Source organism: Symphodus melops, assembly GCF_947650265.1.
Source record: "Symphodus melops genome assembly, chromosome: 4".
NCBI lineage: Eukaryota > Metazoa > Chordata > Actinopteri > Labriformes > Labridae > Symphodus > Symphodus melops.
Window position 1 is genome coordinate 9,266,143 of NC_136694.1, and position 144,179 is coordinate 9,410,321.

The 144,179-nt window shown below is 39.9% G+C and overlaps 2 protein-coding genes across 3 annotated transcripts; one reads left to right on the forward strand and one right to left on the reverse strand.

Annotated features, from left to right (window-relative positions):
• The first annotated feature begins 5,402 nt into the window (after positions 1-5,402).
• LOC306821876 (semaphorin-3F-like) lies at positions 5,403-60,549 on the forward strand. Its single transcript, XM_079340477.1, has 19 exons — positions 5,403-5,490; positions 7,454-7,630; positions 40,885-41,045; positions 41,395-41,457; positions 41,946-42,065; positions 43,393-43,482; positions 45,152-45,245; positions 46,972-47,091; positions 47,351-47,490; positions 48,666-48,780; positions 52,836-52,905; positions 53,046-53,190; positions 53,398-53,620; positions 54,761-54,849; positions 55,032-55,073; positions 56,030-56,187; positions 56,606-56,673; positions 56,957-57,090; positions 58,361-60,549. The coding sequence occupies exons 2-19, from the start codon at positions 7,510-7,512 to the stop codon at positions 58,808-58,810; spliced, it is 2,403 nt and encodes an 800-aa protein (XP_079196603.1). The 5' UTR covers positions 5,403-5,490; positions 7,454-7,509; the 3' UTR covers positions 58,811-60,549.
• Positions 60,550-66,783: 6,234 nt separating this feature from the next.
• On the reverse strand, positions 66,784-105,378 carry LOC306821894 (caM kinase-like vesicle-associated protein). 2 transcript variants are annotated; one of them, XM_079340522.1, is made up of 11 exons: positions 105,097-105,378; positions 76,803-76,910; positions 76,546-76,677; positions 74,131-74,205; positions 73,345-73,483; positions 71,486-71,606; positions 71,290-71,365; positions 71,036-71,172; positions 70,500-70,578; positions 70,068-70,155; positions 66,785-69,889 (listed from the first exon to the last, which is right to left on the reverse strand). In XM_079340522.1, exons 2-11 carry the CDS (start codon positions 76,895-76,897, stop codon positions 69,533-69,535), a joined length of 1,299 nt encoding a protein of 432 aa, XP_079196648.1. In that variant the 5' UTR covers positions 76,898-76,910; positions 105,097-105,378; the 3' UTR covers positions 66,785-69,532. The 2 variants fall into 2 exon arrangements, with proteins under 2 accessions (XP_079196649.1, XP_079196648.1); XM_079340523.1 differs by lacking the exon at positions 105,097-105,378 and having other exon boundaries at positions 66,784-69,889; positions 76,803-76,906.
• Positions 105,379-144,179: the final 38,801 nt, after the last annotated feature.

The following is a 144,179-nucleotide window of genomic DNA, read 5'->3' on the forward strand; positions in this document are numbered from 1 at the left end:
AAAGTGTAAATCATTATTATTATTATTATTTTTGTCCCTTGTACTATTTTTGCAATGTACGTCATTGCAAACAAAGTTTATGTTTTAATTGACCTGTTGTTGTTTCTTTGAGGATGTTGGGCTATTCCTGGCAATTGCCAGATAAACAATGAAAACTCCAGGAAGTGAGTTTTTCCATCAAGCAATAATGTAGTATGACAGCATATTGTAATTTTCACACTGTGGTATAGGGAAAGAACAAACATGACAGATTTAGATTGTATATCTCTGAGAGAGTTTATCAAATGCAGATCAGGGAATTGTACCCTCTTTGAACAGAGCGAGGACTCGCTGTTTACCTTTGTTTCAGGGCTTTCTGCCAAGCTAAACCTGTCAATTGCTCGCTTGCATTTATTGTTCACAATGGCATTAAAGACTTTGGAGTGGTATTTTTGTTCTAATTTTTGGCTTAAAGGTTAAATAGAATATAAGTGCAAATATACGTTTGGCACTTCTATTCTATTTAACCTTTAAGCGTATATAGCGTAGCGTAGGTTGTTAACTTATTTAAAAACATGATCAATTCCATGAAATTAATTTCTTGCTGTGTTTCTTTAAAACACAAAAAAAGAAAGATGTGGCAGAAACATGGGACGTACTCTACTGTGTATGGAGACATGCAAAATCAGGTAACATCTGTTAATCTGTTTGGAAAATGACGCTTGTCAGAGCCCTTAGACAATTTCTGTGAATGTATGGTCTCCCCTTTAGACAGTAGCAAAACCTTCTCAAAAATGTTCTACTGATTCTGATACATAATCATTGGAGTTGTGCAAGCGATTTCTGCCACATGTGTATCGAAACACTTCAGTGGTTGAGTGATGTAATCCACTTTTTACCGCTCCCAAATGCCCTTGGAGCACAACATTAACTCTGTCCCTATTCAGTACCTCCCAGAAAGTTGGTGTGAACAGGAAGTATGACGCATACTAAGTATGAATCATAAATGACCCACCTCGAGGACTTGGTCATGTTTCCTTTTTTATAATCAGGCCCAGTCTTTTGCTGAACTAAATCACAGTTAAAACGTGGGTAGATGGATTATTTGTTCAAATTTTAGCACTCAGCTTTACAGTGACAGCCAAAAAAAAGAGCCCAGACGGCATGCTTCGAAGAACAGAGGTGTATTGTGAATCTCAAAGTGAGCTGGCTATTTCTCCTCAGGCTGATGTCTCGGCTTGTGATTTTATTCAATTACAGAGTATTTACCTTTCACATTATGTCAACATTGATGTAGAGCAGCAGAGGGGAGAAATGAACTCACCTGTTCCACAACACACACCTTTTATTGTGTCCAGCATACACACATAATTTAAATGTCCCCAAAATATGTATGTACAGGCACACACACTAGGTCATGAGTTTGTTTATCCAGCTCTGTCAAGACCAGCGTTCGCTCCTCATTCCCATTCCCATTTGATGTGTGAAAAGTGGAAGGAAATCAAAGTCATTTCCTTCATTCTGGCCGTTGTGGGTTGTGGTTCCCTTGGGCTGGAGGGGCGAGACTGGCTGTAAAGTATGGCCGTGCCTCTAGAGTCTGGGAAGTGTATGGAGCACTTCATGTTGCCAAAAATTACAAAGGAAACTGTTGCTCAAAACATCCAACCGCAGGTAAGAGAGAGAAGGTGGTCCACGCATAATTGTGCTGGCTGGAGTCACCAATCTGTGTTCAGTGTTTTAAACAAGCCCAAAATCTCCCACGTCCATCGTATCCTAATTTTACTACTTAAAGTGAGTTACCAACTCATTTACATTCAGTCGCTCAAGATTAGTTTGTACGCAATACTTGTGAACTGTTGAACAAGTTGTATTCTTCTGAAAGTTGTCCCGTGATCCAGATATGATGCTTTCTTTTCTCATTTAAATGCTAATAGCTTTGAGGACATAATTTACGGAAAGTGCTAGAAGCCAAGCTTTTCTCCTATCTTTCTGCTGCACAAGGTGAACACCTGCAAGCTGATTTTTTACATTTACTAAGCCTTGTTGCTTGCAGGACAGGGCAGATTTTGGTTCATTTGAAGGCAATTTACTCAAATGCACACAAGTATGTTGGTGATTTTAAGTGTAAGCTAGATTGTGTTGCAGAAATAATACTTTGTGGAATCAGAGTTATGTAGTGATGCCTGGCAATGTGGTGGTTGTAGCCAATTTGGAACAAAGAGCACATTGTGATCCAAAAATCACTATTTCTGAGAGAGGGCCAAGTTCTCTACTGGAAACAGCTCCTTGGGTTACAGTTAATGATTCCAGTTCAAAAAAATTACATTAATATCAACATATTTGCTGTTGAATAATTTAATGTTTATATATCCAAAAACAAAACATGGAAAATCATTGGTCTAAGGCATTTTTGACTCAATTAATAAACATAGTTGTGTTTAAATCCACAGCTGCAAAGCAAGAAAAAACATAGAAAATCTTATCACCACATTGTCACCTCAGCCCGAGATAGAATCTGAACCCTTTTGTGGTTCAGCTCAATACAAAAACCTGAAACAGACTCTACATAGCATGCAGCAGACTGTCACATCTCTTTACACACACTGGTTTTATATCACAGATAATCTGTTGAACTGTGTTTGAATTATAAATGCTGATAAAACACCTGGCATCTGTTCCTGCCCTGTAGGCACAGACCCGCAGAAGGCACTGTTCACACCTGAGCTGGAATGCAGTTTCTTCTGCAGATATTTGAATAACTTCATACACCACTTAGATAGATGTCAACAGCTTGGAATAATGCTCTGCCAAGTTTTGCCAAGAAGATCATTGAGTAATGTCCAGAAAGCACATAGGATTCCAATGAAGCAGAAAATAATGGTTGAAGGAATCAAGGCTGACAGAGGATTTTATTTGTCTTTTAGTAAACTGGAGTGGACTCGGAATGAGCTGTAATGTGGCTTTTGAGAAACTGAAAGCCATGCTTCTTACACATCCACTGTCTTTACTGAATAGATAACTTGTACTGAAGAGGAAGAAGTCAACTTGGACTCATCAAACTGTCCTTTTCTCTTTGACCTCTGCCAATTCAATTCAAAAAGAGCCTTTTTGTTGGGCTGGAAAGTGCAGTGGGAAGGCTAGCCAACATTATGGCTTCAGAGAGAAGAAAAGTTAAGAAGGACATCTTTTTTTTGGCCCCACTGAGCCAAAACCTGACAAACTCTCTCTCTCTCTCTCTCTCTCTCTCTCTCTCTCTCTCTCTCTCTCTCTCTCTCTCTCTCTCTCTCTCTCTCCAGAAGGGCTTAATAGTGAATCAAGTCCACTCAATCAAATGCTCCAGACTGAATGAGGGGCAGATAATTCAGGTGTGAAAGGAAAGTGAATGAAATATGATTAAATTGGGAAAATGTTTAATTTTCTCAATGAGCTATAGAAAATCCTCACAGGCGGTAACTGGGACTTTGAAACATCCAATCAGTGGTTGAATAGAGGAGCAAATTATGCATTTTAATAGACATTTTCTATGTACCATCAAATGAATTACATTTATCACCCTTTTGACTAATCAATGGGTACATAACCAAGATAACACTTTTAATTTCTGATAAGTTGGACCCCAACAATTATCACATTGTGTGTGCTCTGCATCACTCAAATTGACTTTGCAGGTCAAATGTTCAGTGTAGAAAAGTCGAAGGCTGAACAAGCCTGAGGAAACTTTTACTCAGCTAAGTTCAGAATTAATACTCACTTAAACTTTCCTATAAAGTATATGCAAGATGAGATCACAGTGAACCTATAAGTGCAAGTATCATGGCATAACACAGATTTATTTTTAAGGCAATCCCTTGTTGATTGATAAAAAAAAAGAACACGTGTATGCACTCCTGAAGCCAAATTCTGTTGAACATTTTCCCTCCACACCTCATGTGTGGGTGGCAGATGGTTGCTCACTGGTTGTCACAGCGATAGAAGATGGAAATACAGGCAACTTATTCAAAGCAAGCAAACACCTCCTTCTTGAGAGACACTCTTGCATACTATGGCAGCTGTAGCATGCATCAAAGCAAAGAATATGAATAGCAAAAGCAGTGGCATGTAAACTATGCACCTTCATGTGACATCCTTATAGACTTTAAAGAAAACTTTGTTTTGTTGGCAACCACTAAGGACTACCATTTGCTGTATTACCTATACACTATACAAAATGTTGTATTTAAGGTTGTAATGTTCCTCAGTACATGGACTATGATAAGATATTCCTGTTCTCACAAGCATACGTTTTAACACTTTTTTTCCAGTTGGTCTATTCTTATTTTTTACACATCATATCACTTGACAAAGTGTGATGCATTGGAAAGGTTTTTCCTGTAGACCTACATAGAATTATTGCTGGACTCTATAGTGTGATTTTGGCATCTTTCGCTTTTAACAATGTTGTCAGTTTGTGTGCACAGTCAGCAGCCCAATCTGTACCAATGATGATAAAATAAGGTAAGGATCAGAACAGCCTCAAACAACACTTTGCCTGTGATTGGCGTACGCCATGTTAGCATCTAGTTTGACAAAAGGTATGCAATAAACTCAATTATATGTATGATAACTTCTTATGTATGACTTCAGACTTAATGGTATATTCAATTAATTACTTTTTAAATTAATAAAAAAGATTAGGTCAATACAGGAAACAGAATGTAATTAATTATTTGGTCAAAACTGTAGCTTACATTTCTAATAGTGGAGGACAGGCACCAACCAATCCTTATTTCCTTCTGCCAAAAGTTTTTTTTTTCACAACTTTCACAAAATAGGTTTATTTTTTAAAATCTTATTTAACCTTGAAAAATGTTCTTACAGTTTTTGTCACCTCTTGCATTTTGTGAAGTAATAAGGATAATTAAAATCTAATCAGTTATGTATCCCTAAAAACGGTTTTGATTTGCTCCAGCAATGTCTCTTCACTTCTTCTTTGGCACCTCTGACAGTTCGGTTTTTAATGCGGTAGGAAATCACGTCTCCCCCGTTGGCTGATGGGCGGCTCGGCTAGACGCTGCCCGCCCTGTGGGTGTGTTTAAAGCAAATGGGCCTCTGCATCCACCTGCTAGCGCCCTGCCTCCTACAGTCAAGAGCACCCAACTTTCCTTAGAAGCACGCGCTGCGTGTCTGGACCTCTTTACGCCATAGGGACTTTGTTTCACTCGCTTTTCCCCACGAGATGTTGATTGTTTTCGTGCGAAGGCACTGTTTTTTCGCCTCAGCGTCTCACAAATGATTATAGCCTTCTAGAGAAACATTTTCATTTTCTTATTGGTCACTGACAACTCCGGAGCCAATACTCGCGCGCAGAGCGCACAGGTACACACTTCCTCCTGAACAGGGACTGTCAGAGCTGCATCGGGAATTTCTTTTCTTCTAACTTGGATGCAAAAGTGATCGATCTGTTGGAATTGGTTTGTTCAATGACTTGGAAGACTTGATCGGGAATTATATTTCGAGAGCTGTTACAATAAGGTAAGCCAAACCTTTCCTTACTTTCTGATAGTAATTCATTTAGAACCGTCTTTAATTGAATTTGAAGAGTTTACCTGCCTACAATTGCACACTTAATGCGTGTTTATTCCTTTTATTTTATATAGAAACAATGTCATTTTTTGTAGGCTTTAAGGCAAACAAACCCCTGTGACATTAAAATAATGAATCTTAATTCTAATATCCGATATATTATAACCCTATATCTCACATGAATCACTTACTTTTGCATTTCTGTTCGGTTTACCTCGCGCTTTAATACCACACCAGACTGTTTACTGTTCTGGTGTCCATGTGCAGCCAAAGCTGCCAGTCTGTTACGCACAGCTTACTGTTTATGTTTCAGAAACACTGAACAGTTTTTACGACACATATTTATCTTCACTTAACAACGTCATAACATGTAGGCTATTTATAAAGTTTCACAGTATTATTTTATATCTTTTATATTCAGGACAAGTTTTTTATCTATTGTAACATTTGTTTTCAGATGAGACAAAAACATCATCAGTGTTTCTGTTATGTTTCTAATGTTCACCAAATGCTTAAGTAGATCCTTCATTTTCCTCGGAAAAAAAAAAAACTTCGGAGGAGTGTTTTTTTGTTTTTAATGATATATGTTTAATGGTTGCATTGCATTTGCCCAACGTGCGATAATAACTTGCAAACACCAAACATGATCAGCTGAGAGCATCAATGCATGTTGTTCCTTCTTCTGGAGATTAATGTACATTGTAAGCTCTTTTATGACAGTGCTTTTATGAACTTGAACTTTTGTATTTTTTATGACTAAAAATCACTTTAAATAGTGACTTTATTCTTTTTATGAGTTCACTCACCCTCCTCTGTGTTGTTTGTGAAGAGTGCCTTGTTTAATTTAATCGGCTTGTGTGAAGGAGTTCTGTCTCAGAATAAACAGCTGGATAGTTTACAAATTGTCAGTAAATAGCCAAGGTTTATACAGCTGGCTATGCTCATAAAGCCACTTGCCACTAGCCAAGCAGTCTAAAGATTCTTTGACCGTCATGATGTTTCCGAATGAGTGTTTGGGATGGTGACCTGGTCAGAATGTCCTGTGTTTTTTGCCGAAACATTGGGAGAAGGCTTTGCAGGTTGAGAGTTGCCTCTGTAAGGTCAGGGTGCTGGTCTTTTTTGGAGACTGTGTTGAGTGAATTAAGATTCCTCCCCATTGCAAGTGGTAACGGCTGCTTTTCAATCTGTTTGATTCAGAATGTAAGGGCAAGAGGTGACCAGTTAGACAATTCTCCCAGATGATTTGTGATGTATGCGTGGATCATTGTGGTCGCTCCGTGCTGTCCATCACTTATTAACGGCAGACTTTATTGATGACCACCAACACATTGTTTTGAAAGTTGTAAAACGGTCCCAGTTCACGCCTGTGCCTGTCATCATTTGCAACCCCTAAAGTAAGCCTTTCAGCGAGAAGTTAATGTTTTGCTTAGATGCACCAGTAACATTGTGTTTCTTTTTGTCATCTTCTTGAATAAGTGTGAGGACATGGTTTAACCCAGCATTAGGTGATCCTATAATTACAAAGAAGCACACACGTCTGGTGTCATGACGTAGGAATGTGTTTTGGGTGCATAGAGAAGAGCATAAAAAAAGCTTCTCTCATTGGTGCTTTTGTATTCTTTGCATACCTGAACATAGTTTAAAAAACAAAAACAAAATATCTACCAAATGGATGCATGTAAGAAAAGCTTTAAGTTTGGTTCTATTCCTTTGGGGCTCACTAGTTTTGCAAAGCTCTCAAGATCTGGGTGTGATCTGTGAGCCTCTTTCCCGCATCGCTAAAATTTGCAGCAATGAGGTCGTGGAGAGCCTTGGATTTGAAATGTCATATAAATGGATAAACACAAACAGACTTATTGCTGCAATTGGGAAAGCATCTCTTTCTCTTTATGTGTTTGTTTTTTCTCTACAGAGATTTAAAAAAAAAAAAAAACACACACCTTCTGTGTGACTGGAGGTTGGTCAACCATGCAGTTGGATGGTCTGTGGACAGTCCACACCCTCCTGGCACTGTCCAGCTTCGCTCTGGGGGACCTGGTGATGAGCAATGACCCACTGGCCGCACCCCGCGTTTTCATTTCCTTCAAAGGTAGGAACCTGAAACCCGTCTCTCTCCTTACAAAATGCTCCACATTCCTTGTTTGCAACTAGTGTTCTTGAGTTTCCAATCTTTCCTCATCTGTTTGTTTTTTTAAACTCTGCCACGTGTTTGCTCGGTGTATGAGTGATGGCATGACAGTCGTATAATTGGAGCAATTGTGGCTTTGAAAAGTGCTGAAGGTTTTTTCAGAGGAAGAAATTGCAGCATCACCAGACTCTAGTGTTACACCACAGAGCAGACCGCACACAAATCATGCAGACGGTCTTCATTTGCTGCCCTCTCCTCAAACCTTCAGACTCTGTAATAATCACCAGATGCCTCCACTATCTTGTTTTACTAAGACATCTATAATGAAAACTATAATCAAACACATGCACAGATTGAAGAAATTGTGTCTTATTTGAAACAATTTACATGATTTTTGTTAGGGCTGATTTGAAAGCAGTGTCTTCTTTCCAATAAGCTTCAAAATCAAAACCCTACATTTGAACCCTGAACAATGATTGGATAATGAGGATATTCTTTTTAGCTCTACAGCATATGCTCGGACTTTAAAGTGCTGTGTTTTTACGTTTCAGCAGCTGTATAGATTAAGTGGGATGGGTTGCTGGGTTCCGAGGGGTGCAGAGTAAGAGAAGGATGTTATCAAGAGCAAATTGCCAGGATCAGCCAAGCAGAGAGACGTCCCTGAGGCCTGTCCTGCTCAGAGATCAAGCCTTTGATTAGCACCCAAAGAAAGAGCGAGGAGCAGCACCCCTGTTTGCTTTGCTTTTCATTTCCCAGCGCTCCCCAGTACAAGTTGACTTAATTAAGTGGACTGGCACAGTTCATTGTTAAAGGCGTTTTCCTGCTTTAATCAAGAAGGATTTAACACATCAGTGAACGCACATCTAGAGCTCAGCAGTTCCTTTTTTTTTTTCAATTTCCAAATATCATTTTAGTTCGATCTTAACACAGACAGTGTGGTTTTCAGAGAACTTTCAAAATTGTTTTTTCTTGTGCTGCTATATGGCTTCTCTTTGAGCAGACACCTTGAATGCTTTTGTATAGGAGTATCTTTGGATGGCTGAACTCACCCACAATATATTAGAAAGCAGCAAACTACAGGCACTATTCTTCGGCTGACACGCACGGTGGAAAAAGCTCGGCTCTGCTGCTTACCTGTGTGTTTGCCTCTCCAGTCAATATGAATTTCACAGTCTACTGCTGCTGCTTCTCTCAGAGGAATGCACCCCCCTTTCCATTCAATATTATGACTCTCTCCCTTAATTGCTTTTTGAGAGGCCCATGTAGTCCTTACCTTGGCAAGCTGGCTGCACTTTCATAGATGCATCAAGATGTGTTAAGTTTTTGCTCAAGCTGTTTGGGAAGCAATTTGCTTCTGGGCAGAGATTTTAATAGAACCGGATGAGGGCAAGTGTTGATTTCATGCAGGTTTGAGTTCTGAAGAAAGAAAATAATGTGTTAATTTTTCATCCTCTGTTTATAATAATTGTTCATAAATGTAGTCATTATGTCCCATTGTTGATAGGCATTAATTTCAGCTATAAAGCTGTCTTTCTGAGTTGAACTACATGCGCTCTAAACTGACGAAGTAACCATGATCTCTGTCTGAGAGACCTTCACTTCCGTATTAATGCAGGTAGAGTAAATGGGGTCATGGGTCCTACTTGCTTAGCTTTGGCATCATTAAGTGCAGCATTTTTGTATGATCAGGAAATATTGGAAAAAAAGAAGCACAGTTCTAAAAGTATTAAATAGAGATAAAGTGTAAAATAAACACATTTTATTAAGATTAAAGTCTGTGAAATAAACCATAGAATTAGACTTTGACCAGGCTTATCACCTTTTGTGTGCTAGTAAGCCGAGGAGAAAGGGCAGTGTTCGCAAGAAGAAAGAAATCTGCCTCAGTTTACACAGCATACAGGTGTAATCAATGTCAGATGGCAAAAAGTGTTTTGAAAAGTAGGGATAAGAAGCACAACAAATCTGGCATAGGTAATCGGTTACCGGTGTTTGAACAAAACTGCTATCGCCAACCAGTAAAAATCCAAGAACCATAAAAAAATAGTCAACCCGAAACTGCTCAGAAAGTTTGATTTAACACCCAGACAGGGAGGTTCCTGTCCTGAAATGTTATAATATTACAGTCTATTATTGAAGTGAAGAAAGACATTTAACAGTGAAAAAGTTCACTCTTTGGTAAAAGACTGCTGATGTTCTTTTTGTGTTTGAAAAATTTCTGCAACAAACTGTAATTTTTGTTGTAGTTTTTATGTGGTTTTTTTTATAAACCCAAGATTGTTCTTAAATTTTGAAACCATTAAGGAAAAAAAAGGGGGGGTAGGGAAGAATCCAAGTATCAAAACCTTGTAATTCCTCATATTTAAATGTATTCATTATTATTAATCAGTGCAGTTATGTTCTCCAAAGTCATGTAGTGAGTGTCCATAATTGTTGTCTGTGTACAGGGTACTGAAGGAGTCGTAGTCTATTTGTGCCATCATTCCTGATTTAATCCAAATGAAGTTCAACGTTTTGGCCCATGTGTAAAGCTGCCCATCATTGAAGTGAAAGTATTGTATGAGAGCCTGTCTCTCCGTGACACTCCAAAGACACTAGCGTGTCTTTGCATAAATCCATTAAAAGATCAACAGATTTATATGTGGAGTTCTCGTTACTCTCTTGCTTTTGTGTCACACAACATGTTCAGAAAACATCACATTCTGAATGGACATGGTTCTCCTCATGTTATTTGCACATTATTGCTGTTGTGCCACAATCATTACCTCTTATATATTTTTTCAGATTATGCATCACCCTGATCCAAATCACAATCCATTGTTTTGGCGCTGATGTTTTAGCCTTACATAGCACATTCTGCCTTTTCTAAGATGCTGACTCTATCATCTAAATCTATTATTAAGCATCATATTATTTAACATGTATGGAAGGAGCCATCCGTGTATGCAGGTTTTTTTTTCATGGAAGGTATAACTGATGACTGAAAGCATTTGATGACATATAAGGGATTTTGAATCAAGGATTTTTCTCTGCTCAAATAAACAGAGAGAAGGTAAACATGGCTTCAGAATAAGCAAAGGCCCAGGGTCAAGAATCTTTACAACTACAGTCTCTTCGAAAAAACCTTGCAGATGTAACCTACATGACTTGGAGCCATGAACAGTGAGGGTAAACCCAATGGATTTTGAACTTTTTTGACTTGGTGTTAATTCAAAATTGAATGGCTTTCACTACAACAACAGATATGGATGAATGGTGTGTCAGTACAAAGAGGTCAGTCCATTCCACAACACACAGGATTACAGCACACTGCTTCTTCCTCCCACTGGGTACATACAAGGCCAGATCCAGAGACGAGCACAATGTGGGTCAATTCTGCCACAATACACAACCCACTGCTGCCAGGGCAGGTGGAAGTGAAAGGAAGGAGTTCTGGCTTGTCATTATTCCAAATATTTCCCATCTGCATGCCTCCTGTGAGCTGCTAACAGCAGGGTCCTATTTTCACTCCTCAGCAAAGTTTTCAATGTCTGGGGTGTGTTTTGGTTAGTGTGTGAGTGGATGTTAGGCAACAAAGAGAGTTGGAAACCCCCTTTAGGGGTTACACACCAAGGATTCTGTGTTGGCCAGTATTTCTTTTTATTTTGTTTCTGTGGTTTTAAAGTAACGGTAATTTAAGAGTATATCCATACAATGAAGTATTGTTTTGATAACTCAGCAGTTTGTTATCAGTTAATGTCTAGGCATGCCCTGAACTGTCACCCTGTGACTTATATTAGTCAATGTTTGAACTGTTATTACTATTGTTCACACACAAAATACCATGTTCTTCTTTGGGCATATTAGTGCTAAGAATTATCTTTTGCATTGATCCATGCTTATAGCTGATTGGCTATGACATCATGTTTTTTTGAGTATTCTAGGTGTTAACTAAAAACTGACTTTTGGAAGGAACTGTTATTGTATAATGTGACATATTTTTTGCTGAAGGTTAGGCCAACATACATTTCCTGTTTCTCTGCCTCTTTCTGTTTCTTGTATAAAACCCCAAGAATATTGGCATACTTTTACCCTAACTGTCATATTGCTGTATGAGCAAACCACACGTGTATGTCACAAAACCACTAACCTCGTTGTCTGGTACCACTGATGTTTGGCTGTGATCTTTAATTACTGTTTATGAGGGCTGAGTCCATATATTACCACAGTAACAAAGTTAAGTCTGTCAACGCATTTGAAACCACTATTACTTTGGCCATGTCCCAGACCTCAGCCTCTCTCCACAGTAGCTTTACCAGGTTTAGTGTAAAACTCTCCTCTCCGTCAGCACACAGCAGTCATTTGTTGGACTGTGGTTAACCATTGAACACAGTCGGCAGTGTGGTGAGGGCGGTTTAAGTGCAAACGCTGCTTGGTATACAACTTGTGCTCACCTGTGAATCTGCTGTCAAGCGTGTCATTATATTGTTAGGTCCGAGTTATTGGCTAGAATTTTACATAAGACAATGTAGAAAACTATATAATTCATGTACTTATGCTAAAAGTGTTAAAACATTTTTAGCACACCCCTGTTATGGCAAATTTAAATCATGCTGCATTTGTAGAAACATTAAATGTTTGTTAATCCTTTGTGGTTGTCAAAACTTGAGACATGGATCTTTAGTGGTAATTGTTAACATATATCTGTCTGAGAGTCTCAAGTTGACAGGTTGAAATCAGTTATTGATAAGCTGTCTTCCATTGAGCTTCAATTACCTAAACCATGTGCCATATTTGGTTGCTGACAGATAGGACCATGATTACATATTATTTCTGGACCATTTGGCACTGCGAACATGTTGTTATTAATGGAATAAAAGTTAAAAAAAACGATAAAAGTGAAAACTGGAGAAAAAAATATGTGAAATGCAATGAAATGAAAATTGCATTTTTGCACAAACTTTTCTCCAGACAGCTTTAAAAATCAACCTTAACCAATCCATCAGTTATATATAATAAATGACAGCACTGACTCTGATCTCACCCCTCTCCTTATATGTGGGGGATGAATGTGTGATATTCGTCAAAAAAAGAAAAAAGAGTATGTTGGTGCCTTTATTTTCCCCTGAATCCAGCAGTGACTGCGTGTCTGTCTTTGATGGTTCCAGTCTGCAAGTGAAATTGTGGTCATAAGGTCACATCGCATTGATGTTTTCAGCCGTTTGCACCTCCAAGTCTGTGTTGAGGCGGCTACTCTAAGAATATCTGTTTTATTCTCTTCTTCTCATGGTTGTTAAATGCACACAAGACTTTCTTTATGATGGCCCATGAATAAAGTCATTGTATTGGATTGTTATACAGTAGAATACAGCCACTTGGCACCTTGCTAGACTTGATTCGCAAGCCATATGGCTACAAGGTTGTAAAGTGTATCTCAGACAACTTGGGTGGTCCTAATGTATAGATGATAAAAGGTATAGTATAACTGTTTGGGTCTGAATTCTCACATCTGGAGAATTGGTGCTGAATATATATGATGTGTAAGTGTAGAAGTTTTAGTTGGTTATAACTTCTAACTAAATGAACTCTATGGGAATATTTGGAGCAATGGAGGTTGACAGTTTCAGACTGCCTTCTAGATATTGCCCAACTCGTCTTTGAATGCTCAGTTTACTACTGCAGTTCTTGTTTTTTTTCTTTCTTCTCATTTCTATCCCACTTGAATGGGCATGGCAGTAAATGCGGAAGGACTGTGTTGTTTCAGATTCTTGACATGGAGGTCCTGCGTCAAAAAGAAGGAAGTTTTGTTTCGAGTTCAGTCTCCCTGCTGGAGTTTCACCCGTCAAACTGTCTCCTGAGTCAAGTTTCAGCCTCTGTCAGTGTCTCGCCTCTGGTGAAATCAAGATCGTCTCTTAAAAAGACTGAAGACTCTGTTGTTTCCGTCTTGTCTTTCATGGGGATGTTGTTGCATCTGTTACTCTCTGCCAGACTGGGAAATACGATTGTCCAGATACTGCTAATCACTTTCCCCCAACGATTGCAACATCTATTGCCATTTGTTGTCTTTTGTAGAAGTACTATTGTATTTGTTTGTCCACCTTGCATAACATTCTTATAAGAGGTTCAGATAAACAATTTAAACTGTGTAGACTTTATGGAATTGTGGCAGTGTTGTCAATGAAAAACATAAGCAAACCTGTCTCAACAGTTGATGATCCCACATGGGAAAACTAATAACAATGCTGTTATTCTTAATGGTAATAATAATCACTCAAGGTCACCTTACAAAGCAGAGATAAAAACAAAAAAAATAATAACAAACTGTGATAACAAACTTGCAGAGCAAATTTTCCATCTTGCTATGGTTACAAAAGACCAAATCAGTCACAGCATGGAAGCCACGTCAGGTGTGGTTAAACTTTTTCAAACTTGTCAGTGATGTGGAGAAAACTGTCGACGTCTTTTGTAAATACACTCCCCTTTTCTTCAGGAAACTGTTCACAGACAATGATGTAGCATTCTAAAGCTTGAAATATTGGTCGAACCATCCAAAGAGCCAGGTTCATCTACGCCTCCAGCTTGGTATCTAGCACAGCTGCCAAGCTTCAAGGTTGGTCCTTTATCAAGGTGGAATAATTATAACTTCCTTTGGGATTTTGTGTCCTTTCTTACTTGAGAAAACAGGGCATTAATGTGGACTGGATAAACAGGTTGAGGACTCAGACTGGCTTTGTCTTATTAACACCAGTGGGGATGAACTATGTACATTATTAGTACCAGTGTGTCTGTTGTAACAGATTAAGTTGTCAGGTAGAATAATGATCCAGATGAATTAGATAAGCAGTAGAATGTGAAATGTACAATAAGAATTCTCAAGCCCATGTGAAGAGTTTTGAAATGAAACAGATTAAAATGAACATTAATGCCCCTAAAAAACAAACAAGACCATCAGCAACAAACTGATTGTTTCAATATTGTAGTTTTTAAAGCCTTTAACTGCTGCCAGGAGTTAGGTGTTAGTTAAGACCATTTATACACATATAGGAGGATACGTTTTGTCATAAAACTCCACATTTGTCGGACAAGATTAGCAAAGACACCACTTTATAATCAGGGGTCTCCAAAATAAAAACAGACAACAACTGTACGTAAACAAAAAAAGAGAAGAACTTGTAGAGGTTGGGTACATGCTTCAGTTTCCCCACTATAAACGGCTTCTGTGCCCTCTCATCTGCACACACAACATCAACGCTTTGATTTGAACATCATTCAGACACATATTGTCTTATCTAAGACCAACAGACAAGTGACTGAGCTTTTTAGTGAATTGAAATGGGAAGCCATTTTTTATGGACATCTTCCATCTGGGCATCAGCCTTTTCTTTGTAGCCTCCCTGTCAAAGTACATGTCTCCCTGCAGATCTTGTGCAAGTCAACCAGAACATTGAATGCTGCCTTGTCTGCCTAACCTTTGCAAATTGTACTGTATCATCCCCCTCCCTCCACTCACTCAACGGGCTGTTTGTAGCTGCTCGTATCATATTCAGAACCCAGTGCTGGCATACCAGCCTTTGAAGATATCTGCAACCCTGTATTTCCATCCCTGAAAACCAAACTGCCTCCCACCCTGCTCTAGTATGGTACAAGAATGTTGCTCTTAGCAAGAACACAAGATTAAAAGCGAACTTTTTAACTTTTGTACTTTCTTTATGGCTGCTAAATGTTAAAGCTCTCGCTCAGAGCTCATTGTTTACAGGGTTTGTTGGCTTTGAACTCATCATCTCAAGAAGCATGTCTATGACGTACACTTATTGCTGTAAAAGGACTTTGTTACCTTGTTCTTAAATGTAATTGTATCTCTTATTTTTCACAACTCATTTCCCCTCGAGGACTGTCTGCAGTCATCAACATAGATAACACACTCTTCTTTCTACGAGTTTGCTATACAGGTAATTTGGTTTATCTTGATAAGAAAGTAAGAGTATTGTTAATCATGAAATCATATATAGAGGCAGGTTATAAAGAATCATTCTAAATGATTTTCAGTGCCCAGAATTAAAGCTAAATCTTGTCCTCTATTTAAAGATTGTTCCTCATTTGTAAAAGCTTCGGAAAATAATTGTACATCCACTAGTATCTACAAATCATAATTTAATTTACTTTTCTTCAAGCATGAGTGGATCCCTGAAGATTTAAGTATGTGGGTGATTCTCAGTGAGGTCAAGTGAGAGAGCATGACCCTGGGTGGGGAGGTCAAGGCCACTGCACCCCCCCCCCCCCCCGATCTACAACCTCAACATACTTTCTCACCCGCTGTCAGTAGTGGATTGAGTTTCATGTGCGTCTCAGTGCTTCCGAGCTGCAGACTTGTGCCTGTTCATGTATCCCCTCTTCGTTGAGTAGTGTAGTAAATAAACCATACTGAGGTACACTGTAATCTAACCTTAGAACAAGGCAATAGATAAATAACCGTGTGTTCAAATGACACACGGTTATTTATCTGTTGCCTTGTTCATTTTTGAAATGACACACAATAGAAAAACCAGTTAATTTAAAGCTGAAGAAGAAGTTTCTAAACTATCCAAAAAGTTCACAACCGCACTGGATGTCCCCTCTGACGGGACAATGGTCACTGCACTCGTACCTAAAACCGAATAGAACTTTGCCTGTAACCTAGCAAATAGTATCTTAGCCCACAAGATTATTGTGATGTGACTAACAACTAGGGCATGAAACTCAGTGACAGAATATATTCTATTCAAAAATAGTCTTGCCAAGGTACAGTGTGCGAAAATAGACGGTAAATGTTGATGGACAAACTTTGACGGCGCCTTGTGCTGGGACAAAGCAACCGCTTTATTGCTGGCGGACCACTTGCCGACCCTTGATAATTTGCAATCGTTGAGGTTGTGTCACAAAAAGTAACACAACCTCAACGATATAACAAACTTTACAAAAAGTAACACAATTAGATCAAAAAGTGAAACAGACCCTGATTTGAGGCAGACTGGAGGTGATTTGACTTAAAATAAAAGTTCAGAAAGTTTGAACTGAAATGTCTTTGGAGGTATAAGGACGAAAATAAAGATGTTAAAATTGAACACTAAAGACCACAATATACTTCCAATAAATTAATATGCATAAGGATTTGTTACAAAATTCAGATAAAGAATACTCTTAAGGTTTGATTTAGACCACAGAAACTGGATCCTACATGTTTCAGAATTCACTCAAGCATTTAATGAGTAAAATTCAGTCAGCGTTTCACCAACTCTTCACATCCAAACCTTTCAGAATGTTTTCCAAATCCTCATATAGTCAGTGATGTGGTCATTTAGCACTTTTCCAAGAGGAAATTAGGTTGTTCTTGAAGAGTTTTTATTTTGAGAGCACTCGAATGTATAACAATGCAAGTACTTTGATGCCTTTGTAGTGGCTTGGTTTTGAAATGCTGATTTGAAGATTTCCCTATTGCTGCCCCCTGCCTGTTGGTTGAGTAGGTGTTAATTGCAATGTGTGGGGATGGACTCATTCACACCCATACCAGCCAGGCCGGGGCCAGTGGTCACCCCCTGACAGGCGTTTTTTGTGAACGACCCATCCTTTCAGGCCCCCAACTGCGGCAGTGCCTCTACTTGATTGGCGAAGGAGTGGAAAAAATTGAAACCCTGGCTCTTGTTGTTGTTGTTATTTGACGTTGCCCACTCACTCTGCCCCTTGTGAAGGTCCTATAGCTGCAGGGCTATTTGTGTAGGTTTGCCTCCTATTCAAAAAAAGTTCATTCACATTCTGGGAGACCTGGGGGAGGGTGTCAAACTGGCATCAGGCCTTTTTTGTTTAAAGATGTGGTGCACAGCATCCCGCAGGCCTTTCTTTATCCTTCCTATAGATTCCTCAGCCCAGGTCTGAGGAGCACTGCGTTGAAGCTGCATGGACAGGACAGCAGTCTAGGTGAAAAATGAGATACTTCAGATAGAGGGAAAATGAGAATATAGAGGGGCCCAGTGCACTTCTTACACCCTGTAGCCTGGCATCCTGCCAAACCAGTAGTATGTAATATGTTGCAAAATGAATGCACAGGAGATTATACGTATCAGGGGTGTTGTTTGTGGAACTGTTTAGTAATAACTTAATGTTTCTCACATTCTTAAATCACTCAGCCCCAGTCAATGATTTTCTGATCTCCTTGCTTGCCTGAGCCAGATCTTGAGCTCTGTGAGTCCTCTCATTGTTTTTTAAATCTGAAGATGAGAGAGAGGTGGTGCAACCGTGTACGCTAAGTCCCAGTTTGACTTCTTAACTCAATTGCTTTTTTCCTGCTTAGCCCTTCAATGGAGGGTTAATGAATACTTTATTGCCTCTTTACTGTGTGGATTAGAGTGGCCGTATTTATTTTCCCCCCAGGGACGTCCTGTAGCGTTTCCCAGAGTTTTGGAGCAGCCTACTTTGCATTTTCTTTCTGTGAGAAGACAAACGGCCAAGAGTCCAAGATGAACTGCTCAGACAGAGGGAGGGAAAGACAGAGAAAAGGGGACAGAGAGAGGAAGAGAGGTACGCTGAACAGAGGCTAGGATTTCACTCCCAACTTCTCTCCGTCCAAGTTCTGAATCAGTCCAATGTCTCTCTTGTGGTATGGTGTGGATCAAGTTTTACCCCACTTGTCCTCTCCCTTTTTTCAGGTTTTGACATGTTTCAAGGGTGGAAATAAGAAAGCAAGGTAGCAAGAAGAGGAATGGAGTTTTTATATGATGTTTATTGAATTAAGTTCTGCCAGTTACTATACATGGTTGGACATGTCCATATTCTGGATACATTTGCTGCCATTACTTCTTAAACAAATCTCCTTACTCACCTCAAAGGAGTGATGACTAATCATCACCCACATTTGCAGTTTTTCCTCCACTTTTGATCGTAACTCTTTCAGACCAAGCTTAGTAATGTAGCTCAACTGTGAAGAGTGTTTGCTTTTTTAAAGCCCATAATTAAGTCAGTTAGTTCTCCCTCTTTCTGTCATAGTGCACAACCAGATAGGGGTTCTAGGGTATTCCAGAGTCCACCCCTTTCTGGTGTTGGATACTGGGCTGAATGATGGCTTTTTAATGAGGCCTCCCAGCAGAAAAAAAGCCCAAGCAAGTGGTAGCAACCCGAGGGTATATTTAAAAGACTGGCAAAATGAGCAGCAATGAATAAGCAGCGCTTCCTGTTTTCTTAAACATGGAGGCAGCATTAAGAAAAGGTAATTGATCGGAACTAATTAGCGGTGGTGAGATAAATGATGGTTAGGTGAGATGCTGCACTTTTAATGACGCGCTATGGGGATGGAATGCTCTGTGGATTTAACTCTTCAGGGGATTGTGGCCGCCCACGGTAAAGCTCTGTCACGTGTTTGTGTTTGCAGATTAAACTCCAAGGCACCTCAAGACACTGGCTGCAAAGGATTGTGTAGAAATTGTTGGAAAATCATGGAAATGTTTTACATGACGCTATTTGGAGACATTGGTGGATACTTTCGGTAACTGCAGAAATGATGCATTGGAAATAAAAACAACTGATGGTGTGAAGGGTCTGTTTAGAGTGTATGTCACTTGTTGAGTGAGAATGTGTATCGTCCTGCTGGTTGGGGTCATTAGTGTGCCATACAGCCTCTGTCCATTACACATTCCAGGTGAGTGGTAAGTATCCTGCATTATAAGGAAATAGGTAAGCACCATTAGAACCTAAACTGTGATACATCCGAACAGGGATGTTTAGGTGTTAGGAAATGGGTTGCCTTTCACGTGTGAACCAAAGGGGAAGTTAGAGCCAACAATGACGAGAGCTGTTATGACTCAAGACAATAACTGGCACATTTGATAGTTTACCTGTCAAATAGTTTTCTCTCCTTTTTAATTCTTTGTTATTGTTAAGCTTTTTTTTTAAGGGGACATTTTATTGTGTGGATGTACCTGTGGTTGTACTAGTGTCAATGAATGGTCTGCTACAAATCCCCTCTTAGAAAGCATTCATGTTTGATTTACTGCTTTTCAACAGGTGATGTTAATAACATGCAGTGCTGATGTATATTTAATGTCATATTAATAAGTTATGTGATGGCAACAATAGGAATGGCAAGAATTGTCATCGGGACTTGAAGCCGCAGCCCTGCAGTGTTCAGGCGTAATCCTTCACCTGCTTGTTAGCAACAAAAAGAGGCCTTGAGTTTTATTGTGATAAATATCTGAAAATATGAGACCTTACCTGCCATACATCATTGTTAACCTTACTGAGCTGTAGAGGGAGCTGAAATTGATCAATTATCTTTCATGGCCTGAGAAATACTGCAGAAAACAAACGACAAGATAAAATCTAAGAATTGTCCCGAAAGCAAAAGTTCTCTCATTCAAACATTTTATTACACTATTGGTCTCCACATCTCTTCGCCTGTCTTCGTCTGTTGTATACAGCAGCTCCCAATTATATATCGATGGCAAACAATAAGTATTTTATGCAATTGGGATATTCACTGTATATTCCAAATGCAAATGAAAAATCATGAAATTACTGCCAACCTCGCTCCCTTACCTGCAAATAAAATTTACTTTACTGTTGACCATTACCAAATCAACAGTGTATGTTTGAATGCCTGGACTTTTAGATTTCCACAGACATCAGTGTGATGTTTAAATCAGCCTGCACATGTTTGAGACCTGTCAGCTTTATTCTGTAATAGAGATTTCATACCAGTCAAACCATTTGACAGGTATGCACTTTCAGTTCCCTAATTCACTAGAAAAAGCTTCAAAACTGATATCTCAAAATCTATTTCTATTATTTTGATGTAGGAGTTGAAGAATTTATTAAATAAAAATATTTTTAAGTCATGTTATGAAGTTGAAACAAACAAAAAATGAACACATTGGAAGTTAATTCTATTACACACAGTTTGTATTAAAGCTTTAATATGTCAGAACACTGGCATGCAAAACAATCTCCCAGTGTTAATATATTGCAGTTAATCAAACTTTATTTTCCAAATTTTCCTGAGCTACAGATCATATGTCGAAGATGAATACTCAACATTCTCCAGATAATCTTGCCTGGGGAGGCAAAGTACTCACTCCCCTCTCAGAAGAGCTCTGTTTTGACTTGTCTTGCTTAATTGCGGTGTCAATTAAAATATTTTTCAGGAACATCATGTGGGCTGGGCAAGGGCTTTGAGGACTGCGAGAGGCTCGTTCTTGTTCACAGCTGTGCATCGCCTGCAGTGCTGTAGCAGAGCCAGGAAAAGGGAGCGAGGCTCAGTTGCTGAGAGTTTCAGTTGTGAGCAGCTATATAAAAGCGCAATTATTTTTTCAGTATTATTCACAATAACATCAGCAGTAACTTAAAAGCCACTTTATCAAGATGTCAGTGCAAAGTGTCATGTGACATAAGAAGTGCTGCTGATTAAAGAGGTCTAACTTTAACTTAAGGAAAACTTGAGATAACCCATAATTAAAAAAAAATAATGAAGTCAAGAAACAAAAGAAAAAGCACACGGCAGCTCCCTGACTCTTTAATTGTAAGACAGCTTATTTTAAAGATTGTTAAACTATTTGAAGGTTATGTCTTCTCTGAATCTATGCACTCATTGAACCAATTATAGCATTCCATGATAACTGCTTGCACTTCGGGGCTGAGTTTTGCCCTGTTTTGAAAAGCCTGAAATAATTGTTAATGTTGTCTTTGGGCACAAGAAGGACTTGTCGTACTGCATTGCTATGAAAGCCTGTGAGAACCAGGCAGGTTTCTCTACTGAGTTTGCTCAGTGTTTGAACACTTAAAGCTATATTGACTGCACTGTAGGCTACGGCTGCAGGCTAAAAATATAACTACTCTTAAAGACAATAAGAACCAAGATGACTAAAAAGTAACCATTTCACTCTTCTGTCATCAATGTATCAATGTATTTTGTGTGAATCCTCTGTCTTGAACCTAATGACAGCTAGAAAGAAGGATGGAAGCAATATTAATTGAGGCAATAGTATTATAAACCTAAAACATATATATATATAAAACATCTAAATCTGTCCTTTACCTGTAGCAACCCGCCTCAAACAACCCAGACCCTTGACTTTTCTTAACTCCATGATCTGAACACCCACTATGGTCTTAACTCCTAAGAGGGACCCTGAAGGTTTGTCAAAGTAGAATATCGCCTGAAACCGGGATAAGTCGAGAATCCTGCAATTATCTCAGTTACACTGGTTTCTCACTGAGAAAAAAAATAAACTTTAGGGTCTTGGATTCCTCCTCCCTGCTGGTTTCTTGTCTGTACCATCTAGGAATTCACCCAGAACAAAAGCTTTACTTTAGACACTTTGCAATCCATACTTCCAACCTCTTCCGTAGCTCATTACTGACTGCCAGAACTGCTCACAAGGAGGGCTGCAGGGTCACAGAGAAGGATATCCTGCCTGTCTGTCAAATGTCAGGCCCGTCAGGTGTGCCTCGCTGTTGGAGATTCAAACCAAGCAGGGAGAGACTGACTGGTCATTAAAACCTTGCAGGGAGGCAGGTTGTGATTTTTGCCAAATCTTAGTATATTTCCACAGCTGCCAGCTTGTCTGCATGTCTGCTTCCATGTGTGGATGTCACCTCCAGAGATAGAAAACTTTACTCTGGTTAATTAGGAACAGGAAATATGATAAGGCTAAGGGTTTTAGGGTCCATTTCCCCTGAAATTGTTTTCTTTATGAAGACCCACTGATGACCCTGGGTCATATGGGATTAATGTTGTAACCGATTGATGGACACTGACGACCTCTTTCTGCCAATGCTGCAGCACTGCTCCTCTGGTATGGGACCCTGAAGGAATATAGTTTTGAAAGTAAAGATCAGTGAAGTGTTTGTTCATCATTGTTTTCTGACAGAAAAACTCTCTACCTGTAATCTCAGTGGAACTGGCCTGTAGGGAAAGCACACAAAGTGAGCCTGCTGAGGGAAATGTATTTTAGTACTGTCAATGTGTTTATCTACACAGACTTTTATTCAATCTTATCCCCCCCATCAGCCCCCTGATCCCCCTCAAACTTACTTCCTTCTGCTGTCATGCCAGCCTCAAACGCAATAAATGACTGTGGATTTGGGAGTCTTTCATGGTTTTCATAGGAGAGCTTCTTTGTTAGCTTCTAATATCTGGGGTCAAAGCTAGGCTATTGTGCACCCAGGAGAATCCTGTGCACTCTTGCTATTGAATTGATAAACGTCTTAGAGGGATAATATATCACACCACTTAAAAGAAAACCGAGTGTTTGTATGAGAGTGTTGCCTGTCATGTAATAAGAGGTGGTGTTAAAAAAAGATAAATTAAGCTTTTTTTTTTTTTTTTTTACCTGGTTGTAGTGCAACACTATTGGAAGCTGCAGCACTGACCTCTAAGTGCACTCAGTCTGTGGGAGAGATAGCAGCCTGTGACAGACCATGATGCCGCCCCATTAGCTGAGATAAGGCAGCGAGGGATTGAGAAGCTCAGATCAATGAGTCATTATGTGAAGTGCAGATCTCTGGCTGCAACACTGCCAGAGCGGGATGCTTATAGTTGTGGCTTAGGGGCTACGCTGCCCAGCAATCCGTCAGCCGCTTCCCACCAACATGCAGTGGGGCCATACTGGTAGAAAAACCAGGCAGGATTTTCTCTGGATTAACACTTGATTCCATGTCAAATATGCTATCCAGGAATAATGAGACAGGACATCAACCTTTTCACCTTACACTTTTCAGTTTGCCAGAGCCACGAGCAAGGTTTTCACCTTGACGTGGTTTACTTTAATTCCCCTTTATGGACTCGGCTTTCTGATGGAATGTAGTGGTTAAACATAATACTCTCCTCTTTGATCTCCTCTTTTATGTGAAAAGAGGACATGCTGATAACAGAAAGACACATACTGATATCTTTAAAGTTTAACCATATCTTGTAATTGCTTTTACAATTTGGTCAGCGATCATAGTAGATCTAAAATGATTATTGATTGTGCTTTTTTAACAGCAAAGTCAAAAAGTAAGTTTTTTCTTTGACCTGTGGCAGCTTAAAATCTTTCGCTTTCTTGTTTATAAAGCTCATATATATAAACATGGACAAAGTCAACAAAGTGATGTCACCCATTGGTTTCTGAAGGGCTGTTTTGAAGCCCATGCATATTGAAAATGCTGAATCCATCAAACTTTCAATCAAAACCCGACAACAAAGCCATTCGACGTTACATCTGTTACACCCACAATTATGCATAAGTTACATCCTTCACATCATAAAATCGGGTAAGTGATCAAAAAAACACAACAGTGTGTGTTAATAAAGACATGTTCAAACATGTTTATTTCTGTTGTCAAAATGGACATTTCACGTCTTTTGGAGCCTGCCTCAAGTAGCTGTCTTCTAAATACCCAAAGCTCTTTTATAGGTCACACCTAAATCAGTATCGTAAACCTAAAGCAATTTGGGGTGCAATGTCTTGCCCAAGGACACTTCGACATTGCAGAGGCTGGCAACCTTCCGACTGAGAGACGATGGCTTTAGCACTGAGACACCCCATATGATGGCAGAGCTTGTTATGGCACTGTTGCAGAGTCAGAACCTAGAAAAAGGAAACTTTTTACTGAATAGACTACCCACTGAAAACAATTTCCTCTCTTCCCTCAGGCTCCATACTCCCTTAAAAGTAACTTGTCTGTGTTGCTCTCTAACTGGGTTTTGGCTGATATTGATTAAACTTGAAAGGGGAGCCCTTAAGTGAAAGTAAAAAGTCCTGGTAATCAATGATTGACAGTTGGTATTTCCCTCATCAAGGTCACTTTGCCAATTTCAGAGTATTGAAGAGCTGCAGGGCAATCAAGTGTTGAGTGGGTAAGAGGGTTTGTTTTGTCTCTTTGGATTTTTCTGTACCAGGGGGAGGTTGGCTATAGAGTTCAATCACAGGAGTACTCAAGCTTCAGAAGCAGAACACGAGCACAGCTGAAGGAGGAACAGGGAAAATCTATCTTTGTGCCACGAAACAAAATGCTGCTTGGATGCGATGTTTCAGTTAAACATTTCAGCTACACGTTATTGAACTTCAGCACCATAGTACTATTAATTAATTAATTAATTCAGAATGAGAACCCCATAAACTTAAGTGTGACCTGTAGCCAGCTAATGTATACACACAATGTTTAAACACCATGTTAAACTCCATTTTTACAGCTTTTACAGACCTGCAGGTTATGATTTCATCCCACAGGTCACTTTTATATTACAGTTTTACCTGGTTGCAAGTGAAGTCAGTTAATACATTCTGACAAGCATTTACCCTAAATGTATTTGTGAAAGAGCTAAATGACATCCTTCTGGATTGTTAGTGAAAAGTAAGAACCAGCAAGTTTACCATTTAGGACCCTCTTACATGTCTTTATTGCTCCCTGTGCCATAATCTTTTTTTTTTATCTTTATTTTTTTTAATAAAGTCCTACCTTTTTCAAATAAAGTCTGTTTGGCAAGAATACAGGTAAAAATGAGAACCCCCTGATGTAGAAAGCATATAGCCTGAAAGAAAAAAAAGTATACATGGAGGAGGCCACAATGAGGGGGTTTGAGGGGAGCAAGGATGCATTAGCTGTGTGTCTCTGTTTTTCTCTCAGAGGGTTGAGGTTTTGGCCAACACTGTTAAAGAGAACACCTCCATTCCATCTCAGAGGAAACGATATGAATATTTCACACGCTTCTTGCTTCCAGATACTTTCCATCTGGACTTACCTCATTTTTACTGTTTGCGTCATGGTTTTGCATTTGTAAAGGCTGTCTGCTTTATAAACACTTAACAGTATAGATATTGTCTAATTTTCTACATTTTATGTCTAATTATCTACATTTTATTTTCATTTCTATGCCTACTACATGTCTGAGCTATCAAAGGACACACTTGTCATGTGCGAGGCCCTTAACTTGCGTGTAAATGTGCATGTTATGCTGTTTATCTGTACGTGTGTGAGAGATGGAGGGATGAGGTCCAAGAAGGCATGCACACTCTCTCTCACCCACTCTGTCTGCCGCTCTCTTTATCCATGTCCTGCAGTTATCAGGCTGATTTGATCACCCTGTTAGCTGCAGGGAGATTACCAGTGACAAACTGGGATGGCTAAATCGGCTTGGTAAACTCGTCGACCCTTAAAACCCTTTAGCCCTCTCCTGCTACTATCTTCTTAACACCACCTTACATGGGCATGGAGCAGAGTCTGTCAAACTACCAATCGTTGTGCTGATAATGCTCCAAAAATATCATGGTGGAGACCTAGTTAAATGATAATGACCAGGTTAATCTAATGTAGTGCAAATCATATTGTTAAATGTAATGGAGTTTCAGGAGGGTTCAGGATATAAACAACATGCAGGAGTTTCTGTGTAATTATTCACACACTCTGGATCATCATTTATTTATTGTTCTTCATCAAACAAAATTAAACCCTCTTAAAAGACCTAAAAACAGAAATGTGTCCATTGGGCTCAGCCTCCCTAACCAGATTGATTCCTCGTCTTAAGGGAACCTATTATCTCGTTCTGACTCTGAGAGAGGATAAGAGTATGGAGCTCTGGAAGGCCCTTAAAACAGCCGAGGTTTACAAACAGCTTACAGCATCAAAGGGCACAGCTCAACCAGTGACTTTTACTCCTCATGGTCTTGGGACCTCTTGACATTCCTGTTTTTTCTGGTTGATGGACTGTGCTGGTTAAAAAAAAATGTGATTTCAAAAAATAAATTTCTAGAGCAGACATTTATTTTTTTAGAGGAAAAAAACCCCATGTTGGTATATTATTCGCAGAATCTGTTCAACAGGTTCTTGATTGTTAGCTTCAGTCCCACAACTCTCGATTCCCATGGGACTGTTTGTCAGTAATACAGACATTTTCATGACTTCCCCTAGCTGATGGATCCAGGAAGGGAAGGGGAAGCAGAAACACAAAGCTGTTTGTAGAAGGCTAATCCCTTTTATTTCAGATGGGTGCCCTTTGAATAAAGAAAGTAAATGATGAGGCAAAATGTGATGATGTGGCTGACATACACGTGGACAACTAGATTTAGTCATCTAATCCCACTTCCTGTCTCCAAAACCTGGGAATCAGGGATGCATTGGGACTAAACTGTCAGCCTGCCTCTGTAGGGATGAACCAGAGGGATGTCTGCTAGTATCCTGCTTCCGTCAGTATCATCAGCCTATTGTCAAGTATGACTAATGGGAGACTAGAGAAACCGTACATGGCAAATAAAATGAAAGACTTTCTACCCCAACTACAACTTCTCCTTCACCCTGCCCCCCAGGGGACAGGAAGATAAGCGCTGAGGTGGCAGGGTGTGTACTTACTCAGGGTGAAGGATCAGCAGGAGCCTGGTGGGAGGAAGAGACCTGGAGCCGAGCCACAATGGCTGCTGTCACAATCTGTCCTGTCTTCCTGTCATTTTCAGGAAGGGGCAGGAACAACTGGCCTCCCACACTGTGACCCCACACTGCTCCAACAAATAAGGCATTCATAACCACAGGGCACTACAGTGGGTCTCTGGTGTCACATACATTAGTTTGCTATATCCTGTGTCTGTACAATTGTAAATCTGCCACAAGCCTGTGAGGATCCACCTGAGAGACAAAGAGTATTATTGTTGCATTGAGAGTTTTCAGCTCTATTCCTCGATCTGCCTAGAAAACTTTTTCTACTGTAAGGCCATACATTTCCCTATTGATACAACTAAAACTATGATAACTTATCAGACCACAGCAATTAAAAACAGTCAACATCAAGTTAACAATGAGAAAAAAGAATGTGAACATTTTAGCCAGAAGTGAGATTGTTACAGTAATAACTATATTTCATGACTTTTTTTTCACTTGTTTCTTTCATTGTTTTTTTTACGTAAATGCCAGCTACACTGTGTATTCAAATACTGACCATCCCTTTGTTCCCGAAGCAGGTTCTGTAATTTTAACACAACTGAACCCGAGGTCAAATTCACTGACATCAAGTACTGTGAGACAGTGGATTATTTCAGCTTTGAATCACTCATTGCCTTAAACACATTCTCTGTCTGTGCTGTTATATAGTCAGGTAGGCGTACACCAGGTGAAGATAAAGGAGAGGTAACAGGGCTCTTTAAGTTGGGAATCTATTTGGGCTGGGCCTCAAGTCAATATCATGATTTATTAAACATTTTACTTTACTTTTCGTTTTTTGCCCTCATAGTTCACTGACATGATCTCTACTGTAAACATGCTCAACTTTTAAAGCTAGGATATTTTTCTAATAAACGAGTGCACATCTGATTAACGATTTAGTGGTTATTTATTAAACGACACATTAGTTTTAAAGTTGAAATGTACTTCTCTTGAACAGTAGAAAATAAATAACTTGCATTTATTGCAAACAGTTTTTCTGCCGTGTTTACATTTGACTCTACCCTGGAAATAATAGAGGTTAGAGGTTTTGAATATTGGTTTTGATTTATTTTATGATCGATTTCCCAGCCCTATTCTCTAGTCATTTTGGCTCTTCTACAGGCCTTTTCATTTATTCCCATGATACAGACACTTAAATGCACGTCTGTCTGTACTAAATCAGCATCCAAATGAATTTAACCATGCTCAATGTACTCAGAAACCAGAAGGTATGCATATAACTGTGGCTAGACAGATACAATATACCAGTGATTCATTGGTTCACTGGGTGTAGTAATTCATAATGTTAGTGCTTGTGGCTTCAACTGAGCTGGATGTCAGGGCAGCGAAGTGTTAGAGTGATGGCAAGCAGGTTACAACTGAGAGCTCAGTGAGCCATACTGCATATATACTCCCTCCCTCTTTCTACTCTGTACTCCTGTTGAACACTGTCTCATTGCAATTCTAGACAAGCCATCCAGTAATGCCACTTTACCCCAGGCAATCCCTGTTTCCTGATTCCACTCAGGCCGACAAGAGATAACCCTGACCCTGAGCTAATCCCAGATTAAACCAGAACATAAAGCACTGTCACTGCAGCAGAGCAACCTCTGACCTCAGCACGTCTCCTGGCCCAGGCTCCAACAGTCCTTGGCCATTATTTGTGAAGGCATTTTTATCCAAGCAACAGCAGGTTTGGGCATTTTTAACATAAATCCAAAGACCTCTGACTGCTTAAGATGGAGGCATCAACAAGTACATTTTGGATGTTTTCTGACTTAAAACCAGCGTTGGGCACATTACTTCAAATAAATAGCTAGTTACAGTTATTAGCCACTTGGGAAAGTAAATTAAGTGTTACTTTATTTGCTTCAATCATCCTATAACATTCACATTATTGAGTGTTGCAGTGGCAGAATTGTGCTGTGAAACAGTGTAATCATTTTCAGTGTCTCAGTATTTCACCAATTACATTTATGAAGACAACTTTCTCAGCAGTTGATATGAGGCATGTTGCCAACAAAATCTGTCTGTTAGTCTACTACTCTGGCTTTCATAATGTGTAACAGTATATAACAGTGTTTTAAATCAAGCCAGCTAATGTATGGGGTGTCACCTTCTTGTTCTGCCGATTTAACTTAAGCTGCACCTCTGGTCTCTGCAGCACTGGACTGAGAAGCATTTTGTTGTTTAGCTCGATGAGTCATTCTTGTACTAAAAGTTTTTCTTCCTGCACATAGCGAACCGTTATATTCACGTTGTTTAACTCAGGCGGTGGAAATTAATGTCTGTATTTCCAAGAAAGAAAGCCTTATGATCACCAGTCTGTTTGTTAACTGCTTCTGTGCTGATTATAGTGTAAACTTGCTGAATCAGTGTCAATAACCTTTGTCTGGTGTTGATTTTTGCTGCTTCCCATAGCCCAAAGTAACACAGGCTTTTAAATGTCAGTAATTGCAACAGTGTAATTAAATCTTGAAAGTAACTATATACATTATTAGTTAAGGCAAATAGTCATGGCGTTACAGTAACACGTTCCTTAGTAATGCATTGCTTGGTGTCGCGTTTTTCCCAACATTGCTTAACACAAATGATACACATGAATATTCTGTATGTAAAGGTCACAGGAGGATTGCCGTAGTTGACGTGGAATTGGAAAAAGACCAGATGTGTCACTGTTGAGCTGAAGACTGTTAATAAAACACATGTCAGTAAAAACAGAGCTATATGTTTGTGCAGATGTGTGCGATTAGATCAAGACTCTCATGGGAGGATCCCTTTCTCTATACATTCTACATCCTCCTCAGCTGGACCTCCATCTTTATATGTTTCAGTTAGACCAGGAAGGACGGTGTTCATTTGTTTGGAAAAGGAACTCAGGTGTATTCTGCTGGTTTAATGTCATTAGGATTAAAGATGGTGAGCATGAAAAGGACAACAACCAGTGTATGTGATTTAAGTTGTAGTTCTGGATTCTTTATCTGTGTGTTATGTTCGACCGATTCTGTACAAGAACCTGTCTTTATTGTGTTTAAGGAATTAACGTGCTAATAAAGAGTGTGCATCTCTGCACCAACCCCCTCACCCTCTTCACCTGTCAGTCAGAACTCTGGGCTTGGCAGTCAGCAGCAGAGGGGCTTTGGTGATGGGAGCCAGAGGCCTTGTGATAAGGCCATCTCTCCGCATGAGAGCTCATCAGAGCTGACAGTGAATACAAATTGGTGCCATTAGTGTAGGGTAGGGGCTGTAAGAAAAAGAGGGGCAGGGCACTACAGTGGCTCCTAATAATAGAATGGTTGCCCCCCCCCCCCCCCCCCCGGTTGACAGGGAGTGGCAGGGCGCAATAGGGTCCAAAAGTAACAAGGTGGTGACAGTTAAGACAAGACAAAGGCATCATGTTTCACAGAGCTCTGGGTGCACTCATAGATACTGTTCTGAGTGGTGGTTAATGATTTTGGTTATAGTAGTGCTTTCAGTTTGTATCCGTTATGATGGCTACACATGGAAAATGTGTAAAGATGAGAAAGGTACCGAACTTATAGTCGCACAGGAGAAGAACATTTGATCACGTTTTTCATGATTTTATCTTCGGGATGTATTTTGCACTGATCCTGTTCAGGGTGTTGCTTCAGGTGTTGACGGAACAACTAACCGTTTAAAGCGTTGGCATGTCGAAAACTGTATGGTTGTGGTGGTTTTAATCATAATTGAACAAGCAAAAAAACAAACAGCGGAAAAAGACGACTTAGCATGAGAATTTCAATACTGTTCTTGACGTGAAGTCTGAAGCAAGATGATAGCCGGAAAAGTTGCCTGTGTTGATGCTTGTACGAGTGAGGCAGGTGTTTGTACAGGCATGCTGTTATGTTTGTGTTTTCTCTCCTAGCAGCAAGCTGCAGAGCCTGTCTCTTCACCAAGATGCAAAAACACACACATAATCACACGCACAGATTTCAGCGATGCTTGACCATGCTTCTGAGAGAACATCACAAAAGATTACCATTCCTTTATGGGCCAGGCTCTGTGGCATTACCAGCAGGTCAGATCATATCTCTGGATCCTCTGCCCTGCGTATTTGTTAACTGCTGAATGACGAATCCTATCTTATGTGACACAGTGGCCGAGCCTCTGACCGCTTTTATTATCCTCCGTCCCACAGAGTTACTAAGCCGAGGCGAGCAGCTGCTGAGCTCACATGCTGTTATTGTTCCTTTTCATTTAGCAGCACAGCTAACCTCATACCCACTCTCTAGTAATTACACAGGCATTCTTTAACAACTGTGTCACTCCTCTACTGGCTTTGAAGCGTGCAGCTCACACAAACCCAAATAACTCCTGTAACTGTTTGACATGTAGACAAGTTTGTGTTGAAAGGGGCTGTTGAATGAGCGCAGTGATGGATCGTCACTGAGTTCAAGTGTCTCTCTCGGCTAACAAACTAACATTGAAGCCACACACTAGTCCATATGCAGGAAAGTGTTTTCTGGTCTTTGTCTTCATGTTGTTGAGCTCAACAATTGCCCCCATGTAAGCCTGCTTGTTATCCTGCAGATACAGGAACTCACTACAAGAAAGGATTGCAAGATTAAGATAAGATGCGATCACAGCAACCCTCAGATACAGGTGTCTGGATGTAAGCCAACTCATCCATCCAAATTTAGAAAAGAAATGACTACAGACTGTTTCTGAATAAACAAACCTCTTTCAAAAAACACATTACTTGTCACATTTATAAAATGTACACACATGGAGCTGCTGTACAAAGCAATTTGCTTGCATGTCACTCCATGGAAAGGGGCAAATTCTCAAAAGTAATATACAGCTTCTACTTTTTTTACATCCATATTTTTATTTTTGTGATGTGTTACATACATTATTGTACATTGAGCTGTTATATGGCCTGCAGACACAAATATTTCTCTGAATAAGAACAAACCTAAGATCACATTTCCCGGTTTAGCCGGCATGCTTGTGGTTGCTTCAGTCATCACTGCTTGTTGTTTAATGTTGACCCAACACTAAGAAGGTAACCTTGTAAAATGCACAACGAAATCCATTGTTACTGTGGAAATGAAGTGTACCTTTTTTAAAAATAATAATAAGACAACTTGAGTTTTCCCCTCCCCCCTGACAGCAATCAAAATATTTGGCCAGGATTCCTGATAATCGCTGCCTTTGATGTGTGCGAGCATGTCACCTCTCCCGCCCCCTGTTAAACACCCTAATTATCACTGCTGCCACTCTGCTGCGTGTGAACTAACACACCCCTCTCTGACGGCTTGGAAATCGCCTCAGGACCCAACTCAGGTACTGGGGCTTGTTTATGATATGCTGGGGGCTAACAGAATATTTTTGTCACTCTATTTTTACCATTGAGGCAGACTGAATGAAACAATATTTGACACAAGATTTTTCAATTTAGTGCTTTCACAAATATTATTTGTGTACATCTGCTGATTCTCTTTCTGCTGTAAACAGAAGGATGGCAAGAGGCAAAAGCTGCAGTTTTTAATTATCAGCCATACGTCCCACAAGGGAAAACCACAGAGCTGTGAAGTGAGCAGGTGATTAAAACACACGTTCTTTCACATTGCTCATCGTTCCTTTCCTGTTCAGTGTCAGAGCAGTAGATCACAAACTTTTGTCTCTTCATATCACCATCCCCCACCCTCCTTATCTGAGTGGTTCCCTTTGGGGAGCAGCAGGCTTCAAGCAGCAACATGCTCTTCACTGTCATTGGCAGCGTCCTGCACTTCAAATTTACCCCATTTGAAGCCAGAGTATGCAGAGGGGTGTAGCACCTATAACAGTGTCACGGAGCGCCTGTGTGCTGCACTTTTTAAGTGGCAGGAGGTGTGTTTAATCTTCATGCTCACCTTTTCCCTTCAGTGTTTTGTTTAAACACAGGACTTCCATGATCCTATCACTTCACTAAGAAGGCATTTTGGTTATTTGCCAGGAGGGGCCGTGTACTTCTGCATGCAGTTACTCAATGACAGGAAGTTCTGATGATAAAAAAAGGATGTTTGCTGTGCAATGCATACAATCTAGTCTTTTCTTTTCCTTGTGTGAGAGGATGGTGGGAAATAACTTCAGACAAAAAGCAATAACCAGTGTGTTCTCTTATTTCTGGAGATGTGATCTTGATAGTGTATCACATCCTCGTTAAATGTTCTTGTCCAAACGTATTTCCAAAGTAAACTGGGCCCGTTGGCTATTAATTTAAGATGGAGAGATAGGCTGTAACATGCAGGCTTACAGCCCCAGAGATCATCGTCAGCAGCCAAGTATTCTCTCAGGAGGAAGAGGGCCGGCTCAGTCTGACAGTGAGGCATGTCTCTCCTATGCACTGTGTTTCTACACCTCATTTAACCAGGCAAACTGGAAAAAAAAAACATTTTTTATTTATTACGCTCCGAGGAAGGGGCTACAGAGGGTGGAGCAAATGGAGTACTTTCCAGTGTAACCAATGCATCGTCCTACAGATCACTCTTGAGCTTTAGCTGTAGATGTAGCAAGAAACTCAACATGAAATCAATCACAGCAAGCTGCATTCAATTTTAGAAAATCACTGAAGTGACTGTCATAAACGTATTTGGCGACAAACGAAATAAACCATCAAATATACCATATTCATCATGTTCGAGTTTGCTCCTTGTTGGCCCACTTTCCGTTCTCCTTGACTTCGCTCCCTCAACAAATCAGCTTGAGCATGAGCAGGGGCAGGAGAATCAGTGAACCATTCTCAGGCTTGGTGCAGCTGAGACATCAGGGGTGATGTGCAATGTTTGAGCCAACTATGTGTAAAGATCAGTTACTTTTTAAGGGTCTAAAGGTGTACAGAATGTTTCTTGATAGTCGTCATGCATGTAAGAATATTTTCTACCAATGACAATAAAAAGACCCAAAACCTTTTAGAACAATAAATAATTTTACGTTGACATTCAATACAGTGGCCTGAGCTCCAGCCCTAATGCAAAGCAGAAGTGGAAAAGATAAAGGATGGATGCAGTCTGTTAATAAAACTCAATAACCTCCTGTTCATTAAAAAATCAAACATACCAATCAATAGCACACATGTACTTGGTGAGATCGACCCAAATGACCTTTAATGTTGGTTGATGCTCTATTTGTTATTGTTTTATTGATATACAGCCCATCACAGTAATCGGCAGAATCGATTCATAGACCTGCATAAATGCAAAAGTAGCATTGAATCATTATGGTCATGGTTGATCCATTTTTATCAATATTATAAGCTATGGGTAGCTTGGTTCAGCGTTTCCTTAACTTAGTCTCCCGGTCACAAGAGAAATCTTAGAGGTCAGTTGATGGTTTAGGAGTTTGGAAATGAAAATGAATTAAGTTATTTCACACAAATCTTAACAGAGTTTTTGTTCTTATGTAACTGATACGTTTGCATATTATTTTGTAAGTCACTTTAATAGTTACTGAGCTTCTTACCGCTGATAATGATTGTATCTTACACATGATAGGAGCTCAGGTTCTGGTCTGTGAACCTGTTCATACTTTGTCAATTGGCTCTGATGTTGACCTCTAACTATAATTTGTTCTGGTCTCATCTTACTCTGCTCTCTCTATTCTCAAACACTGACACACACCTTACTTGCAGCCAAGAGCAGAGTGTTGAGTTGTGGGAACAGGCAGTGGGCTGTACAGCACCTTGAAATGTTGGAAGAAGAGAGAGGATTGTCTGTGTTCAGCAGACTGAAGAAAGTGAACCTGGTTGCCTGTTATTGGTATACTGAGATGTCAGAGCTCACTGCTGCTTGATCAGTTTATTTTCTGTGTTGTAGTACTATACAGGCCCCCCTTTTGTTCTTAGTTGCGTGCAAGTGCAGGTATATGAGTGTACAAAAGTACGTAAATTACTGAAGGATGGGACATTGAGTGCGAGGATCAAGTTCCATCACCAGCTTACTTTCACCTCTAATAGAGCCATTGCCATTCCACAGGGGAAGGTGGTGTGTTCTGAAACAAAGTGCCTGCTGTGTATGCAGACCCCCCAGAGTGAAGCTAAACCATACACCGAGTAACGTGCTTCTTTAAGAGTTTATCTGGCTCTAGTAGAAACACTTGTACCCCGCTCCCAGCCTCTAAATCTCTAGGATAAGTCTGTGTGTGGAACAGGCTGCCATGTCCTAATGTGGCTGATGAACAACACAGTAGTTCTGTCTCTCTGAGCCTTTTCTTGTAAAAGAAAAATGTAATCTCCTACTGGGAGTATGTTGTTGGGTATTGCAGAGAAAAACAGTGCATTAGGTATGTAGTGTATATATGAGATTGTATTATCTGACCATATCAAGGATCTTTCTTTATAACTAATCAAAATCAACTTTCAACTGTTAAGTTGATTTTAAAGGTTCCATATTATGCTTCGGATTTTATATGCTCTTTAGTGTGTTTTCCAGGTGTCTTGTGCATGAAGAAGAACATATATGCGCACAATTTCATTCTCCTCCTACGTCCTCATGTTAGCTGTAGCAGTAGCTGCATGTAACGCTCGGTCCCTAGCCCCTACGAATGAAATGTGATATCACTGATCCAAGCCCATTGGCTCGTTGTAGCAAGACCAAGCTCATGCTGCACAGCAATGTGACATCCGTGCTGAGCGACTTACCAATTACAACAGAGCGGAACAGCCGACCAATCAGATCAGACTAGGCTCACGTGGGGACCCTGATGGTGGGGGATTCAGAGCGTTGCAAATACAGGCAGATGTACAGTACATGGAAACACACTTTTTTTTTTGAAGATTAGCGATTGTGAACATACTTCAGTAGGCAAATAAATAACATATATGAACCCCAAAAAGGGCATACTATGGTCTACTTCCTTCTAGGAATCACCAAAACAACCCTACAAATAGGGGTGCCAGTGCCACATTGGTGGGAGTCGGTCGTCTCCACCAGTCACTTCCCAGCTCCTGCATTCCACACAATGTGTCCATGAACGAGAGACACTGAACCTCAAATTGCTCCCTGTGGCATTAACAGCACGAGTGAATGTATATGGATTGAATTACTTCATACAACGGTTCACAGAGGTCACAGTTCAGTTTGGTCCTGGGTTTGTGGTCACTGCCAGGTACAAGGTTGACATCATCAACAAGACATATTGCGTTGTGGACCTGAGAAGCAAGCAGTTTTTCTAACTCTACTGTGTCTTACAACTGTAATTTCCTCTTCTTCTTGGTGTATTTGCTGTATCTACATTTTTTTTTTGCTTTAAAAGCACTTGGCAAACGGTTTCGAGCATCACTGCCACCTGGATTTGGGTGTACCGTAAATTCCGGACTATAAGCCGCTACTTTTTTCTCACACTTCGAGCACTGCGGCTTCTACTCCGGTGCGGCTAATGCATGGATTTTTTATGGGGGACAATGAGCTTCTGCCGCAAAAACATTTGACTTCGTCACGTCGGATCTTAATATCAGTCATTTTGCGCTTCATGCACGCACCCTCATGATGGAAAACACACGGAGAAATACATATGATGCAGCTTTCAAGTTAAAGGCGATCGACCTGGCTGTCAAAAAAGCTAACAGAGCTGCTGCACGTTAAGATGACACTGACAGCGACAACAGAGACTGAGGAAGTGAGTAATGAAGTCATTCTGAGGCAGTGAATGGATGGACTTTTTCTTGTGAAATATATTACGGTCATCTTTTTCATCAGCCGTGTTACAGACACCGTCGGCTAGGCTTCGTATTGTAACGGTTCATGTTGTAAAGTCAGTAGTTGATAATGTGTTCATAATTCCGATTATGTGGAGAGTCAGTGAATGCACCAGCGAGAACGTGTTGAGTGGCTGTATGAGAGAACGCTGGGGGAGAGAGTTGGATTGTTACGGCAAGTTATGTGTTGCTCTCTGCTGTAAACGGCGTGGTCACGGCCGACAGTGATCGGGTTATTAAAAATTATTATTTGAACGCTCTCGTCGTCCTTTAACGTCCGTACGGACGCTACAGTATTTGCGGATGTTACCGGTAGCCTACGTCTGTGTAAATAGCTCTTGTTATAGCGTGGACACCTGCGGCTTATAATCAAGTGCGGCTTATATATGTACAAATACATTTATTTACTTATTTTTAGCCGGTGCGGCTTATATCCAGGTGCGCTCAATAGTACGGAATTTACGGTAAATTCTGCCATGTGTGCCTGCCTTTTTTCTCCACTCAGACATTAAAGGACTGCATGCATTGTCTGAACCATGCCGGCTCAGGACAAATACTAATACCATTAGAGGCCTAGTCTTAGGAAAGGCCTTTATGCTGGTCACTTGATTGTAACCTCTTCCATTTGTGAAAGTGTGAATGTGACATGCAGTGTAATAGTGTTTTGAGTGGTTTGAGGCTTGTCGAAGCACTAAGTTAATTTACCATCCATATTAATACAGTGGGCACCTGAACTGCCATTCCTTGGCATTGAGTGACATAGCACAGTCCCTCTGCATGTCTTTCCAAGTGACTGGAAGATTTCCTGGCACGAGCCTCAGACCAAGGACCTTCCTGGCTTGTTTTCACAAACACCCTGACCTCTGCAGCAGTGAAGTAGTGTAGGCCTAGTGGATTTCAATCTGCAGCCATTATGGTTCTCAATCAACATTTCATGCCTCTGGCAAGTGTTGACTTTGACGGAAGAAAAAACTCTATACTTGATACCATTTTCAATACTGCAGGGCGGAAAAAAAGACAAAATGTAGAAGCATAATTTCCTTTAATAAAGTTGAGAATACAAACAGTATACAATTTTTAGTATTACGTGACTATTATAGAGCCCAACATTTAACAACAAAGACTATTACACTTTTATGAGAAAGCATAACTACATTTAGCAGCATATGTAAGCAACAGCTGCTGGTGGACTTCTCTCAGCTTCATTCTGGGACATATACATAACACTTTGGGGGAAAAGTAATTGTATTATCCTTTAATTAAACATAGTGTGTTTCTGTTACGGACGGGCAGGACTGTTAATGTTTGCTCCCACATTAACATGGGTTGTTTCACTATTAGCCATAGCCTCTAGCCTAATACGAGATGGCTAACGTGGCTATCATATGGCTAACATATTTATATGTTGCTGAAACGGGAGCTTCATTGACCTCTCTAAATTCATCATAGAGACCGGGTGTCGGTCTTTCTGACGCTTTGCCAACTTTGATGTGCTACTGGACTTTTTAGCCACCACTTTGAAGCATTGCTTCCATACGGAGCTGTCGAAATCCGTTACTTTTCCTTCAGCGTTTGCTTGATATTGAAAATACTTCCATATACGACTTTTTCACTTCCATCATTTTCAACCAAGACTAGTTTCTCAAGCCCCCCAGCAGCAGCACTATCTGCTGCCGTGCCGAAATCAACTAACTCAGTGTTATGATGAGGTAGTGTGTTTATCTGAAGGGAGGGGCTGCACGTGTCTGTGTCTGCAGCAGCGAATAAAGTTTTCAACTGAAGGAGGCAAGGGGAAAAAAAACTGGAGACGAACTATAGATAAAAAAATAATAATTAAGAGATGAAGATGGCGCTGTTATTATTGTTACTTGAGTATCGTATCTGATACTCACTTTTTGGTATCGATACTTTATTCAGTATACATTTTTTGACAAGCCTAGAAGGGACTGATGCCTTTTTGTTAAATGATTTCACACTTTGTAGTAGACTTATTGCTCTTTTTTGGAAATACAAGTTGATCTTAAATGTTTCTGTCTTCTGTTACCAAAAGGCCCACTTGCATTTAAGGCCGACACACCACTGAGATTGTCAGTGAGTGGTCGTCACCCGAGTTTTTGCGGTTCGTCCAGCTCTGTGGCTTCCCATTTGGCTCCGTCTGCCTTTTTTTGACATGTTGAATCAGCGTCGGTGGCTAGTGAGAAGACAGCTCTCGACCCAGGTTCGGGAAAGCCCCTTTAATTATGGCTGTAGTATCCATGCTTTCACCCATTATTGCAGTTTCTCCTGGTTTTTTATGGCCTCCACCTCTTCTTTTCTTTTTCCTCTAAAATACCAAGGGCTGACAACATCAATGCCATTCTCGATTCGTAGGCTACCTATAATATGAGCTGTGGCCATGTTTTTGTTGTGACCTATAGTTTGGACACTGTAAAGTACACTCACACTGGACATTGCATTATCAAGGGATTATCAGATTTTAAAACATACGTTTTATGAGTTTGTTGCTCTCTGTGCAAAATTCACATTCTCTGTTCAGTTGAAAGATGGGCCCATCCAGTTTCTCTTTGGCAGCAAACACACACTGAGGAGATGCTGACAGCCTGCCTTGGGAAAGGGCTTTAACTAGCCCTTGGAATTTTTGTGCAATGTGCATGCATTTGTGTTTGTGTGTACAATGAATTTATATCCAGGGTGTTTCACTCTGTCGGCACACACAAATAAACACAGCGAGAGTGTATGGGGACTCATCATTCACTTTAGCTTCCAACACAAATAAGCACAGCCTCTGAGCACATGCTGCTCCTCCTCTGACAGCTGTCAATCAATCTGCCGACCTGTAAACATTCATTTGGTGGGCACAGTTATTCAACCAAACTGTACAAATATAGCTAATCTAATGCTATTAATCTTTGCTTATTGACGTAACCATGTGTTAAATTTAGATTTGGATGGAAGGACTGGCAATATCAGATTCCATATGGAGTCTGTTTAAAAAGGTCTCTAGATGGGGTTTATTTTAAGGCCCAATGGTGGACATGTTGATGGCTTTGCATGCTTTGGGGTTCAGGACTCTTCTGTATTACCACATAACAACCTAACATTATCAGTTTGAGCATGAAGAAACACAACAAGCTCATAAACATTATCGAGGCATTTATCAATTTCCTTTATTCTTTTTGAAACTGTGCTTTAAAATGTATTTGTTTTTTATGTCCATAATATTGCCACACCTACAGTAAGTTACTATGTTCAAAACCCACATTGACTACATTTCACTCTCTCTTTTATTCAGCACGTGTCAATGGTCAAACAAAGCTTACTGTACTCTAAGTTTACCCTCTGGTTTCCCTTTACCACATTTCTGCTGCTAAATCAACACAAATGAATGTTGAGTAACCTCAAAGTGTGGTTCCCTGTTTCAGCTCTCTGTGTTCTGCTGGTTGTAGAATAAAGGAAAGCAGTGAGAAGGGACTTTCCTGCTGAGTCAAACCTCTGTGTTTGTCCAACAATATGTGAATGCCACCCTGTAATGCTTCTCCCCTATAGATTATAGAGGAGTGTGTTTGTCTTTGGTGAGGCATGGGGCCTTTGCTCTCTCAGTGGCCTCTCTGCCCTGTCTGTACATAGTTGCTGAACCAAGAAGAACGTATCAAACAAACACTGCAACACATGGCTGTGCGAAGATAGGGTTACTCTCAACATGAGAGGACTTGCATTGTGCTACTATGGCAGCACAATCTGCTGGCCTTTGGTGAGTGTTGTCCTGCAAGCGATGTAGCTGTGTGAACCCACCTAAACGTATTATATTTATCATATCACGCCATATGGAAGGACTTTGTATACCCCTTATATATGTAACTGTCAGAGTGTTGTTTTACTGTCTGCTAATGAGAAATTCTGATCTACTCAGGTGGTATGAAGGCATCAACATAGTGTGACAGATACTCAGTAGCAGTTGTTTCTAATGTGTGGTGTTAAGTTACAATGGTGTTGGTTGAAAACCATCAGATAGCTCCACACAGTTTGGAGGAGTGGCATGAGGAATGTGTCAGTTGCGCATACATGTCTTTTTGAAAATGTGCTTGTGCACCACAGTTGTCTTTAATGGCTATTTTCTGTCTCCATACAGAACTGAGATCCACCGGCACTGCTCATCACTTCGCCTACCTTCTCAACACTTCAGATTACCGGATCCTGCGTATGGATGAGGACCATGATCGCATGTATGTTGGCAGCAAGGATCACATCTTGTCCCTGGACCTCCATGACATCAACAAGGAACCACATATTGTAAGAGAATTCCTATGCTTCCCCTCACCCATAACCATGTCCTTCAAATGCGCTGTATAATTTGAACATTTTTTTGAAGGAAGAGCTTTTGCCTTTGCAGTGCAAAATGTTCCATATTGCCACTTCAACAGTCGTTTTGTTTAGCTCGCATCAAGTTTTTGTTGGAGGGCACTTTTTCAGTTGTTGGGTCATTGAAACACTATAATTGGCTTATGACTATCCCAGTAGGACTTATATTTGCCTGAGTGGATGTCACTCTTGCAATTTCAGCCCAGAAACCTCATAAATGCCAGTGATGTATAACAGTTTGGATTGTTACTATAAAATGTCATCTGTTCCCCCCTGACAGATACACTGGCCAGTGTCTGAACGGAGAAGGATGGAGTGCCTTGTGAGTGGGAAGGACGCCAATGTAAGTACGCCTGCTGACTACACTCATGAGCTCAGCAGGTATTTTCAGCCAAGGTGAATTCATCCACTTGTTAGGCCAAACATGATAAAATATATAGTTTTTTGAATTCATAGTGCTAAACATGCAGCTCGCTACATAAGTTACAATGTGACAAACCTTTGTAAATGGCACTCACCTGCAGGGCTGAGACTTGGCCCAGTACAACTGATGGTTCCATCAATATAGCCAAAGAAAGGGAGAGCTGAATGAGTCAAGCTCACCATCCACTTGTCTGCCAGGCCAGGGTGAAGAGTACAACACCACTGGCTAAGTGTTTGATGTATTGTCCACATTAATGTAGAGGCACGGTCTAAATGGTAAATGTTAAGTCTCTTAAACTTGAGAATTGAATAAATGTGCAGCAGTTTACCAGTAAACTATAGCTATGAATGGCTTTTTTTTTGCAGATGCCGAAAGCATTTGAATTGATTTTTGTTCTATGTCTCCAGGAGGAGTGTGCTAATTTCATCCGTCTGATTGAGCCATGGAACCGGACTCAGCTCTACATCTGTGGGACAGGAGCTTACAATCCAGTTTGTACTTTTGTCAATCGCGGACGTAAACCTCAGGTTAGAATTTAAAGACTTGAGAAAAGTTCTTGCTAAAAATGTGGTCTCTTAGTAAATCGTCTAAGCAAAGAGCTTTCTTTATTTGTGTTATGGCATAGCCCAGACTCTCCTTTTTCTTTTTCTTATCCTCCCTTCTCCTTATTCCGAGTAAGTCACTGGAGGTTCCCTTAACAATGATTTCCTTCCATCATTAGGCCGGCTGGGGGTACCATGTTCCTGTGTCTGGCAAAGCAGCCAACAAAGCTTTACGTGCACACAGCTGTATTCCTCAGTGAGCTGTAAAAGTTTCTCTGTTTAGTCTCAGCCTTTAATGGGACCTTTTGAAATTCTAAAAGCAAGCCAAGCATCACTACCATGCCATACTCCTTTTTAACACCTAACAATTCTTTAAATATCACACTTGTTCCCTAACGATGACCAGGGGACGTTTTAAACTGGGATGAATAAAAAGTAAATTTCCCTTTTAACTCTCCCTTGAGACATACAATACAGTTCAGAGAACTTGCAACTGCAGGCACGGCTTGCATGAGTCCCTTGTTGCATTCGGTTACTTCATGACCATTTGCTTACGATGGGCTTCCATCCATTTGCTTGCCTATCCATCCACCCCTTCATGCGTCCACCCAGGCCACCCGCCAGCTTCCAACTTGTGAGACGTTGGGTAATTGGAGGTGGGAGCTCCCATTATGGGGTGCTTGTGGAATGTTCCAGTTCTAGTCCATTAATGAGAGGGTTGATTTTTTTTCCCCTTCAACACATTGAACAGATAGGTTTGAGTTGACCCCAGTGAGTGCCTTTCTCAGCTGTGTTTTGGAGTTAACTCTTAGTGCAAAAGGTGTTACATTCAACACAAATGCACGCGCATGGATCCTTACACAAATAGTGTAACTTTGGTTGTAGTTATTAATTCAACATTCAGGTGCATTGTTGTTATTTGATTTCACTATTGTGTGATGTATCATTTAGTTCTCCCATGCTTAAGGTCGTAGCCTGGTAGCTTTTGTTAACAGAATGGTTTGCTTCTACAGCAGATAAGGCAGATATGTAAGTAGCATACTGTGAAAGCTTTATTGACTCAACTGCAGGATAGAAACATGTTAGAGTTGACTTTTCCACCATCTGGTCAAATAAACCTATTGCCTGCAAACACAGATATTTTCTTTGTGCACATGTATTATACTGATTTCATTAGTGTTGGTTCTGAGAGGTCCTCATCGTGTCTAAAAGTCAGGCTGGAATAACAGTGAAGCATAATGGAAGACGGTTCCCCCGATCCCTCCTTATAAGTGGCGTAACATCCAGACTGTGTTGCTGTCTCCTGTTTTAGACGTCCATGTATCTGCAGATGGCCCAGGCCAGAGGAAGGGCTAGCCGCGCAGCTGAACCCAGCGCGGTGCACGAGACACTTGGATTAAAGGTGTGATGTGGGCCCTGTCTGCACCGCAGCCCTGTATACTGCCTGGGCTCGTGGCCACCAGCAGCACGCTCCCTATTTTTATGTTCGAGCACATTTTGTCTGAATCATCTTTAACACCCCATCATTTGTTTATCTCCTTAACATTTGGCATGAATCTTTTCTAGTCCTGTGGAATTGCATTTAATTTTATGTCACCTAATTCTTTTTCAATCAGCATTTCAGTCATTTTTCCTTTGTGTCTGCCTCATTGTCTGAGCAGGTGCTTTGCATTTGTGCTAAATGTCATATTTTGCATGTGAGCTGGATTATTGAATGGCAAAATCTTTACAAACTGCTGAAAACATGATGTTTAATTTTGCTAGTTCAAGATTTAATTAAACAAGCTTTCACTGCTGTTCAATGCATGACATATTCATTATAAATAGCTTATATTGAGCATTTATTTAACAAAACATATCCAAATCATTCATTGCACTTGTCTGAGAAAGGATGTCCACCCATTATTGTTTCAAACCAACGAGCCATCCACCCTCTGTAGGAATGTGGTGTAGTCTCTCCCGTGGAGAAGACAGGACTAGTCAGCATCTGACCCACTCCTGCAGCAGGCTCTGTTAGCCCAGAGCAAACACAAGCCATCTGTAGTCAACTAGCTGTGCAGCCAGGAAATAAAGACACCACATACTTGAAAATGTCTCCATGTTTGAGCTCTCCAGGCACTTCTTAACACAAAAAGGAACTTTTAAAGGACACGTGGCCTTTAAGGTAAACGGGTCATGCTGAATATGTCGTATATTTTTTCTTTCTTTTTTTATTCTTTTGCTTGACAGATTTTTTTTTTTTTTTATGTGTCACAACTTTTCTGAAGGGTCATATTTTACAGCAGGGTTATAGAAACCTTGTCTAAGGCACAGTTTTCCTTTGGTACACATAAATGTTTGTGACCTTTTTTACACATCTGGCTTGTCTGGGAGTGAGTTGTCGGCACCTCCTTATTTGCATGAGCGGTGATTTTAATCAGAGTTGAGTGGAGAATTGTGAAAGGATATGTGTGTGATCCAATAAAGTGAGTTTGGCACAGTGCTGTTTTCTTTCCCCTGCTTTAGTGCTGATGGACAGAGATGTATCTTTCTCTGTAACCATTGGGATTGGACATGCTGTGGTGTGTGGGAGGGGCTGAAGGACATGTCATTGCATGCCACTGATTCATGATCCCCCACTCTACGCAGATTCATGCCAATCATCTTTCAGTGCTTGTGCACAGTGAGGCCACTAGCAGCATCAGTCATCCAGCCTGCATCATGGGTTTGTTTTCACTGTGCTGGATTAAAGGTGTCAGCACTAGGCCTGAAGAGCCATAGGCATGAAAGGCTGAGAGACATTTGGCATGCAGTTTATTATTCAGGGAAAAAATACCAAGACACATTGTTTTCAGCAGTACAGTGGCATAGAGATTGATTAGAAATTCCTTGCTTTTCCTGCATGTATATTTCTGTATGAATGTGTATTCATTATTCTAATACTTCAGCCCCCATCATGCGGTGTAGGATGACTCCCACAGGAGTCAGAGGGAGCACACTCTGTGCCTCATTTCCCCTTTCACAAGGGAATACAGTGACAAGATGAAGAGTGCTGAATTTATTGCCATCTCCATATGATTTTTCTATTTCAGGAAGATATCTTCCATTTGGAGCCTGGAAAAGTGGAATCTGGGAAAGGAAAGTGCTCCTATGACCCAAAGCTCAACAGCGTGTCAGCTTTGATCAGTAAGTTTCATCTGGGCATGTTCACAGGAGGATGTAGACTCTGGTACATTAGGCTCAGAGGTCTTCATGGTAATAGTCGTGTTATGCTACATGGATTCGTAACTTTTATGTCCTGTTTTCTTGTGTGGCCTTTTTTTACTCATGGTTTCTAAATCTGCTAAACTGTGTTGCTAAAATATTTTGCCCTTGAGCTTGAAGAAGTAAAGAAGGTCAGGCCTCTTAAACTGAAAACCTGCATATGTATGACTGTACATATGGGTTAGGGTTAGGGACTTGTCAATTAATAGAACTCGGGGGCTTGCAGAGGAGTGTTTAAATATTGGCCCAATTTAAAGCGTATAGATATATGTTAGGCTACACTTATCAGCCAGATATTCTTGTTAAACCACAATTGCCAATATCATGACCAAAACATAGATAGGTAGATAGATAGATAGATGGATGGATGGATGGATGGATGGATGGATAGATAGATACTTCATTGATCCCGAGGGAAATTCAAGGTTTTGTGTTTTTTTTGTATGTATGATGTTCATTCATCCAGTTGTCTAGATGCAGAGTAACTATCAAGTTTTTATGGAGGCCTGCACTGGCCCAACAACTCATATACACACTAAAGTTTTTTTTTCTTTTAATTTACCTCACATTTCAAGAGTAAGCTATGCCATATTGTTCAAGTAAAGACATTGGACCATCATATCCAACATTAAAAGCATAGGCTTTGAGGACTTAACATGTATTTCAACCTCATTCAGTCAATCCACCCTGTTATTGTGAATATACAATTTTCACTTCAGTTTATAATTTATGTAGCATTCATGAAGGCACTGTTCTTTGTCGCTTTGCCCAAGGGCACTCAGTCAGGTCCAGATCCCACAGTTGCCACCTGTGAAACTCGATCTTCTCTCTGTGGGGTGAGACAGGGGGTGTAAATCACTGGCAATGCTTTCCCACATTAGCACAGTGCCAGCTGACCATTATGAAACCAGTACTGTCATCCAAGATGGATGCACCCCCCACTTCCACCAGTTAGAATCATACAAGAGACTCTATAGTTGGTGTTCCTAATGATTTAGAATTCTATACCACAACAATAGATTTACTGCTGACAACTGACTTCTCTGCTCTCTACAACATTAGATGTCCAATCACCCATGGACATTTTAATGATACATCATCAATCTCCATATAGCCTCTGAGCACCATGACATCGGATATAATGGTGTTAGGAAAGTGTTTTTTGTTTCCTCTGCGTCATCTCCTGCTGCCTTCTTACTCCATCTTTGAGAGCTGACAGTCACACCTGCTTTCTTGAGGGGCCCTTACAGCAGCTGGAGAACCAACACCTTGCCTTCCTGTGGCTTAACAAGGATGTAGTATACATTTGTCAGTCTGAACACAAGGATGTGCTCTTTATGAAGTGCATGTACTGTAAAGGCTGTTTCAGGAAGTTAATTTGACATCTCGTATAATATTAATTATTTATAATTCTGTAAACATTTTATGATAACACTTTAATTAAAACCCCCTATTAAGAAATGTGTGTCCAAAACATTTGAAGGTAGGAACTTTGCAATGCTGAGATTCTGCATTGTAAAGTAAAGAATCTTGAGAAGATGTGCTCTAAATACACATTTTGAAATAAAAGCCTTGTTTGGTGCCAAGTGAGGTGCTGGAGTAATGTTAGAATTATGGAATGTCTAAACTTAACTTTTTTCTTTTTCAGATGGTGAGCTGTATGCTGGGGTTTATGTTGACTTCATGGGAACAGACTCTGCCATTTTCCGTACTTTGGGAACAAAAACGGCCATGCGGACAGATCAGTACAACTCCAGATGGTTAAATGGTAAATGTTTTTTGAAGCCTATAAGTGACGAATTAGGACTTCATGCAGAATGTTAAGCTCTTCCATGTTATTTTTCAGTTGACAATAGAAAATGAGATCCAAATGTAGAGCTAAACTGTAAAGGTTCTATTGTTTGCATATCTTTAGAATCCTTCAACACGTGATAAACAGGAAAAGCTGACTGTTTATATGATTTCAGCCAAATGTTTTCCCAAATTCATTCTGGGCCCAAACATCTCATCACCTCTTTTCCCCACAGACCCCACTTTCATCAATGTCCACCTGATCCCAGACAGTGCAGAGAGAAATGACGACAAGCTGTATTTCTTCTTCCGGGAGAAGTCTTCTGAGATGGGTCAGACTCCTGTGACCCAGTCCCGTATAGGACGCATCTGCCTGGTGTGTAAACAGTGAGACGATTTGTCTTTGGTTTTATGCTAAATACAAAGAAAGCCTGCATACAGTATACTGCATATTAAGAACAGGCTGGGGACAACCAATGAGAACCTTTGAATGTCTACAGGCACAGAAGCAGTATTTGGCCAACGCTGATGTGCTGGAATCCACATGTGTCTTTAACCTTCCTGTCTACAATGCATGCCTCTGTCTGCAAGCTTGCCCTATGACTTCTGACCCTGTGATCTTCTGACCTCTTCTCCCTGCTGGTCCTTAAACACCTTTTTGTGTAGATGGTAGTGGAAAACTCACTGTCTTTAAGATAAAGTCCTTCTCAGCTTAACTGAAAAATTCTGGGCAAAAACCTGCATGCTTGATATAAAAGTGAGCTGAGAAACAAAAACAAATAACAACAAATGTCTCTCGAAGCTTTTGGCATTTCTTGTAGTGTGTATATGGGGCTAGTGTAATTATAGGTTTTCCCTTATGGGTTTGCGTGCATGTTTGAGCCTTGGATTCAGTGCTAGAGCACGGGTATAAGTGAGAAAATGCAATATACGTGTGCTAGTTTCCTCAGCTGTTCGCCATTGTATTTATTTGAGGGGGTCAGGCGCTGACCCGGCACACAAACACTCATCTCCCTTTTCAGCGTGCTCTGCTGCAGCCTCCAGAGAACCAGTGTTGTTATTCTAACTTCGCCACACATCTGGACACTCTTACTGCCATTTTCTACACCCTGCACACCAATAACAGTAAACTCTGATGTTTACTGTAATTACACTGGAAATTATGCAAACTGTTTTTCTGCTCCTGAAATGGGAACCATTAAAATTGCACAAAGAATGTGAAGACTTTTTCAGTCATTTATCTGCTAGAGATAGATGCTGATTATGGCATAGGACTTGAAAGAAATATCTGGTCTTACTTCTGTCTAACTGGGATAGATTCTGGCCTTCCTCCACCACAGATGGAAGAGTCTAAATAGGAGGAGTCAGTGTTTACAACAACCCCCCCCCCCTCCCCTCCTTTTAGCTTACTGGCTTTGCAAACCAATATGTACTGTATAGTGTGTGTGGGTGGCTCCACCTGGGTTTGTTTTTACTAGGAAGACAGCGAAAGATGTGAGTTTAAGTGATTGATGGAGAAACTGCTCTGTATCCCCACCCTCTCAAGTGCAGAATGATGATGGAGGCCACTGCTGTCTGGTGAACAAGTGGAGCACCTTCCTGAAGGCCAGGCTCATCTGCTCGGTTCCGGGTGCTGACGGCATGGAGACACACTTTGATGAGCTCCGTGAGTACAAAGACCTTGTAATTATGCTGCGATTTCCCCCCCCACTATTAACAGTTAAAGCAGTGAGCAGTCGGTCACCGGGTGTGGGTAGGGGCTTCATAGACTCCCTGTCAATCAAATATGTTGGTAGCCTTGTGATGTCTTCTCCTCTTGTTTGTCTTTTCTTTTTTTTAACTGGGTAGTGTTGCTGCTCTGCCAAAGTACATCCCACACATATAAGTTTAGAATAAAAAATACATTTATTCATTATAAAGATAATTTAAATACATATTTCTTGTATGCACATGAGAAAGAAGCTTATATCTATTTGATGGTTCTGATAATGACTATTGAACCGCAAAATCAAAACTTACAATAACCACTTTCATCAAAACGTATTAAATCACCTTCCATCCTGTGGAAGCACGTCCATTGGCCAACTTTAGTTTCACCCTGATTTCTTTAAAGAAACTTAAGCTCCACTGTGTTTAGTTAATCATTTTGACAGTGTGTATCGAATGGCAAAGAAAAATACAAAATGACATTGCTTGATTTATTTTAGACTTAGTCTTTTTCAGATTGCTGTCATTTATGATCACATCTGAAATATTAAGTAGGGAACAGTCCACTGCAGGGTCGGTTTCGACTGCAGCACATGCCAATAGCATACTTGTGTAAACACACACCAGAGCTCAATCCTTGGCCCATATGGCAGCCCACTCCCACCATATGGTCCATACAGAATACTATAATGGAAATGACACACATAATCCCACAAATGTAGTTGTCATTTTATTTCAGTTTGTCTAAAACAAAGTGTCTCTTTTTGTGTGTGAAGAGGGAGGCCTGATGAAAGGCCGATCAGATCACAGAGTAGGAATGTGTGTTACTGATTACCTGGCTCTTGAATTAATTCTAAGAATAAAAGTGCTATAATTGTTGCATCTTGACATTCGTTGTCACCTTTCCTGAATGTCATATTCCCTGTTAGTTCCACACCTGCTTAGAAGTGCAAATATCTTGCTACAGGTGATATTTGTTTCCTCTAAAAAAAATCTAAAAAGGGGACACAAACTCTGAGGCCTTTTTACCAGTACAGCCTCTTTAATGATTTTAGAGAAGAATGTCAGCAATTGAGTGTACAACACAGTGTTTATTGATCAGGAGTGGGTTTATAAGGAAGCCCTGCAGATTGGTTCTGTGAAAGAGTTGGACTGTTGTAGCATTAGGTGCTGATAGAAACAGTACCTGTGTTCTGAGACAGGTCGGAGAATGACCAACACAGGCAAGTGAGAGTTCATAATCCCATTGGAAAGATATGCATGTATCAATTTGCAGAGCAGCCAACCTGCCAAGGACTCCTGGAGGGGATAGTAAATAGGACATTATTAAATGTCATGCTTTTGGATTTACATTTATTTTATTGAATGTTAGTAAGCCCTTTCGCTGCAGTGTTTTATTTGAACAAGATTTTAGAATTCCACTACGGCAATTACTGTAAGTCTTTTACTATTGCTCATTGAATAAGGAAACTATGGATATTAGGAGATTTATGGAAATTTGATTTCTTGACAAGACTGTGAGAACTGTTGACCACTTTTATGACTGTGAATTCAATATGTAGCTACAACCAGGAGTCTGGTCTGGTTTTATCCAAAGGAAATACAATATATTTTTGGATGTTAACAAATTGGATTTATTTTTTTATTTTTTTATTTTTTTTTAAACTAAAATGAAAACAAAGCTTACTGGCATCAACTAGTACAAATTCAAGAAAGTCCAACACCCAGCCAATAAATATCCTCGCTACCTGTTTTTTATTTCTTCTTCTACCTGTTAGCTAGTTTAGAGGAGCTAGCATGCTCACTTTGGAATTACAATAAAATGCTTTTGCCAGTATTTATGGCTAAAGCTAGGCTAAGTGGCTGCTATGCTAATGCTGATAACACCTTTCTGTTTACTGTACAAACATGGGAGTGGTAACAATCCAGTCAATAGTCTCTCGGCAAGAAGCTTATACTCATATAGTTGCCAAAATACCATATTATTTCCTTTAGAATTCTGTTGGCGACATACAGCCTGCAGTAAGCAGGCACTGTAGATGAATTACACTGCACAGTGGAGGACTGTTTCGAGCCAGTTCACTTTAGAAAAGATCATTTAGCCATGCTTGAGTGAGAAGTTCTTAAACTTTTCCCCCTTTTTAAGAGTTTTAATAAAACAACTCTGTAAGTTATTACTAAGAACTGTGTTGAAATGTCTGGACCAGCTGTGTTCCTGGCATGGTTGCTTTATGCAGAAAGACATTATGGCAAAGCACGCCGGAGACCTGGGGAGTTTTTACAGTTGGAATATGGAGCAATTATTGGCTCAACCTTACAATATATACCTAATTTAGCCACAATGATTTAAAAGACAATTTTTTTTTTCATTAAATAGCAGAACAAAAGATGATGCACTAATTGTTAAATGGAGAAGGTGGATAAATGTACAGGCAAGGAAAGCAGATGATGATCAAGTAATTGTTATTATAATTTTCTTTTTGTTATAAAACAATCTTGTATGACAGCTGGGATTTTATTGCCTAATAAATGAAGGAGGTACAATTGTGAAAGCTACAGTAAACAGCATTAGTGTCCCATGGAGAAGTCGTCCTAGCCCCATCAGGTATCTTTTATTGCAAATTTTTCCAAGGTAACCCTGAAGGCTAAATCTGTTTTAGCCATGTGTTACCTCTTCCTTTGTTAGGCTATAGCTTTTACTTGTCTGTGTATCCACAAACGTCTTGCATGTATTTGACTTTTTCTGCAGTACAGCAGATGTATGTCATGACAAGGATCATGTGTTGTGCGACACCCTTGACAGCCCATTGTGCTGTATTCATGCAAACCCATGACCGTTCCACTGCTGTGGCAGCTGTGGAAGATGGCTTGGTGTTTTTTGTGTGTATGGGTGGATTCAAAGGCTAGTCCATCCACTGAGAAAAATTGACAATTTTCCTGCTATCTGTTTCAGGTATAAGCTTTAGGCTTAAGACTGCTGATGAATTTTCAACCATTTCACCCTTCAGTCAAGCTGGAAGCACATTCTTTGTTTTGTGTTGAAGTCCTATTATTAGTGAACATGTCTCCTGAGACTTGTATTTAGGTCAGGTAGCAAACAGGAGAACGACTTATCACCCATTGAATTTTTAGCTTTTTTTTATTTGTCGATTTGCACCTTTGCTAAGTATCAACCAAAAGGATAGTCTAAATGTGGCTGTGTCCACTGTCAGAGTCGTGTGGGAATGAGTATGTGGCCATCTGTGATTTAGAGACCTTAAAATTTAGATTAATACTATGTGATGCAGTTCTCCCTTTGGGAGAAAAGAGATATTTCCTTTCCCTGAAAGATAAATACATGGGAAAAGAATCTCACCACACATCTTAAATTGTCTGTCTCCTCAGGAGCCGTCTCAAGTTGTTCAGGAATCACAGTGTTTCATTCTGGGCCGTAGAAAAATAGACAGTTTAAGTTCCCTCCTCTGCTGTTAAATATCTTTCCTTGGTGCTGGGCTTAAACTGCTGTGGATGGTTTAGTGAGAGTGCCTCAAAAGTTATGTTTCCATTAGTTCACAAAAAATCAAAATAAATCCCTGATGTGAATTTGTCTTCCTGTAGAGCAAAGTGTTTTGTGTATTTCATTAATGAGATGTTTATGAGACATGCATGCCACCCTAAGGGTGAAATTAAATTGCTGTGTAGTGCCATTGAGTCAAAATTAAACTAATTAAACATCATCTTGTTTGTTAGTGCAATGGTTAATATCTGGATCACAACATGTCCGACTTAGTTCATTTTCCACAGCCAGTGGAGTCGTGGGTTCCATGTGTTTCTAACAAAGATCACAGTACAGCTCATTTGTTTGTGCATCACTTCTTCCAGCGAGGTGTAGCCTAAAGGTCTCTCTGGCTAAGCGTTTAGCATTGACTGAAAGCTGTGTAAATATTAGTAAAGTAGAGTGCTTTTGCTGTGGAGCGTGATGGTTCCTTCACCCGTTCAGTTTGCACTGACGTGATTTTCTCTTTTCTTTTACAGGAGATGTTTACATACAGCCAACACAGGACACAAAAAATCCTGTGATTTATGGAGTCTTCTCCGTCTCTGGGTCAGTGAACGATAAATAATACAGTTTATCCACAACACCTGTCCTAGGCATTTTTTGGATATGTTATTTGGTTAAATCTTTTTACATTTTGTCATAAATTTTCTTACCTTTTTTTTTCAAAATCAATTTTCTCTCTATAGCTCAGTCTTCAAAGGCTCAGCTGTTTGTGTTTACTCCATGGCTGACATCCGCATGGTATTCAATGGACCCTTTGCCCACAAGGAGGGTCCAAATTACCAGTGGGTGGCTTACACCGGGAAGATCCCCTACCCCCGACCAGGCACTGTGAGTTTCCTGTCCACATTTACCCACACATTAATCCATAGCAAGCTAGCGTAACAGCAGCTTCCTTCTCACTTAAGCCTCAAATAGAAAACATCTGAACAAGTTGCAAGCATAAGCATAACTACTGCAGACAGGCTCTTAAAGATGTGTTATTTATTTGATTATGTCCAATTTCTTCCGTTCATAATTCTCCTGTTTCTCTTTTAGTGCCCTGGAGGTACGTTCACCCCCAACATGAAGTCTACCAAGGACTATCCAGATGAAGTGATTAACTTTATGAGGAATCATCCTGCCATGTACAATGCGGTGTACCCAGTACACAAGCGCCCCCTAGTGGTTCGGACCAATGTGGATTATGAGTTCACCACAATCACTGTGGACCAAGTGACGGCTGCAGATGGAAATTATGAAGTACTCTTCCTCGGAACTGGTGAGTGTTTTATTGAACCTAAATGTGGTTGAATATAGAAGAGGTAAGTTTGGCTTTTTATGAAGTCCTTACAACTTTTTGAAGTTATTTCTAAGAACCTTATGTGTAAAAGAGGTCTGGTTGAACCCATGAACCCTTTACACTAGATTCAGAATGGTGAATAACAGTGTCAGTGGGAAATTGAGTAATGAACAAAAAAATCCCCCCATAGAAATAAATCCCATGTAAGTGGGGGGCTTGTCTCCCCTGTAATCATTTATCATTAAGAGAAAAGAATTCTTGCCTTTTGTGCTTAGGTGGAAGTTTAACCAATGAAAAGGGTTTGTACCTTGCCCTATTCATATGAAGTAAACAACAGGAGATTTGTACCTGGAGGGCAGTGCTGGATCAACAGCAGGAGAGAGAAAAGACACAGGGGGTAAGAAGAAGAAAGGCGAGGCGGAGTGGGGTGGGGTGGGGTGGGGGTACAGCCAGTGTATCCATCACCTTAATCCTGCCCACTGGTGCAAAACAGATCATCTATTTGTTTTCATACGTCAGCCTTTAATCAGGCCTCAGTAAGACAGCAGCAACCACCCAGAGCGTGCAGCCCTTACATGTTGCACATGACGCCCATACCCTGGCTTCATCGCTCATCTGTGCATATTGGGGAGGGGACTAATGGGTTTGTGTGTGATGGAGGCCACTATGGAGGAATGTGTGTCCTTTCAGCTGCTGTCAGAGGCTGCCATTCATTGCAATTGAAGGCTCAATGCAGGAAACATCATAAATCTCAGGTGTCTTACTAACAAGACTGCCTTACACTTTACTGAAGTCAAACATGTTCACCAGGGAAAGCCAGAAATCTTTGTAGCATCCTGGCTAATAGGCAAGACAAAAAGGGAGTTGACTGTGACATAAAACATACCACTGGGCTGGCAGGGTGAATACTAAGTGAAACAGAGGTTCATTTCATTGTGCTAAGGTCAAACTAAAGCTAAAACCTATAAAAGAGGCACTGAGTACTAGCCTGTTGATAAAAGGATTATCCCTTGTGGGAGGTAGCTGAGATAATAAAATGAGAATTCACATGGCTGTTCATGGGCAGCAGGGTGTGAGGTGTCAGGTATGAAGCTGATAGATGTGTTTTGTACTTCATAGACAAGGGAACAGTTCAGAAAGTCATCGTCCTGCCCAGAGATGATCTGCAGACCGAGGAGCTGGTCCTGGAGGAGGTAGAGGTTTTTAGGGTGAGCTTTTCCCTGATTTTTTTTTTCTCTATTACACCTAATTTGACTACTTTTTCATCTTACCTTATTTGCATTCTTAACTTTTGTTTTTCTTGTATCTTTGTCATAATTAGCTCACTCCTTTGTATATACATGCCCATCTGATTAAACTTTGTACTCACGCAAAATGATTTTCTTTCAAGGTCCCGACCCCAGTTACAACAATGAAGATCTCATCTAAAAGAGTATGTATTTCTATGCGTCTAATTGTTTTATTCTATGATGAAATACAGAAAAAAAAAAAAAAGCTAAATCATTGCAATATGAAAAGGTCACAAGCTATGCCATGTATGAGGCTGTGCTTAATGCTGCTTCCCCTCATAAATTATTGAACCAGTATGAGGGAGACAACGATGGAACTCAAGGCTTCGTGCTGTCTTTCAGTGTGATTCAAATCCTTGAATTTTTCTTCATTCTATCACATCATCCCTCGGACGGAGAGGTTGCATTACATGCAGCCTGCCAAAGTGACACATTTCTAACAGCTGATCATAAAATTATGATGGTGACCTGAGAGAGATGAGCAGAATATCATGCCAGATGATCCAGAGCCTGCTGTTTCAGCAGAGTGTGGAAACCAGATTTTACACTTATCTCATTACACCCACCTGGGAGTGTGAAGTCTTGCCTGGAGTTTGACTTAACTTGCATTTTCCGATGCCGATGTCTCAAATTTATGACAATGTGGATTTTTTTTTTTACTTTGTAGATTTTGATTTGGGTTGATTTTTTTGTAAATTCACCCTATAAAACACACAATTTAAATTGCAACACCTTGGAATTTACTTTTGAAAATGCCAATAATCACCATCATTTACATATTTAGTTATAATCTTAATGTTTACAATTTGAATCTTTCTCACTACATACACTTTTTAACTATTTGTCTTTGTTTTCTACACTTGTTGGCTTATTTATTATGTTGATTCTATCCGTTTACCTTTTAAAGTGTTTTTGAGTTCATAAAAGCACTCATAACATACTATTATTATTATTTCCTTCAAATATCAAGCTCTGATCAGTGTAGTTGTTCCTAAAAACACTCAAAATGTTTTCTCTATTCCTAATATCTATTTCTATTTAAAATGGTTGCCAAGAGCCCCAAAGCATCACCATTTTCCATCGTCTTTACTTTCAACAGCAACAGCTGTATGTGTCGTCTACGTTGGGGCTGACACAGCTGGCTCTTCACCGCTGTGACGTGTACGGGGAGGCCTGTGCGGACTGCTGTCTGGCAAGAGACCCTTACTGTGCCTGGGATGGCAAGTCGTGCTCTCGTTACTCTGCCTCGCAGAAAAGGTGAGCACTGGCAGCACTGGCAGCACTGAATGCATGAGTTGCATTCATGTCATAACTAACTGACTGTCTTATCGGGTGTGTTGACTGATACTCACAGATGACTGCTTGGATGGCTGAATGGCTGTTTGAATGGCATTCTATCTTTTTTAATATACATATTATCTTGGTGTTTCGGTTATCTGTTGTTAACAATTCCCTTATGAATCATATACTTGTGATAGAAGATTAACCAGCAAGTTATATAAATTGCAATCTCTGTGATTCATGATGATAACATAACCAGGTGGAGGATGATCTTAAGAATCGTTTGTATGTGATACTTGAAGGGCTTTGTGTTGTTGGATGGCTTTGATTGGCTTGCAGTTGCTTTATGCTTTCTTTCTCTCCTTATTCGGCAATACTGGTCTGACCCATTTAGACGGAGCCGGCGACAGGATGTTAAGTACGGGAACCCCATCCGCCAATGCAGAGGCTTTAACTCTAATGGTAAGTTGCTTTTCCTTCAGCCTCTCCTGCTTTTATTGCTGTATTTGGTAAATTATACAGAAGGTTAAGAATAATGATTCATCCGGTTATTGATGCTCTAGGCGGCTCACAGTTGTCATCGTAATGGACAGTTATTAGTTTAGGCTGGCAGCTTTATAGTAATCAGAGAAAGTCATACTTTAATGAGGAGTTGGATTTGTCACAACTGAGATTTTGGTCTTGAGTAGTTCATGGTAATAAGTGTTTTGGTTGACACTGAAATCCCCCTTTCCCTGCTTAACAGCCAACAAGAACACTCTGGAGATGGTGCAGTATGGGGTGGAGGGAAGCAGTACGTTCCTAGAGTGTCAGGCCCGCTCTCCGCATGCTGTCATCAAATGGCATCTGCAGAGAGATAACAGTGACCGCAGGAAAGAGGTGAGCCATTACAGTGTGTATTTCTCAAACATTTGGAAAGAATCATCAGTAAAAAAAAATCTGATTGATCCCTGATCCCAACAGACCTGAAAATGTCCTTATGTCACAGGGAAGGACACATAAAGCACAGCTGTGAACAGAATTATGCTATATTATACTGTAACCCTGAGGAATTAGTAAAACTTTTATTGTGAAGCTATACAGTGTTGCAGCTTTTCTATTATAGACTATGCTGTTGGATGTTCTTTTCAACCACAGGCAGAGTAGACTTTGTTGAAGCCTCAAATTCTGAGCTTAAAATATTGGCCTCCCCTGATTTCATTCTGATGTTGATTCATTTAGAAAAAGGAAATAAAATAGTAACAACTACTATTACTATTTATTATAGTTTAATTTATTGCCTTTAAAGAATATTGATTCACTGTTCAGGTAAAAAGAACTGGATTTTAAAAAGTCATATCTCATGCAAATACACTTTACCATGTTTTTGAACAATAAAATGTGTCCCTGCCCTTCTGCAAATCCCCCAATGATGAGAAAAGTCTATCCTCTCCATCTTTTGCCTGTTCCACTATTTCAGAAAATGTGCTCAAACAGGCCTCCCCCAGGTCGGTGACACTCACAGAGAGGTGGTTGTTCTGCCCTCAGAGTCTGCCTTCTTGCCTTTAAAATTGGGCGTAAGGCCAGAAAGTCCAAGCAACTCAAGCCCTTCCAGAGATTGGCGAGGACACAGCCTTCTGAGTAGGGCTTAATAAGCAGGAACAAATACAGGATCAGAGTGGACTTTAAAAAGATACTTCACAGACATGTTTTGGGGACCTCTGAGACTTGATTGAAAAGGAGTATATTGACCTTTAACAAAGACAAATGTGTTTCTATGATGTAGTTATTCAAATAAACCTTACATTTAAACCTTACATCACTTTCAGTATAATACTAATTTCCCCAAGGGGACAGTAAAGCGTATTGTATCGTATCTGTTATATTACCTTTATTTTCGTGTTAATATAGAATTTTTTCAATCTCATGAATCAATATTTTACAGTCTCGCAGCAGGCCAAACTTCTGATTAGCTGAACAGAAACCACCTGTGCATGCACATTGGCCAAGAAAACTATTATAAACACATAATATATTTATTTTGTCTCTTGACCTTTTGTACTTTGTGAGCATACATTTAATTACATCTTTGAGATGTGTTCCATTTCTTATTTTAGTTTCTAATGCAATGGATGAATGTAATGAACTCCTATTCATTCTGTCTCCACAGATGCGTTCTGACGGTAGGATTTTGAAGACAGAGCAAGGTTTACTCCTGCGCTCTCTGCAGCCCTCTGACTCTGGCATGTACCAGTGTACGGCCACGGAAAAGAACTTCAAACACACACTGGTAAAGCTGCAATTGGTAGTGCTGTCCAGTCGGGCTGTCAACAATGTGCTTGTGGAGGGTGTAGTAGGACTGCCGTCTGCCCTACACTCCTCCAGCACCCAATGGACCCCCAGCTCAGGCCAGTACAAGGACCTGCTGACCATCCTGAGCCAGCCAGAGATGAGCCTGATCAATCAGTACTGCCAGGACTACTGGCAGTTTGGAGACCCACTGATGGGCGCCCTCAAGGCCAAAGACCTGAAGGAGCTCAAGGAGCAGAAGAAGCCCCGCAACCGCCGGCATCATGGGGGGGAGGAAGAGGACGAGGGACAGGAGGAGATGGAGACATGAGGAGCCCAGCTTTGTGTCAAAATCCTCCTCAGCACACCAACACCCCCACCCTGTGAAAACTGGGAGAGACTCATTCAGAGTAGAAACATGAAAATATCCACTATCCCAAAAAAAGCAAACTGAGAAAAAAAGAGGCTTACAAACAAATCCCCACACACTTCCTCTTAAGCAGTAAGATATATGAAACACAGTATTTATTGTAGGTTGTATATAGTCTGATTCTGTGGATTTCTTTGTACTTAAAGAAAAAAAACATGCTCTTTGTGTATAGGTACCTGTGGGGCAAATATTATTGTTATAATGGATGTTGTTAATTTTATTGTTGCTGTTACTGTCATTACAAAACTCATTGTCATAGTCAAATGACCTCTGCGACTGTTAAGAATGTTTTATCAGGCACGTAAGCTTTCAGAAGCGAGCTCTGAGAAGCTCTTTATTACAGGAAAATGAGTAGTTGACGAGAGGTGATGGGATCTCTGTTGTTTCTTTGTTCTTTACTTTGACTTGATGCCGGGACTGTTTTTTATTTTTGGACACTCCAGGATTGCCTGTGATGTTACCTCCACGTGGCTGCATGACAGAGACTGCATATTATGAGGGGACCATAGACACATGGTTCCATTTAAAGATGGGACCCACACAGTAAGATGACTTTTTAAATGTGTTTTGACTGGTGTAACTGGGCCTTCTAATAGAAAACTGGTGGTGCTGTCCTTTCATTTTCCTTCTCTGGAAGGTCCTCTTGATTGTGAGGTGCACAGTAAAATGTGGAAATTGTCATTTGTACTCTTCATTGAGGAATCTGTAGATTCATCTGGCTATTACACTCAGGTGTAGGAAAGACTAGATAACTCAAATTTGAAAAATGTACATCAAAGGAAAGGTTAGCATCAGATCTTTTTCTATGAAACGTATAAAGACTTTTTTTTTTTTTTCAGTTTAACCATTGTTCGAACTGAGGATGAGGTGCAATAAATGGTCATGGTTTTGTATAAAGGGCATTATTCTTTTATTTTTAAGGGACATTGGCCCAGGCCAAATCTAACAAGCACACAGCTATTTCAAGTTGATTTCTGTAAAAAAAAAAAAAAAAAAAAAAAGAATAAAAAAACATATTCTATTAAAGATTTAAAAAAAAAAAAAGAGGTGCCAGATCTGGCAGCAGTTACTTGCTCTGAGCACACAAGGCATATTTTGCTCTTTCTTCCTTTGACCTTCATATGTAGATAAATAATATCCCCCCTTCACACATCAGAGCATTGTAACAATGTTGTGACATTAACCAAAATATTGGGAAGCTGGCTTTCATTGTGTGCATGAACCTGTACTTGTACTGTAATTCTGTTAAGATACTGTGTGGTCTTTTTTCATCTCTAAGGGTGTACAGTTTGGTCTCTGAGGGACATTTTGAGAACAGGAGAAAATCATTAAGACAAGTGCTTTAAATATGTCTTCACTTAAAATGTCTTCTGTAAGTGGCACTGCAAGACACACTTTTTCATTGACATAAACATTAGCTATGAAGAATAAAATATCTCACTAATGTGTTTTGTTGGCACATTGTGTGGAAATTATAATTTAAAACAATACAAGGGCAGGATGACTGAAGTTTAATTTTAAGAGGTTATAAAGCTGAGTTTTTTTATTTGTAATTTGTATACCCTTACACCCCAACTTCTAGTTCACCGACCTATACAAAAGCGATGTCAGGAATTAGATTTAACAGCGTTTTTTTTTTTTTTTTTTTTTTTTAAGACGAGATTTAAAAAAAACATCTGAAACAAGTTAAAAATTGATTTTACTTTACATTTTAAAGGCTTTCAAATCACCTTGTCTAGCATGTTTCTAGTCTGTATAAACCTGCTTTGAAAGCTCTGGGAAATTGCATCCGTAAATAATACAGGGGAATCTGCATCTGCTCCTCAGTTAGCTGTCCACAGCTAATATAGGCAACAATGCAAAGAAAGGTTGTACAATTTGTTAGTATTTTTAAATATGTGTCAGTAGTTTTGAGTGTTTTGTTTTTGTATTTTTGCATCATCTTCTTTGAGGAAAAAAAAAAAAGAAAAAACACTAAATGCACAGAGGTGATTTTATTGTTATGACTTGTGTAAATGACTATCCCCTCTCCATTGTTGTTGCTGACTAATAAATTAAAGCTCTATATTTTATAAGAATGGAATGCTCCCCATCCCCCCTTTCATTGTGATTGGCTTGATATCTGATGTTGTCCATGTCCTGCCCAGAGCCATCTGGATCCCTGGAATAAAGTTGTACCTGTTAAAGAGACATATGTGCACATTTCTGTAAAATATATTCATTGTATTTGTGTGGTGAAATGGAACTTTATACAAGGTAAAATATCTCCAGTCAAAAGACGCCGGAGGAGATTTTTGTGATAGAATGTTGTTAATAGATATGGATTATGCAAGTCCCTAATCTCCATGATTAGTATATTCAGAGAAAGCATAATCATTAATCATTTCTCAAAGTCTTTACCTGAGGCAGAGCCTCAGCCTCGTGAAAAACCAGAAACTGACAGTGTGCTAGTTGAATTTTTATAAGAAATATATTACAAAACTTACTTTAATTTTTAATTTTGTGCTACAGAAGGAGGTTAATTGATTGCATAACAAATGAGTGGGTATGTAAGTAAGTTCATGAATGTAAGTCTAGCTCACTGTAGGAAAAATATCTGTTGTCTGGTCAGAAGAGTGTGTTCGGTCAAGCCCATCAGGGTTTCTACACCTCATTAAATCCCTGATGGCTGAGCTGACCCCTGATCACCCAAGAGACTCACATTCTCCTCCAACTATCTAGGTCAACTGCAAAGTGGCAGAGAAGGATTGAGGAAGGGTAAAAATACCATTGGATAAGAGCACAGAAGGGAGATAGGATAAGAATGGTCAAAGATAAAGTTAAGGGGTTTAGGTCCAGTTTATCAGTGCTAAAATGAACAATGTATTTATGGATATGTATTGTTGTGTACATAAAAAAATACAAACCGATGATAAATAGATTTTTGGCATTTTTGGCCTTAATGAAACTGATATATCAGATGAGTTATAGCAGCTGGATTCTAAATAGGGCCCTCTCAAGACAGAATCCAAATATCTATGTTGTTTCATAGACAACAGCCGGTTTTCTGGGATAAGAGTGCACTATAGCACTAACATGGCACATTTTAAATTAACTTCCAATTGCTTTGGGCAGAAAACAACTCTCTTTATGTCTATTTTAAACACAACTGAGTGTTATCACACAACTGAGTACTGAAAGTACTTTGTTGGCATTCAGGCATGACAATTAACCTGAATTGAATCCTATTTACCATAAGCCTGCACCAGATGGCATCATCTTGATTTTCAGCATCCAGATAAAATAGACTATAATTGATCAGGATGTCCTTACAACTCCTGATTTCAAAGATAACATTTTACCTATAACAGTGCAACATTAGGTTGGAAACAGAAATTCTCCTTTGAAGTGCCTAAAAGTTTCCAGTATAAGAGGATGTGCCTTCAATGATCAGGCCCTTCCATGATGAACCATCTTTCAATTCGGGTCTTGGAAGCAAACGCTTTACTTACTTACGCCTATCATTCCAATGACTACAGACTGCCAGTCTCCCACTGCTGGTAAAAAAGTGCTTGATAAGGTTGCAGCTTTCACTAGTAGTAGCAGTTGGTTGGGCTTGAAATGTTGAGTCAGCTTGTATACGACCCAAAACCTCTCTGTATTCATGTGATGAGTCTGTAATCCATTACCTGGAAAACATTCAATTGGGGGGGGGGGGTCTTTCAAAAAATACCTCCAAAACACACCAGAAGCTAGCAATGGTTGAAGGTTAGTCTTGGGGAGCAACCCCTATAAAGAGCATATATGCTACAGAAACATTGAAAACAGAATGGGAAGCCGACACAGTCTGTGCCGTTTTAAAGCAATGGGCTCTGAACACTCAGCTCCCGTATAATTCCTATCTCTGTGTGTTAATGTCCATTTATCGGTTTTACGTAAACTGTAACTCCATAAGGATTTTGCTTGTCTTCAAGGATCATGAAGAAAGTTGTTGCTGCCCCTCTGCCGCACATCTGCTCGTGCTTCAAATCTTATTCTGAATTATCCTTTTGTCATTATAATTGTTACATTATACATACATTATAATCGCTGAAAAAAAGTAGTTAGTACAGCCTTTTCAACTTATTCATTTATTGATAGGAATGATGTAACATAACACAGTTCCATTTCAGAGCATCAAATTGATGTTGCGCACAGCATTAATAGCTATTTCACCATAGCTGACTCATTTTCACTATTATAGCTAGTCCCAATTGTCCGTTGTTATTTTTGCAACTGTCTGTTTTATCTATCTGTTTCTTGCTTTCTTTCAATTCTCCCCCCATTTCACTGTCTCTGCCCCACCTATTGCTGGCCACCGCTGTTCATCAGGTTGCTATTTGTACGCAAGAATCATTGCTAGGTTGGTGAAATATTGTTGAATGGACTCATCTACTGTATGTATCCCTTTTCTAGTCTTCTATACTCAAATCACTTTTTCCCTCCATGACACTTTCACAAATTCACATCACATTCACACACAGATGGCAGAGGGAATAGCTAATATTAATAATAGGTTTATGTTAATGCCATTGGAAGCAGTTAAGTGTTTGGTGTCTTGGGCCCAAGCACACTTTGACATGTGGTCTGCAAAGACTGGGGATATAAACATCAACTTTTCAATCTAGCGACAACCAACTCTACCACTATAGCTGTGGCATGTTGGGTAATTGTAAATAACACTACAGAGTTTAAAGACCACACATGTTCTTAGTATAAAGATATCAGTTCTGAGAGTCATTAATGGTATTTCAGGGCTGTAAAAGTAAAAAGTACAAATTCATTGATCCATTCATTGTCAGACTCTGTCAAATTGCTACCACACTATTGGCTGTTGGATGTTAAAATTTCCTATTTTCTTTAGAGGAAACCATCCAAAAAAAAAATTATTAAAAAAAATCAGATCGAGGCTATTGTTTGGCTTTGATGTGGACAAGCCCCTCAGGTTGTCTGTTTTCCCTATTTCTCCAAGGCAATCGTTAAAAACATGTTGGCTTCTTTATTATTTTATTAAATAAATGTTCATTAGTATTAATCATTCTATTGTTGTTGTTTTTTTTTCTAGGTTTTGACTGCAACCTCCAAAATAAGTGCATTTTACACCCATGTTTTGGGGATCTGAATATGCTGTGTATATCACAAAGTCCCTCTGACAAAGAGAACTGTTCTATTTAGTCCTGATGACATATTTCAAAACCTGGACATGAGAACACGCCTGGAGACACCATTTTCTCCAGCAGTTGTTTGTTTCTGGAAAAAGCAGACAACAGGTCAAATGGTCCAGACAACATCATGGAGCGAACCAGGCTCAGATGGCATCTCATCCCCTTTTTATTCCTCCACATAGGCAGATCTCTGTTCTCTTTGGTTATCAGATCTATTCCAAGGAGCAATAGAGTCAGGATGGGGGTTCATGAATAGAGGAAAACAATATTCAAGGTCATGCTGGAGCTGTTCAAATTATGTCTGTATCATATCTGCATCACTGCGAATCCATCCACCTCCGCCTCTGAATCAGAAACTGGCTCCAAACCAAGAGGCTGATCCACATTTTAGAAATTCAAAACTTCCCACAACCAATGTTAACCTATCATAATCTGATCACACAGTTCTGTAGACCATTCTTCACAACACAGTAGGACATTATCTGCATATCACATGACATAAAGCCATGTCGTTGGCATCAGTAACATCATTATATTCACTTTTTCAAAGGGGGATCCTACTCTGTCTTATCATTGCGTCTGATCTGGTGCTGGGTGACTCAGAAGCGGTGGCTTTATGTGACTGCTCAGTGTCTCTCAAAGCCGGACACTTACTGCATTGTTGGAGTAGAAGTTGGAAAGTGGAAAGCTTGGCATGCAAAGAAACTTGTTCTGTGTTCATACGCTTCTTTCTTGAGATCAACAGACTCAACCACATTAATAAACTACATTCAGTCCACTAAAAGCATGGTGGGCTGACTATTATATGATTTGAGCTGGCCTGGGACTTTCCACAAGTTGGGTTAAACAGTTTAGTCCCTAAAGTAGCTGGATATTTCATTTAGCTTTTAACATTATATTCTGCTCTTGATAAACGCCCAGCTCTCACATTGTCAGTCCTCCTCATGCTCTCACCACGTGCAGATGAGATTCTGGATCATATTGAGTAGTCATTGTTGACCCCCAGAGCCTTCCAAAGCAATGAAGTGAAAAAGAGTGTGCAACACTGCTCTCTGCCGCTCTTTCATGCTTCGGACAAGAGTCCTGCTTAAAGCTGCATAACCTGCTGTCAGCCAGCAGATGGCAGGATGCAGCAGCATCTCCTCCTACTGAATAGGCAGCGAGCGTGTCTATTTGAAGAGGGCCATATAAAAAGGACCCTAAGTAGTGGTGTCCAAAGCATTGGGTATAATCAGAAGGTGTTTTTTGTTCGAGTGTCTTGTCCTGCAGAGGATAAGCTGCCTCTGTTAGAAATGATGACATGCAGGGTCGTCCCTTCAACATCCTAGGGGGAAAATACATGCTACTGAACATTATCAATGACTCAGTGATGTGAATCAGAGGGAATTTAGAAGTGAGAACCTATGGAGACAGAGAAACAAGTGAGAATACTCTGTATACCTGCGTAGACCCTGCAATATACACCACTGCCCATAAGAATACTGTATACACTTTAAATGTGATAGTTTGTAATGTAGCTTTTAAATGTTTGCTCAACAGAGCAATAATGATTTTTAATCTAGAAACTCTAAATCCAATGTATGTCAACATACAAAATTATGTTTAGTAAAATTAAGTTTATGTAGCCTATTTACATCATGTGCTGTGATTACATAAACAGAATCCTAAAAATGTGTGGGTAATATTTTATTGTTGTATCTTGTTTAGTTTATTATTTACTTTAACTTTAACTTTTGAGGGTCATATTTTGTAGCGCTAGAAACAATAAAAACGATATGTTACTCAGATACGTCAATATATATGATGTACACAAAGATAATCTTTTTGGGGACCCAAACATAAAAAAGAAACTGTTCACTGCTCAGATATCTAAAATGTAAATGGTGGCCTTTATTTATTGTTAGTAACCCAATAGAAACAAAGATTAGGAGCGGCTCCTTTAATGTTAAAAATGTTTTTTGTTTAATGTGTCTACACATCTATATTGTAGCTGGGTTTTTTTTCTTCAAAACATTACAGTTTTTCACCAACATTGGTAGAGCTGTGTTAACAACACAGCAGCTGACATTGATTGAAGTTTATTACTGAAGGCATTGCAACATTGTAGGGACTGGCGAGCAGTAAGCTGAGGCAGCAAAGCCATACAGGGAGTTATTGTGATTGATTGCTTTTTAATGTCTTCATGCCAAAAAAAATCAATGCAACACACCACACCCATTCATCATCCTCATGTTTCTTCACCTATTGACATCATCTTGAGCTAAGGCCTGATAGAGTTACCTCAAAGATGGAAACGTCAATGGAGTTGTAAGAAAACACAATCTGCACTCTACTGTAACTGTTATAGTATGTAGATTTCAGTTAGTTTTGCACAGAGGAAATAGAAGCTTGGTATTCAATGTTATATTCACTTTTTCACTCTTAGCAAAGACGGACTCTGATTGACAGCTTTTTATCTCGATGTTGCTGAAAGTGAAAAATCAAAGAACTGACACTTATCTCACCCTACCTTTTGCAAAGATGTTATCTACATATAATATAGACAGATATTAGATCCCCCAGAGCCCTGAGAGATGGCTGGTATTTGTGCATAATGTGCATGAAAAGAGAAACTCTCCTAGGAGAAACCCATTAAATCTCCCAGAGGCCAATAACAAGTTATCCAGACGCCAAATAGTACTGCTGAGATTTTGCAAACTCAAATTCACACACTACCAGGATGGGTGCTAACTGCTAAGCATGTGCTAATGGTGAGCGTGTAACACAGCTGCTCTGCTTCATGTTAGGGTGAAGCAGAGTGTTATCACACAGGCTATTCCGCACATTTTCCCCACATGATTCTCAGCATCTTTAAAGAAGGTCATTTTTATGGTATGCTATGAGCCCTCTGACATTGACATAGATAAATGATGAAGATCAAAGATGACTAAATGAATGAATTAGAATTTTAATACCACCAAAGTCATCTACTCAGTCAAGGAGTACAGTACAGAGCTCACAAATGCAAGACAGGACCTACAGGTGACCACTGGTCCTGGCGAACATCACATCTACAAATACACCTTTAAGTGCATGGCAAAATGAACAGACATGAAATACTAAATACAAAGAGTAATGTACTGGGAAAAAAAGCATTGCTTTATATTGTGTAACAGTATTAAAAGAGTATTTGCTATCTAAACAAAAAGAACTGACAACATGAAATAATATATTCACACAAAAAACTTCAATAGTCTTTTGTTTGAGGCTGTACTTAAAATCTGTATAATGTAAATATTTTTCAAAACATTTTAAGAAATAAAAAAGCTGTATAATTTGAAGGATTGGTATGTGTGTGCACCAATCTACTTTTAGCTCAAATAAAAAAAAAACAGATACATAAACAAATAACTCTGACACCATAAAGTCAAACTTGAGATTCTTAGTATAATAAACTTGTTTAGTTTTGTCCATAGCCCCTTTTATTTAAAATGCACACTTTTAAACAAATTCACAGGTGGTCACGGTAAATATTCCTGACAACAGATTGGGTGAGACAAAACTAGAATAACAATGTACTTCTGACATACCATATTACAATGTCATTAAATAATTGTGTTAACAACAGGCTGCTGCCTCCATGTGAGCAAAGATTTAAAGCCCATGGCTGAACATGAGCTAACACAAGAAACCATGTGGCGCTCACAGGCCAGAGTAGCAAAATGGTCTTATCTATACGCCCCCACGCACTTATCTGACAGCAGCCACGTGTTGTTTCAGTGGCCCAGATGGGCCTGACAGTTGGCAAGGACTACAGACTTCCACTTAGGTACATGTACTGTTTTCGAGAGGACACCAGGTATCACAGTTTCTGCAGCCAGTCAAATATTGCTCAATGTCCTCTAGAGTGATTACAGAGAACTCCCTCTGTTGCTCTTTATTCATGCTCAAGGGGACCAGTGACAGGAAGGGATAGATTGTTATTACTGTTTGTGAGAAATAAATGGAATTTAAAACATGAAAAAGTTCAGGGGAAAGCAAAGGAAAACATGGAAATATAAAATAATTCTAAATAAAACAAACGTTTTAAAAATTGTCAAATGCTCGAAACATTGTTGTCACTAGAATAAATGTCAGCAAGGCTGAGTTGATGAAGAGGACTCTGTTACCACAAATTCAAAATGATACAGGTCTTCCCTTGAAAGCCGCATGTGGTCAGTTAATGCACATTTTGTTTTGTTTCTTTTAAAAAACGTAATATTAAGACAAATGTGGCATTTACAGTAAGTCAATATCATATCACAGAGGCCATGGTTAAACCACAGCAAACGCAAGTAGACTAAGAATCAACCAAAAAAAAAAAAAAAAGTTTCTGTCACACGATGGATAAAGATGTCATGGAGTGACGTCTCCATAAAAGGAAAGCTACAAATTAATTTAGATGCATAGAACTGCTATGTACTATAATGAACACTTGTTTTTTTTATCATATTGACAGCTGGGGCCCTTAATGAGCACGTAGCAATAAACAACATAATGTGCAGTGTGCTTTTCAAAGTCCACATTGTTTGTGGCAAGAGGTGAACATGAGAAAGTTGTGGCCTATGTTAACAAGGAGTTGGTAGATGGGCATCTTTATCCACCAAGTGTTTGTAAATGTAGGATGAAGAGCAGAAAGTGAAAATGCATGCTGTTTTGGCTACTTCTACAAAGGTCTCTATATACAGAGTCTTTACACATACAGCTATGAGGTGCTTTCCTGAGCAGGAACTTAGCAAAGGGACATAATGTTTGTGGTTGTGCTTATGTGCGAAGCTGCCTCGTTCACAAATACATTACTGGGCATTATAACTCTGAGTGCCCAGTCTCAAAATTGTTAAATACAAATAACTGGAGAGTGTTGACAACAACAGAATATAAATATAACTGTGGCAGAAATGTGTGATAATATTGATGTGTGAGGAGGACAAGCACTTGCTGAGTGTTGGAGTTCAAGGTCAAAATATTTCAAGCTAAGCTTTCTACTACTTTAAAGAAAAAAATCTGTATTTGCTATACCGGGAAGGAGAAGTTTCTTAAATTGGCTCATTAAAAATAATAATAGCCATGTTCAGCACATGTCTCCCCTGCATCCTCTCATCGGTATGAGAAGAATCAGAAAAAACTTTTTCTTGTCTTACAGCAAATCTGTTTTTGCTCCTTAAACTCAAGTGCTCAAGGACACGATTGGTTTATATTATCCAACATAAAATGCTGGAGGGTCAGTGAAAAAAGATACAATACATTTTGAAAGAAAGCCAATGTAATACAGCACTGAGGAAAGGTAGCAAACAGCCTCCATGAGATGATGCTAATGCTGCAAGTGAGAGAGAAGCGGAGTCAGTGTCACCATGCTAGCAGCTAATGTACAGTGTGCAGGAATTGGTGGGGACTTCAGAGGTCGGGACGGTGGGAGGGGGTCCTAACCCTGCTCGTCCCCAGCCTCAGGGCCTGCATGAAGAACAGCCAAAGCTTCTCCATTACAGCGTGATGATGGCTCGCCCTCCTGTGGCGGCAGGCTAGGCTGCTGAGGTTCAGCAGATGAGGCTGCACCCCCGGCTCCGGCCTCCTGGGCCTGTTGGCTTATCTCGGCTGCAGCAGGAGGCTCTGTGACGTCAGCTGGAGCTCCTTCAGGTGCTGCCACAGAAGTGGGTGCTGAGGGCTCTGTGACTGTCTGGGGGGCTGTCGTGTCTGCTGGGGCAGCGGCCTCTTGGCTGGTTGTCTTGGCTGACTCAGGTACTCTCAGTCTCTTCATGATGGTGGTGACCCGAACTGCTTTCTGTAGAAAAAGAACAAAGTGAACAGAAAGTTGCTGTATCCTGAAGACTGGCTAAGAGAACACATCAACTCTCAAAGGACTGCAATAACTGTTATACAATACTGCAACACTTCACTTCTCTGTACAATGACTACAAATCCTGTTGAGCATTGTGAAAATAAACAACAAAAGGGCTTACCTTCCATTTAGCTCTGGCAAAGTTCTTCTCTATTTGTGCGCAAACATTTTCCTTAATGTTCTTATCAGAAGCTGCACCACCAGAGATCCTGTTGTACAAAAAAAGAACACCACATAACTCCTCATTAGCCTGATGTTTCCCCTATCTTTGCAAGCCTCAGACGGCTGCAAACTAAATTTATTGTACACTTTTTAAAAAACAATATTTTGCAGGACTGTTTAATCTTCAAGGCTTTTTTTTAAAGGTTTGACCATGTTCATTGTGTAGCTGGTAACATTGGCTATAGACGCTAACTTGCAGCCGGAAATGTAATGTAGGAGATAAAAATGGCATAATGTGTGCTTTTAAGGACATGTCAAGCAAGATTTCCATCCTGAACAGATCTCTATGGTCTTAGCTATTTGCACAATATCACAAAGCTCTGCTGCCTACCATTCATGATTTATCGCCTCCTGGGCTGTCAGCCTCTGGTCCTGATCCACCTCCATCAGACGAGCAACCAGACTCTTTGCTGTCAGTAAAGAATCACAAAGAATAAAGCAACAAAATAGGGTTTTGTTCTCCTGGTGGATGGGAGAATACAGTAAACATTCTAGATTCCATATGTTTGGAGTTACAAGTAAATTGTACAGTACTTGGACTTGTCATTTGACTACTCAAAGTGTTTTTATAATTCAGTTCACCTTGACACCACATTGAAACACTGATGGCAGAGGCTGCTACATGAAGTGCCCAACTGCCCATCAGTAGTTTTCAATTCATTATACGCCTCTGGCATAGCAGCAAGACAAACTTTGGGTTCTGTGTCTTGCCAAAGGACACTATGGCGTGTGACTGCAAGAGATGGAGGTCAAAACCCCCAGACTATAAACCCTACACTAAGCAATAGCAGCTCTCAGAAGGGGAAAATATTCTCTTAAAACGAAATATTTACTTAGTATGCTACCATTCTTTGACAGTGTTCGTACCTGAATCTGAGATTTCATCCCAATAAGGAGAGTCAAATTCATAATCGCCTGCTAGGATCTTTCGGAACAGGTTCTTGTCATGGTTTTCATAATCATCATCATCAGTTTCATCATAGAAAGGAGGGTTGCCTGACAGCCTGATGTAGAAAAGGAAAAAGAGAATGAAAGAGTAAAAACAAAATCTGAAATCTTTTTACAGACAGCAATTAAAAACCCAGCTTGGGGGGGAGATAAGGGTTACCATCACAACTTACAGTATGTACATGATGACACCCGTTGCCCAGCAATCTACCGGCTTGCCATAGCGCTGTCTGCCAACCACTTCCGGAGCTGCACACAAGATGAGCCTTTAATCAAAATCTCTACCAGTCTAAAAGCGACACCAGACAGCCAAAACACTTTCTCCTCTGATCTGCCTTTGTTAAATGTTGAAGATATTTATATTCTCACCCAAGTACTCTGGTGTTCCACAGGGGTCCTTTATAAGTCCATTCTCCAACTTAGCAAGATGGAAGTCGCTGATGACTATCTTGGACTGCTTCAGGCGGTTGTAATAAACCAAGTTCTCCAACTTGAAAAAGAAAACAGTGACAGCTTCTAATAAATAATTCAAGTTTAGGGGCTATCATTTTCACAGTTCATCATTTTGTGAGAACTAAGAAGGTTGACTTTCTGTTGTGAGATAATTATAATTATTTTTTACATAAAAAAATTAGAAGTCTTAAAACATCTAAAAGTTCAATTATCTTGTGCAGATTAAAACATTAAAAATCAAGTGTGAAACTCTGATTTATTTCTATGACTTCATTACGACTGGACATAAATTAAGTACTATGATCAATTTCTGTGTTTTTCCATTTCAGTAATACATTACTTTTTAATCCCTTCATGAAGTTCTCTACAAGGTTATGGAGATGTATCAAGATAGGTTAGTTAGTTCAGCTTTTCCATGAATATGATTTATATCAAAACAGCTTTTCCTCCATGACTGCATCTGAATCGTGGAGTTTGAAAGCTATTTCCCTATGGTGGGTAGATCACATTCAGTTGGCTCTGTGATTGGTACACTGACCCACCAATCAGAGAGTCCCTTCTCATCGCCACGGTTTCTCAACTACTTCCAGTTAGACAATCGTTCACCTGGGTTGCAATGACCATGTTTTTACTACACGATGCTTGGGGTGTCCACATTGTAATCCGGGAGTTTTTTTTTTCCACATGGATTTTTTTGCATTTAGCATTAAGTTATTTTGTGATTGTCAAATTGTGCACATAACTCTTAACTGTATAAGACCCGAAGGCCCGAAATTGTGGATATTTTAGACCCCTGGCTCAAGAAGAGAGAGTCCAAAAGGTAAGCGAGTGGACAGCTAGCAGTCATTGGGAGGACATATTAGCCGACATCCCGAGCATTAGCATTGGTCATATTGTAAATAGTTTTTAGATTTTGAGTTTTTCTTACACACTTCATCTTTGTCTTTATTCTTTTACTCAGCCCATGTTTGAAATACAATAAAATTATTTAAAGGTCATATTTACAAAATAACATCATAACATGGCCTTACTTTATCGTTAGACAATAAGTGCTGGCTTCTCTGTCTACACACAGCAGCCAGTATCGTCCATCTAAGTTGAGAGTTGTGTGAAATTATTATTTTTTCTTTTGACCAGAGAAGAAGGTGACACGTCCATGCAGCCATTTTGCCCCTCATCACTATAGTTTGCAGCAAACCAACAGGTGTTACAGTTATGACAACAGGCGAGTGAACTGGTTTAGATATTACTCATTCTCTAAAAAGGCCTCTGCGTTGTTCTTATAAGCTTTACGACCTGAAACGTTGTAAAATTAGGATAAATAATGAAGATGCTTTTTAGAATGGAGAGAGGTGAGAGGTTTCGAGACTAGCACTGATTAAACACTGAGGCATTCGCCTGTGACACAGCGACCTTTGTGCACATCCACTCTAGAGAGGAGGAGGCGGGTGAAGACAGCTCGATACAATGATTTGAATTTGGGCGGCAGTACCCTTTTTAAATACTATAGGTATCAGAGCCTTTGAATCTGAAGTATATCAAATGGTGGGACATCAAGTTAAAAACAAGATTTTGTCTGACCCAGTGGGTCTGATGAGGGTGGGGCTTGACAAAGGGTAAATTCTGTGGCCATGCTTGCTGCTGCAAACGTTGCACATGTGGATATGGAGTAGGATTACAAATAGTATATATAATGTTACATCAAAGGTCATAAAAGGTCTGCCACTAATGTCTACAGAAGTTCAACGTCATAAACCACTAATAGGGTGTGTTACCTTGAGGTTTCTGTGAACGATATGCAGGGAGTGGAGGTACGCGACAGCCTCCAAAACCTGGCGCACCACATTACTGGTATCTCGTTCTGAGTAGTAGCCCTGGTCCAGGATCCAATCGAAGACTTCTCTGCCGGTTGCACTGAGAAGAAGGCATTAAATATGTATCAAAGGTGTTACAGGTTTTATGTTGAGTTAAGTTGTGTTTTTCCTAGCGAGATAGATTTGCAAGTACAATGTTCATTGTTTTAATGTGTCAGAGAAAATTAACCTTTATCTGTCCATTTTTCCTCCTGCCGCTGACTTTTTAAAAAAAAAAACCTTAAAAAAAATATTTCATTCATATTGCATTGAATGTTTGCCATGACACTGTTTTAATATGTACATTTTCTTACAGGATTTCACAATGCCCCCATACCTGTTGAAAGGGCATCATTGTTATTCCCCCCTAGATATTGCTTTTGTTTGATCTTTTTTTCTTACCACCGTCATAAATCTGCTGATCACAAATCCTCGAAATAGAAGACTACAAGCTCACATTAAGTATATCTATAGAACTGAGACTAATTCACCAAGAAAACATGCTGATGAGAATGGTGCAGCTAGCAAGCAATCATATCTGAATACCAAATAAGAAGAGTTCAGAGCTGCTCTCATATCAACTAGGCCTCAGGCAACAACAGCTTATTCCCCACGAGTCTATAATCAACACATGCAGCCCAGCAGGCCCAAGTGGCAGCAACAAGCAGAGAGCCTTTTCCCCCCGGCTCATCAGACATCTGAACTCACAGTTCAAGAAAGAGGAAGTACTCCTTTTTGGTCTCAAAGACATCCACCAGCTGGAGAATATTGGGATGTTTCACCCTGAGGAGACATGACACAAACAACAAGACAAAAAAGATGTCAAGAATGATTTCATGAGCCACACAGGGGAAGATGACAGCATCATTCATTCAGATGTAGGAATAATGTAAAGATCTGCTACGATGCTCATTAATAACACATGAATGCGAGGGAGTAACCTTGGAAAAAATAAGTTACATTTTAACGCAATCTGTTAACTTCACTTCTCAACACTGAGCGCTTCCTGTCACTCTGTCGATATCACAGATAAACACATTTATTTCATAGAGTGCATCCATCTGGGGAGAAAAAAGACCATGCAGCGTGGTGCTGAGCATCCGACTATGCCTTCTTCCACCATAGCACCAGAAGGGAAACTAAATGGTGAATTGAGCACACTAGGCAGCACTAATTGAGACAGCAGGTTGTTACTCTGACCAGTAAAGTTAGCGATACACTTAAACTGTTTTCAGTGATACTAAATAATGTGTCATAGTTTTGTCTTGTTTAGTTTTGTATTTCAGAGTTTTGATTTCTTATCTTGTTTTACTTAGTGTAACCTTGAGTTGCTTGTTTCCCCTGTGTGTTCATGTGATTGATTGTCTTTAGTGTTTCCTGTTTTATTGGTTAATTTCTTCACTGTCCCTATATTCTCGCTACATTCTTGAGTACTGTGTGTTTCATGATTTAGAGTGTCCTCTCCTCAGTGTTTCTTGTATGTTACTCCTGCCTCTGTGTAACCCTCCTGTTTTCATTACCCTGATTGTCTTCACCTGTGTATTATTGGTCTCACCTGTTTGAAAACCTTGTATATTTAGTCTCTGTGTTTCTTCTCCTCTGTGACAGTTCATTGTCTTATGTCGTTGGTGTGGATGTCTGTTTATTATTTTCTGTTCCTTGGACTTTGGATTTATTTAAGTAAGTTTTTGTTTTTGCCTCTTTGTTGCTGCAACAACAGCTTGTCCTCTTTTGATTTTCAACCAGTGTGACATGAAGAACAGGGTCCTTTATTCATTCCTTATTTATGTCTTCACTCACAGGTGTAATGCTGAACAACTGTAAACTGTTACAAAGAAGCCAAGGATAATCACTACACTACTGGGGAAAAAAAGGACTGTGAGTCTTTTGAACAGTTTCCAATTTCCTTGTGGGGGGTTTCTGATAAGAACATGACTATTTGTTTACGTTTAATGGATTAGAAACATTTTGACACTGATACAGGAGTCACAATGCAAAATTTGCTTCCAGGAAACCAGTTTAGCCAACTTTGCAAAGCACAAGTCATGTGTACATAATTCACTGCAGCAGCCCTGAGTTCCAGATCCATGCAGGACCTTATGTCATCCTCAACCCTCTCATCTGTATATTTCCTGTCTCCCTTTTTCTTTCCTATCAAATAAATACAACAACGTGATGTGAAATGTTACAAATGATTAATTAAATATAAAACGTATTTATTGCATGAAAAAATTGCCTATCCATACTCATTGTTTTCCAATATGTATGCTATGAATATTTAAATTAAATCTCCCCCCTGAACTGCTACCTTTTTGTGGTGGGGGAGTTTGAGCACCCGAATGATCCTAGGAGCTATGTTGTCGGGGGCTTTATGCCCCCAGCAGGTCACCCAAGGCAAACAGGCCCTAGGTGACGGGTCAGACTAAAAGCAGTTCATAAACCCCTATGACGGACAATAGAACAAGGACCAAGGTCGGGGGTTCAGCCTGAAAGGACAACGCTGGGCTCTTGATTTACCGGTCCATCTTCGTTCCTACCCCCAGACACCTCTTCCAGCTCTTCCGGTGGGACCCCAAGGCATTCCCAAGCCAGCCGAGAGACATAGTCTCTCCAGCGTGTCCTGGGCCGACCCCGAGGCCTCCTCCCGGAGGGACATGCCCGGAACACCTCCATAGGGAGGTGTCTAGGGGGCACCCGGACCAGATGCCCGAACCACCTCAACTGACTCCTCTCGATGTGAAGGAGTAGCGGCTCTACTCCGAGCTCCTGCTTAGACTGCTGCCCCCGCGACCCGGCCCCGGATAAGCGGCAGAAAATGGATGGATGGATGGATGAATATTTAAATATCAGCATGTAATTGCCAGCAATTATTATAGCCTCTGGAAATGCCATCATGTTTGAATGAGTCGAGGACGACGTTTATCTGGTGAATTAGATCATCACAGATATGGCATGAAATATGTTTCAGATGAACATATCTAGAAAAACAGGCTGTGACCTGAGCTGGTTAAACAAATCTAGCAGACTTTCTGATCTTTTTTGCTGTTGGTGTCTCTACGAATATGAAACAGTGAAAAACAAATTTCTCGTGTGAATATTGTTATCAGTTAGTGCAAAACTTACATCTTTAAGATCAGGATCTCATTTTTGGCTGCTTTGCGGACTTTCCTTCCATCCTTTTTCAGGAACTTTTTACAAGTGTACATTTTCATTGTCGTTTTGTCCTTGGCTCTGAATATCTCACAGAATTCCTCCCTGGAAAGAATAATTTTACAACAATTAGGATCAACGTGAATCAAAAGAGACTCTTGAAAAAATAAATATAGCAAAGTCTTTGTTGATGATATTTGTGCTCCAGAAAAAGCTGTGCAGATACTTACGATTTAACAATTTGACCCAGGTCATATTTATCTGTCACATCCGAAGGATTGTTATAATCCTTCTTTTCTCCAATTGTTATACAGCCAAATGGCATGGCCGCTCCTGACCTGTGGTAAGAGAACAAAAATGAGAGACAGATGAGGGAGATAGTTTTCAACTGAAAGAAACTACATTTTGGGTAAGATGTATTAGGGTGTGTTTGGCATCTCATTTTCATGATGATCTCTCTTCAATTTGGCACCACACTGTGCTATAATGTTACACTGGATGATGACTAGGGTAAAAGGTCTCCCTCCCCCAGTCATAAACAATTACTCAAATAAAGCTGAGAAAGCCTTTCAAAAGCAGGAAGGCTAAAGAGCCACCAGAGGATCTATGATGTAGTGGATCATTTTACTAATTCTGAAACAGTCTTTCATGAGCCTGCTTTAATAATTGGCCGAGCCATAGAGGGATCTGCTGCACAGGCTCAGCTTTATGCTAATAAGGTATCTAGCTTATACTGTATAAGTATAAAACAGCTAGGGTAATATTTTGCCATGATGCATGGATTAAACTCACTGTGGGGTGAAAGTTGCAAACCATTAGGGCTAAAGAGAGGAAGGGGCATGCTTACACGGTATGAACTTAGTGAGACGAGAAGAAAACCAGCAATTACAGCTACAGCAAACCCAAGTCTTCGAGAGGAATTAAAGCTCTGCATCAACACTTGAACACCTAATTGCTGTGCAGCTTCTCTGTGCCTCTCTAAAACAGAAAGGTTTGTTTTTACAGAGAATGTAATTTTGTAGTCTGTGTTAGAATTTGTTTTTCAAACTCAGAAGAAAAACTAGGCATTTTTTTATTTGTTCCCCTAAACTACAGTCAGAAGACCACGTTACCAAAAACAAGAAGGACATTGGAAGGTTTAGGACTGAGGTTCAGTTCACGTTCCTCAGTAGTCAGTCAAGAGAACACGCTTATTGTGTGTGTGTGTGTGTGTGTGTGTGTGTGTGAGTGTGAGAGAGAGAGAGAGAGAGAGATATTTGTATGAAACAGAGATTTTAGCATTGAAATTATATCCAGTTATATCTAACAGTTCTTTTTCTACATCTGTAATTCTATCACCACAAATAAATGCATAGTATACACTAAGTGCCTTAACTTTGGAAGCTATAGAGCACTGCTCATAAGCATCTGCAGCATTTATATGGTACAGGCAGTGTTAGCAAGCACAGGTGCAGAGCTGCTGAACTACTTACAGCTATTTTCCAGCATCTGATGAAGTACTTTATTTATTTGTCCAAAATTATGCAACCTTTTGAATATATTTTTTTCTTTGGTAATGTAATGAAAGCTAATGATTCATCTGTTCATTTTTTTCCTTGTACTTACAAAACTCAGATATTTCTGGATTATTATTTATCCCCCTGCCCAGATTCTGCCCATCATCTGATTCAGGATAGAATCAATCAAGTGTCTGTGTAACGCTATAGAGCAGACAAAAAGAGAGACTGACAGCCAACCTGAGCAGTTGCTAGGCAACCAGTGATGAGCTGAGGTAGCTCCCATCCAAGAAAAACATAGTAAATATCCAATGCAAAATTGAATCTAAAATTACATTTTCAAAAAAAGTTTTTTATACATAAAAAAAGCTCTTTTTTTTACCCTCAGAAAGAGACGAGAGCTTCTTCAATCTCCAATATTCCAGTATAAAAACAATGACAGTGAAATTGATCTTCTCATCAGGCTTGATCAGCAAGAGTATAAGAATACTCTATACCAAAATATAAACCATTGCTGTAAGTAATTCAATGAAAACCAGCATCAGAAGACAATGCAATATTTCTAATTAACATTAACTGGATTTGCAATGAAGTAGGCTAAATTCAGAGTGACCAGGCCCTCCATTACATTTGTGCAAAAAGTCATTAAGATGAACACACACACACACACACACACACCCTCTCTCCTCCCCAAACTCTTCAGCTGTCCCATCCAAATAAAAGCAAAAGCCCCTAAAAAAAAATCAAGTCAAAATATTGTCATTTAAACCTGCAAAGACAAAAATATTACCTCTCAACAATTAGCTCTAACTAATAGTTGTGGATATTCTGTATGTTAAAGTCAAGAGGCTTAAAACGGGGGCAGGCTGTTAAATGATGATGCAACACAAATTTCTACAGATGACTTGAAAAAAGAAAATGTTTATATTCCCAGCCACACCACATCCATCTGTGCTGACGGCCTGGGTGATAAATATCCACATGTAAATGAGTGCAGCCAGCATGATGCAGAAAGCGCTATGTGTAAGAAGGGCAATCGCTTTGCTGAAGCTGTGCAAACTGACTCGTAATCTAATTTGAGAGACATTTCAAATAGCTGAGAGAAAACTGTGCACTCTCTGAACTTTCATTTCACATCCAAGACCCGAGTAAAAGCTATAGTGTGTAGTCAGCGAGAGGGGCTGACCTTTTCTGGCTCTCTATCTCTAACCTTCAATATACTCTACATGTCTCTCTGTGGTAAATGCTTTGACTCAGTGAAGTTCTGCTGCAAAGAAGAAAAGAGAGTTCCGCAGGGCCCGTAGCTTAAACAGAGTTTACTCTGAGCAGATCTGACAGAAAAAAAGACATTACTAAGCATGCAAGGAGAAAATCTTTATTATGCTACTGTAGCAAACATTTTTGATTTGGACAGCTACAACAGAAGGGTTGCTATGATTTGTGAGTAAAGAAGACTGGAGGAAAAGTGACGAGTGAAAGCAATTTTGATGACGATTCAAACTGGTATGTAGTTAATGAGTAAACCCTTTTTGCAAAAGTGTGGAGTGGAGCGAAATTCCAAAGGCAGATGAGTGCAGCAAAACTAAAAGTATGTTCCTATAAAGTCTCAGTTGGCCCTCTCATTTCATAAAAAGTAGGACTTACTGTGATGGATGAGTATTTGTGAAGCAATTCAAGTGGAAAGAGCATGATGCGGCTTATATCATGTAACAGAGACTGGATAATGGGCCGATTCGGACTGCCCACCATCAGCAACATTCAGGCATTATCCCTACATATTCTGAGTGTTATCTGCCCTGCAGGAGCACCAATCAATGGCTCGTGATGCTTTATGGCCTAATATGTCTGTCTCCAGCTTGGATTTTCTGCAGAAAGGATGTGAAAGAAAGAAGATGGATGGATGGTAATAAAGATCGTTGGGGGCAGAGCACCTCCTCTAACAAGACGAGCGGATAGCTAAGTTAGGTTTTTCTTGTTGTCTTTTGAAATCAATGAGAATCAAACTAAATTCAGCCCTTGTGTGCTGTGTGAAAACTTTTAAGCACAGCATAATAACATTGGGGAACATAAGACAAAAGGCTGTTTGGAATATGCCTGTGTAAGAAAGTTTGTACTATATTCCACATGTGAATTCTTCAGAGATAAAATAATTTTCTCCTGTTTTATTTTGGAAATCTTTCATTAGCTATTTAGTTTTCAACTCTGTCCTTCTTCCCCCTTCCCTACTTACTCTCCCTCTGGCTCAGCAGCATCTTAATGAGGATGCACAGTAAAGATCAGACCCCATGCATCATGCTTGTGCTGACTGTAGGCCATTACAGATTTACTGAAGTGAAACTAAGCAGTGCTGACTCTCAACAGTTAGGTATGAACTATATTTTAAAAGTCCCTTGAGCCAGATAAAAATATGATCAAATAAAATGTGCTGCATTAATTACTTTTCATTTTTGATGGATGAACAGTTTTCCCTTCACAATTCTTCACCCAAGTGTTGTGTAAATGAAGATATCAATCTACATACCGAATTAACACAATGCTTGTCGAAGGCCATGTTTGCAAAAGAACAACATTCTGAAAACAGGTGGGGTTTTTTATTGAAAAGAAAAGTTCAGCGTTATGCTAACTGAGCCAGATCGCCCATAAGTGTTCAGACAACGTTTGGAAACAACTACCGTGCACACGGCTCTGCAAAAACATCTTAAATTCCTTATAATTGTCACTCTAACATCTATTATCTTTTTTCAGTTGCAATTAGTCTTTTGACTTGTTAACATGAAAGTAAGGAATCTCATCCAACCATAGAAGTGACATGAAAAAACGATGTGCTATTGACACAATTCTAGGTAATGTATGGAGGCAAACGCAGACCCAGAGGGAAGTTGAAAAATCAGTCCTTTAATACAAACAGGTTCAGTACACGAGTAGTCAGAAGAGCAAACAATCCAGATGAGCAGGCTAAGGTCGGTAACAAAAGGCAGGCAGGAGTCATACACAACATCTGGATACAGAAAACACTACAACTAGGTAACACAAGGAAAACACTACGACCTGGCAACATGAGGGAGGAAACACAAGGCTTAAATAGCACAAACAATCAGGGAGCTATGAGACACAGGTGCGGGTAATCAGGGGCGGGGCTTGACACAAGGTGGAAACGAGAGGAGGATCTGAAACACAAAGACAAGGGTAAGTAATATAAGAAAACCATAAATCTGAACAAATAAAAACACAAAACATGACCTTAAACAGGCTGACTCCTGTCAGCTACTTTATCAAAAAGTAAGCTAAGGAAAAGTCTCTTCTATTAGCCCTGTGTGGTGGTCCAACCAGGATCCACTGTGCTGAATGAGGAAAAATACTGTATTTCACCTGGTGTGCTTTGTTTCAAATAATCTCAGGAGAGTCAGTATTGGGTCTTTGTCATTCCAAACAACACAAGGACTTAATCAGTGGGTCATAGGGTCAGTCCCCATAGTGTTAAATGGTTTTGCAATAGAGACTAATAACTAGACTGTATATTAAAATGGACAACATGACAACTCTCAGGAGGGAATAGCACATTTGGAGCTCCAGCTACTGTTGGCTGTAAACAAACTGGACATGGGTCAAACAATGTAAGCAAAATATACACTGAATATGTTATTCTTAGACATGATTTTATCATTATCTTATCGTAATGATTTATGCCACAGTGTTTACTTTTCTAAGTGGTTGTTGCAGTAAAAAATTAGATGGAATGCTTATCATTGATAGCTGTGTTGGCCAATGCCACTGCTGAGGTGCCGTGTTCACCACATTGGCAGAGTAGAGAGGGGACTGCAAGAGGAAAAGTCACAAGAGTAACAAGAGTAACTGAACCATGAGTGCTTTTAACCAACACAATAATCTGTCATGCTGTGGACTGTGCTAATATGAAGGCTTTTTTATGTTTTATTGGTAAGTTAAATGTGTTTTTAATACAGCGGCTAGATCAACATTGTACAGTGAAGGATTAATGGTTCTTTTAGTACCTCGGTTTGGGGTCACAGTTCAGTACGAATTTAGTTCACTGGGAAAAAAAGCCCCCTTTCCATGAGGCGGTCCAGTTCAGTTTGTCTTGGTACGGCACGCATGTTGTGGCGTATCCATAGACTAAAGATCCCAAGACACATACTGTCCTACTTTCTGGTACCCTTCTGTTGGGGTGCCAATTGTATCGATCCGACCCAAAAAGGTGGCGCTAAACACTGCAGTCCATTGATTGGTCAAAACAATCGTCACTTTCCGTGTGACAGTGTCAAACACAACGCCGCCGTGTCGCCCAGTCGATTGTTTATTCTGCTGTATTTCTCCTCGCAGCACACAGCCTTCTCTGACACGAAGCTTGATTGCGTTTTGTAACAAAGTGCCACATGGCAATGACAAAGTAAATGAATTTCTGGATGTCTTCCATCATTGGACTTTGTTTACTGTGTCGCATTTTTGTATTTGTTGAATTTATTAGCAGGGTAGCTGTTAGAAATTAGCTGATATGATGTCACACAATTATTTAGCTGGTTGGCTGTGGAAACGCTAACAGGATCAGGCTTTATCAAACCAAACCATACCAAACTGTACTGATCCATACCGGATCGCTTGGTGGAAACAGGGCTAAAGAAACAAAAAGCCCTGGATGCATATTAATAACAATGATATTCAATTATATCAATCAGTTTTACACTGTGTTTAATGAACTTGCTACACACACATAGGCCGAAATACACACGTGTTAAAAGAGGATCCTATGGACATGCATTAATGGAGAGGCGTCAGAGTGAGGGGGCTGCCCTCGGCGAGTGCTCCAGCAAAATGAAGAGCAACATAGAAATAAATACAAATTTCTAAAGTAAATAAAAACATACTGCTTGATTTCATTGGTGTAATAAATAAACAAAACGTGGCTTGGGAGCGATGTATCATCTTCATGATTTTTGTTTAAATATTTCTATTTTCAATGGATCGCCATAAGTTGTTACAGCATAAAAAGTATTCTTCCTGCTACAGTAGGCTACGTCTGATCAATGGATATTCATTGAACACAGACAAAGCAGCTGGAGCAATTTGGGTTTTGGTATCATAGGACACTAAGCCAGAGTCACCCCAACAATCTTACTAACCAACAGAAATCCTAAAGACTCTGATTTAAATGACCTATACACTTAATTACAAAATTATTCCTGACATTTCCAATACAATCTTTTAGAGGAAAGTTAGTAGGTATTGTCTGTGATATTTGTTTAACCTTTCAAACTTTAAATCTGATGTCTGCATTTTCTGACTGTAATGTTATCCATCAAAGCCCCTGAGAATCCTTCATTCTTTAGTGTTTGGGAGAAACTAGTCTTTTTTTTTTTTTTTGACAGGGTGTATGTCAGCAATATAAAATGCCTTCTCTAGCTATGCTCGGTCATAGCCCAGCTCCAGGGGATTGATTGGAGCCTAAGCCCCACAAGGACAAACTACAACTCTTGGGAATAAATATCTTTGATATTCATGTTTATTTCATCCCTGCTGATCTCATGGGACTGCGAGAACCTGGGATGGCACTTTGCCGTCAGTGGAGAAGAAAAGGTCAACATAGATGTGCATGGCGACAACAGTGTTATCATAATTGAGAAAAAAAAGAAAGCCTAAAATGTCTTCAGCTATATCTCACAATAAAAGTTGATACTGAAAGTTAAGGGTGCAAGGCAACTACCAATATGCTGGTTACACCGAAAGCTTAATGAACTGGAGAGTGATTAAACAATATATTGTTAGACTTCTGTAAATCCTCAGTCTAGTTTGAAAGTTTTCATATGGAAAATTCTTCAATCAAACAACAGGGTCAAGTAATACAACTTTTAATTAATAGGAGACGTACATGCTCGATCTGATCTGACTGGGGTCAAATAGTCCTGACTGCGCATATCTGCCCGAGTAAAGTAGAGTGTTTCCACCAGACCTCTCCATCAGAGCCTAATGTTTACAGTCTATGATCAGAGCACAGAACTTCATGAATGACTGCTGTGTCATTTGAAAGTTTAGTCTTGATCCTTGAGGACTACTCTCTCTCATCAGTCTCTTGCTTACTTGACGTGTCTTCTTTATTTCTGAGTATCTCAAAAAATATGTCATGTGTGGATTTTAAACAACACTTTAACAAAATCAATAAACATATACTGTGTACGAACATAAGTGATGTGACATACAGTAATATGATGTAATAATTAAAAACATCAGACTTTATCTTTAGGTGTGAGCATACGATTTTGTGGGCCATTTTTTAATAACAGAAATCAAATCATTTTATTTTAACGTGTTATTAAAATTAATGAAGACAAAGAATGCCCAGGTGAGAAGGGTGAACAGGTGCCAGTCTGAGTTATTCAAACAATATGGAGGCACACAGCAGTGATGCTGATACTACTTACAATAAATATTTCTCTGTTAACCACATCAGGCAAATGCAATTGGGACTGTTATCCTGAAGTCACACTTACATCAAAGCTGTTATCTTGTGAGGGAACTTTTACTGATGAAAAAATTGAATCAAAAGCCAAGAGAATTTGTTAGTGCTGAAATTTGTTCTATGGACAGTTACCCAAGATGGCAACTGGCTTATGCAATATATATTACATGCCTTTGATAATAAAGGCTAAAGCTTCACTTTTTGCTGAATAGGTCTTTATGAACTGTGTGTCAGAAATAGGCATCATTTCGCCTCATTACTGCACCTCATAAGTATGTTTTTTAACGTTTGATTGCCAAGGGAAATGGGTTCTTGGAAATGTTGGCGTAAAGGTTTGAAAACACTATCTTGGGGAAGTTTCAATACACAAACTAAATGTACAATGCAGCATATTAGGCTGGCGAGGGTACGCATGTTTGGGAGCACTATCAGAATCAAGAGGGAGACAAAGGTTATAAAAAGTGGGCAAATACACAAATGAATTAATTATTCACATTTGACAGCCTACTTGTTCACACTGTATCTCTCTGGGCCCACAGTTTGTATCTTTCTCAGAACAAGGAATCACTGAGTCCCGAGGTATTTACTGTAAAGGAAGCTAAAGCATTTCAGATTTGGCATTGCTCTAATAATTACTTGCTTTGTCTCTTAAAAGCGCCTACTAATTCCTGTTCCTTGTGTAGCACTGCTTGTTTGTGGTGTCTGCATCAACCTCACACTCTCTCCATGCATCAATTAATTCAAAGCAACGTTCTGTCTGACTCTTATTGCTCATTCTTCACTGAATCAGGATAGACACAAAAGTGGATTCTTCAGATGCACAGAGTTACTTAAAGAGAATCTTCACATTTTTCTCTTTATTCATTTTAAGCTCCTCTTACAAATGTGCATGTAGGGCTGGGATGTTAATTGATCATTCATTTTAATTTTAGCTTCCCATGATCATGAAAACAAGATAATTGAGATTAAACAATTTCTGTACCAGATGTCGTGCAGTACTCATTTTGTCCATCAGTTTCGTCATGTGTAGAACGGGCTTTAAAACCGCTTCTGTTCAACATTGTGTCCTATTTTAGAAAATGTATATAATCCTAATGCTACTATATTACCTTATGACTTTATTTATATAAAAAAATATACTTGTGCCATTGAATACAGTTCCAAATAAATAACTGGAATGTAAATGATTTGAAACATTCTTGCAATTGCATTCCAACCATGGCTGCAAAGCCATTTTAAGACTAGCCACAGTGCCTTCCTCACTGTGCTACAGTGTGACCTGGACAGCTCTTTTAAACTTTGTTACTCTGTAGGATGGCTCTCGAGGGTTTTGCCTTTAAAGAGTAAAAGAGAACAAGGCCAGCTTGTTTTGGAAAACAAACAACAACAACAGCAACATGAGAGACACTCCATCTCTCTGAGGAAGGGAAGAGTGTGTGAGAGTAAAGACACGAGTGCATGCCTGAGTGCATAAAGCATGTGTGCATTACAGTGTGAATCTATATACTCCACAGAACTAGGAGCATGCGTCTATACTTAATTTCAAGAGATATAGCCACAGTTTCTAATTTTAGCCTAAACATGTCTCTGCTTTCAGAACTCATGTACCTTTATGTCGATTTAAATGTGATGCAGGAGAGTTATGGTGTGAGAAGGATGAATTACAGCATACAGTGTATGCACAAGGTAGGTCCATTTAGGGTTTTAGAATGACAGGACAGTTGAAGATAGACACAATTAGGGATGGCATAAATCAAATTGTTCTCGACTCAAACCTGTGATCACAGTGTGACAACAGTTCAAACAACCTACACACTCTGCTGATTATTTTCTATGTTGGGCCTCTATTACTGAATTATCATCACTTTGGCAGGAGAGTTATCCAGTGCCGCAGTGTAGGAATTTTAAGGGAATTTAATATACATTGAATTTAATACAACATATAATTTGTTGTTTGATGACCTTGTGTCACATACTGTATTGAGGCTCAGGATATTCTGCAGGGATTCCACAAAATGAAATTACTAATGAAAACTTTCCTCACTTCCTTATATTTTCTGTCCTCAGCTTTTGAAGACGTACACAATTCTACTGAAAGGACCATTACCTTCAATCTGTTTACCCTGTTTTTTTTCTTACCACAAGTCCTGTAAACGAAAAATAATGGTGCATCTGGGACACACTATAATAAAGTGGAAATAGGCACTGTGATGTCGCCTATTTGACATTGACAATATTAATTTTATTAAAATGGTTATAACCATGTTTGCTTTTCTTGGGCTAGAATTGAATGTATGATGAAGTGAAGGTGGAGATGAAGACAGTTAAAGGGTTACCAAAAGCTAAGTGATTCAAGATATGACAGCAATGCCAATGGCTAATTCACTGACTGGTTGACAAAGATTATATAACGTAACCAGTTGTGTTGTGATGGAATATGATTCTACCAGATGTTCATGACTATAAAAAGATAAGTGATTCTTTGGAATGTTTATGGTTTGCCTCTCACTGACACACATCTTGGTTTGAATTATTTACTACACAAGAAGCCATTTGTCCAATCTTTACATTAAAAATGTATCCAAAAGGCACCAACCTACCAAACACAATCTAGGTGTCAAGTTATGTGGCTTGTATAAGCCTTGCTACTGCTGAGCTGCCACTCAGTCGACGAGCATTTACATGATGTGAGTTACAATTGAGAATCTTACAACATAAACAAGAACCCAGCTAATTCCGAGACCTCCACAAAAGGCAAAAGTAGATACAAATATTCTGCAAATTACAATGCATCCTGCAAAAAAAGAATGCTTTACAAAATTATCAAAGATGCAAAGTAAAAAATAAAACAAAAAAATGCTCCATGTCAAGACCCAAGAAGAATGTATCCAGGTTATGAAGTTAGATTTAGTTCTTAATCTGACAATAATATAGTATCTGGCAAAGGAATCAAAGCTCCAACATCAGACAGCTAGCTGTTAGTACTGTTGGATGGAGAGCAAGCTATTTTATTTCCTGCTCTGTATTAGCTGATACAGAGCAGTCAGTCTGTTGGCATAATAGAGGGGCGGAGAGAAAGTCAACCAGACCTAGGAGCGAGGAGCCTCTTTAACAAATGGACCAAATGTCGACAGAAGAGTAGTCAGGTTGACCATGCAGTGATCTGGCCAAAAGGTAAGGCATGAAGCAGTATAGAAAGACTAGTGGAGTACTGATTATAACACTGGACAAGGATTATAACTGCAGACCAGAGACCCCATGTTGGTAGCTGGCAGCAGAGGCTCTGGGGCAATGAGTACCAGTGAACTCTTGAGCCATGATGAGAATCAATCAGGTCAATGAGAATGGCCATGCCCAAACCCTTCTAAGGTTATTTCTAGATGACAGGTCTCCCTAAACTAACCCACAATGGCTCAAAGATCAATAGATCAAGTTTTGAAAGTTAAGTACAGGATGGTTATCAAACAGAAGAGCTGACATGAGGCAAATAGACAGGGGGCTGGCTGAACATGCATTTTAAAAGCTAGATGCATGGGAAATATGGTGGTGGATAACTGTCCTAGAGGCAGACAGTCAAATGATGTGCCAGATTCTGGCTGACTGCAAAATCACCATGTAAGCTTGAGTCAAGAGGCCAGATTAGTGGTCATGTGCTCCTCTAGTGCAGGAATAAATCTTGAATCATGTGTTAAAACATGTCTCAAAACACTTTACAAAATAGCAGTTCTACACCATACTCTTTGGTGTAGAACTCTACTATTTACAAAGATCCTAGAAAAAAGGGCTAGGCAACATTAAGAAAAGTAACCAGACTCATGGTGAACAGCCATCTGCCTTGACTCTGCTGGAGTTGAGAGGGGTTAGAGGGAGAGATAGAGGAATAGAGAGAGACAGAGACAATCAATCAGAGCAACAATAACTACAACAATGATTAAGATTGATTCATTGCTACAATACTAGTGGTAAGGGGAAAAGTATTTGTAGTATTAGCTGTAACCACAACAGACCAATCATATAACACTAACATGAACAATTATATTAATAATTCATTATTATTATTATCATTATTATTATTATTATTATTATTATTATTATTATTATTATGTAGAAGTGAGGCAGATGTAAGACTCAGTTAAGTCTAGTCTAGCCAGCAACTTAAGAAATAAATAAAGTTGAAGTGGATAAAATATCTTCAAGTGTATTGCAATCTACCTTATGTGGATGACTGCAGACTGTGGGGTTGGGTTGACTGAGGAAAGAGACTCAATTTCCTACAGTTTCTGTGTTTATGTGTAATTTATTAATAGATTACCTGGTATTTCACTTCAGTGCAGAAATCTGTGCCCCTCACTATAGAGGTACTTAGTCAGTTTAAAACAAACACATTGGCAGAGGGCAATTCAGGCAATTGGATCAGAACTTGGTATCCAATTACGTACAGTTTAAAATTAACACAATCTCAAATTGTGAATGTAGGGCAAAACAAGGCCCTTCATAGTAATCAAATCATTTACGTATGCTCTGATTGGATTTTAAAATGCTATTTCTTTAACACTGTGTTCTCACAGGCTTGCTGTTTACATTAGAAGACTGAGTGGCTTAACTTCTCCCCGAATGTATTCCAAGGAAGGCTCTGTCCTGCCAATCTCATTAAATTTCACTTCCTCTTTGTTGCATCAGTCAACAGAAACTTAAAGTGCCAGACGTAAAATTGACATGACATGAAATATTATTTATTTTTTAAGCGACAAATAAAATGGACACAGTTTTCAAGCTCAGATTAATTGAAAGTCCTTTCAAGTGCTGACTGTGATTTGACAACGTGAAAGAGACACAATTATGAGCAATAATTTAACAAAGCCCATTGCTGAAACTACCAGGAGGATTTCCCTGGCATTTGATAGCAAACACTACACCATGGTGATCACTATCTCTTGATGAATATCTTCTCTGTTGAAAACTTGGGGGTCATTGTGTTGCAGTGTCGCCAATTTCTTGCAGATCTAAGGCCATCTAAGGCTAAAGTTAGTCGTACTCCATGCTATCTGTCATAGGCCAGACCTGGTTACAGACCAGCTCACATTCACAATACTTTTGTATCATATTGGACATGATTTTACATGATTATTGGACATGATTATACTCAGTCTACAAGTATGTACCCTGACTTTAGCTTTAAAGTTGTGTCAGGTGGGTTGTAAGACAAGATGTGTATCTTATAAGTATTTAAAACAGCTAGATTTCTATATGACAGTCACACTGTTCCTGCTGCCTTCATGTGAGAGAAGTGTTATATCAACAGCTTTGTGTCTGAAAAAAAGCATTAGCATACATTTTCTCTATTATTACCTTTGTTATTGTCCCCAGAAAGATTTAAAATCCCATTAGATGAAGTGAGAAACTCATCTGCTTGTACAAGACACCATCCCTGTCATCACAAAGTTCCATCAAGTCCTCACCTGCAGCAAAAGCTGCCTGGCTCTAATCTCATCCACTTCCTGAACCTCCTTTCATCAATCTTAGCTTTCACAGTTCAGGAAAGAGAGAAGATAAAACCAGGGATGTATTTTTTTTTAGCTTCAGTAGCAACTCTGGTTTTAAACTTGAGTTAAATATTTTTACTCATTGCATGGTTTTCCAAATCGTCTTCATATCCTAGACAATAGGGGAAAAGGACATACAGTATACTGCAGAAGAACAACATAAAGTAACTCAAACCCTTAGTCTAAAGGCCAGTTGGTGTAGGTCATAAAAAAAGTTGTTAAGTCTGTATGACTTGGAATTCCTTTTTTTGGATTAGGACAACCTTCAAGTGTCCATACTCTAACAGTGTTAACTAACTGCTTCCTTTAAAAAATTCAGCCCATCCAAGATCAAGAGTCATCCTATTTGTATCAAATTCTAGTGTCTGTTCACTAACGGAGAAATGACAATAGATAAGTTAAAAACGAAATGAATATTCAGGGAATCATCAAACTCTATTTGACTGACTCTGTGGAAAACTTTAATGCTGGTCGATTTCAAGATACTGTATCATTCAGTTTGGACTGAAGTGGGATGGCTCTGGCTGACATTGATGGCTGCATACTGCAACAATGATTTATGTGAGGGAATACAGCCATCTGACATCAAATTGTCCAGCAATTTCTGCAGGCAAAGAACACATTTTGGCTCTACTCTAAAATGACATCAAATTATTTCCAGCACCTTCTCCTTGTTCTCCCCCACAGTTTGTTTGGGTTTTCCTCTCTGTGTTAAGTAAATAGATTGTGTCTAATGATCTCATTATTTTCTTTTGTAACTCTAAGTATAATAATGTGCTCGCTTTATCTTTCATTCTCGCTCAATCTAATAGCTCTATTCTACGTCTGGAAGAGGAAGCATTTCGTATCCATGTTTCAATGAACTGAAAATAGGAAGTTAAGAGCAGGAGGATGCATTTGGCTGTGGGGGAGCAGGGTTTGCTCCTGCTGCAGCTCGAGCCTGGCTTTAAATACAACACAAATCTGGAGGGCTTTGTTTGAAGTCCAGCATATCTGAAACTGAATTCAGTATGATGAATACAGTACATTGCTCAAAGGCATGCCTGATGTAAATCGGAGTATCTGCATGGTTTAGATTCATTCTTTGTGATGTATTCTTGCTAATGAAATAGCCTTTATCTGCAGGAACTAGAGCAATGCAAAGGCTGCAAGTTTAATGTAGAATTCTTCAAAAAAAAATACAATATGCAAAAGAATAGAAAAGATGATGAAAATCATATTTAATAGGAATAGAAAAACAAAGCTATAATAGTTATTCAAGTCAGGTCAATTATAAAAGGAATAACAACTGAGTACTACAGATGTGCTGTCTTACTTGTGTCACTGCCAAACTTATATAAAGCTCTGATGGAGTAGATTTTGATATTCAGTTAAACAAGCGAGTCAGCAAAAACAGGAATACTGCAAGGGAAGGTAAAACATTACAGAATAAGAACAGGGTAAACTGAAAGTGAACTGGCTCACTTTACTGGTTATTTTTTACAGCTGTATGAAAACCAGTGAGGAGGAAAGGATATGACCTTGCTCAAAGGCTCACGGGTTAAAAAAACAGGTTTTGTTAGCGTACCATCCAAGTTAACTTTAAAAGCCATTATCATGTTCTTATCTGTTAAGAAAAGAACATGAAGAAGAATGTAAGAAAACAAACAAATCACAGTTGCATGAAGAGACTCAAAGACTATAGCGCTGCTCTGCTGCTGGTTAGAAGTGTATTGTAAGGTTCTATGAGGGGAAACAAACTGATGGCTTGGGCTGCTGCAGAGCGGTTGTTGTCTGAGGGCTTGGTGTGAAATCAAAAAGTTTCTCTCTAAGCCTTGCTGCTTCAGAGAGAAGCTTAGAGAATGGTACAATAACAATGTATCTGTTGGTATTGCTTGATGGTGCTGATTCTTGCCTCAACTTGTTTTGCTCTTTTTAATGTGCTGCCGTAGAGTTCAGGGTTAATCTCTAAAGCACAGCTGTTTGAATTAGTTACTTTTTTTTCAACTGCCAATGTTTTTTTACATACAACCCTAAGAAAAAAGGACAACGTTTTTTTAAAAAGTGGACGCCTTTTCGAAAAGAGCTGCACCCAACACTTTTTTTAGTTGAATTCTTTTAAGTTTTCAGAAAAGCGCTGTGTTACATCAAGCGCCTTTTTGACAGCAGTAGGTTTACAGATTCACTCGTGACAGCGTCCTGCTGTAATACAATGTACGTGGTATAAGACTCTACATTAACCTTGTTTTTCTAAACTGTCAAAGCCTAGAGTTATATACTAAAAATAAACCAGAAGTTTTAATATTGTGTCGGTGTCTGACTTCCCGTCCCACTTGTTCTTTTCTGTGCTAAATTGACACTCCAGCACAGCTGTGCCATTGGCTAAACCTGTTGTTAACGGCAGGGTTGGGAATTTATCTCTAAACATTACATAGTAAATGCAAGTATATGCACTGTATTATGTCAAACAAGGAACCGGCCTTGTTGACATTCTTGAAACTGCAGTTTTTGGCATCTCATGTAGGCCTTCCTTTTTGGTTGTCTTTTAACACCTTTAAGATGGTCCCTATTTAGTCCATAGAGTATCTTTGTCTGGCACATATGTTAAGAATGTCATTACTGCTAAGCCTGCAAATTCTTGCTCAGTCAATTGAATGAAAATTATGATGGTGACGTACAATATTTAATCTTAAAACATAGAAAACCTTTGAACAGGCTTGCAGGAAGCTAACCGATCAGAGGAAAGTGCACTTTTAGGGAGGAAGTCATTAAAGAGAAAGGAGATTGTTTTTGAGAGACAGGCTGTATAATTAAGGGGCTGCATTCAATTTAGCCTGTGAATCATTCAGTCTACTCGGGTTGAATCCCAGAAAATTAATAAAAGCTGAAAATAAGCATTAAAGCTCCACTTGAGCATGAGCTATCAGTTGTTTTAATACATTTTGTCCATTTAGTGCCGGTACATGTGTATCAGGGGGAGATCATTGCTGATCAATACAAGCCATTTTATTGCCACTCAAATGTCAGTCTATTATATTAGGATTAGATATTTTTTACAAAAGAACTGAGTGGGCATGTGATTACAGTAATCGTCCATGTGCTGTTTTCTCTGCAGTGTTAACAGAGCACAGATGTTAACTCACCCAACTGTACCGTTTTTTGATTTCATGAAAAAGAAATGTTCTGAAAAAAACTGGCCCTAAATAGAAAAAAAACAGCTGGTAACAAAAAATGCATTTTTTAGCACAAAAAAAATAATCTATTTCCAAAATAAACAGTAAAAAGTTCATACACACATAAAAATTGTGTGCCAGCATGTGTGTAGGCCTAGTGTATCGGGCTTGTGAGGATCATCTCCTTCTCAAACAGAATATAGGTAGGATTACAATGAATACATCACATTGTTGACCAGTAGCGTTAACTGTAGATGTTTCCAGTACAAATGTAACCTGTGGTTAAGTCTTTTAATACATTGTCTCACCCTGATGATTTTAGACATGTGCAGTCAGGGAAGGTTAATCCCTGAATATTGTTGTATGTAAGTAAGAGTAGCTTACTTTGTACATACCTTAAAAAAAACTTTGGTTGCTAACAGAGAGCTCATGCAATAAATAACCACAACAGAGCTGTCGTAAAGAAACGATAATGCAATAATTTCATTCCCTTAGTTTCTTAGCAAAATATCTGTCACTGAGCTTTACAGTCTCCTTTTTATAATAAAAAAACTGGAGTATTAAAAGTATAATGTGAGTCTGTTCTGTAATACCATCCACTACCACCCCTTTTATTTTACAAGCTATTCTCTCTTGGGGAAAAAGCCTAGCAGCATAATCTCTCCTGACAGAGTGTTGATGAAAATTAGGATGGTCTCACTGCTATGTGCTTTTGGATACAAAGCAAGAGAAGCCAGCTTTCACTGAATTTCAATCTTTGCTAATTACTGCAGAGTGGAGCAGCTGTATTTCTTACTACTACTGCATGTACAGGTAAACAGATGTTGTAAACACTGATAGGTGCTTTATAGGGACCCAAGTCAATTTATCAGACTGAATACTGTTGTAGCAGCTTAAAAATTAGTTTTAAGACTAAATACAAGGTAACATCCCTGCTTCCATGGTTACAGAGTTATTGTGTAGAGGACATGAAAACGAGAGGTTACATGTTTTGGGTATGGAAAACTCTTTGCCTGATAAGGCCTTGCTCTTCAGAGTAGAGGGATTGCATGTGTTGCGAGTAAAATTAAGCACAGACTCCGAGTGTTGAGCTGTCCTACATATGGCCCTTGCAGTCTCCATGGAATCACAGCACTACCGGCCCACCAGTCTGCCCCACCTGCTCCAAACAAGAGCCAAGCAAACCAGGACCTCATGCTGGCTACACTTCCTGTTGAAGACACTGTCCAAAAAACGTCATCTAGTTTGCATCTTAGCCAATACATAAATTGTTCTAGGCATTCATGCATGTTTCACACCCACAGTGTGAACACTATTGTCCTGCTCAAAAGAAAGCCAGTGTGTTCCAAACCCTTAACCTGTGTTGTACTGGACTCAAACTAGTGCTACCTACTGTGCTGTATAGTTAGTGTGAAGGTCTTTTCGAAGAAAAAAATAACTTGTACTTTTCAGCTACAATCAATAACAATTATTTTAATAGCAGAGCATCCACACTGTAAACCTAGATTTGATTTTAATTAAACTTTTGGACTTGTGGACAGTAGGCTACTCATTATTATTTAATGTTTTTTTTTTTTAAAGGCACTGCCTTTACTTGAGCAAATTAGTAGCTGGAACTATTCAGCAAAAATATGCATCAAAATAATCACCTTTAGTAGCGTTGACTTAGTAAGTGAAGTTTTTGTATTTGAGGGAAGAGTCCCTCATGTCCGCTCTCATGGCTGCTACTTTTCGCAATTCAACATTGAATGGTGAGTGTATGAAATAATTACCGATAGATATTAATTTTCTAAACATTGACTTGGCCTACCGAAAAGAAGAAACCTCTTAGCTAAACGCTAACATTATGTAATTTGTTTTATGGTACAGTAAATGCCAACTTCTTTATAACAGAGGTTGGGGTTTTGCAGTGGAACAATTTTAAGATGTGATAATATATATATATATATATATATATATATATATATATATATATATATATATATTTGTGCAAAAAGTTGCACATTCGCAGATAAAATAAATACCTTTAGAATTTTGCTGTTTTTGCTCCAGATGTGTCTTTCCTTCTGGGTTTGTTTTCAGGTTTGTCTCAGGTTGAGCGTTTAAATAAATATTCAATATAAATATTGAAATATATAAGACTCCAAGCTCAAATTCTTGACAGAAAGATGTTCATTTTTACTGTAAATACATATCAGTTCCAAATATCAGTTATTGGTCTGAAGAACTACTAATAATCTGTAGCCTGCAAACCACTATCAGCATATTGTAGTGACTCCTTGTCATTGCTTAGAAGTTCAGGAGGTGTGCTATTCAGATCTTGAGGACTATTGGTTCTTTGGACTTCAGTGTTTTTGCCACTGTTCTGCTACTCTTAAGAGCAGTGGTTCTCAAACTTCAGTCATGCCAGTCCCCTGGAGGAGAAAAAAAAAGGCTCACTGCTCGACATCAAAACTACTTTCCAACACAAAGCTGGACTCGTGCTCCTTTTCGTCCCACGTAAATGAAAAAAGCACATCTATAAAGCCTTTTTGCCAGTCAATGGTAGCAGTCTGTACCAAATATACTTTCCTCTGTTTTTCCTTGTCTAGGCAGTGAATGTGCTGTTAATGTGCTGTTGGTGTGCACAATGATGAGATAGAAAGAGAGGCTGACACACCATGGTGAGAGAACAAACAGGGAGGAGTGGCAAGGAGCCAGGTGACTCAGAACATGTGACAGGGGGTCAGTGCAGTGGGAGGTAGTGAGATGAATGACTGAGGTGTTAATTTCAGTTGCTCATGGAGGCATCCACCTCCACCGAGCTCTTTTCCTGACGTTTGTGATTAGCTCATAAAATTGTATTTGCTGAAAAAAAAAGAAAAACATGATCTAGGCAAATTGTCTAAGTGACTTTTTAAACTGATAATGAAGGATACATTACACCAGAAGGACTGTTGTAAGTCATATTTAACAAGGTGAAATGTTTTAAACTAATTAATGTTAATGTAAAACAGCCTGGCAGTGTTGTTTTATGTAAAACCTGTAATGCTTCCTCTTCACACTTCAACAGCTTATTTGACCAATTTCTGCGCCTTTTGTACGTTGCCTTGGTTACAAAGTCCTTCAGTGTGGCATCATACTACTGTAACATTTCTCTTCAACACATCATTTGTTTTGGAGGAGGGTGTATGCTGTATGCACCAGACTGCTAAATTTAGCTCTTTTTATTTTATTTTGGAGGTTTGTTTATATCTCCAAATAGCAACATGGGATAAATCTCTTTGCTAACCAAATGGATTAGCAATACAATTTTATGTTTTATGCAAGAGGAGTATGCTTAGTTTTTATAAACTAAATGTTATCAATCTGTTTGTTAAAGGGATAGTTCTGTGTTTGCTTAAGTCAAGTGAATGTGTTAGCCAAAGGAGATGCTGGTCAGCTCTGCCCATTTGTTTAGAAACCCTTAAGTAGTGCTAAAACAAAATGGCTTGCTTACACCACAATAATGCTGAACATTGTCTGAAAATAGCGTACACTTTTCCCCCCAAAATTAGCCAAATTACAAGGTACAAATGGTCCTGTCAGCAGTGTTGTACAGTATAGCCTAGGGTGTGTAGCGCCACTCCGACGGAATGCACTGATGTCACATTTCTATAGGACTAAGCAGCCTCAGACTGACTGAGAGTCAAAACTTTCTGAAACATGGCTGACTTGATATCCGCTTTAATTAAGGACATTTGGTTTCTGCAGAGATAACTAAAGACATGGTGGACAGACGTGTACAGATAAGGCCAGCAATGAGGTTCCCTGACATGATGTACCAGATTTCAAAGCGAGGGAAGTACACAAAGAAGAAGAAGGTTTACTTTACTGATCCCTGAAGGGAAATTAGGTGTTTACACTCTGAGTTTGCACTCCGAGTGAGTGAACTGCCCAGGCAGGCACTCCTGAGCTGATTGGATTGCCCCCCCCCCCCAATTCTACTGATGAGGGGGGCGCTCATCAGTAGTAGCAGTACAAGTTACAGCTGGATTTTAACACCTTTTAAGCTGTTTATTTCAAATGGAACAACTACGCATAGTACAGCTCTACTTTAATGGTATTTCAGTGGAATAGACAGGATCTGCTATTAGGTTGCATACTTTTACTTCAGGATAAATATGTGGAAGTAACTTTAGTTTTTGGCCTGAAAATTGAAGTCCATACACATTTCTTTAAATCTGAAATATATGGAAGTAACAGTTTTATCTAGCTGTGTGTCGGACTCTAAAGGGTTTCACCTCCAACCATGAAAACAAAATTTTGTCCTTAAATACTGTTTTTTTTTTTTTTTTTACTGTATAATTATCTGCTGAGATGTAATGTCTAAATTTTCCAAGAAACAGGTGACAATGAGAGGAAGGCGAAAAGGGAAAGGGGGAAATCTACTACACATCTGTGTGGCTTTGAAAATTACAGTGCCATACATTTATATGAACACATTATTTTAGCTCACATTCAGCTCCTTTGGTTTATAAACTTACTATTGATGTCGGATTAGAAATACAATACAATCCATACAGACCCCACTTCAGAAAACCATTCCATGTCCCTGATAAGCAGGCTTTAAATATGATCATTTCAGAACAGTTTTTGATTCTTTTGAATAATATCAACTTCTCTCCCTCACCATATGTTCAAAGGTTCAGACACAACTCACTGTAATGTATCACTTTCATTCTGCCATCACTGAGGAAGTGAAAGTCTAAATAAAGTTTCAGGGACATCATTTCTATGACCTGACAATGGTCTCCAAGAAACAGCTTATTGTCGTTATCTTTATTGAGCAACTTATATGAGTTGCAGCTGAATAAATAGCTATGTAGGCAGCTGTGGTAGAGTCGACGTCTCTCAATTGGAAGGTCGAGTGTTCAATCCCCAGCTCCTGTGAGCAACACATCCGATGTGCACGGGTAGGTGTGACATGCGGTGTAAAAGCGCTTTGAGTAGTCAGAATATTAGAAAAGCGCTATACAAGCTCAAGTCCATTTACCATGTCGTAGGGATGTTCATCACATAAATCAGGAGCTTCTCTTGGCTTTATGGACTGTCGTGGCTTGTTTAAGTGTTTTTCTTATCTGTCTGCCTTTCAACTTTTCCTCAAGTGATTCACGATCAGTGCTCTCAAAACACCATTCTCAGCCTCAGCAGGAAACAGTTTCAGAGAAAAGCCCTTAAAGCCTACTGTCCATGAACAGGAACATGGTGGGCTTTTCAGTTGCAACTACAAAGGACCATACATTTCCCTTAGGAATTGGCAGAGACTTAAAACAGAGTTTATCTGGAATTTATATCCTACTTTCAAGGGCTGCAAACACATCTAATTCAGCTAAAAACCTGAATTATAAGTAATGTTTTCTTACAATTTTCACATCAACTAAAAGGGTGAAGAAGAAAACATGTTTATGCAAGTTGATTACCCTGTTTTACCGTGGCAATCAAGTTCTTAGAGGAAGCAGATACGTTGTCTTTGTTGTGCACTTTATAAATTATTTAATCCGTTAAATCATTAGTTTTAATTTGTATATAACTCATTTGAAGTATTCAATGTGCCTTTAGTGACAAAGCAAGCTAAGCAAGGATGATTAATTTTAGTTGTTTGGGGGGCAAAAGCACATCCTTTCCCCTACTCCCTTTAGTGACTCAGACCGCTTTAACATTTCAGATTTAATTGCATACATTCTGTTGTAGAGTTGCCTGCCTTATTATCAAGCCCTTTCCCCCTGTCCTCCGCCTCTTCCTGTTTGCGAGAAGCACTGGCAAAACACTGCACAATTGAACCTTTCAAACTGGCACAGCTGAGTTTGTCATCAAGCTTAAATCCAGCTCAAAACATTAACAAACAGATGTGGAAACCTGTTTGCCCTGCAATGTACTTCCACAACAAGGTGTCTAAAAAGTGCAGCGGTAAATAACTGCAGGCCGATAGCTGAGCTTCATCAAGTGCTGATTTCAGGGTCAACTCATGGCTCATCTGTACTGGCGTCACCACAGTGACAAACTATCAGAGCATGAAGGAGCAGCATTGATTTTAGTCATGCAAACTGCCGGTTTACTTCAGGCCTACTTTAATAGAAATAGATTTCCAATGTCCTTCACCTGTGTAAGATGCATCAGAGATGAGTAAAACATATGGAGTCGACATTTAGTCGACAAAGAATTACATTACCAAACATGGCACAGAGACTGGAAGCTGTCACTGTTTTTTCTCAGAAAAATAGTCTAATTCTCTGAAAACAGTATTTATTGCATGGGTTTTGGTTTAGTCTCTGGAAATTTCAACACATTTCATCAGTTTTCTGTTGCATAGAGTAGAACCATGCTGCAAACTTGAGCTGACGAAAAGATGTCACCTGAGAAATTGCCTTGCCCACTTAGATATCATGGAAAATGTCACGTTTCTCCTGAACACAGTCAGCAAACACCAGAGGAAATAATAACCCCTTTCATCGCCCATCCCGCCTTTACTTTCAACCCCTTTTACCTCCTTTACTGTTGTGAATGAGAAAATGACAGAGCAGGAAACTGGGGTGACGTTCTAAGTAGTGATGACAGCATTGCTCCACAGGCCCATTACCTTTAATGCACAGTGGAAATGAGTGTGCTGGATCTAAATATTTCTGCAAAGCCAAAGCCAAATAAATGATGTCTGCAGTGGCATCATGAATCAATGCTGAGGTGAAATATTAATCTTCCATTTAAAATTCTCCTTCAATTTTTGTATTTGTGGGCACTAGGCAGAGTTGCTCATTGAAGCAGGATGGTGCCACAAGTAACACTTTTACAAAAGATGAGGTTTTAAGGGTCTTCTTTTGTCTTAATGATTGTTTACTGGAGATATTGATCACATTTTACATGCTTACTTTTTCCAGTTGACATAAATTTATTAGTGGAGTAAGGAGTGCAACCTTGTCATCCAACAAGTCGTCCAACCTATACGACTGTGGAGGTTGTCTGTCACGTAATACGACACATAGGAGCATTTCCTAAATTAGCGCCCCTACCGGCGAACGGAGAGATGCCAGTAAATCGTCACCCTGCCTGATGTGCTTACCAGGGTAAGTGGTAATTAACTATCCTTTTGGGAAAAACGTTTGCTAGCTTGGACTTGGGTTAGGGTTCTGGGTCAAACGTCATTCAATGACGAACACACATTTATCGGATCGAGGTTATTTACGTTTACTAGAGGTCGCTCGACTCTAAAACATAAATATGGGTCGTAATTTGACGCTTGCACAAACGACCAGTGGAGTCGCATAGGTTGGAGGACAGGCTCCATCAAAACCACTGCTGTTGCATGCTCCCTCTGATGCACCCCATAATAAGTAATTACAGAGTCGCAGTCAGCATTTGTTACTGGTTTCCTGTCACACAGAAACCATTCAGGATAGAATATTTTGGATTGGACCCCTGTTTCACCATGACAGGAACCATAAATTACCCTTTTAAAAAGTCCAGAAGGCCTCAAGTGATTATGGAGTACACCTGGAAAATTACCTGAAGTATATCTGTAATGCTGTGGCAAGATAGATTAATGGCAAACATGACACAAGTGTTGGTTGAGGCTAAGGACTCCACATTTTAAATGAAACAAACCAATTTGACACCCAAACATTGGTGAGTAGTTTTGGGGTAAAGAAGAAACAATATACTGACAACCAAAAAGTCTGTAACTATGGCTATCAATTGATCTATGTAGTTCCACTACAATGGTAAACGGGATTGTTACAAATCACTCACTTCACGATGCGATTCACAATACTGAATTCACAATATGATTCTCTCAGTTTATTGTTATATAATCGGCAGGTGGTTGTAGCTTCTAATTGTTGTGTCACTTAAATGCTGCATCATCTTCGTTGTGCTATTTGTTAAGTTCTCTGTCTTGTTGCAATATTTGCACACCGTTTTTGTCTCGTTTTTTATCTTCTCAACTCTTTCAATTTTTGTCTCGAGAAGCAAAAATGTTTTGTTTGCCATGATAATGCTGGCTGACGCTCACAGTATTACTGCAATTCAGAGTACAGATTCAAAACCATGACACCTTTGAATCGATTTATAACTGCCTCACGATGAATCTTTACATACCTAAATGGTAAATCATTCAAGCAGCTTCTTAGATCAAATCAAAGGGCTTCAAATGTTATTCTAGTTATAGAGACAAAAAACGTTTCTTTAGTTCAATTTATTCTCTTTGGCCCTTTTGAAAAGCCTTTAACATGAATGATCTGAATTACTGTTCCAAACTGTTGCAAAAACTTAGTTAATACTGACTATTGCATGTTCGCCACTTATGGGAAGTACAGTAGGCAATACCATAATGCTGGTGACATTGGGGATTTGATGACATCATTGGCATTTTCTCAATTGGCAGACCAGAATTTGGGCTTAGAACCCTGACTGTACACTAATTAAAAAATGTAATGAAAGTTTCCTGTTTTAAAATGAATCACAGGATATCAGATAATTCAAAAGAAACTTTTAAGATTGATAAAAGAAAAAAAACAGATGGCTTCATAATGATCTGAATGAGTATTTGATGTTAAGGCAAATATTTACTGACACACTGATGAATAATTAACGATTTAGGAGAAAAAGACTTGTTGTGCCTGGATAAGCTTTTCTAAGAAGGACGTACAAATCAGCCAGTAATGTATTCATACACTGTGTTCATTTTTAATCCATCCATCATCTCTGTCACAAACGTGAGCATCTTCTCTGTTATATTCAGATAAGCAGCTTAATGTCACGACTGCTTAACGGGTGCCTACAGGTACCACTGCAGGATTTATTCACTCCTGTATCTGCACCATTTTACTCTCACACACTTCTCACAGCAGGGTATTGATCCACACACAGGTACAAAAAAAAACATGTTGCTGCAGTTATTCCCTGACTTCGCGGCATCTCATAATCTTCCCTGGCTGCCTATGTCATGCGAGGACACTGCTAGCCTGTGTTTCATGGGTGACCAGTGACAGCAGCAGTGCGGCTGAAGAGGCATGAATGAAGCCTACATTTTCAGAAATAACAAGGGTAACATTAAAGTACATGTCTTTATGACTAGTTTCATTTGTTTAAAATGGGTTTTTGAAATGTTTTTAATCAGCAATAATTATGTTATTTCATTTTCTGCAATGTTTGGTGATTTGCTGGATTTGAAAAAATGTGACAAAAATCAAAATAAGATCTTCATCACAAGAGGGTTATGTAAAGTCAATACAACAGCCAGCCTCTGCAGTGGCTGAGTATCCACACGCTTTGATTCTAGTCTTCAAAGCGAGAGACTACACTCACAGTCCACACACCACAGTTCTCATAAAAAGAGCCAGTCCAGTCTTATTACTTTAGATCCAACCATTTTACACTAGAGGAATGTTTTTCCTGACTTGAGTCATTAAACTTACTGTATTTTTATTTTTAATACAGCTCTCTTTCCTATAGGCCTTCTATTCTTATTGTCTCACATCGGCAACAATATCATAAAATACCACACAGGGAGAGCATCTAGCAATAATGTGACCCAATAAGGACAGGAGCGGTGCCTCCCCCAGTGACACTTCCTGTGCTTCAGTTTCAAATTGTGTTCTTGGCAAAATGACTGAGCACTATCCCAGGTTGACACATAAACTTTACACAAACAAATGCAAAGATGAATAAACAAGTACTGTTTTTCTGATAAGCACTGTTGCATCCACACATTCTCTCTTGTCTTGATAAATAAAAGGTATGTCAGATATTGGATAATCTCTGCTGCTCTCTCTGATGTCTTTGCTGCAGTATACTAATTCATGCTGCTGTATTACTGCTTTGCTCTTGTACACTTGTAGAAGTATTCAGTTACAGCAGGCATGGTGAAAGAATCGCGTTGTGTCATGCTTGCACACAGGAGCATTAGTGGCTCAAGACTTTCTAAGGTCCCATAAAATTTTTAATGAGTCAGAATTAAGCCACATGCAAGGAAGATGCATAGGATACTTACACAAGACAATATGTACTGTGCTGAACAAAGAGGACCAACGGACTCGTAAAAGCAGAAAGCAATAAAGACACTATATATTGGAGTGCTTGTGCTTCAGTTTTAGAAAAGGAATAAATGAGCAGATTTCCAGAAATTGATCCCAGTGCTATTTATACAAGATACCCTACTTCACTCTCTTCCAACTTATTGATTTCCATTAATTCACAGCACTGTTGCCCTGATTATTTCACCAGTTTGTACATATGCAGTCTAATTTTTCAAAGACATCCTTGCATTTCTACATTTCCCTTGTTGCAGCAGCTCGCACAGAATACCGAGCAAACGTAACACAAAGTTGAAGCGGCTCTCCCAGGAGATCTAACTGTGTACAAATGAACAGTGTATTTGGTTCGCAGGGCTTCCTGTTGCTTCTGCTTCCACAGGCCCACCTGGGGTCCACCACAGGTTTAGACCTCCTCTGGGACAGATCATTACGAACAGCTCACTGTGACTTCATGCGCATTCCACATCTTAAAGGACCTTCAGGATGTGTCATTTGGATGAGCAGCTTCAACTTACTGTATCCAAATGATCCAGAGGGGGATTTTATTTCCTGTACACCTCTGAGCGTGCAGCTGAGATTACCGGGCTGCCAAAGGTACAGATCTGAATCTATATTTAAGTAGAAGCTTAATAATAATGAATGTGAAAAGACAGACTGAGACTGGGTTATTCTGACTCTTATTAAATACTTGAACTAAATGTCAGTGTCTGCTCTCTCATGTTCCTCTGAGGCAGGAAGCATGCAAGGGTTCAGAGGGATTAGTGTCAGAGTCTCACTCTCTTAAAGTAAAAAGCCCATCCCAGCACGGTGTATACAGGAGTTCGTCCAGATAAATGTAAACATTTGCAGAATGGAAAACACCTATAAAGCTTCATTCCTAAAAAGCACATTTATTTCTAATTTTACAAAGGTCATCAGTGAATTTCTTTTGAACACAGAATTATATCAATTTAATATATTTGATGAGGAACAGCTACAAAACGATAAAAATGTAAGGCAAAGTAATGAGGGTAAACCATCTCAGGAACTCTCATAATTAGTTTCATGATAATAATTAGTCTTGCTTTTGTTTATGAGATTGTGTAAAGTCATTGTATATTCATGAAGGACGCCTATGGTTGCTTTGCTTTAAGCCATCTTTAACCCTGCTTCTTCTCACAAGAGATATAAAACCACAGCAGACAATGTCAGAGAACATTACTGCCCTCTGACATGGAAGTGTCTGTATGTTTTTTCACATCAAAGTTTGCCTTTGGGGGATCAACAGAAGTACCTCTGCCTGTGAAGACTCAGTTCTGCTGTAAGTCCAGGAATATACAGCTGCAAGATCCTGTTACTCTCAGAATTCAGAATCAGGGGGATGGAAGTTTCTTTTCATTCATAATTCACACCAACTTTATATGCTGCAACTGCAAAGTATATTTGCACATTTGAAGTAACAAAAAAAAAAAAAAAAACACTGTTTTATTTTATTCATTCAGTCTTTTTTTTGGATTTCTTTAGATTAGCTTGGGGAAATTTTCATTGGAAAATAAGGTTTTTCTTTGTCAAAAAGATTTATAATCCAGAATGTTTTGTAAAAATCGTTAGACGTTATGATGATGGTTTTCACAGTAATATTGTTCTTCTTTCTATCAAATATTGTGCAATACATTTAAATAAGCATTAGTGTAGCCTAATAAAAATACAAGAGTTTAACACTGATATGTAAAAGTCAAAAATAAGTAATTGTGGGCTTTTTTAGTGCGCAAATTCTCTGAGTTCATAAAATCCCAAATATAGACGGCTCACGTTATTCGGAAAAGCATCACAACTTACCTTGAATCCAAAATCCGCCACTAAACCGTAGGATCCGATTGCTGTTGCAATGATGCGCGTCCTTGGAAAAACCCCTGCCTCCGATATACTAAACGGTTCTATGAAGTTAGGGGAAAAACAAGTACTTGTTCATGAAATTCTTGCGCTCCTACAGCTTGTAGTACTGTACCATCTGTTGTGCGTGTCGAGCTCCGAGCGCTGAGGAGTAGAGGAGGAGAAGGAGGGAGTTTAGTGTTGAGAGCGCACAGCGGATAGGAGGGCGCACACGGGAGGAGAGGGGTCAGAGGCAGTCGGAGCGACCCTTTCCTACTATATGATAATATGATAATACAGTCACTGTAAAAAAAATGAAAGATTCAATATGCAACGTGCAGACTGTGAGCTCTCACCTTCCAGTCTGCGCTTTACTCTCACTTTACCCACCATTTTAAAATGTGCAATGACTTTCGCCTCTTTTGGACGAATTGAATGAAATATTCCTCAAAGTAAAAATATAAGAAGCTATACAACTGGCATCCATAACAAATAGCTTTGGACAACAACTAATAAGACCAGGAATTAATTGTGTTTACAACAAGTTTGTTATGAAAGGAATATAAATACAATCCTGAATGTAAAATAGAGGGGAACAGAGACAGAAATCTTTTTCTCATTGTTTTGATCGATATGCCACAAGATAACTGGTGCTAACCAGTTGGCAGGAACTGACCACTACCAAAGAGGAGTTAACTAATAAGAGACTATAGCCATGGAAGTCTTATAGACAAAATGTTGGATTTCTAAACATTTTGAACATGCGTTTGGGATGCAGAGGGCCTATAGTCCTCACTGCACTGGCCATGGGTTTGAATTTTACCTGTACCTTACTCAGCCTGATTTCCCCACTCTGGCAAAAATGCCTTTACTGGATGAGACTCGCTCGCACACACAGACACACACACGCACACAGACATGCACACACATACTCAGAAGAAAAACAATAAAATGTGTACTCATCAAGAGCAATTTATGTTGTTGCACTCAAACAGTCAATCAGACTGCTTGCCAACTAATCTTTTATTATGAGTGTTAGATATGCAGAAATCTAAGGGCTGTATTATTGAACTGGTCTGCTCAATAGCTCTGTCATGCATGTGTCATGTTTCTCACCAACATCTGTTGATATTATAATCAGCTTTTGATATAGCTTATTTGCCGCTGAAATTCTGCCTTATCCCAAAAGCCATGGTATGTTAAAAATAAAAAGCTCATCTCTTTCCAGAGGAGAAGACACATAGAGTTCCTATAAGTCTTGTAACAACTTTTGAATGTTTATAGGTAAAAAAATAAATAAAAAATGTCTGGGGAATGAACAGGTTAATATCGCAAAATCTGGGCAAACAAAACCAAAAACAGCATGGCAAGTCATGATAGCATAATGTGTTTTTGTCTGTAATTTAAGAGACTAACCATTAAAACTGCCAAAACAAGCATCTGCAGCCGGCCTCTGAATGTGGTGGGAGATGAAAACATGCTCCAATGTTCATTTATCCAAACCCTCAAGGGCCCACATGTCCACATGTATTACAAATGAAGCATGAGAGGAATCATATACAGTATATGCCGAGATACAGCTAGGAAATAAAAACAGTCAATATGCAGAGAGCAGATGGTTTTCTCTCACTGCGACAGACACTGTAAAATGCCCTACATATGTTTACAATGATAAAAACACAGGTCAGAAGATTCAAGCGCCTTCTAGACAAACTTCAACCTTCTGGTAATGTTTTCAATAAACATTTCCTTTTGCAATCTAAGTTTCTAATTCTTCATCTTTAATTTGTTTACCTGCCAAGCATTACATAGCATGAACCTGAAAGACGTCTCTGTTCTGTCACCTCCTGTAAACAGAAGTGGATCCCTCCTCCATGTGCTGCTGCCTCCACACCCACATGTGCACAAATCTGCTGAGGCAGATGAAGATAGAGCCTTTTTTTTTTTTTTTTTTTTGCAGAACACAGACAGAACGTTGACCCTAGTGTCACTGAGTGCCATCTGCAACCACTGAGAGAAGCCAGGCTGCCATACTGGCCATTTACAGTCACTGCCAAACAGGATCTTGCTTCTTCAGCTGTCTCCCAGTGCTCGCCAGGCCTGGTCACTCTGATGATGGAGCACTAAATGAGCATTGCAGCACAGCCGGGTCACTTAGTGACCCATGTTTAGGGATCTGATAGTTATACTCATCCTTCTCTCAGAGACAAAGTTAAAAAATAAAATTAAAAATTAAAAAATCATCTAAGGTCTGGTCTCAATTTTATCGAGCCATTGTGTTATTAAGGAGGCTGTAACAGGGGTGTTAGTGCATTGTTTGACTCATCCTTATTTGCTCTCTTGTTTAAAGTCAAAACAGAAGGTAGCTTTGTCCCCCATAAAGATTGGAAACATGGAAACCAGTCAGTCAATCTATATTTGTATAGGCCCAATTCATAAGTATCACCACAAGACTCTATACAAAAAGCAGGTCAGTAACTGATATTTACAGATAGCGACATGCAGTAAAATGATGTGAAATCACAAAGAGAGAGGGAGCGATAAGAGATCAAGGTGCAATTTACCGGTAGTCTAAGCCTATAGCAGCATAACCATGAGCTGGTCTATACCTGTGCCAGCCTTAACTATAAGATTTATCACAAGGGGGAGTTTTAAATCTATTCTTTAAAAGTGCAGTACCCTTAGTACATTAGAGACTGTATGTACCACGAGTTGGCCTGCGTTGTGGGCGCGTAATGTTTTCGAAGGGTAATATGGCACTATTAGCCCTTTAATATAATATGGTGCTTGATCATTAAGAGCTCTATAAGTGAGAAGAAAGATTTTAAATTATATTGTAGATTTTATAGTGAGCTAGTGCAGAGAAGCCAACACAGGAGTGTGGTCCCTTTTCCTGGTTCACGTCAGTGCACAAGCTTCAGCTTGTTGTACTGCGGATTTGGATCCTAAAATGTGCTGTATTTCTTATATTACAAGAAATACATTAGGTTTAACAAGTTGAATAGTGAAATTTGAGGAGAGTGTAACGTAACTTTTTGTGAAACATTCTAGTATGGCGCTAAGCTAAGTGGCTATTTATTGTGGCAACATTTTGATAATGTACTGGCATACGAGTGGTGTAATTTAGTTTTTGTCTGATCTTCAGCATGGTAGTAAAACATATTTGTTTGTTATCACCTTAAGAATTGATGATTGAGTTTAGTCTTTTCAATGTGTTCTTTTGTTTTAGTTTGATTGCAAATCACAACAGTCCTTACTCACTGTGACACAAAGCAAGAATATTTAGCCTATGTGATGACAGTTTTAGTGATAATGTCAAGCTTAAATATGCAGCAGACTGGCAGACAAGATTTGTAATACCTCAGAAAGAACAGTTCAAAAGTGTGCACAGCGCTGTCTGATGTGTTGAGCACAGGCAGTCACTTCGTCTCTTGTCGCGACAATATCAGCGATGGAATGAAGCAAGTGGTAGTTATTGCAGAAGGTAGACTCAGCTGTCATATCTCAACACAAACAGAAGTGACAGCTGGAGATATGTCAGCAAGATGTCTGAACCGCAGTTCCTCAAAGTGCAGTAGTTTATAATCTGCAACATAGGGTCTGTGTTTTCACTGATCACTTCTTTTTTGGATATTAGTGCACTCCAAGTCGAAAATCTTCACATGGACGGAAAGTACAGGACACAGTTCTCAACTTATTGACAAAAATCTGAACAGAACAGAAGTCTTAACAGTCTTAACATATAGCCTATTAACTGATCAATGCAGATAGTATGCATTGAGCACATGAACATATTGTTTACTTCCTTTTTGTTTTGTTTTTTGTCATAATATCTTATTGCAGACTCAGTACTTTTGTGCTTAGACAAACTGCTTTTTCTCTGCAAACACTGATATCACGACAACTATGGCCTTGTAGCATCACAGCACTCGAGCTGGAGTTGCTATAGCAACGGGTGATCAGTGGGGTTATTCCTCTGTGTTTGTGAACATATTGAGGAGATGATGGGGAAAAAAGGATTTTATCGTCACTCACCAACGAGATGGCAATTTGTATTCACCAGCAGTGGTAGAATGCAGTTTCAGTAAATACATCTACTCAAGTATGTAAGTACAGTTTGTAGGTAGCCTATTTGTACTAGAGTTAAACAAATTGCTTCTTTGTCTTGCCAACCAACCACATATAAAAGGTTGACAGTATCCTTTTAACTCCCCTCCATTTGTTTGATACGTAAGGTTTTCACAGTTGTACGCTACATAAAAATAAATGAACCATACGTTGCCCTTTATAATATAAATAGAATAGTTACATCTTTACACACTGAAACTAACTTATTATATTATATTGTTATTATAACTTACAAATTTAGCCACCATTAGTGGATCCTGTAATATGCATTTCTGTATTTGTATTTTATTTCTTTTATGAATGAGAGATATGATTGTAAGATTCACTTCTCTGCAAAGTCATACTGTTTGTTGGGTTAGTTTATGTCTATTTGTAAGCATAAAGTAAGCATAAACCGAAACAGCATTTATATCTAAAGTTACATTTTCAATGCATACGATGTATATTAGATAATACCATGCACTGCTTACCACTCTCTTATTGTTCCTTTTTTAAGTGCTGCAATATTAACAACAATACATCACTTTGATATGTTCTGCCCCTTTTGCTGACCACCCAGGAAAGGATAGCTGGCTCCTCTGGCAAAAACCTGCATGACAGCATCTCCTGAAAGAAGCTTTCCAAGAGCCCTTCTGAGAAGTAAAATCATGAAGGGCTCAGCATGATTTCATATCACCCCTACAGAGAGCTGACACTATACTGCCAAATTTAAAAGGTCAGAGCTGGAGGCATATAAGGATTATGTTAGGATATGTAGTACTTTATGCATGTAATGCAGATGGTTACCTTGTACCTCACAGATGCAGGGCCACATTTAATAATATATTTAAAATGTATGAAACAAATGTTTTTTTTGTTATAGCACATATATAATAACAAATACAAACACACATACACACTTTTTTGCGTCCTATTCTTTCTGCTGTCTCTGCGTTCTCTCTTCTCTTTGGTGCGTGACATCGCTTGAACAGATAGACCAGTTTAAAAAGATGTGACATACAGTAGTTCAGACACATTTCATTAAAGAAGCACCAGATGGCTGTGACAGGAGCTCAACACAAGGCAGCTGGAAGTAGTTTGCAAAGTTTTTAGACGCACAAACAAGAAACAGACAGAAACAGACTTAAATATTGTCTATTTGTAGGCGTATTGTTCTCATTATGACCTCTTTGAGTTCTGTACAAGCATTATTGACATGAAAGTACTGGAACAGGAGTTTAGTCTCTCCTGCATTAATATTCAATATTTTATCTTATTTAACATAACACATAAACATTCACTGCAGGTACATGATATAAAGAGGAACTCATCAAAGTCAAGGTTGAGAGATGTATGCAATCAGTCTGCTTAGTCGCAGCAGTCACAGCCTATCAAGATGTTGTTCCCATTCTCCCGGTTGCCATGGCTGCATCGGTAAAGTTGTGTCATCCAATCTGTGAACGCAGTCATTCACAAACCATCTTTTAGTGTTCAGTAAACATTTAGAACAACATTTCTTATCACACATGAGCTATAGCCACGAGACTTTGTGAAACCTGATACCACGATAATGGTAAGAAGATAATAGCAATGCCACACAGGTGTCTTTTTTGCAAGCGTAGTCTGTGTTAGGTTGTTGTGAAATAGCATGATTCTGTTTATGTTTGAAAAGCTTTGTATGTGATGGTTAAAAAAACTGCAGATCTCCATTAATCTATCAAGCTCAATTAAATATTCTTCAAATGTTTTTATGCAGGTTTTCTTTACTCTAATTCAAAACAACTTCTGGGAGTACATCAGTGATAGCGCCTTAAAATGTCTGTTGCTATTAGAATTAATTTCACCAAGATATTGCCTTCACCTTTAAAGCCTTTGTCATTGTGCACACCTCATGTCCAACCTGCTAAAACCAGGGACAGAGTTTCCTCGAGCACTCTATAACATTGACTGGGTGACTTCCAGCTTTTAAACGCTTTATGACATTATCAAATAATGTTGTCATAGAAACCATCCCTTTCTGAACCCCTTGTGTTGGCGATGTGGCCGTGATTCTAAAGCAATTCACTTTGGGGCAATTCTGACGAACTACACTGTTAGCATATAATGAGCAAAACTGCTGTACCATTTTCAAAAAAGAAATCTCATGACAAATCTTTAAAAGGCCATTACAAATGTGCACCTGCTCTCCAAGTTAAATAATGTCAGCATAGTTTTTTTTTTTTTTTTTAAATCAATAAATCCAATTCTTTCATGCTCCATTGGTTCTCTTGTAGGTTGATCTAAAATTAACATGTCTGATGGTTGGGTCAAGTGAAACAGCTTCATCCAACCCCAGGAGTCTAAAGAAAATGTTTTTGTTTTTTTGTCCCCAGATCAACAAACTGCACTTGAATTCATCACATAGCCCGTAACTAATAGTGGTAAAGGTAAATGGTAAATGGACTTGAGCTTGTATAGCGCTTTTCTCGTCTTCTGAATACTCAAAGCGCTTTTACACCGCATGCCTCATACCCATTCACAGCATGCGACATGCAAGGCTTATAGATGTCTTACTGTCTTATAGGCTGACTCTACCAAGACATTATTAGATTCTCAGATATACTTACATATTGATAATGCAGACAAACTGGAAAAGTAAACCATGGGTGTCAAAGCAGGATGGATGGATGCAGCAAAAAACATGTGACCTTCACCAAGGAGACCCAGGTTCTTGTCTACGGATACAGTATCAGGTTAAAAGACAAGCAAACTCAGAAAAGTCCCTGGTTGGTCCAACGAAAAAGTTATATCTGAATCCGCCATGAACCTTCTCGCTTACACTGTTTACCTTGTGATGGTTATGAAAAAGGGTTAATTGTTTATAACTCTTGTGCAAGAGCCTTTAAAGACATGATCTGTCTCAAACTGGGCATTTTTCCTGTCCATCAGTTACCTGAATCAACACAGCCCTGCAAACCCCAGGCTAATTTTGGTCTGAATCCTTGCAAAATGCAGTAAGAAGGACATTGAACCCTCTCAGGCTTCCCAACTACTAACACTGCCAAGAGTGCTCTTTGGAACACACAGCAATACTAGCAATGTTGTTGCCAAGAATCAAACTCGGTTGTGTTGTTTTTTTTCTCCTTTTCCACCTGGATGCCCTTTTTGTCTTGCTTTAAAAAAATATTTAGACTATTGATGGCTGAAGCTGCGATGCCAGAAGTAACAGTTACATATGTTCCTGGCCATGTGTGGTACTTTAACAGTATGGCCGTGAGAAGCAGCTATTACTGCATGGCTGACCTGTTCTTTGCTAGAAGCCCTGCAGATGGTCGTCTCTCAGCAATGAGCACCACTTCCTTCTCACAAGCTTGCTATTTCAGAGGAACTTCCCATTTTCAGTTCACAACTGCAGGCTATGACAAATGAAATAATTTGTGTTTGATAAGAAGAATGTGGGGACAGCTCTATTTCTGTGCAGTAGGTGAAACTCATGTGATGATACGCTCACTCTTAGAATAACATGAGTTTTGCTACAAAAAAAAGTAATTTTCATCATTTCTTTCATCCTGTAAGATTGTGCTGGATAGAAATTCAGCAGAGACAAGACCTAAATTACTATGTGTTACGTCTTGAAGATTTTTTCAGGCTTATTTTGTGGGGTCTGGACCTAGAAGAAGACGCATTGGCTGAAATTCTGGCTGCAGGTTTTTATCCGGCATTAAATTCTTTGACTTTGGAAGGGAGCAGTTAAGAATGCAGAGATGACTCTTTTCTCTTCCTTTTCTGCACTAATAGGTAACAGGACAGCAGCTCTTGTAACGACAGACATGATTGTTAATTGCTTATCAGTATAAACTGTTTCCAAAACAAAACCTTTTAACTGCTTTTTCTTAACCATAGAACAATACATAGAAAGTATTTGAACTGTTATTTGTTAAGAAGCAGAAAATATATCCTACCAAAATTCCCTTCACCAAAAAATGGTGTGTATAACTGCTAGCAGTTACTTCTAGAAAAGGTTAATGCTCTGAAACTGAACTTGTGATATAACAGTCAAAATCAACTTCTGATGCACGCCCCCCCAACACACTCACTCACACACACATATACCCCTCTCTCGTCCTCACACACAAACGCAGGAAGAAATAAAGAATAAAAGTGTATCTTTCCATATGGTTTGCACGAGCCTACATGATAAAGTTCTTTGTCTCACTTTTTTTCTTTTGTGGCTTCTATTTTTCCAAAACACTTGTATCATGTTGTCAACTCCTACCACATCACTGAAGGAGACTGAAAAACCTCCACAGGGAGCCTGAGATCTGTTTACAGTTAAATGCCAGACAATGATTATATGAATAAGTATCTCCACCATATTTGAAATGCAGATAAGTCAATTCCTTATGTCATGCTTCGCTAAAGTTCTTTGTTTGTAGGGTCACTTTTGTTTTTTTGTTTGCTTAAAAACTACATAAAGATGTGCCCCCCAAAATGCTAACAAGCTCTTTGATAACAGGTGTTGTTAAAGGTGTACACACCAAGATGAGTCATATCAATGAGAATATTGTGACGATTCAGTTCAGTTTTGTTTCAGTTGTAGGTTTGTTTTCTTCTCCTTCTCCCCCTCCCTCTTGTGTTTTCTGCCTCCTGCAGGTATGTGAGTGGCAGCGGGTGTGGCTTGCCACCCAGCAGACGAGGCACACCAGACTCCAATCAGTAATCATCTCATCTATAAGAACCTGGTCTTCTCCCCACTACTCTGCCAGATAGTTCCTTCATGTTCATTAGAATCTCCTCACACTTCCTGTGTACTGCACTACGTAGTTCTGTTAGATAGTTTTTGTGCTACAAGTTACGCTTGTTACGCTTACCTGTGTTTTCCTGTCCCCAGTTTCGCTGGTGTGCCTTTGTGTACTTTAGTTTTTTGCAACATTGTGGTGTGTTTTCTGGCCAGCCAGCTGTCTTCACTGCCTGCTCGTTCTTGTGTGTTGAACATTAAAACTAGCGTTGAACTTTGTAAGTCTGTCCCCTGTATTTTGGGGTCCACCTAACTGAAAACCTAACAAACTTAATTCAAATCACAAGACATTTAAAAATATATATTTGAAACAATTATATTACAAAGTTCTCACACAAGTTGTCTTTTGACATCAGGTCTTGAATAATGACATCAGAAACATGCAAACTTTATAAGATTTATGAATTCAGATTTTCACAAAAACTAATCCAATGTGTTTTTCTTCTTTTCAAAAGCATTAAATAATGAAAAGAAATAATACAAAAATATATGTTTTAACTACCGTGACTTGCATAAAAAATGAACAATCTCTTTAATTTAGAGAATAATTATTCGTGTTGCAAGCCTACCTTTCTAATCCATTGAATTCAGTACATCGGCTGCAGATATAGAAGAAACCTGTGCAGCCCTATCACCACATTGACCATTGTTTTTCATTCATATAATTTAGACTAAGCCCTCAAAGTGTTTGACAAAAATGGGCTTTCTGTGTTATTTCAGGAGAGTCAGAAATAGCTCTCAGAATCTTGGCAAGAACTGATATATACCTGCCGTAAATAAATAGACATGAAGACATTTGAACAGCTCTTGCACTTGGCTATAAGCCTGCACTGAAAAATCCTCTGAGCTCCAGTACTACATGTTCAATCCAAACCTACAGTATTTACCTGCTGGCAGGTAATCTGCTGTAAAAGATGGGAATTTTTCGAAATACCCCCGTAGATCAGCTTGTTATATACTGGCACAGGAATGAGTCCTAAAATCTGGAAGAGAGTCAGCTTTGATTCCTAACTCTAAAAGTGAATGGGGATTTTGAATGGGTTTGTGGTTAGATGCCTGAAATAAGGTTTGTGGTTAACACAAGCTTAAGAGATGTTGACGTTTTGTCAGACGAGATAAACTATATGAGCTAAGACCCCCACTTGTGAATTTTAAAGTTTTTACACCTACGTAAAACTGCGGTTACTAACAAGTGGCTAATTGAGACTACAGTGGTTGTCGTGGAGATATAACGTCATCACGTCGGGAACTCTCTCACTAATCCTCCTTACAGCCTCTAGTCATGTTTTTCATTGCGCTTGTAAATATCAGTTTAATTTATTAAGCTATGGCTTCGCTGGCTAGTCAAAACCGCTGATTTGATCAATAAAGCATAATGATCGCGGTGTAGTTCGCTATAGCATAACGTTAGCTTCCTACTTCTCTCAGCTGCATTAACTGTTCAAACTTCATATAAATGGTGTTCATCTGTAAAGATTATGCAGCTGAACTAAACAGCTACACATCAGAAACATGTTTACCACAGAGTTTATATTCTTCTATGATCCAAAATCCAATGCAAAAATCTCATAGTTGAATTTTCGTAGGAGCCACCAGTGCCATTTCTTTCGGGTTGGCCTACAAAAATACGTCATCACTATACCAGTCTATTCCAGCCAGTGGCATACTCAAGGGGCTTTCCCAAACCTGAGTGGAGAACTGAAGATAAATGTTCTGAACAGCCAATCTGAGAGATTCTCTCACCGACCGCAGACGCCAATTCAACTTGTCATATCGGCCAAAAAAAGGCTGACAGGTAGCGACGGAGACAGACACACCGCAAAAACTACGCCGATGACCACTCATCAAGAGTCCAACTCGGACTAACGACAGACGATCTTGTTGATGTGTAAGGGCATTTACACCCTGTTGCAATCAATAGCTGAAAAAAAGTATTTTTACATTTTTGTGTGTCTCAATAACTAGATGATGTGTTTAATAGCACTACCTTGTATTTTAAAGCAAATGAATACCAATTTACTATCTGCAGCATCTCAGCGGCTTGATTTTAATTCTAACAGTTGCCATGATGTGGGATGCTTTAAAAAAACATCCTGCTCAGAGGGAAGAGGATTTATCAATGGACTGATAAGAGGCCTCTGAGTGTAGTAATGGGTTTTGATTGGGGAAGATTCATCCTTCATGTGGATATGTGAATAGCAGTAACAATGACAGAATCATACAAATTCGTACTGCCTGTCCTCCCAGTAACAACAAAAAAAGAGTCTGTATATGCTGCCAGAGAGAGAGAGACAGAGGGGGGCGATGGGGTGGGGGGAAGAGAAAGCGAGGTAGGAGAAAGGAAAGTAGAAAATGTAGCTACTGGTGAGTATGAACGCATAACATGTTGAGACCTGAGAGACAGTGACAGTATATGTGTGTGTGTCTGTGTGTGTCTGTGTGTGTGTGTGTGTGTGTGTGTGTGTGTGTGTGTGTGTGTGTAGGTGTGTGTGTGTGTGTGTGTTATGTGTGTGTGAGAGAGAGAGAGCTGGTGGCAGTAGGTGGGTGGGGGATGGGGGATGGGTGTGCAGAGGATGTGAGTATAAATGTCACTTTATAATGCAGTGCCTTCCCTCTAACACATGACCACCACTTCACCCATTTTACATCTGATTAGCATTTTGTTCCTTGGAAGGAACTTACCATTAAATTATAGAAAGGCAGTTGTGATTTGTTAATGCCCCCAAATGTCTTGTAATTTCTAGTGTTCAAAAAAATTAATGTGAATGGGATTTTTTTTTCTCAACCAAAGAAGCAAATTATTATTCTGTGGATTTGTACATCCCATGTGTGTAAGCAGGTATATAAAGTGACTCTCCTTCAGTGTGTTGGAGATGAGACGAGGGGAGATCATTTGTAAGACAGAAACGGGGAGCAGAGGAGTTGACCTCAGAAGAGGACACTTTTCTTTGCTCTTAATTATCAGCTATATCCCTGCGAGAGGGAGGATGTTCATTTATGCTGGGAGCACTGTGCTCTCGTTTTCCTGCTCTGTAACCCCCCAATCCCCACCCCTTACATTTATTGCATTGCTGAACAGCAGCCTCAGCCCTATGTCACTTTCTCATTTAATTATGCTTCTGTGGAATAGTGGAATGATTCATCCACACAAACTTCCAGGATAACTTGCAAGTATTTCAACAGAGTGTGGGGTTATGATTCATTGTCTGGACTTAAATGGAGAATATTGACTTGATTCAAACTTTATCCTCTCTGCCTTCTTGATGTTACAGCACCAGGAGACAATGTAGCTGTAAACTGTCCAACAACAAAAAAAACTGGAATCTCAGTGAGGAGAGTACATTGGATGCATGTTGTAGATAGGGGTAAGTTGTTTTTTTCATTGTGAGAAGTGGCTCAGAATTACCACTTGCTGTATTAGCCCATTTCTCATCATCAGAATCACATGGTGCCTAATGAGTCTCATTAAAACAGCAGTTACAGATGGAAAAACACATGATTACAGCATGGATCATTCAGGATGGATTTCAGCTTGTACAGGATTTCCCTTGACGCACTGACCCTGTCACAGAAAAAACATATTTCATACTTAAACTAGTTTGATACTGTATGGCCTGAAGTGGAATCAGTGTGCGAGCAAATTGTGCTGAAGATAATGTATCAAATAACAAGTTAAACCCATTTCAGAAACATATCCCTCGAGGTAAGATTCAAATTGCTTGACTACTAAATTCTTGCTTCACACATATAAACACACACCATCACACACACAAACACACATGCACACACACTCATGCACACACACACACACACACACACACACACACACACACACACACCTATTTAGAGTGAGAGACGAAAGAGGCAGCAATCCCTTATTGTGTTCCTGCAGATATCAGATAAATTGAATTTTTGTGAGAAGGAGCATTCTTCGTTTTGCCACTACATGTCTGATAATTGCTGCTTGCAATGGATTATTTTTATCTATAAATACATATCTTCAGCAGCAAGCTGGCCGAGGTGAAGTGCTGTTATTATATCAAAAACTGTTATTGGTTTGTTAATCCCTCTCACATCAAGCTTGGATAGGAAGAAGGGAGATTATATGTACATTTAGGGTTTCACAGGTTTGAAGGACACCAACACATGCACACACAAAATTATTGTTTCAACATTTCTGCACACACTTTCAGTAAAGAATGTAGTGAGCTGCAACAATTACTAAACCTGATACTAGTTCTTAATAGACGATGTTCTCGTCCCACCAAAGGTTAAAAGTAACTCATAGTTGGGGAATTTTATCACATATATGGCCAATCCAGGAATAGATTTCTTTACAAATGTGTTCATAGAGATGTCTTGTAATGCATATAAAAATATTTAAATCCAACTCCTGTAGGAAAATATGTGAGATCTACTCAAAGTCAGAGTACCTTATTGACAAAAAATGTCAACCTGTACCTTTGGTTGCTTGTGAGGAGTCAAATTAGAGTTCTTTGTGAAGAAATCTATTGGTAATTCATTTATTCCGAGATTGGCCATATATCTGATAAAATGTTGTTGCTGTGACAGAAAATTTAAATACAAATAATTTAGAAAAACTGGAATCAGACGAGACAATAGGAACAGAAAATGTTCCACACCCACACAGCAGATAGATCTTCTATAAAGCTTGTCTGGTGAATATTTTCCAGACAAACAAGGCCCATTCTCAATACACATCTGTTGTAATCTGCCATTGTAAGAAGACAGCTGTCTTACCCTATGTATTCTCATCAAGTGTCATTCCAGTTAGGGATGTTTACCTGTCAGCAGACTGCACAGTAAATCTCAAAACTCCCTCCAGCCAAATTTCTCAGAGAAAAAATGTTGCTCCAACATACACCAATGCCTCAGGGTGCATCTGGAACAGAGGAGTAAAAAACACAAGGAAAGCTTGTAATAAATCAGTATTGCAAGGGTAATAACAAGCTAATGGCTTTGTATTTACAGTTTTATGGTGCATCAGTCTTAATAAGGTTACATAAACTCTGTTCACAGTTTAATACCAAACTACTAGCGTTATACATTCAACATCTGAAGAACAATGTGTGAAGTCGAAATTTGTAATGCTAAAATGCAGCCATCATTCATAACCCTAACCGTCTGACTTGCGGTTTGCTAATTTGTAATTAATATCAATCAATCATTACTTGTAACGTGCCAATTCATAGTGTGTTATCTCAAGACGCTTTTCAAAATAGTCTATGGGACAATATGAAGGCAGGATTTCTCTTTTGTATATCACTGCTGCTATTTCTATTAATTCATGGTGATTCTAACATTATGTGGAGTAATGATGATCTGCCAGCCATCTATCTAGACACCAGATGCCAATGATGCAGCAAAATACATTTTTAATGAAAGGTATTGACAGAGTTTCTTATGCATATCACTCAGGATTAAGTATACACTTTTGTCTATCATTGAATTTGACAAACATTTCATGAAACATGAAAGATAGACTTTTTATCCAAAAGATGGAAGGAAAAATTGTCTTTGTGTTCTTTCTTTTTTTTTAACGTTGCTAAGTTGTACTGATGAATTAGCCTCTGTCATTCTACCTTTTTTTTAGAAAGGCAGACCAATCATGTGTAATAACTACATTTCACAGCCACAAAACATGCCATCACAGAAAAGGAGCCATGCAATGTTGTTTATAGACAAGGAAACAACTCTAATACAATCATGGAGGGGTTTTTTAAAAATGTTTTTAATGGGGTTTTTTACAGGGTGTTAAATCTTAGTCTGTTTATTTCCTCTACATGTAGTAAAGCTGAATGTAATTAAATGTCTTGATCCCATTTAATTTGTCAGCTGTGCATTATTCCTTCATTCACTATTCCTAAGTGTAATAAAAAAGGGAAAAAAAGAAAAACAGTACAGAGACCGAAGCCCACAAAAAAGGAAAACCAAGACTTTGCCAAATGCCTTAGGTTGAGCAGTGTCAGTCACTAACTCCCTGCAGAATTCCACATGGACCTCAGAATACTGCCCACTGAGAACATTTAGCGGCGCTTTTGGCTGTGTAAGACACTCGCAACAACATCTCAACTACACAGAAAACATGTCATAGTTTCATGAAAATGTTGTCAAAATGTGAATTTGAAACTATAAATCTGCTCTCTTATTAAGGCTCACAATTTCACCCCTGAGCTGGTGCATGAATGGAAAGGCTTCCACTGCTTGTTTTTTCGGTCTGTTTGAGATTACCTTCAGGATTTTCACAGTAGCAGGCTCGATGGCACAGAACCATTCATAATGCAGGTTGTTTAGACCCAGCAAAGATATTGCACATGCTTCAGGGGAACATTATCTGTTATCCAGTATTTCTCTCTCTATTGTCTTGCTCTTTTTTTTCCATCTATTTCTGCCACAAGCTGTACATGCAACACCAAAATATAACACAAATTCACTTGGCTCTCTGACTCCTCGCTTTCTGGCAGATCTATATTAAGCCTTAAAACAAACAGTTTTCTAAAACTCAGGACTTCTCTACTGATAATTTCTACCCAGTTGACTTGTTGTGTCTTTCTTTTGCTTCTTGCCCTCTGGCCACAAGCACTGTTTATCCCTCAGGCTCTCCAGCTGCTCAACGACTGGTAGGAAAAACTGTGCTAGTTTCTCCAAACATATTTTTGGTTTACGCACCAGGCACATTATTATTTATTTTGTTGAATCACCATTTGTAAGTACAGGTGATTATGGCTGACGGCAAACACATTAGTGTAGCATTAAGGCACATGTGAACTGAAAATTATGTAATGACTATTTCAACATGCAATACAATAGTAAAACCAGAAAATTAAACCCATTTTTAAATTTTAATGTCAGTGCATGTATACAATATGTGTTTTTTCTGCTACTTTTGAAAGCGAGGCAGATTTACAGTCTAGGATTTTGTGATCCTGTGATCATCAATGGACAAATATTCAACCTCGTCTTCAAGGCACGTTTTACATAAACATCACAAACACGACCAGCTTCAGCTAAGCATTTATAAAGAGTTAATTTAAACAAAACTCCCAGGCTTTTTTATACATAAAAAATAAGGGGTACATTGTTTTTGTTAGACTGTTCTTAATCCTGGGCCGAAGATGAAGAGCTGAGTGTCTGTATGTTGTGCTGTAAAGCAGAAACTCTGTTAAAAAAAACCTCTTCAATCTTTATTCATCAATCAATCAATCTTTATTTGTATAGTGTCAGTTCATAACAGGTGTTACGTCAAGATACTTAACAGAAAGCAGGTAAAGGACCTTACTCTTTGTCTGTAAACATTAACAAAAGAGCAGGTAAACAGACCATGTTCACTGTTATGTTTACAAAAAGCAGGTAAAGGACCTTACTTATTGCGATATTACAAGAGCCCAGCTTAATCCGTCATAGTGTGGAAAGAACAAACTTCCCCTTAACAAGCAGAATTTTCAACAGACCAGCAGGAACAGCAGTCTGCTAAAGTTATTATAGATCCTGCCATCTTATTTACAGTATTTGGTCAGAAAAAGTAAAACGTTTATTCATACATTTTAATTGATGATGCGGGTGCAGTGTGAGTTAACCTGAGTAAAAAAACAAAACAATTATTACATTCGAATCATTAACCTAGCAATAAACAGCATTAATGAAAACACCCCCTACTCCCTTTTTAACCTTTGAGTACAGCGTATAATTTCTGGACAGCATGTGTCCTGCATTGTCACGTATTCCTTTTCCAAGTTATTAATAAATAAATATTACATTTCCTATATGTGATTTCACTGCTGTCATTTTCTACCCTGCAGGGTAAGTGTCAGCGTTGTACGAAGATAAACACAAAGACACACAAAGGCAACTCAGAGGGGGTCGTTTTCTGATGTCATTTCTGATCTTTAGCCCGGCTCCCTCTGATCCTCTGAGGACTTATAAATGGCACTAACACTAACCAGGATGCTAACTCCACCAGGAGCTACTCTTTTCAGCAAGTGGACCCCCTACTACCTGTGAGAGCTCGAATGTGCATCAGCAACTGAATGTTACTTGAGCCCTTAAAATAAAGATGACTTACAAGATGATATGAATGCTTAACCCCTACTAGATATAAGAGCAAGCTACCCAGACAAGAAAACCACAAACCCATTTCTATCATAATGGATCTCCTATCTGTGTTTTATCCCCTGATCATTTCAAGCATGTTTAATTTATTTTCGTGCCTTTCTTAGTTTTTTTTTGTGCATCTTTAGGAAGAATGTACATCTTTTTGTGCAAGCTTTGTTTTTTCATTTTTTTCATTTTTTTTATCATCACAATTAAGCTCAATGATTATTTTGTCTATGTGACAAGAGTGACTTTTTTAAACAAGAACTGTCACTTCACACGCCGGATTGCTGTTGGATGTGCCTGCCATCTGGGGCCAATGGGCTGGTCCCCAGAGTGTAAGGACACACATAAAAAGATATTACTCTGTCCTTTCAGTTAAAGCCAAGATCATGTGTCAGCACTGATGCCACATATGGACAATCACTGGAAAAAGCAAATTAAGTCCTGCAACAAGTGAGCGGCTGTTGTGGGACGCTCACAACAACTGAGGCATGACAAATGAACATCATAGAGAGATAAGAGTTGTCGAAGAGTGAATGGAAGCTGAGCAGAGGTGTGAATTAAGCCTCGCAAGCTTGCCTAGTGCACACTGCACTCCACATAGTGTCTGCATTACAAACAGCTTGTAGGTAGTGAGATGTGGCTGACATCTCCTTGTGGGCAGATAGACTTTTTAGTTTTTTCACTGAGATGACAGGCTCTTCATTGACTGGGAAGATTGACCATCTTCATAGAGTCAAAAGTCATGAGTGGATGTCTGCTGTAAAAAAAAAAAAAACATTGTTGTTTTTTTTTTTTTAATTCTCCTTTCTTACAATAGACCCAGGCCCTCTCCAAGACATTAGAGTGTGTTGCCATAGTTATAGGAGGTAGTGGCTGACTGAAGAAATTATTAATAAATGAACAAAACAAGTCTCCTGCGAAGAGCTCGCCTGCACAGATACACGACACAGTGTGCTAATAACATCCTGCCTAAAAAAAGACAATAGACTGGATTTATAAAAAAACATGGCTTCATAAATACATGACTGAGTCTTGTTTTGGATGCTGTCCATTTAGTAACTCTCTGATAGATTAGTGTATTTTTGGCATCATGGATGATGCATTGGCTGAGGCAGGAACTCAAAATCTTACTCCACTGAAATATTTTGGCGACATTTTCAACTGTGTCCTTAATCCAATTTTTCATTGAACAATGTGCAGAGCCTCTTTTTATTTCAGGTTTATATTTAAAGCTGATAGCCATGCATCATTGAGAACCAAATGTGAGCTGAAGCAACAAAAGCGATATCTGCATCCAAATTCGCTTGACACAAATACAAGGTTTTTGATATGGTAACAAAGATTAGCAAAACTGGAGGTGGTCAACATGAATAGACTTAGTTTCTATATGGAGGATTTTTCCTGTAAATTACTATTTCATGCAAAAGCTTTGAATAAAGCTGGAAATCTGGTTTGTTGTGTCCTCTAACATCCAGAGAAATGCTGTTTTTTTTTAAACTCTAATTGTTTTTCTCGAATACATCATTCATCCAAGACCCACAAGAACATTTTAAGCGATTGCTTTAAAAAGTAATTTGCGAGACACATTATTCAAAAAAATTCATTAAAAACAAGTTTTGACTTAAATTTACCATGTCCAGCTTTGCAGACCTGTAGTGCAGTGTCTGCAGGTAGACCTTGTGAAGTCCCTACAATGAGAAATTATTCATCAACCATTGAATCCGGTTTTAAATTACCATGAACAGATGAAGAGAATAAGATACACCCTGCTAATGTGCTTCAGATGTGCTGCTACGCATATTTTTAAACTTATCTACTACTATCTACTTATCTAAGCTTATCTCCTCAAAATAACACAGAGGTACAGTGTTATCATTATTCTCATCTTATTCTAAGAAGAGTTAATAAGCATATTTCTCAAAGTATGGAACCATGACTTTGAGATTTAGAGGCTTACGAAATCTATAATTATGTTTTGTCTGAGGGCTAACTCAGTCTTTGTGGGCAAATGTAAAAAACAAAGAGGAAGACTTTAAACAAATTAAAGCTCATATGTTATACAGTATATATATATATATACACACACACACACACACATATATATATATATATATGTGTGTGTGTGTGTGTGTGTGTGTGTGTGTGGGTGTGTGTGTGTGTGTGTGTGTGTGTATGTGTTGTTATTGTTGTGTTGTTGTTCTTGTACTAATATACATATTTATGAAGCTGTTAATGTGTACAAAGATGTCAGTATCATTCAGTGTTTTTTTTATGCTAAAGTTGTGAGCTCATTTTTGGGAACATCATTCGCTTGGCAGTGCAGCTTCTCTTTTACACACTGGTACCACTGAGGGACTTCACAGCGCTTCTCAGTGACCCCTGCTTTACTACTGGAGAGGTATCTGTTATCGAGGGCTCTAAAGCTTCTCCCAAGCATCATTTTTCACTGATGACTTTCTCAGTCAACAAGACACTCTCAGATGATCCCATATAATAAAGTGGCCACTCCAAAACAACAGCAGGTGAGTGTTCTTATGCCATATATAGACTAAAACAAGAGGAAGATGGTGAGGTGATGGAATGAGTAGGAGAATGAAGAATCAATGGATTCCATAAACAATAGATTTGAGTTGCATGGATTTCTATTGACTCTGCCATGGAAACAGGTGATGTCAGCAGGGTCAAAAGTTCAGGGAAGTGTGGGGTGGGTGGGCAGGTGGGTGGGTGGGTGGGTTTTGCATCTGATGAGAGGCAGACCTTTGGAGCGGAGGTGGTGATTGTGGTGCTAATGGTGTTTCAGGAGGGGGGCTGGTGTGAGGGCTCTTCATTGCTACTTCTGTCCGTTTAATGACTTCACAGCATGATTACTCAGGTCAGTCCACAGTTACATAAGCAACTACTCTGGATGGAATGCTAAATGTAGTCATCCTGTTGCTGTGAAGCCCGCTGGTGACATACAGTAGATAATAAAAACTGAGATAATGCTTCATACCCAGACTGCATTTGGTATGTTTATTGTTATCTGTTACCAGAAAGGATCTAAAGGGATGAAATCATAGAAATTAAGATGTATCACGATTGGTTGGTATTTTGTTTGTATCCAAAAGCAATTGTATAATTTGAGCAGAAAACTATTGTTATGCTTTCCATTTCTAATGCTAAAAGGGTTGTGTTAATGTAAGGTTTGAAAGGAACATAAAATATTCATTTTATTTCATAATATGCTGCATAAAATGTATGTAGAACTGAGACAAACAGGGAGTTGAATTTTTCCTTCTCTGCCCAATAATTATGTCCTGCTCTGATGGTCCTGTGCTCTTTTCATATTTTATTCAGTGCCTCCAGCATAGCTTTCACTTATTAGCAAACTAGCATATTCTTGTAATGTGCTGTACCAGTAATAATGTTTGACATATATAGTCCTTTCTCTGCAAAGCAAGCCCATCCTTGGTTATATCCGACAACAATAATATCATATCAGCTGTGAACATCAGTAGGAGATGGTCTATTTGATTTTCCATTACTAAATATGATTTTTAACTTCAAAAATAGCCATTCCATTTGTTTAGCTTAAAACAATGTCTAATACATGAGCCATGGCAGTTGGTGCTACTGTATAAATGGGTTTTTTTGATAAATGTGGTTTAGTTCTGTAATATTCACTGAATAGTGTTGATTGTTAGATCCCTTTAAACCCTGGTCAGCTGTGATGGCCCATTACCTGTCTGTTGTGGATGGTTTAATACATTAACCTTGACATCAACTATCTATTGGCAGGACTGATTACAATCTCCCACCTGCAGGGTCAAATGAGTAGGGATACATTTTGGCATGATTGTTATCTTGTGTTTGATTTATTGCATTGATCAATTGTGATTATAAATACATTTGACATGACTTGAATTGACCTGACAAAAGTAAGCCTTTGACTTCAACTGTAATTAAGGAATCAGTAGAGGCAATGATTAAGACACTACCTCAGGATTTGATGTTCATTAACTGTAGCATGGACACAAAAATACTAGCTGGCTAGCGTAATACACCTTATTTTAGTCGGAGTAGTGTTCATCCGTGTCATTTTAACAGGGTTGCCATATTGGAATACTTTGCTTGTCACCCTCAGCCACTCTCCAAAGGTCAACAAGCAAAGAAGAAGAAGACGTTCCAGCACTCTCTAGTCCGTTAATTAAAGACTTCTAGTGGACAAGAGTTAGCAATTACTGTCCTCTCAACTACTGTTTGTCCCAGGGGAGGTGCCAAGAGGAACTCCTACTCTCCTATTAATATTTAAACTGACCTGATTGAGCTGAATTATTCAGCGAGTCACTCGTCCTTTGTGGGTAAGTACCTTGTTGTTGGTTTGGTCTTCATGCCTGTCTTTATGACCCTGCAAGCTGCAAGAGTATGGTTGCTGTTGTCACAGACGGACTTTAAACCCAGATGTATCTTGAATATTTTAATAGAGAAAATAAAGAATTAATACTCAAAAGTAGTTTGGAGACAAGCAACATGAAGGAATTAGAACCAAGATGCCTGGTAACCAATGAGTTCATTTCTTCAGTGACCCATGATGGTTGATAAAGACGTTTCAAAAGCCATTTATGAAGTAACTAGCTAGTTTTTACTTAAATTTCTTCTGTTTCTGGACCATGGACCTTGCACAAACTACAGGCAGATCCAACGTTGATGTAATGTCCTTAAATCAAAATGAGGCTCATTAGTGTGTGTGGCCTCCATGTGCCTGTATGACCTCCCTACAACGCCTGGGCATGCACCTAATGAGGTGGCAGATGGTCTCCTCCTTGACCTGAACTAAAGTATCTGCCAACTCCTGGACAGTCTGTGGTGTATTGTGGTGTTGGTGGCTGGAGCGAGACGTGATGATGATGTGCTCAATTGAATTAAGGTCCAGGGCCAGTCCATAGCATCAGTGCCTTTATCTTGCAGGAACTGCTGACACACTCTAGCCACATGAGGTCTAGCATCTTCTTGCATTAAAGGAACCCAGGGCCAACCGCACCAGCATGGTCTCACAAGAAGTCCAAGGATCTCATCTCGGTACTTAATGACAGTCAGGCTACCTTTAGCGAGCACATGGAGGGCTGTGCAGCCTCCCAAATAAATGCCACCCCACACCATTACTGACCCACCACCAAACAGGTCATTCTGGAGGATGTTGCAGGCAGCATGATGTTCAACACGACGTCTCCAGACTCTGTCACGTCTGTCACATGTGCTCAGTGTGAACCTGCTTTCATCAGTGAAGAGCACATTGTGCCAGTGGTGAATTTGCTAATCTTGGTGTTCTCTGGGAAATGCCAAACTTCTTGCACAGTGTAGTGCCAGTACATCCTCGGTCCTGATGATTCATGGACACATACAGGTAATAGTGCAACAAAGAAAATGTTACAAGACAAATTGATGGACTGCTCCAATGCAATGTACTTGGTTTTGGACAATACATTTACATACAAAATACAAGCTTTGTAACATCAGCATTTTCAAAAAGGTGCAGTTAAGCGTGAGTTTGGATTTTCATGGATACAAAACATGCCATATTGATAATAATCAATTATTCACAACATTTCTTCCTCTCACAGAATCATCTTTTTTTTTTTAATCCATTTTGAGTAGAAATTCCTTCACCAAAAAACTGACTTGGCTGTATGTTCTTACTATAAATGGAGCCATTTGTAGTACTTTTTTTCTTTTTTTCTAATCTGCTGCAGTGTGCAACCTGGGTTGTCTATATTGAACCAAATTCTGGCATAGCTTCTGGCATCCTACACATTCTCATTGTGAAAACAGCAGTTACCTTGGTAACAAGCACACCACAATAAGGGCATCTTAGGAGACAAACAAATCGTGCTGTGCCGTGGAGGCTGGGGCTGTGTGATAGATTTACATAATCAAGGACATTAACTGTACAGTCCCTTTTGCAGTTATCTTGAACATCTCACCAGCAACACCCATTGAGGTGTTTAAGATACAGAGAGAATATTCTCACCAGGCCAAGCTGTCTTTAATTTACAGGAGGCTTTCACAGTTTTAAAAATATGAAATTAAAAATCTCTCTATCACATATAGGGACAATATTTCCTCGACAATGTTCTTGCACATCAGTATTTTCCACATGCAAATATGCCGGGGGCAATCTTGATGGGGGTAATTGGATGAGTTTGCTCATTTAAACCAACAGATGTTCCCCTGTAACCACAGCTGTCAGCTTTATTTATCAACTGAGACTTTGTGGGTAGCAGAAAGCTGTATCTTGTAACATTTTTTAGAATTTGAACATCTTGCTGTGCTTCACTGGGCTGTAAAAAAAAAAAAAAAGTTGGAATTTTGTTTGAATGGTCCACAGCCTGTTTTTCTGTGCTTTTGATTTGGTTAAATGTGTTACATATAAGCACTGGGTGTTGTCTTCCAAGGAATATGACCATTTGGTTAGCCTAAAAGCTCTTCTGGTTTTCCACTTTTTAATGAATATCTAAGAGATAACAATATGCTGTACATTGGGCCCAGTGTGTCCCAGTAACAAGAGAGAAATTAAAGTGTCTCTGGAAAAAAAAGCCTAATGTTGTCAGCCTACACTCTGACCAGAAAAAACAGCACTCATCCAAAATCTAATTACCACCACATTTCTTCCTTAATGTAGGGAACACAATTGTTCTGTGGGTACTCATGAAAGTTTATCTTTCCCACTATACCTTTTCTATCACATTGGAGAAATCTGTCTTTTAAATGCTAATGTAGTTCATTTCTACAGAAGGATTATAGTGAACAAATGTCAGTACATGACTTTCTTGCAACAGGATTAATTGTTCATTATAGTGACTTTATTTCTTTTTATGTGTACAAATGAGGAAAGCATCTCTTAGTCCTACCTATTGTCACATCCCCGGGTTAAGTGTTTGTTTATTTTATGTTTTTCCTCATGTATCATGTCTTGTGCTTGTTTTACTTGTTACTCACCCTGTGTCTCGTTTCAGGTCTCACCTGTGCGCCGACGTGAGTGGCCGCACATTCAGTAGCTCCGTCCCTGTCGCACTCGTCTGATATGTTATGTTTGTTGTGGCTCTGTGCCAACTTCTACGTTTATAGTTTTTATAGTACTATACTATATAGTTTTTATAGTACACCTTCAGTGTATAACTTTATGTATCCTATGGATACTTTTTCGTGTTTTTGTGGAAATAGCAGCGGAAAACTTTCCTATTCAAGGGAAACGCTGCTCTCGCTCCGGTCAGCGGGACAAGCCGGCATCGTTCACCCGATACCAGAGGAGCTGAGGCGGCGGTACAGAGGCTGTCGGGCTGGGGCTCTGGTAAGGGCTAAGCTCGCGGCTAAGCGATGGAGGTACAAGCCCTCGGTTCCGGTGATAGTTATGGGGAACGTAAACTGTCTAACCAACAAGACAGACGAGCTGGCTGCTCTCGTGAGGAACAACCGGACATTTAGAGAGTGCAGTTTAATGTGCCTCACAGAAACCTGGCTGACTCAAAACACCCCAGACGCTAACGTGGATCTACCGGGCTTTACTACAGTGAGAGCGGACAGAGACACGAAACGCAGCGGCAAACGGAAAGGAGGAGGACTCGCGCTGTTTATTAACATCAGATGGTGCCACCATGGACATGTTACTGTGAAGGAGGCAACGTGCAGCAAAGCCATCGAGCTGCTGGCGGTGGGTCTCCGTCCTTACTACATGCCGAGGGAATTCTCTCACGTGATCGTACTCTGTGTTTACATTCCTCCCCGGGCACACGCCGAAACTGCGTGTGACGTCATCCACGCGACCACCTCAAGATTACAAACGCTGCACCCGGATGCTTTCATCGCCATCTCAGGGGACTTTAACCATGTTACTTTGAACTCCACACTACCGGACTTTCACCAGTTTGTAAGCTGTCCCACCAGGAAGAACAGGACAATAGACCTCCTGTATGCAAACGTGAAGGACGCCTACACTGCCACCCCGTTACCACCTCTGGGTAAGTCCGACCACAACCTGGTCCTACTCAAGCCACAGTACAAAACTATGATCCAGAGACAACCGATAACCACACGCACCTTCAGAAAGTGGTCTCCCGAGGCAGAGGAGGCCCTCAGAGACTGTTTTGAGACCACTGACTGGAGTGCCCTACAAGAGACCCATGGTAATGACATTGAGGGGGTCACACACTGCACAACTGACTACATGAACTTCTGCATGGACGTTGTGGTTCCCACTAAAACTGTGTGCTGCTTCCCGAATAACAAGCCCTGGATCACCAGCGATGTCAAGGAGATCCTTAACAGGAAGAAAAGGGCATTCAAGGAGGGAGACCAGGCAGAGCTGAAGCGGGTGCAGGGGGAACTCAAGGTCAGACTCCGAGAGGCAAAGGAGGAGTACAGAAGGAAGGTAGAACAGAAGCTGCAGCAGAACAGCATGAGAGAGGTCTGGGAGGGCATGAAGACCATCACAGGCTGCAAAAAGAAAAACAACAACGCAGAAGACGGGGACCCTGAGAGAGCAAACCAGCTCAACTTGTTTTTTAACAGGTTCGACAGCCCCGTCGCTGCAGCCAGTGCCTGTCCCCCCAGCACCCCTCTACACACCCCCTCCCCCCCTCTACACACCCCCTCCCCCCCTCTCACTCCCCCCAACACCTCCACCAGAACAGATACAACCTCCAGTGACAATCCATCCCCCCTCCCCCCCACCATCACCAGAGACCAGGTGAGCAAGGAGCTGAAGAGACTCCGCCCCAGGAAGGCAGCAGGCCCAGACAAGGTGTGTCCCAGGATGCTAAAGGCCTGCTCTGCTGAGCTGGGGGAGCCACTTCAGCACATCTTCAACATGAGCCTGCGGCTCGGGAAGGTTCCTGTGCTCTGGAAGACCTCGTGCCTCACCCCTGTCCCCAAGAAGAAGAACCCCAGTGAGCCAGGCGACTTCAGACCAATCGCTCTGACATCCCACGTTATGAAGACCTTCGAACGGCTGCTGCTCCAACACCTCAGACCCCAGGTACAACACGCACAGGATCCCCTGCAGTTTGCATACCAGGCAAAGGTGGGCGTGGACGATGCCATCCTCTATCTTCTACACAGGGCTTACTCTCACCTGGACAAAGGGAGCAGCGTGATGAGAATCATGTTCTTTGATTTCTCAAGCACTTTCGACACCATCCATCCCCTCCTACTGAGAGACAAGCTGACCGAGATGAGGGTGGACTCGCACCTGGTGAGGTGGATCACGGACTACCTCACAGAGAGACCACAGTACGTCAGACTGAAGGACTGCACATCTGACACTGTGGTCAGCAGCACTGGAGCACCACAGGGGACCGTGCTCTCCCCCGTCCTGTTCACCCTGTACACCTCGGACTTCCAGTATAACTCTGAGCTCTGCCACATGCAGAAATACTCGGACGACACTGCGATAGTTGCTTGTGTCAGGGATGGACAGGAGGAGGAGTACAGGAGCCTGATCGAGGACTTTGTGACGTGGTGCAGTGCCAACCATCTGCAGCTAAACACCTCCAAGACCAAGGAGATGGTGGTGGACTTCCAAAGGAAGAAACCACATCTTGAACCTGTTTCCATCGGCGGGGTCGACGTGGAGGTGGTCAGGACCTACGGGTACCTGGGGCTGCAGCTGGATGACAAGCTGGACTGGTCGCCTAACATGGACACTACCTGCAGGAAGGGACAGAGCCGTCTGTACTTCCTGAGAAGGCTGGGGTCCTTCAACATCTGCAAAAAGCTGCTGCAGATGTTCTACCAGTCTGTGGTGTCCAGCGTCCTCTTCTACGCAGTGGTGTGCTGGGGAGGAAGCTGCAAGAAGAGGGACGCAGCACGCCTGGACAGACTGGTGAGGAGGGCCGGCTCTGTGGTGGGCACAGAGCTGGACTCACTGGTGACAGTGGTAGAGAGGAGGTCTCTGGACAAAATGCTCTCCATCATGGACAACACACACCACCCTCTGCACAGCACCTTCACCGGGCAGAGGAGCATGTTCAGCGAAAGACTGCTCTCACAGTCGTGCTCCACGGACAGGCTCAAGAACTCTTTTGTCCCCCTGGCCATAAGACTGTATAACACTTCACTGTCACGGCAGGGAAGAAGCGCACGGTGATCCCTGGAATCTTTTTTCACTTTTTTCTCACTCCTCACCTGCACTGCTGACCTCAGAGTCAGCCCCCAGTTGGACAATGTAATGCATATTGATAGTCACTTTACTGAGCACTGGTCACTTTAAAGATAATCACCCTAATCATGTCTGGTTTCATCCCACTGTTGTGTTATGCTACATCTGTAAGGGTTGACATGATCACCCTAATTAGGTCAAGTTTCACTCTATTGTCTTCAACACTTAATGCTAAGCTGCTCCTCAATAGTTGGGTACTTAACGATTATCACCCTAACCACTCCTGGTTTCAGGTTATTGTCTAGGACACTTAATGCAAATCACTGCTCCTTTAAGTTGGTGAACCAATTTACATTCCTGCATTGACTGTTTAACGACTGTTTAACGACTGTACTCACACCTCTGGCATAAGCTCAAACACCTCTGTACATGCACATGTAACTAGTTTCTAGAAGGTCAGCACTTTGTTTCTAAGGCTCTTTAACTGTTTACAGGTCTCTTTTAACCAACACATGTTTTTCTCTCCTCACAGGTTATGTACATTATGCTATATTAGTTTTAAGTCTAACTGCTAATGCTAACTGCACAGGTTTAACATATAATTATGTTTATTCTTAGTCACATAGGGGCTGCTATATCTTGTTTGGGGGATTTTGTATACAGGGGGGGGGGGGGGGGGGGGAGACAGCGGGTGTGTATTGTAACTAATGTCTTGTGTCCTGCCTGTCTGTATACTGCTACTGGATGCCTTGAATTTCCCTCGGGATCAATAAAGTATCTATCTATCTATCTATCTATCTATCTAGGTCTGTTGGCTGCATGCCCTTCCCCCAGTGTGTCTCAGCCTGCTGATTACCTGATGTGTCTCACCTGTGTCTTGTTAACTCCACCCCCTGTTCAGTATTTAATGCCTGTCTGCCCTTCACTCTGTGCCAGTTCGTCTTGTCTCTTTGTAGCAGCGTCCCAGCAATTCTAGTATTCTGATTCTTGTTCTGACCCCCGTGTGTTTTTGGATTCTGTTTTTTGCATGTCGATTTTGTACCTTTGCCTTATTGGACTGACTACCGTGTACCGAACCCTGCCTGGAATAAACGTTTTAAGAAACTGTTTTTGTCCCACCGAGTCGTGCATTTGGGTCTCTTTGTGTGTTCGTGACAGTACGAACTGGCCAAAGATGGACCCAGCCGACTCGGATCCTGTGCGCGGCGCCATTCATGCGCAGGGCAAATGGATTGCCCAACAGGACCAGCAGATCAACGCTCTCTACCTGCAAGTAAAGGAGCTAACTGATCGGCAGGAGTCAGTTATGTCTGGCATCAGCACTCAGATGAACTCTCTGATGCTGATGGTACAAACCAGTTCTGTACCTCAGGTCGTGCCACAGAACGTTCCGGAAGCCCAACCGGAGACGGCTGCAAGGAATCCGCCGCCAGCAGTCATGGCTGCCCCTCCGGTGCAGCTATCCCGTCCGGAGAGGTTTTCCGGAGATTCCGGAGACTGCAGGTCATTCCTGACCCAGTGCGAATTACATTTTGAACTCCAGTCTGCCTCATTCCCCTCTGATCGTGCCAAGATTGCCTTCATCTCTCATTTAAAGGGGAGAGCTGAGGCATGGGCAACAGCCGAATGGGGTCGGAGATCACCGGTTTGTGAGACTTTGTTAACGTTTTCTAAAACCTTCAGCCAGGTGTTTCAGCACACCACTCCTGGTCGTGAAGCCGCCCGAGCCTTGATCCGGCTCCGGCAGGGGTCAAGACGAGTAACGGACTACGCCATTGAATTCCGTACGTTAGCTGCTGAGAGCAACTGGAACCCGGCTGCCTTGTTCGACGCCTTTCTGGAGGGCTTATCCGAAGCCCTAAAGGATCAACTTGCGCCTCTAGATCTGCCCCCGGACTTGGATGGGTTGATTGCGCTGACTATCAAGATTGACAAGAGACTTCAGGATCGCGAAAGAGGAAGGCAGAGAGAGCGGCTAATTTCTCCTCACCAGAAGAGGGAACAGCCGTTTGATCAACCATCTCCATGGCGAAACGTCTCAGAGTCAACTTCTTCAGCGTCTCCAGGGGTTCTGGAGAAACCCATGCAGTTAGGTAGGACTCACCTAACACAGGAGGAACGACAGCGTCGTTTTAAAGACGGTCGCTGTTTGTACTGTGGGCAGTTGGGACACTTGGTGGTGAACTGCCACGTCAAGGAAAGAAACCAACCGGTAAAAGTTAGAGCCCTGGTGAGTAGAAAGCTTACCATTGCCAATCCAGCTCGTCTTCAGCCTCAAGTAAATGTCCAGTCGGCCTCTGATTCAGTCGAGACTTTTGTATTTATTGACTCTGGTTCTGACGCTAACCTAATGAACGCTCTCCTTATTAGGAGACTCGGCCTGCGAGTTTTCCAACTCAGCCACCCCCTAGAGGTCAGCGCCGTTGATGGCCGCTCGCTGGGTAGTGTAACTCACCGTACTCAGTCGGTCACACTCACTTTTCCGGACTCTCACAGAGAGAGAATTAGTTTTCATGTATTTGACACCCCTCAAATTCAGTTAGTTCTAGGTCATCTGTGGCTTAAGCTCCATAACCCTCATATTAATTGGGCCACAGGTCAGGTTGTTTCATGGGGAGAGGGTTGTAGAAGGAGCTGTTTGTCTCCCACTGCCACTACTTCAGTCTCCACAATTAAAGACATTCCTGATCCCATTCAGGTCCCGGACTGTTACCTCGACTTGAAGGAGGTTTTCAGCAAATCTCGGGCGAAGTCTTTACCCCCTCATAGACCCTATGACTGTGGAATCGACCTGCATCCTGGTTCTACTCCGCCCAGAGGACGGCTCTACTCCCTATCCGGACCTGAGACAAGAGCCATGTCAGAGTACGTGGAAGAATCTCTGGCGGCAGGAATTATTCGGCCTTCGTCATCTCCAGCAGGAGCTGGTTTCTTTTTCGTCGAAAAGAAGGACAAGACTCTGCGACCCTGCATCGACTACAGGGGATTGAACGACATCACCATCAAGAACAGGTACCCTCTTCCTCTCATCTCTACGGCTTTCGAACAGCTTAATGGAGCTAAGATATTTTCCAAACTGGATTTACGCAATGCCTACCACCTTGTCAGAATAAGGGAGGGAGACGAGTGGAAGACGGCATTCAACACTCCTTCAGGACACTATGAGTATCTGGTAAGGTCTCACTAACGCTCCAGCTGTTTTTCAATCTTTCGTAAATGACATTCTGAGAGAAATGCTGGATAAATTTGTTTTTGTTTATCTGGATGACATTTTGATTTTTTCTCCGGATGAGGAGACCCACGTACAGCATGTGCGGAAGGTTCTCCAGCGCCTCCTCCAACACCAGCTTTTTGTTAAAGTGGAGAAGTGTGAATTCCTCCAGAGTTCGGTCCCGTTTCTTGGGTTTGTGCTGGCGGAGGGGGAGGTGAAAATGGACCCAAGTAAGGTTAGTGCGGTGAGGGAATGGCCTACTCCCAGCAACCGCAAGGAGCTACAAAGGTTCCTGGGTTTTGCAAACTTTTACAGACGATTTATTCGCAATTTTAGTTCTGTGGCCTCTCCTTTACATGCATTAACCTCTCCAAATGTTTCGTTCAATTGGACAGTCCTGACCGAATCAGCCTTTCAGACGCTGAAGGAACGGTTCACATCGGCACCCATCCTGACTCTACCGGACCCTGCTCGGCAATTCGTGGTGGAGGTGGATGCTTCCGACGTAGGGGTGGGAGCGGTCCTGTCGCAGAGAGCGGCAGCCGACGGTAAGCTCCACCCCTGCGCATTCATCTCCCGGAAACTATCTGCTGCAGAGAGGAATTATGACGTGGGTAACAGAGAACTGCTCGCAGTCAAAGTCGCTCTCGAAGAGTGGAGACATTGGTTGGAGGGTGCTGAGCAGCCTTTCCTGGTCTCGACTGATCATAAGAATTTAGAATATCTGAAATCTGCTAAGCGTCTTAACTCTAGACAGGCCAGATGGGCCTTATTTTTTACAAGATTCAACTTTACCTTATCGTATCGTCCAGGAAACAAGAATGTTAAGCCTGATGCTCTGTCTAGAATCTTTGAAAAAGAGAGAACTATTGTCGAGCTTTTGACCATTCTGCCCAGATCTTGTGTAGTGGGGGACATTGAACGGAAGGTGTTAGAAGCAGGCAGAAACATTGACACTCCCTCTGATTGCCCCATTAATTGTGTGTTTGTGGTTCCTGAGGTTCGGGCACAGGTTATTCACTGGGGTCATGCCTCCCAGCTGTCCTGCCATCCAGGGGTGACCAGAACCCTGTTTGTCATCCGACAACGCTTCTGGTGGCCGGACATGAGGAAACAGGTGAGCGAATACATTGCTGCCTGTCCCATCTGTTCAGCAAATAAAAACTCTCGTCAGCCTTCCTCCGGACAACTACTGCCTCTACCCATACCTCATCGGCCCTGGTCAGACATCTCTCTGGACTTTGTGACTGGTCTCCCTCCTAGTGACGGTAACACCACTATTTTGACTGTTGTTGACAGGTTTTCTAAAATGGTGCATTTCATTGCCCTTGCTAAACTCCCCTCGGCCAAGGAGACGGCCGAGGTTATGTTACGTCATGTGTTTCGTATTCATGGTTTTCCCAAGGATATTGTGTCTGACCGGGGCCCACAGTTCGTGTCGCAGTTCTGGAAGGAGTTTTGTTCCCTGATCGGTGCCACGGTTAGTCTTTCTTCCGGACATCACCCCCAGAGCAACGGACAATCTGAGAGACTCAATCAGGAGTTGGAGACTGGGCTGCGGTGCATGGCATCACAGAAGCAGGGGTCCTGGACTAAACACCTGACTTGGGTTGAGTATGCACACAATTCCTTACCGTGCTCATCTTCTGGATTATCTCCGTTTCAGTGTGTGTTCGGCTATCGGCCACCTCTTTTTCCGGCAATGGAAGAAGAGGTAAGGGTCCCGTCTGCACACGCCATGGTGGCGCAATGCAGGCGCATGTGGGAGACAGCCAGAAAGAATTTGATTAAGAGCTCTGACCGGTACAAGAAGACTGCAGATCGTCGTAGATCGGAGGCTCCCATTTTCCCATCTCTCCGTGGGGAATCTAGGAAGTTGGCCCTTTCCCTATTTCAAAAATTGTTAATCCAGTAACTGTACGCTTAAGTCTACCCAGGACTATGAAGGTGCACCCAGCGTTTCATGTGAGCCAGATCAAACCTGCCAGGGAAAGCCCCCTGGTTCCTCCGTCCAGACCCCCTCCACCCCCCCGGGTCATTGACGGGGGTCCCGTCTACACTGTGCGGAAGCTACTGGCTGTTCGTCGTCGGGGTCGTGGTTTCCAGTACCTGGTAGATTGGGAGGGATATGGCCCAGAGGAGAGGTCCTGGGTGTCTACTAAAAACATTGTGGATCGGTCTCTGATCAAAGACTTCCAGAGGATGCACCCTGAAGATCCTGGGCCGTCAGGAGTCGGCCCTAGAGGGGGGGGTACTGTCACATCCCCGGGTTAAGTGTTTGTTTATTTTATGTTTTTCCTCATGTATCATGTCTTGTGCTTGTTTTACTTGTGTGTGTCTCAGCCTGCTGATTACCTGATGTGTCTCACCTGTGTCTTGTTAACTCCACCCCCTGTTCAGTATTTAATGCCTGTCTGCCCTTCACTCTGTGCCAGTTCGTCTTGTCTCTTTGTAGCAGCGTCCCAGCAATTCTAGTATTCTGATTCTTGTTCTGACCCCCGTGTGTTTTTGGATTCTGTTTTTTGCATGTCGATTTTGTACCTTTGCCTTATTGGACTGACTACCGTGTACCGAACCCTGCCTGGAATAAACGTTTTAAGAAACTGTTTTTGTCCCACCGAGTCGTGCATTTGGGTCTCTTTGTGTGTTCGTGACACCTATTACAGCACATATATCAGAATTTTGAATATCCCCTTCAGCTATAATTATGATGAGTTCCTCGTCACGTGCAAATATTTGCTGTATACAGAATGAGCTGTAAAGTCTGGGAAAAAAACCCACTGATTTATTTATTGTATACTTTGGGCTTTAAGAGTCACAGTCAATGGGTGACTCTTAACATGCCCCTTTGTGACCCCATTAGTAATTTCCAGAATGATGTGAAAATAAAAGTCGTTTGAAATTAAATGGATTTCTTTCTGACAAATGCAATGTGCCACAGATGAACGCAGTACACAATTCCAAATTGTACCTCACTTTTTAGAATCTTCGCAGTCTGCAAGTGGAATGATTCATGGTCTAAGCCTCAGCCCCGAAGACAGGACTAGATTGGTTGTATAACACTGACAACATGTAGAATAACTCTGTCAAAACACTACTATCTAATAGAATCATGCTGTGATGCACTGGCCATGGCGCTGCGAATTGCACAAAAGATTTTCCTGTCTTGTTTACACAGTTAGGTGTGACATAATCTGACTCAAAGGGAATGTTAGACAAATATATTAAGCAAAGGTCTCTATCTATACGAGACCTTCTAAAATCTAAAATATGCCTCTGAATAAATAAAACATGAAAACAAAATTTGTGAGTGGGCACACTTGACCTGAAATCAATAATGATTAGATAAAAAAGCAGTGAAAAAAATACTACGCTTAAGGGTCAATTTCTGAAGATCAACAGAGATAATATACTGTATGACAGCAGCAGAACGTATACAGTATACATACAGTGTATGTATACAGTGTATGTATGTGTTCTGCTGGTGACTTTACAAGGTCACCGACATGCATTGAGGGATTCTTTGTGTGGCCATGTTTATTGTTTTATTCTGCTCTCAATGCTCTTTTACCTAAGTGTCCTGTTGCTTTCATATCAACAAAGAACTTAAAGTCTCATTTCAACATAGACTATGAGAAAATGTGGGAGAATATCCACTCTATAGCTACAGCAGACTTGAAAAAAAAGAAACATGACAGTTGAGTTGATTGTCTTGTATTTAGGTAGTACTAATCTGGGGAATTATCCAAATGATTACATAAGGTTGGATTTAAAAGCACAAAAAAGGGCAGATCCATTATTTGATTTTGTTCATTACGCGTCTGTTTGGAGCTGTCCATGGTGCTGAAACTCTCATTCTGAGAATAAAAAATCTTATGCAGTAATTTGGCTGTCCCTATGATATCAAAGAAAAGTGATATCTAGATTGAAGGATCACTGGATAAACAACATCATTTCATGAATGTTAAATTGACTCTCTCTCTCTGTTATTGTTATTGCAGATTACTATTCTGCAACCACTTAATGTGTAATGTCAAACTGACTGTCGATTATTCAGGCAATCTGATATCCAGGCTTTCATCTATTGCAATGCTGACAAACTCAGCGAAAGCAAGCAATATGCAATCCTTAACTATTACTTCATCAGTATACGGTTTCAGGTTTTTTAACAATTTGTATGTGACTTTGTAGGTTGCCTCCGTAGGTCTTTTAGAATTAGTGTGGGAAATGTTTTAGTTCAGTTCAGTTTTAGCCTTGCTCTCTTGTGAGCCCTCAGCTACCCACATTTTGGAAAGTCACTTCTAAACCTTCAGTGTTTTGTTTCATGATGGCATTGCAAATTCTAACTTTTAAAATTGTGAAATTATGTTATCACAAAGCAGATAGATACTACATTTCCTCAAACTCTATGACAATGAAAAATGTCCACTTCCCTTTTCATTGATGCAATTCCGCCATTGTTTCACCATTTTAGCTTCATGATATGTCAGTTATCCCAATGAGTTTACCCATGTCTCATGTTGCACCATTTAGGAGAAATTGTGATTGCTTTGGTGATACAACTGAGGGTGGGGAATCATAGATTGACGTGACTTACATATATCAATTCTGATGACGATGTCTTCCTTTTAAATTATTACGACAAAATAAGCTGTCTACTGCCGTGCTAGCAGCTTTAGCATGAAAAACAGAGGGCTGTTATGAGCTACAGTGGTTTTATGCTGAGTTATGCTAAAATACATTATTAAACAAGTGATTTCAAGCAGCTAAGTGTATCTTGTGTGTATGTTGACATACATTTCAATGTAATTTGGCTTGTTGGCATGCTAACACAAAGGGCTATAATTATTCATGAGAACAAATAATATCTGGTCATTGGACATCTGGACTAGATAACTGACTTGATGGTGGCTGTCGTTTGCTGTATCCGAAATTATAAGTAAAAAGAAAGGTCAATAAAATATCAGTGTTACCTTATGGTATGTGTGGTAATGTTTCAGATTCATCTGGAGAAATGTAAAACTCTTTGTCACTATTTGTTTTATCTTAAAGAACTCACACTGATGTTTTAAATCAAGAAGTACGGTGAAAACAGCAGGTCTTCCCTCTCTCATTAATGCCCAGATAATCATTAGTTACTGTATGACTCCACAGTGTTTTGATGTGGAAGAATCCCCAAAATTCACTCCACAGCTATAGCTGTGTTACACTACAACAAAGTAGTAACCTTTGGAGGAAGAGGGACTGGGCTAGAACATCAAAAAAGAAGATTTTAGAAAACAAAAAAATGTGTACTGCCAGAACTAAACAAACTTTTGCAGTCCAGCCACTGTCTCATAGTTCCATTTTGTTGCACCAATATCATATTTGGTATGGTACAAACATTTTGCTCATATTGTTATGAATACATCAGCCTTGAAGTGGGGTCTGCTGTAAGGCATAAAAACAGTTATGAATTGTTTGCAATGCAATTTAGATTAATTTAATGTATCATACCATTTGATTTGATAGGGTGTCCAAAAGTTTGAAATAGCACTGTTTGATTATATATTGTAGGTTATAAATGTTATTGATTTTTGATTTCCCCCAAATGTTTTATTTTTAAACCATTTTTTAAGGGTAAGCACCATTCATTAAATGTGGATTCAGCCAAGAACTATTTTTACTGTTTGAAGAGCAGCAGACCTGCTCTTGCGATCGAGCCTTTGACATATAATGTTTATAAAAGATTCAAACTTTGAATGGAAAGTGATTATGTTAGTAAAGCACATATTGTACAGTATATTGAATTGTTCTCTGAGAAGTCAAGTGATTGTGCTGGTGTGCTATGTGAAGTAGGAGTAAAGTTATAGAGTGTAAATCACTCCTAATTATGTCATAACTGAATCTGAAGTTGTGTTTTGAATTGAAATCCAAGAGATGGACACATACGGTAATTAAGAAGGTTTAATCTTGGAAAGAAAGATTGTACGAAAAATTCTGGGGTGAGCAGACGCAGAGCTGGTGCCTTAGATTGGCCCATCCCTGGCCAATGGCATCCTCTCCAACATATCATACGCTTTTTCACATGGTGGGCTAAAAAAAAAGTGATGACGGTAAGGTAGTTTCTGCAAAAGTCAATCTTTTATTTATTAATCGAAAGCCTGTACCAATCAATATGGATGACACTCGGTCAACGTCAGAATCTCAATTAGAAAAAATTGTAATTAAGCCACAGATACTACTTCGGAAGACATGTTAACTAATATTTTACAGACAATTTCAGCAGATGTCATGACAACTGATACAAGATATAAGGAACACATAGTTAGCATTACAATATTCCACAATGTAATTAAAAAACAATTTGAAATTATGACGTTTGAACTCAAGAATGTGATTAAGAAACTGTACAGCAACTTTGTATCGTCTCTCAAACAGGTTTTAGACTGTGCTACAGACCGTAGCAGTAGGATGATAAAAGTGAAAAAGACTTTTTACCAGTGGCGGCCACCACCTAGTCCGTACAAGGAGAATGAGAGAACGTTACGGAATATGATTTATTTTAATTTGTTTCAATAAAGGCTAAACATAAATGCTAAATTTCAGTAGAGGTGAGTAAAATTATTCAGCAATAAAAAAGTAAATCTAAAATGTTCTACATTTCTAAAGTCACTGTTTGGTGTGTTTCTGATCCTGGACATTAGACATTGACTCTCCTTTTAAGCTGCACATGTGCATTTGTTCCTCTTCAATACAAGTTATGGTGATGAGTAAAATGTGCAGGGGCAACAGAAGGACACTTCCCATGAACTGAGATAATGAGCACGTAACGACTCGCTCCTTACTGACTGTTGTAAAGTTGTAATCTTTATTTGTTTTTGTTTGTCTGTAAGGATGAGTCTATATAGAGTTGTTCGTTGAGTATTTTCAGTAAAATAAAAATGTTTCCTAAGTTAAAATGATCACAATGCTAATTATGTTGAGTTGTCAGTTACAGTAATAGCATGTCCATGCAGTGTAAGCTCAGGCTAACAAATCTGAGCTCAATCTAACATCCTGGTCCTTCTGTGAGAAAAATGCCTCACCTGAACAAACAAATCTCCAGCCACCACTACATTTTACCAGGAGCAATTCCAGACCAGCAGACAAACAGAAGGTTCCCTTTTGAACTGCGAGCTCATCAGTGATCAGTAAGCAGTCTTGTTCTCCGCTATTTGAGAACATTTGAGCAAAGCAGTAAGACAAATCTTACTAAGTGTAGGGTTCATGAACCATCATTGGAAACCTGATCACAATAATGGTGAGCCAGCCAGAAGAAAAGAGCCACGAGAAGACTGCAATACATTCTCATTCAAGTCAGCAAGTACCGTAAATTCCGTACTATTGAGCGCACCTGGATATAAGCCGCACCGGCTAAAAATAAGTAAATAAATGTTTTTGTACATATATAAGCCGCACTTGATTATAAGCCGCAGGTGTCCACGCAATAACAAGAGCTATTTACACAGACGTAGGCTACCGGTAACATCCGCAAATACTGTAGCGTCCGTACGGACGTTAAAGGACGACGAGAGCGTTCAAATAATAACTTTTAATAACCCGATCACTGTCGGCCGTGACCACGCCGTTTACAGCAGAGAGCAACACATAACTTGCCGTAACAATCCAACTCTCTCCCCCAGCGTTCTCTCATACAGCCACTCAACACGTTCTCGCTGGTGCATTCACTGACTCTCCACATAATCGGAATTATGAACACATTATCAACTACTGACTTTACAACATGAACCGTTACAATACGAAGCCTAGCCGACGGTGTCTGTAACACGGCTGAAGAAAAAGATGACCGTAATATATTTCACAAGAAAAAGTCCATCCATTCACTGCCTCAGAATGACTTCATTACTCACTTCCTCAGTCTCTGTTGTCGCTGTCAGTGTCATCTTAACGTGCAGCAGCTCTGTTAGCTTCTTTGACAGCCAGGTCGATCGCCTTTAACTTGAAAGCTGCATCATATGTATTTCTCCGTGTGTTTTCCATCATGAGGGTGCGTGCATGAAGCGCAAAATGACTGATATTAAGATCCGACGTGACGAAGTCAAATGTTTTTGCGGCAGAAGCTCATTGTCCCCCATAAAAAATCCATGCATTAGCCGCACCGGAGTAGAAGCCGCAGTGCTCGAAGTGTGAGAAAAAAGTAGCGGCTTATAGTCCGGAATTTACGGTATCTACTGACAGAGTTGAGTCTACACCTATCATAGATTATTCCTCATCGATCATTGATTAGCCCATACCGATCATAAATTGGCCTGCAGTGGTCCCTTGCCCCAGGCCTTTGGCATTGCCAAAAACTCTCGCAATATACTCTGAATTTAAAAAATCAAAAATTACTGTCATCAATTCTCTGATCTTAAGAATAACTACAGGCCCACAAGGGTTTATTGTCCTCTTATTGTGTGTGACATCTTTGCTGTCTGTGAAATCAAAGACCGAGAGAAATTCAACAATCCTGAGTTGCAAAATGTTAGCAAGGAGTTTGGCTCAGCATTTTTCGATGATGTTGTGCTGAATTATTTGAAAATAAATCTGAATTCCCTGAAGAATCCCCAAAGATGAACACTGCCAGGTTCTTTTAAGGTTTCCAGGGCCATAAGCAAACCCTATTCCACTTGCTGCTCAGGACTAATTTAACCTTTCTTTTTCAGTGTGCGTTGTCTGTGTAC

Excerpts from the sequence above, each read along its gene's own strand:
- LOC306821894 (XM_079340523.1), bottom strand. The coding sequence starts at position 76,897 with ATGCCATTTGGCTGTATAACAATTGGAGAAAAGAAGGATTATAACAAT. Across the intron at positions 73,484-74,130 it reads TACTTCCTCTTTCTTGAACT|TGCAACCGGCAGAGAAGTCT; the intron begins GTGAGTTCAGAT and ends CCTTCTTCTCAG. Across the intron at positions 71,366-71,485 it reads TGGAACACCAGAGTACTTGG|CTCCGGAAGTGGTTGGCAGA; the intron begins GTGAGAATATAA and ends TCTTGTGTGCAG.
- LOC306821876 (XM_079340477.1), top strand. The coding sequence starts at position 7,510 with ATGCAGTTGGATGGTCTGTGGACAGTCCACACCCTCCTGGCACTGTCC. Across the intron at positions 47,491-48,665 it reads GTATAGGACGCATCTGCCTG|AATGATGATGGAGGCCACTG; the intron begins GTGTGTAAACAG and ends TCTCAAGTGCAG. Across the intron at positions 57,091-58,360 it reads ACAGTGACCGCAGGAAAGAG|ATGCGTTCTGACGGTAGGAT; the intron begins GTGAGCCATTAC and ends CTGTCTCCACAG.